We start from the raw sequence: 144179 nt of genomic DNA, 5'->3' as shown, positions 1-144179 counted from the left end.
CTTACATCACAGGAAAATCAGCATTTCGACAGCATCTCTGGAGGAAATTGAAGAGGAGTTTTTTCTTAAGTAAAATCAGCATTTTTTATATCTTTTTCACTAACTTTATCTATCTACAAAAGTAACTATCAGCATAAACTCGAGTTCTGATTGGACAATTTAGGGGTGGATGAGCATCACCTCATCATTCTAATATTCGCTTTCCGTTGTGTCAGCTGAATTTTAAAGGGTCCTTTGTTTAAGAAAGTCTTTGGCCTAGTCACATCCTCAACTAGCAACTCCATGGATTTTTCCCATGTTCAGTAATTCAAACGTTCATTCTTTTGGCAGTCATCAGGACTTCCAGGGCATGTTGGCCTTGAACTGTTTTCGTTCAGGCACAAGCAGCTCGCATTCATTCTCGTCTTTCAGCCGTGCATGCGCTTTATCTCTCGCTGTCACAGTAATCGAGAGACTCCATTTTTCAGTAGGCCTCACAAGCCAGAATGGGAACTATCATAGAAACAAACACAAATAAATGTTAGATATGGAACTATAGCTCTTCTGTTTACCTCCCCCCCATACTAAGGTTTCCCTGTTAGTTATTACCTAGCAAATAAGCAACATTTACGCAATTTATACTCACTTATCCTTCAGTTTCTGCCAGAAACACATGTACAAAAAGCACATTTATGCCGTTTTTGATTATTTAATAGCTGCTCATTAGTTCAGGACACGACAAAATCAAATAATTAGTTACTTATGATTGCAACATAAGCAAAATTAGTTTTCCATGTGTACTTGTGTAGGTGCCATTCTTATTCTAAGTTGGTTAATTTCACACATCACTCCATTAGTTCAACTTATGGTTATGGAAGTGTGATTTCATAAGGGGTATACAAAATGTTGTTTCTCCACCTTGCTCCATCAGACCCAAGGAGGGATTACTCAATGACTCTCATTATCAGGCTAATTATACAGTCTATATCTTATTGGTATACCATCCTCTCTCGCCCCCCGCGGGTCTTTCTAGAGAAAATATCTGAGATAGTCAAGTGTTCAGTCATTGTCTTTCAAACACGATTATAATTTGTGGTATGAAATCACATCCACAGGCACATTTGAGACAATTTTTGACAACTCCACATCTTTTAAACAGATGGTAACAAAGGCCACATATTTTGGGTGGACCTTTAATAGACTTTATTTTTGCCAACCTTAAGTTAGTGAAGGTCCCTTCTATCTTGCCCTGCCATGACCTGATTCAATTTGAAATCACTAATTCCACCACTAACATCACTTTTGTAGCTTCTTCAACCAATTATAATCATACTGATTCATGGTCTAAAATCAAAATTAATGAGGCCAGTTATTACATTCTTGGGCAGTAATTCCTAACACTGAATTGAGGACAAAAAGGTGGCAAACACATTAGGCAGAGAGTAAGTGGTGTAAAACAGATGTGTGTGAAGCAGTTCAGACTTAAGTATAAGAATAAAAGGGCATAATATCAAGGGATTTATCTCCGCTTTTTTGGCTTTAAAAGCCAAGAAAGCGAAGATAAAATTATCTCCCTATTACCTAGCTGTCGCTAACACCAGTTAGCGACAGCTAGTAGGAGATAGCGACCATCTTGGGCCCCGCTTTGCATGTCAGAGATATTTATCACTAATGACATGCAAAGTGGGCGTGCCAAGATGTTAGCGACTGGAAACAGTCGCTAACATCGCTATCTCCTATTACCAACTTTTGGAGATATTCGCGCTAAGCGCGAATAACTCCAAAAGCTAACACCTGCCCTGAGCAGTTCTTAGCCATGTTATCCAAAGGGAGGTGGATAACATGGCTAAGAGCATTAGCTCGGTAATGCACGAATATCGCTGACTTTACAGCGATATTCATGCATTTCGGCCGATTTTTATCGCTTAGGAGATAAACCTTGATAATAGCAAGGCTCCTAAGCGATAAAAATCGCCGCAACACGGCGATAAAATTATTGCCGCTAAGCCAATATAGCGATAATTATCGCTAGTTGTTGGCAATATGCCCCAAAGTCTCTTCTAATAAAGAACTGAGGGGCATATTACCAAGCAATAGCGATAATTATCGCTATTGCTTGGTTAGAGACAAAAATGTATCGCCGACCTGCGGCGATTTTTATCGCAGATAAACCTTGGTATTACCAAGGTTTATCGCAAATGCGATAAAAATCGGCCGCAATGCATGAATATCCCTGAAATCTGTTAGTCTATGATCCAGCTACAGCAGTTACAGCTCCAAAATGCCTATAGGTGTATGGAGGCTAATAAATTACTTATTAATGTCATACATCTCTCTTTTGATTTCTTGTTGCTAAAGTTCTAGAACAGACATATGTTGCTTCCCAAACGTTGTTCTGTACTTATCAATCCTGCTCATCAGCAGGGAGATAACTATTTCTCAAATTCATAGCTCAAGCTATAATCAGTATTGGGCTGGTCCCATTTTTTAGTCTATCTTCCAAATCGGATATTGCTAAGTTCACACAGGTAACTATAGTTACGTTGCTTTCATCCCTTGGACAATTATAACACTTGAAATGATGGGTTGGTCTCTTCTGCACTGAAAGAATACGTTTTTGATATCCTGTTTGCTTAGAAAATTGAGAGGTGGACACAATAAACTCTAATAATGATTGTCTCCATTGTCTGATAGGTAACACAATACATGAACAAAGATAAAGTACTTTCCATTGTCACTATAGATGACATTCATAGGCTAGGCATCCAACAGTATAACAGGAATACACGCTTCAAAAATGAGGGAGGATATTGCCAGGATCTAGAAGATAGGGAACTTGACTAAATGAAAAATAGAGTTAAAAATATGGGGGCATATTATCAAGGGCTTGTATCGCCGCTTTCTCGGCGAATTGTGCCGAGAAAGCGGCGATACAGCTAGAGCCCTATTACCAAGGGCACTTTAAAGTCTGGCCCGAGCCCACTTTGCATGTCGGCGATAAACATCGCTAATGACATGCAAAGTGGACGTTCCCACGTCCAACCACATGTAAAATGTGGTTGGAGGTGGGAACACCCTATTACCAAGGCAGGCGTTGGGAAACAAAAACCTGCGATAATCTAATTTATCGCAGGTCTCCCAACGCCTGCTCCGACCAGGCGTTAGGCATTGTTAACATGGGGGTGTGGATCATAAAGCTGAATCCACCCCCCCCATATTATCAAGGCCCACATTAGCGCATGAAAACAACGTTTGTTTTCATGCGCTAATGTGCCATATCGCCGACTATCGCCGGATTTCTGATTGCCTGCCTGATGCGCATTGATAATTGCGCGCTAATTAGGCGATGAAATCCGGCGATGAAATTCGGCGATAGCCGGCGATAGCTGGCGATACGGTCCCTATGATCCAGTTGCTGTCTTCCACTTGTTTTTCAATGTTTTTCAATGTAGAAGACAATGAATGTGGTGAGGAGACATATTGCACAGAGCTTCTTGTGCAGATACATTCACTGCCACAGAACATCCATGGAGCGAAACGAGAAAGAGCATGACTTGGGTGATACGCAGAGCAAGACGATTCATTGGCACACAAGAGGACATACTAGTCAATTCAGGCATATAGTGAATAATTGAAATCCATATATTGAAGACAGAACATCACAAAACCAGACATTGACCAGCACAGCCAGCTCAAAGCTCTCAACTGACACAGAGCTCCAGAACCTTTGTCAGCAGCAAATATTTATATGAAAAAAAATCCCACACTCCAGCATTCCACAACGTATGGCCTAGATGACACACAGCAGTTCCCAAGTTGATAGAAGAAAATGGAGGTCACGGGAGGAATGTGGATAAATTAGGGATACAGCTGCATTCATCATAAACTCAGGTTCTCAATGGAAATGACAGGTGTAGGTTCAATCCCCCAATTGCTTTGACCAAACCTTACTATCCCATAGAGCATCACCTCCCCGACTACCATCACCTGGATATGGAATTAAACTTCAGCCATCGACTCTCAGATTTCCAACATACACTTTTTAAAGTTGCCTATCAGTCTTCCAGGTCACCGTCGAGATGCAGAATGATCTCTCTATTTCTATGCAGATATTAAAAAGGAATTTATGTGTTTGGGACCTGTGCACTCCAATATTTTATTTCCAGGAATATTAGCTCTATAGTTCCTGTGTGCTTATGGGGTAGTCACTCTCTGACTCAGGGTGTAAAATCTTAAATGTCCAAACACATATGGGGAGATTTACAAACATGTTGTGCTGGGTTACGCTAACAAACGCAAACATTTCTTTTGCTATTAACTTTCCAGGGCAAAACTTGTTTTGCACTGGAAAGCGTCCTCAAAGTAGCGTAAAGCAGCTAGAAGCAATGCTTTGTGTTACGTAGCTCCAAGGGGGCATTACATGGGTGGAACATGGGCATTCCCATTCAACCACCCATTCCCTTTGACGCAAAACTATATTTACAAAGATCTGTAGAAATGGTTGTGCGCCAAAAGTTAATGCCCCTTAAAAGGAAGCGCTAACAGGAGAAATGTTTTAATGTCTCAGTCCTTTTCTGACTTTGCATGTGTGCTGCACTGTGCGGCACGCATACACGGTGGGAAAAGATTTCCACTGTGTCTAGGCATAGTATTTTGTACAAGAAGGGTACCCTTCTTGTACAAACCTATGCTAGACTCATACACACACCCTAGCGATATGGCGCTAAGGTGTATGCATGGTGCGCGGCCACTGAAATGAGTGCCGGCACAAGGGAAAGGGGAGGAGAGAGCCATATCTCCTGCTCCCTCCCTGTCGCGCACTGCAGCGCAGCCTTGTTTTATAAATATCCCCGTTAGTCTTTATGGGATAATGCCTCTCCAACAGCACTGCCTGTTTGTGCCCCAATGGGCCTCCTCTTTTAATCCACAATTGTAAAACTCTTCTCATGATGTCTTCCAAGAAATAAACGATTATTTTATCCAGCTTGTGATGATTATAGTCATGCATTTATTTACAACGTGAGTTCACATATATTTATCCAATGGGGTTCGGACCCTCAATTGAATCATCACGGATGGTGCCCTATCAAACATAACAAGAAAGCAATGCAACCCAGCAGTTAATCACATATGTATATATATATATATATATTACCTACTGGCGGTCGCCAGTAGGTATATATAGTTAGGATTTTTTCTCTATGGGATTTTTGAAAATTCTATGTCTAATAACTTTGGCGTTTGTGGACGGAATTGGCTGAAATTTTCAGGAAAATGGCACATTTTGTTTCTGAGCAGCCCCTGAAAATTTGGGAGGGTTTCGTCAAGGGGGGCCGAGAAAAAAGGGGGGTCCCAAAACGTGTTTTTCCCATGCAATTTTTCATAGGGCGGTTGGCCTCACTTTTAGCTCAAACGGCTGAATGGATTTTCACGAAACTTGGCAAAATTGTAGGGACTGGTAGCCCGATGTGCCTTTGCTAGGTCTCAATATATGTGCTCCAGTGGATTTTGAGAAATTAACGTTCCAAAAAATATATATATCTGTAAGCGCGCTCCGGGCAGCGCCCTGGTTCGCGTACCTGACGTGTAACGGAACTTCGCGAAGCGAAGCTGATTGGCTCTCCGGTGTCTGTCAACATTCTAAACAGTCCGGAGCGACCGCCATCTTGTCTCTCGGTAGGATCGAGAGACAAGAGGAGGCCAAAACAAAGGGGGAAATGACCATAGGGGGCATAGAAGATCCTCCCTGACCCTCTAGGTTTGATGTGGAGGCTTTAAAAGGGCCCCGCGGGGCAAAAAAAAAAAATTGGGGGGGGGGGAGCGCTCGGTACGCGCACCGGGAAGCGGTCTGGGGAGCGTACTATAAGGAAAAAAGAATTATAGACTATGATATATTTTGAAATATTGTATGTTTATTGATTGTTCTTTTTGTTGTGTTTTTTTTGTTTTTTTTTATTTATTTATTTATTTTGGTTGTACTTCATGAATTAGATATAAAAATGAATAATGTCTCAAACAATTTTTAATTATTAAATAAAAATTTATTGGTCAGAATTTTCATAGTTCAATAAAACTTCCAGCATTACATCATCTGGAATCTCTTCAAACATGCATGTTTCTATGTCTTGTAAGCATTCAATAAATTGTTCATCCAAAGACTGATCCATAAAATCTTCATCTAAAAATTCTTCATTTAAAATCTCCTCAGATGTAATGTCGAAGGAAACATTGATATTTTCGTGCTCCCCTTCCATTTTTTTGCTGTAAATTACATAAAAAATAACTATATCAGAAGAGTTAGGGCACTGTTGGGTTTAAGTTCAGACAGGTAGTTTGGATTTTTTAACAGTGAATTTATCTTTGGGTAGTGTATGGTATCAGACTGGAAGTAGAAATATAAAAAAGTGTATGTGATGAAGCCTAAGTAAATTCATAATTATACAAGAGAAGCCTAAATCCATCCATAACTATAACAGAGAAGTCTATCTAAATCTATAACTATTACAGAGTGATAGTATAAAACTATCAGAAAAAGTTTTCCAAATTAACTTTAAGTGCACAATATACTTCAGTTTTCAAAATAACAACTTACCTTTCAAAAAGCAGTGTAAGTTCTCAGTGAAAATTTTCTTGAAATCTACTTCAGGAGGTGGTAGTCAAAATGGCTGTGTTTCTCTCTCTTTCTTTATATATATTCAGGTACATAACCAATCAAATGTCAGGTAAAAAAAGTAGAAAATGAAAGTAACATTCTAATTGGTTGTCAATTCCAACACTTCAGATGTGTTTTGTGAAGTAATTTACCTCAGGGTATTTAGAGAGGTCTACAGGCTAAATGGCTAAATGAAATTCCAATCAAATTTGTGAAAATGGTAGGGATTGGTATGTAGTATGAGCTAATCTATATTTGGTGAAAGTGTCTCCAGTGGTTTTTCTGTGAATTACTTTCCCACCTTTTTTTGAGCGAGCGCTTCCCGGTGCGCGCCCCGGTACGCGAACCGGCAGCGTTACGGGAGTCCTCCATTTTGTGTTTCGGTAGAATTGAGATACAAGATGGAGGGCAAATAATGTTCAGAATGGGTAGAAGGGGGCATGGTAGACGTATCCTGACCCCCTAGGTTTTCTGAGGGTGGCTGAGGAGGACCATATGTGCGAAAAAAAAACATTTTTTTTCAAATTTTCGCGCAGTTAGCGTCCGGTGCGCGTACCGGGTAGCGCTCCGGGGAGCGTACTTTGGTGAAAATTAGTGAAAAAAGTTAGAGTAAAATAATAATTGTGAGTCATCAGATGTAGGGTAGCTCTGAAAAGAGCTTTTGGGTCCTGTGGCTGATGTAGGTACCTACAAGTAGGTACCAATGCACAGTCTTAAATTGAGGATGAAAATTCTGTTCCCCTCATCTGAGAAGTGAACTCCATCTGCTCTGTAGATATCTTGCATGTAGTAACGCAAGTTATTGTTGTAGATGGAGCCCATTCCATGGTCTCTCATGTAAGCTGAAACAGACTTATTTACATGCTTCCTCGATTTCTCAATTTGTGGACAAAATTGGTTGGACCACTTCCATTTCTGTCTTTGGCATATATTTGAATATACCAAGGCAGTTTGAGGAAATAGTGCCATCAATTGCTCAAAGGTGTCCTTTAAAAGCATTTCCAGACCTACCCCAGTCAAAGTGCCCAAGTCATTTCCTCCACAGTGCACAATTAACAGGTCAGGTTTTGGCAAATGCAAAAAGGTTTTCACCAATGGTATCAATTGGTGACATTTTAATCCTCTTTGGCCAATCCACTTGATTTCCACATTTTGTAAATTGAGGTTGTGTAAATTTCTGTTATCAGCAAACCTTTGAGCCCAGTGGATATAACTATGTCCAACAATCCAGACAGAAAACATGGTGAGAGAAGGTTCTGCTGCAGTCAGATGAAGTGTGGCAATGAAATGGCAGTTGAAAAAATAAGAGTGTATAATGAAAAAAACTGTGGAGTTTCTGTGGTAATTAATCAGTAGCAGTGATTGGTGGATTTTGATTGCTGAAAACAGAAAGTTAGGGTGCATGGATGAGTTCTTTGAAAGATGTAATTTGAATGGTCAAGAAAAAATCATTTTATGAAAGATTGCACTGGATTCGCAGGTGTACTGAGAGTTCAGAGTTCAATTGAAACATTGTTTTGTGAACTTGCAAACATGAGAGGTCTTTCAGGAGGTGGTTGCTATGCAAAAAAGGCAGAAAGGGCAGAGGGGGTAGGGTGTTGATTTGAAAAAAGTGAGGGAAGAGTTTTGATTGGGTGACATGAGAGATATGTGTGATGAATTACAGCATTTCTGTGGCATTGTTGCTTGCAGACTCTGGAGTGCATACCTTTTGCTCTGCTAAAGACAAATTGGTGTGTGTCTGAGACTGTTTTGAAACTCATAAAGTATTTGCTAAGGTGAGAAAAGATTCATTTAATTTAAATAGAGAATAGTATGCTTTAAGGAGAAAATTATGAAGAAAGTTGTGTATTTAAAATGTTGCTTTGTGTCAAGTGTTTTAGAAATAGATTTTGTTTCTTTGAGTTACATAGCCATGTTAAAAGTGACGCAAAAATAGTGCAAGGGTCTTACAAAAATGCTTGCATGTGTCTTAGGGCATTTTAAGTCACTTCTCCATGAATGTAGGAATATAATTGCTTTACAATATGTGTTTAAAAATGTTTTTTGAAATCAATTAGGTTTCTTGATATGTACTGGTAGAGTTTCATAGGTTAATTTGGGGCATATTTACAAGGCTTTTGAGTTCATTTGATGCAACTTTTCCCATTTTATTTTAAGACATTTCCTTGTGGTGCAAGGTCCTTGTAAATACGCCCCTATATGTGCTTGGCAAATTTAGATTTTGATTCTTTGAGTCACATAGCCATGTTAAAAGTGACCCAAAAAAGGTGCAAGGGCCTTAAAAAAACGCTTTCATGTGTCTTAGGGCATTTTAAGTCATTTCCCCTTGAATGTAGGTATATAATTGATTTAGATGATGTGTTTAAAAACGATTTTTGAAATCAATTAGGTTTCTTGATGTGTAGTGCTAGAGTTTTATAGGTTGTTTGGGGCATATTTATAAGGCCTTTGAGTCTCTCTGATGTTATTTTTTACAAGGCTTTTGAGATCATTTGATGTAATTTTTCCCATTTTATTTTAAGACATTTCCTTGTGGTGCAAAGTCCTTGTAAATACGCCCCCATGTGTGCTTGGCAAATTTAGATTTTGATTCTTTGAGTCACATAGCCATGTTAAAAGTGACCCAAAAATGGTGCAAGGGCCTTAAAAAAACACGTTCATGTGTCTTAGGGCATTTTAAGTCATTTCCCCTTGAATGTAGGTATATAATTGATTTAGATGATGTGTTTAAAAACGATTTTTGAAATCAATTAGGTTTCTTGATATGTAGTGCTAGAGTTTTATAGGTTGCTTAGGGCATATTTATAAGGCCTTTGAGTCTCTCTGATGTTATTTTTTACAAGGCTTTTGAGTTCATTTGATGTAATTTTTCCCATTTTATTTTAAGACATTTCCTTGTGGTGCAAGGTCCTTTTAAATACGCCCCCATGTGTGCATGGTAAATTTTGATTTTGATTCTTTGAGTCACATAGCCATGTTAAAAGTGACCCAAAAATGGTGCAAGGGCCTTAAAAAACGCTTTCATGTGTCTTAGGGCATTTTAAGTCATTTCCCCTTGAATGTAGGTAAATAATTGATTTAGATGATGTGTTTAAAAACGATTTTCGAAATCAATTAGGTTTCTTGATATGTAGTGCTAGAGTTTTATAGGTTGCTTGGGGCATATTTATAAGGCCTTTGAGTCTCTCTGATGTTATTTTTTACAAGGCTTTTGAGTTCATTTGATGTAATTTTTCTCATTTTATTTCAAGACATTTCCTTGTGGTGCAAGGTCCTTGTAAATACGCCCCCATGTGTGCTTGGCAAATTTAGATTTTGATTCTTTGAGTCACATAGCCATGTTAAAAGTGACCCAAAAATGGTGCAAGGGCCTTAAAAAAACGCTTTCATGTGTCTTAGGGCATTTTAAATCATTTCCCCTTGAATGTAGGTATATAATTGATTTAGATGATGTGTTTAAAAACGATTTTTGAAATCAATTAGGTTTCTTGATATGTAGTGCTAGAGTTTCATAGGTTGCTTGGGGCATATTTATAAGGCCTTTGAGTCTCTCTGATGTTATTTTTCCCATTTTAATTTTAGACCTTTCCCTGTGGTGCAAGGTCCTTGTAAATTCCCCCCCATATCTGTGCTTGGCAAATTTAGATTTTGATTCTTTGAGTCACATAGCCATGTTAAAAATGACCCAAAAATGGTGCAAGGGACTTAAAAAATGCTTCCATGTGTCTTAGAGCAAGTCATTTCCCCTTGAATGTAGGTATATAATTGATTTAGATGATGTGTTTAAAAACGATTTTTGAAATCAATTAGGTTTCTTGATATGTAGTGCTAGAGTTTCATAGGTTGCTTGGGGAATATTTATAAGGCCTTTGAGTCTCTCTGATGTTATTTTTCCCATTTTAATTTAAGACCTTTCCCTGTGGTGTAAGGTTCTTGTAAATACGCCCCCATGTGTGCTTGGCTAATTTAAGTACTGATAGGATGTGCTTCTACATAGGACCTGTGTTGTGTTTTCAAATTATGACCAGAAAATCTTTTTTTTTTTTTACATTTATGAGAAGGTCATATTTTGTGTGCTTCTGTAAATAAATATTGAACTGAGAAATATTAAACTGAGGCTTCTGTAAGTGTCAAAGGAGGTGAGTAATGTACATTGCTCTGTTGGATACAGTCCTCATCCTCTGCGTACTCTTGGATATGCTAGACTAAATCTGCTCAATGAGATAACTAAGCTGAGGAAACACAGGTTATGTTAGGGACAGATTTATGATAGGTGTGTGCCTCTTTTGCGCCACTGTGCGTCACTTTTGTGACGCAGCGGCAGTGCAAAAGATTTGCTATGTGGCAACATATTTACAACTTGATGCATCTAGGCAGATGTGTCATGCTGTAAAGTCCCGTGCCACATGAAACTGATGCAGCAGTGATGCTAAAGATGCACCATGTTGCAAGACAGGCCTCACTTCATCCCCAACAAGATAAGAAGCTGAATCTTCTGTAAATGTCAAAATTGTTGTATACAGTGCTCAACTTCTGTGTACTCTTTGATATGCTAGACTCCATCTGCACTATGAGATACCTAAGCAAAGGAAAGACAGGTGATGTGATTGTGAAATGAGGAAAAGAAATTCCAAATTTTTCAATTACATCACCTGTGTTTCCTAACTTTACGAATGACATTGTGCAGATGAGTTTTAGGCCTGTCCACGGACACAGAAGAGGTCTGACATTTGTTCAAGAGTGAAGTGGACATGACTCACTTCATTGGTAGGCCTGCACATGTATTATCTCCTCTGTACTCTTCAACAAGCGTAAATTTCATCTGCAACCCTGAGTAGGCCTCACCTCAAACAAACCTGTGGATAGGGCACACCTTATCGTCATCCTGAATCAATCATTTAAAATGTTAGGGACAGATTTATGATAGGTGTGTGCCTCTTTTGCGCCGCTGTGCGTCACTTTTGTGACGTAGCGGCGGCGCAAAAGATGCGCTATATTGCGACATATTTACAACTTGATGCATCTAGGCAGATGTGTCATGCTGTAAAGTCCTGTGCCACATGAAACCTGCCTCAGGTTTCATATAGGCGTTTTGTTGCAGGGTGGGCATTCATTTGCATGAAAGCCCTGTAAAAGTAACACAGTGAAATTTAGAAGATTTCACTGAGTCAGCTTTATAGCATTGCTGAATCAAATCCTTACGCCTGTTTGAAACAGGCATAAGGAGTGATGCACCATGCAATGTGTGGCTTGCTCCTGTGCATTGCAGTAGACATGTCGCGCTTACGACGTGATTCCTGCAATGTGCTGCTTTTGCGGCACAGATGCGTGACGCATCTGTGCTGTTTTTACTCAATGGTGCTCCACATTGTAAATGCGGCACACCATGGGTGGCAGAGCAGCGGTGCACATTAACTGGTGCATCCGTGGGGATGCGCCAGTTAACATAAATCTGCCCCTTTACATTTAAGTATGAGCAGGGGACACAGAGTCGGTGAGGCTTATCCAAGGTTAAGAAGAGATGAGTCCTGTTCACTGAAAACTTGGACATAGGCATCACCTCCTCAGCATCGCTGGACATGGCTAAATAATAGCTGCAAAATGTTACTCTTGTTAAACAATTTTACTATTATAGTCTCTGAGATTTGTCTCTTACTCTGCAACATCTCATTGTTGTTCTCTTTTTTTAAAGATAACGACAACATCAACCATGAGTGATAATGAGCAATCCGTTGATCTCGATATTATCATTGAAATTGTGATTGAAACATCAGTGGAAGTAGATCCCTTGGATGTTTTAAATCCTGAGGATGATGAAGAACATGATGAGGATGCCGATTTGTCAGAATTGTATGACATAGGGTGGGAAGCTGACCTGCTTGAGCCTATGGAACTATAAACATTTATTTTTAAAAGTTACTGGTAATGAAAAGTAAACATGTAAACCGTTTTATTTAAAATTAAACACAACTTCAAAAACAGCTTGTGTGTAGTGTCTTTAATAAAATAGTGAAATATGCTCATAAAATTAGTTCAGATTCACATATAAAACAGCACAGGTAAAATGTAGAAGCATTCCATTTCTTTGCTACTATTTGTGACTACTAAATTTGCCAATGCACTAAAAATTATTCTATGTAAAAATGAAAAGTAGTGTGTTAAATTTTTGACGACTGTTATTGATTTACTGTTTGGTAATAGTGGTTAATAACATTTTTTATTATATTTTACCACAGATTCAACTGCAGATCATTTCGAAATTAGAGAATGCCGTCTAAGCGTAGAATCCGAAAGGCTACAAAACGTCAAAGACAGCAGCTTAATAAATTGTTGCAGCAGTCCTCTACAATAAAAACTCGTCAAGTCACCAAGAAAGCTCCGGGTAAGACAACGAAATCATTCATAAGAAACATTTGTAGAAAAAAAAGTAGTACTACAGAAAATGTTTTAGTCCAGAAAAAGAGAACCAATTTAAACGGAAAGGAAAGGCCAATCAAAAATGTTACTGCTAGAGCAGGAGATAACTCTGTGCATGGTAGTAGAAGGAAAAATCAGTTTAGGGACATTCGTAGACGAATGTTCCGCAACAGGATAATTGGCAATTTGTTAAAAAATATTAAGAAAGGTCAACAGAAAGTGGTTTTTTATAAGAGAAAAAAAAAGTTGAGAAAGTTATTTATCAGGCATTTGAAATTAAGCGAAAGTTATTTATTTTGATAATCAATAGAATTAGGAAGCTAAACAAGGCAATTTATGATTTCAAAAGAAATAGTAGATGGAAGAGAACAGTTAATCGTAGTAATTTTTGTGAAGTTTTTTCAGGAGAATGGATGCATAGTTCAAGTTGTGAGGCATTTTTGTAATGAGGAGAGTTATTTCCAGGATAATGATTTGGTGCATGCAGTTGACACCAGTGGTCGAGCTTATGAGGTGAAAGATGGTTGTCCAGTTGAAAAAGAAAAACTTGTGACAACAGAGGCAGAAGAGGTGTTAGGTAATGAGGTTTTAGGAAGACGTCCTAAGGGACCTGTGTACACCTGGAAGTGTAGTAGTATTTGCAGTGTGCGACAGGATTCCATCAATTTGCTTTGTGATTTTGTACGGACATTTAATAAGAAAAGTTTGAAGCAGAAAATGATGTTGTTGCAAGAATTAGATCCTTGCAGAGTGAGAGAAGTGACAGGTTTGCATGGTCATTCACTGGCTTGTCTTTCCAGGAGAGTATGCCAGAGTGTTTTTCATCATTTCAGGATGCTAGCAGTGCATCATAATAAAGTGAGGAAATTAGTTAGAATGTTGTATTATGCTAAGAGTCCAGCAATTATGCTTAAACAATTATGCACTGCTCTTTTGCATGGTTCTGAAATAGATGTGAAGAATATTTGTGAAGAAATTGAGTTTTGTTACTTTGGAAGTAAAGAGGAGAATGTTGAAATTGACCCAGAAGAAGAGGGTAATGTGGAAGATAGTGTACAGGTTTCCAGTACAGATAATTTTCAGAAGGAAATTGCCACGTTTCAGGTGAAATCAAGTGAGAGGCCTAATTTCACTTGTGTGTGTTGTCGACACACTTATTATAAGAATCAGACTAAGTTAGTGGATTTATATGCGAAAAGTGAAAGGGAAAATAATTGTGAATGGAAGGATTTCGCAACATACTTGATGGTAGAAAATTGTTTTGATTTGGGATTGGATCAACGTGTGTGTACTTATTGTTGTAACAAATGAAATCAAAACCGGATGCCTGCTAGAGCGGTTCATAATAATCTGGAATTGGTTGAGATTCCTTCTGAATTGAAGGATTTAAATACTTATGAATCTATTTTGATTCAAAGTATCCATCCCTTTCAGGCTATTGTAAGAATGGAGCCAAAGACAGGGAAATTGCCTCCATCAGATTTACAGAGAGGATTAAAGGGAAGAGTTGTTTATTTGCCTCTAGATTTGAAGAAAAACATTAATACAATTGGAGTAGAAAAAGTGGAAGAGGAACCTCTGGTTATCTTAGTTAATGGGGTTCCGACAAAGAGTAAGAAAATATGGCAAGATTTAGTGGATGTTAGGAAAGTCAAAAAGGCAACATTGTATTTGAAAAAAAGCAATAAGTACTATAAGAATGTATATGTTGCAGAAGAGGAAGTAAGTGAAGAAGAGGATAGTGATTTGTGTGGTGGTCAAATTGAGAAAGTAGAACCCTCTAAAAGTGAAGAAATATATGAACATTATAGTGTTCATCCTTTGCATTCCAAGGAAGTCATGGGGAATGCTATTGAGTTGTTTCAAATGAAACAAGCCAAAGGGAGTCCAATTAGTGTTTGGGAGGAAAGTTTGGAAGCTCGGTGTTTCCCACAGCTATTTCCAACAGGTCAAGGAGGAAGATATGATGAGCGACCTCATCAAATTCCTGTTTCTGAATACCGGACTTTACGATTGTATGCAGAAGATCCTAGGTTTCGACAATGCATTCCGTATTTGTTTCATCTCCTGTTTGAAAGCGATCTGTCTGGACTGTCATATGCAGTGAACGACATCTTGAAAAGTGGTATACATATGCAAAACATCTCGGCAAGTGACTTTATGGATAAAGTCAATGTGCAAGACAGTATTTTGGATTCTCACCTGATTAATCTCATGGCGTGTCAGCGTGGTACTAATGAGTACTGGTACCGTCGTCATGGTGATTTAAAATGTATGCTGAGGAACTTAGGAACTCCCACATGGTTCCTCACTCTCAGCTGTGCCGAGTATGGCTGGGAAGACTTACTTGAATTTCTACGAGAGGCAAATGGAAACATTGAAAATATCGAATTCAAGACACCCGGAGAACTGTGCTCTTTGGATCCAGTGAATGTATGCAGGTACTTCAATCATAGATTTGAAGCTATGATGTCTTTCATCATGAACAAGAAAAATCCACCTCTTGGAGAGGTGTTGGATTTCTTTTGGAGAAAGGAGTACCAAGCAAGAGGTGCTCCTCATATACATATGCTGCTGTGGATCAAGGATGCACCTAAATTTGGAACAGATCCAGAAGACTTAGTGATGAGTTTCATAGAACAGTATTCTACATGTGCTGTTCCAAACGCAAAGGAAGAGAAAAGCCTAAGAGAACAAGTTTTACGTTTCCAAAGCCATCGTTGTGGAAAGTACTGTCGTCGTAAATTCAGAAACAAGGACAAGTTCTACACCAAATGTCGTTTCGCCTTTCCACGACCGGTGATTTCTAAAGGAAGAGTGAACAGTTTGATGTCTTCGCTGCGACATAATGTTGTGAAGAAATCACCTAAAAACACATACAATTTGAAAAGGAACGAAGAGTCCAAGTACATCAACGACTACAACCCAGTGATTTTGTCCATGTGGAATGCTAACATGGATATACAGTTTGTGGCTGATAACTGTATGGCTGTGGCTCGGTATGTGACATCTTACATCACCAAAAAAGAAAAGACAGAATTGAAGGATATGTGGGAGGACATTTCCCATGAAAAGAGCCTCAGTAAGAAGTTGTACAGTTTCAGTCTGAAGATGTTGTCACATCGAGAAATCGGAGCTTACGAATGTTCTGACCGTTTATCTTCAGCAAGTCTCTATGCCAAATCCAGGAGTATCGTTTGGGCGAGTCTTGGTCTTGCTGCAACGCGTAATCGAGTTCTGAAACCTGTGCGGGAAATTGAGTATTTGGCGGAAAAGGAGCCAAACAGTACCGATATTTTGAAGACCAACATGTTGGATACATATTATCCAAATAGAAGCAGTCACCTCGAGAATGTTTGTCTGTATGAGGTTCTACAAATTTACATATTCAAGAGGAACATCAAAGAAGATATTGATAAAGGAGTGTATGCTGTAATTGGAAGTGAGGGATGACTCGTCAAGCAAAGAAAATGCCACTTGGTAAACCATCGAATATTGAGTGGCGAATCTCCTGAAAAAAAAGAGTTTTTCTATTTAGCACTTTTGCAACTTTTCAAGCCTTGGCGTGCAGAAGAGGAACTGCTTGGAGATTTCCTCTGTTACGAAGACTCTTTCAATGCCGCCAAGGAGACCATAGAATGTCCTGTTTTTTCCAAATATCTAGAAATGTTGAATGCAGAAATCGAGCAGGAAGCAACGATTGCAGCCGAGATTGCTAGAGACAGTTCTCAGGACAGTCAGAGTTCTGTTTCATTGAGTCAGGATCCACTAGGAGGACCAGTTATCGAAAATGAAGCTGCCACTGCCATGATTGAAGTGGAAAGAGCCATGGCACATGCTCAGGAGGATGCGGTTAACTTAGAAGACTTGGAAAGACAACTCAACGTTGAGCAGAGGAAAATATATGACGAAGTTACCAACCAAATTGATCATGGATTAAGTCATGAGAAGAAAGAGTGCTCATGTACGTCGTTGAAGCCTGTCCGACTGTACGTGAGTGGAGAAGCGGGAACTGGAAAAAGTTTCCTCATTAAAGCAATTTCATGTTATTTGCAGAAAAGGACTGAGTCATCTCTGTCTTGTGTTGTCACCGCTCCAACTGGACTGGCAGCACATAACATTAAAGGTATTACTTTGCATCGTCTACTGATGCTGCCAGTGGAGCATGATAACAAATTACAATACCACAAGTTATCTGGAGATGCTTGTTGTGAAGTTTCAAGAGTCTTGAAGAAAATGAAACTTCTTATCATTGACGAAGTAAGCATGGTTTCCAATGTCATGCTTGCCTTTGTGCATTTGAGAATGCAAGAAGTTCTCAAAACAGAGTATGATGTGTTATTTGGTGGCAAACACATCATTGTTTTCGGTGATCTTCTGCAGCTGACACCAGTGACAGGACAACCTGTGTTCAAAATACTCACGCATGAAGATACCAGGAAGTGCTTAGGGAGCATTGGCAACGTTAATATATGGTTAAACTTCAATTATGCTGAACTGCTTGAAAATATGCGTCAGGCGAAGGATGAAGATTACAAGAATATTCTACAAGATGTTAGAATCGGAAAAGTGACCGAGCATGGGAAAGAAGCTTTACATGCACGATTACTTTCAAATTTGTATCCAGAACAAGACGTTGTGCCTGAGAATATTTTCCAGAAAATTACTGAGAAGAAATCTGGAATATGTTTGATGCCAACTCTTGCACAATGTGCCATCTTCAACAACAAAATGTTGTATTTAGGAAACCAAGAGATTGTGAAACTGGAAGCTATTGACAGAGTAGAGCATATGGGATCAACAATTATTTTGTCTGAGAATTTGAAATCAAAATTGGATTCATTAGAGAAGACTATATCTAAAACTGCAGGTTTTGAAAAGACTCTGAATGTGTGCTTAAATTGCCGTATAATTTTAAGAAGGAATTTACATGTTGAAAGAGGTCTGGTAAATGGATCAATGGGTAATGTTGTTGATTTTGTGAAATACAGAAATAGAGATGGAATTGAATTTTTAAAAATTAAATTTGATGGCATTGAGGAAGTACAGCTAATTGGTCGTTGCTCTGCTAGGTTTTTGCTTGTAAAAGACTTATATGTTCGCCGTAAGCAGTTTCCTGTTTGCTTGGCATATGCGGTGACAATCCATAAATCGCAAGGTTTAAGTGTAGACAGTGCATTGGTGAATATTGGCAGTTCTGTGTTCAAGGAGGGTATGGCATATGTGGCATTGTCACGAGTTAGAACTTTATCGGGATTGTACTTGATTGAGTGTGATGTCACAAACATTTGTGCGGATCTAGATTGTGTTAAGGAATACAATAGGTTAAGAAGAGAGTATGCGCCACATTTGCCTCAATATCCTTTGTTTGAGAAACGTGTGGTAGGCCGGAAACGAAGAAATGTGACCAATAGTAGGGAGGTTGTAGCAAAAAGATGAAAAGTCGATGAACCAGAAATTATAAGCAGAAAGAAAAAGGATTTTGTTGAAGATGTTGTTGGTTTTCAATTTGAAAACAGTTCTGGTGTCAACTGCTATGCTAATGTAGTGGTTAATGTTTTGTTTTCTCTAGAAAATGTAAAACAAGAGATTGTGGTCAATTCGGATCAAAGATTTTGCAGTTTGTTGAATTCTGTGTTAGAGAAATGTAGCACTGATAGAACAAAAATAGAAAGTGTGTCTGAAATTCGAAATCTGTTAGACAGATGTTCAGGTCAAACACAATTCTCTCAAAATATTCAGCAAGATTGTCAGGAGTTTTAATGTATATGCTTGATGTATTGCATGATGAAGGTGTAGATGTAGATCACCTGTTTGGGCTTTCTTATCAATGGCAGCATGACTGCGAGAACTGTAGGGTATCAAGTACTACTAGTGTAGACTCAGAAAAATTTATATATTTAACTTTGCCAGACAGTAAATCAGTGTCCTTTAATAAGCTAGTAAAAGCAGCTGATCACAACATGGAGTGTAGCCAATGTAAGTCTGAAATGTTGTCAACATTATTTATACGAACATATGGCCAGTATGTCATTTTAATGTTCCAACGATGTAGGCCTGATGGAACAAAATTGACAACTTTAATTAAAAATGTTGTGGCTTCGCAGTTGTCAATATCAGGAAGGACTTTTGTAACTGCAGCAATTATATATCATGACGGTCCTTCAACAACATCAGGACATTACACAGCTTATTTAAAGTCTAGAAACGGCTGGTCATTCTGCAATGATTCTGTTTTAACTTTAAAAAAAAAATTGCCTTTTGACCTTAAAAATTCTTACCTGGTGTTTTTAAAACCAAAATTGTAGGGAAGGAATCTCGGGATTTGCTCTGAGGAATTTCAAGAGGTTCTAATGGCTCCTACACTATTTGGCCTTGAGGATAAGTGTAGTACAGAGTCAAAAGTTAATTTTTAAGTTTTAAATAGTTCTTGGAAAAAAAGAAGGTTTTCTTACAGAAAGTGGTGGGCACGGATTAGTTAAACGACAACAGAGTATTTCCCAAAGCAAACGGTGTTCTTACCATAACACTTAACGTCATGGAAAAATAACTGCACTTTGAATGAGTTCAGAAAAACTGTTTCTTTTTATAAGCTAATTCAAGCAGCCAATCAAAAATGGAGTAGAGGTAATGTAAGTCTGCAATGCTGTCTAGATTATTTGACCAAACTTTTGGTTATAATGTCATTTTAAAATTCCAACTATATAAACATGATGAAAGTAAGTCTTCAACTTTAATTACAAATGTTGTGGCTACACAGTCGTTTATTTTAGGAAGAACATTTTTAACTGCAGCTATTATATGACATGATGGTCCTTTGACAAGATCCGCTTATTACACAGCTTATTGAAAATGTAAAAAAAGCTGCTGTTTCGTAAATGATTCCTATTTGACTACGATACAATGTTGCCTTTTTACTTAAAAATATTCTTACTTTCTGTTTTCAGAAAAGAGAATTTAGGGTAGGTAACTGGCCTATAATGATTCTAGGGGTTGATATAATTTTATCTACTGTTTTAAATTGTTTTGTGATTAAAAGTGATGTAGAGAATTAAATAATTGTAGTAGTCATAGAGGTAGTGTAAGTCTGCTTCATAGTAAGCAGTATCAATGTCATAGGAAATGTGGAACATGAGTGAGCAAGAAGGGTGAGATATTACTAGTATAGGATTGTGAAAGTGATCTTGAACGTTTTCTTTCTGAAAGTTGCGGAAATACAAAATGACGGGATTTGCTTAGAAGAATTCCAAGAGTTATAAATGGCTCTTACACGATTTGGCCTTGTGGAAAAGTGCGGTAGAGAGCAAGAAGTCATTTATTGTATGTAACATATTTGTCAAAATGATGGAGCTTTTCTTTCAGAAAGTGGCGGGCTGAAAATAATAACAGCACAACAGAGTGTAAGCTGTTCATAGGATATCCTTCGACGTCATGGAAAGTAAGTTACTTTTCAGGAGTTCTGATTTCTGATTGGTTATGTTATATGGGTTTTTTAAACACAATCATTTTGATTGTGTTTTTTTTTCCCCGCTGTTATATGATGAATACCTTCAAGTCACTGTTTTTAGTAAAATTTGATCAATTCTGAGAACAGCAAAAATAAACCATTTAACATGTATAATTAATTCTGTACTTTTTGTATTTATGATATACATTTAGAACTGTGTAGTAGGCATGGAGAAGCTGAGGCTTCTGTAAGTGTCAAAGTTGTTGCATACAGTGCTCACATTCTACGTAGTCTTTCATATGATAGACTACACCTGCACAATGAGATACCTAAGCAAAGGAAACACAGGTGATGTGATTGTGGAATGAGCAAAAAAAATTGCACGTTTTTCAAATAAATTACCTGTGTTTCCTAACATTACACATCACATTGTGTAGATGAGGTTTAGGCCTGTTCCAGGAGACAAAGGAGGTCTGACATTTGTTCAAGAGTGCAGTGGACATGACTCACTTCGTTGGTAGGCCTGCGCATGTATTATCTCCTCTGTACTCTTCAACAAGCCTAAATTTCATCTGCAACCCTGAGTAGGACTTACCTGAAACAAATCTGTGGATAGGCCACACCTTATCAGCATCTAGAAACAATCATTTAAAATGTTAAGGGCAGATTTATGATGGCCGTGCGCCTCTTTTGCGCCGCTGTTCTGTCACTTTTGTGACGCAGCAGCAGTGTAAAAGATGCACCATGTTGCAAGATACGCCTCACTTCATCTCCAGCAAGATACCGTCAGTTTAAAATGTATATAATTAGGACTGTGTAGGGGGCATGCAGAAGCTGAGGCTTCAGTAAGTGTCAAAGTTGTTGTAGGCAGTGCTGCACTTCTGCGTACTCTTTCATATGCTGGACTACATCTGCACAATGAGATACCTAAGCAAAGGAAACACAAGTGATGTGATTGTGAAATGAGCAAAAGAAATTGCACGTTTTTCAATTACATCACCTGTGTTTCCTAATATTATGAATCACATTGTGCAGATCAAGTTTAGGCCTGTCAAGGGAAACAGAGGAGGTCTGGCCTTTGTTCAAGAGTAAAGTGGACATGACTCACTTCATTGGTAGGCATGGACATGTATTATCTCCTCTGTACTCTTCAACAACTCTAAATTTCATCTGCAACCCTGAGTAGGCCTCACCTCAAACAAACCTCTGGATAGGACACACCTTATTGGCATCCTGAAACAATCATTTAAAATGTTAGAGACAGTTTTATGATGGCTGTGCACCTCTTTTGCGCTACCGTTGCGTCACTTTTGTGAGACAGCAGCAGTGCAAAAGATGCACCATGTTGCACGATAGGCCTCACTTCATCTGCATCAAGATACTGTTAGTTTAAAATGTATATTTTTAGGACTGTGTAGGGGCATGGAGAAGCAGAGGCTTCTGTAAGTGTCAAAGTTGTTGAAAAACTGTTTGTCCTTCAATCTTTTCCCTTGTCTTTTCTAATTTTTAAATACATGTTTTAATATTTTTCAAATGTTTGTTCTCTCTTTCACAGATTGAAAGTATAAAAATAACAAGTGACTAAATTAACAAAAATTATAAGGTAAATGTTTTGTACTCTTTTCGTTACATTTCTATCACATTTAACTTCTATTAGTTTCACTACTTCATTTCTTTAACCCTCACTTTCCTGCCTTTGCTACTTCCCTCATTCCTTTCTCTATTACTTACTTACTCTACTCCTTCCATTCTTTTTCTCAGTCCCTCTCTTCTCATATTTCCTCACTCTTGTCGACTCACTCCGTCTCTATTACTCTCACTGTCTCTGACTGATCACTCTTTCATTACTTGTTCATTATGCTTTCTCTCTGTAGATCAAGCACACTAAGGGGCATATTATCAAAACAGGCAATAAAATTATCGCTGCTTTTATCGGCAGAAAACTGCTGCAAAAGTGGCTTTAGCGGCAGTTTTCTTCCGCAAAAGCGGCTTTAGCGGCAGTTTTCTGCCGATAAAAGCAGTCATTATCGGCAGAAAACTGCCGCAAAAGCGGCTTTAGTGGCAGATTTCTGCCGATAAAAGCAGCGATAATTTTATCACCTATGTTGATAATATGCCCCTATGTTATTTACATTTCTTTGCTGTTTCAATCATTCCTTATCTGTTACTTCTTCTTTTCTGCTTTATGTTTTTTCTCTCTGTTATTCCACATGTTTTAATCTTATTTTGAACATTCACTCACATACTCTAAGACACTCTTATTTATTATTCTTCTACTCTCTTTTTTTTCTTCCACTTCCTTATCTATTTTGTTTTTCACAATTATACCCTCTTCCATCTTTTCTTCGGTAAATAGATCTATTAAACAGTATCTCTGTGTTACTCCCTATAGCTGTCTTTCTTTTAACATTACTCTCTGTTTCCTTCCCTTATACTTACTCTTCTTTTAAAAAAAAAAAAAAAAAATTTGGGTTCGCTCCCGGTTCGCGTACCGGCGAGCGAACCGGGAAGCGAACCAAAAGAAATAGAGGTTGCCAGAGTGCTAAACATTCTAGCAATTTTTTTATAAAGGGGAGGTAGTTCTGAAAAGAACTTTTTTTTAATTATTTTTGTTGTTTTATATTTTTTTATTATTTTTCTGAACATTTTTTTACTTTTTTTGTATTTTTTGAACGGTTTTATATATTTTTGGGTTTTTTTGGGGGGGGGGAAACGAAAACGATTCATTGTAAAGGGCTCAACAGGAGCAACAAAAAAAAAAAGATACTTTTTTTTCTGGGGCGTTTTCGACAATCATGATTGTCGATAGCTTTGTTGATTAGAGTGATGCTACTTTCTCTGTAGCAAATCAACTGATTGCAACGCACGCACACTTGTTTGACTTCCCCGAACCTCATCTGTATATTTGGGACCGTCTCCCTCGCCTCTGGTCCCGTCACTTCCTCTACAACTGATCTTCTGGCCACAGAAGGAGGATTATCTTGCTGGTCACGTAACTGCGCAGCACTATAGTTGATAGGGTGCCACCTCTCCATATGGCGATGCATTGTATAATTGCCATAACTATATTTTTTATCTGTCCCTCTGGACAGATTATCTTTACATATAAGGCAAGTTATGTACCGGGCATTGACTTTTTTTTGGCCCCGGGGATATTTAAAAAATTGCCAAATAAAGTTTTCTTTGACATGAGACCTCCTGGGCTCCTCAGGCAAAAACTCCCTCTGTTGCTGCTCTTCCTCTTCTTCCTCTTCTTCCTCCTCTTGCTGAATGATAACTTCAGCAGGTGGTCCTCTCTTCCTAGGAGGTGGTGGTGGTGGTGGGGATGCACCAGCTGAAGCTACTAATAAAGCCATTGCTCAGTGATGACAAAAGGTCTGCCTCTCACAAAGATGAAAATCAGAGTGAGGAAACAAGGAGGGGTTTTCATCATTTAGGAAAAACAAAAGTTCTAAACCAATGAAAAGTGTTACTTTTAGGTCACATGACCTAGTCTTACATCATTAGGAAACCAAAAGTGAAATGAACCAATGAAAAGTGTTATTAACAAGTCACATGACCTGTTGTGTTTACGTTACGCGCTCCGCGCCGCGCCCCGGATCGCTTCCGGGAAGCTGCGCTTCGCGCCTCGCTTCGCGTACCGGTTCACTTCCGGGTACGCTAACGCGGCGCATCATATGACGTATCACGCGACAACGCGATACGTCACGCTGACGCGACGCGTCACGATGTTGTTTTCTAACGCGGCAGTTATAATATAATTATTAAAAAAAAATACATAAAAAAATTGTATTAAAAACATATAACATTTATTTTTCGATTGAAAGAAGAATACATTTTACAGCTTTTGATATTTGCTATTAAAAAACCATTGAAATTCACTGAAAAAACCATAGGTTATAGACCATATATAGTTAGGAATTAGCATTTACAAAACCTTGAAAATTCACTGAAAAAACCATAGGTTATAGACCATATATAGTTAGGAATTAGCATTTAAAAAACCTTATTTTACTCACACAAAACCAATGAAATTCCATATATAGTTAGTTGCACTAACTATATATCGCGCACCCGCAATCCACTGCTGATAATGTCACATACTACATCATTCATGACATGGTCAGTGACATCACTGATGACATCACTGATGACATCTCAAATGACATCACTGATAAAATCACTGATGACATCTCATTTGACATCAATGACCACATCACTGATGATATCATTCATGTGACAATACAATGCATCTCCTCACATTTTAATATAACCTCTGTTACACCCAGTGTTAAATACAGAGTATAATTTTTGAAACCATTGACACACCACTACTAGTTACTACATACGCACTCACTGATTCCTACGTCTACACACACATTCACTCATTCACCCATACAATCATTCATACATACAATCACTCTTCTTTACAACACTATCAAATGCACTCATACAGCTATACAGACACTCACACTCTGCCACTCATCCATGGAGTTACTCACACACCTAGTCAGTCCTGTAAAGAATCAATCACACTTCCATTTTCTAATCTATACAGTTAAACATAGAGTACCTTACATTTTCAAACATATACTAACACATACTTACTCTCTTATACAATCATTGATACAAGAACACATTGATCTGCACAGAGTCACACATCTCTCAGCCAGCCACACACACACTCAGTCTCCCATACAAATACTTGGACAATCAATCAATAACCCATATAGTTACTCATATAGCTACTGATCAACACATGCAGCAGTTTACAGAACAACAGACATAATGATGCACAAATTAAGACAGTTTAGTCACTAACCCATGCATTCAGTGAGACACATTTAATCACTCACTCATACAGTCAGTCACGCACCTACTAAATCCTTCATCCAGACACTTCTACATCTACTCATTCTTCAATATGTAAAACATATTTAAACTTTACAGAAACACACAGTCACTGGATGATGTCACCAGTGATGTCATCAGTGATGTCATTTGAGATGTCATCAGTGATGTCATCAGTGATGTCACTGACCATGTCATGAATGATGTAATATGTGACATCATCAGCAGTGGATTGCGGGTGCGCGATATATAGTTAGTGCAACTAACTATATATGGAATTTCATTGGTTTTGTGTGAGTAAAATAAGGTTTTTTAAATGCCAATTCCTAACTATATATGGTCTATAACCTATGGTTTTTTCAGTGAATATATATATATACAATCTATACTGTGTGCTTCATTAATACAATCCATCATTCCTTATTTACTTTTCAGTAACTCACAAAAATAGAAAAACATTCAAAAGTGAAAATAAATGACTCTAATGTGGATGTATATCTTAAAGTTTCTAGTAGTAATTTTACACATGTTGAGAGTGAATAGCCAAAATTAGTAAATATGTATTTGTAGGAGTAAATTTACATGTATAAATGTACTCCCATTTCTACTACGGCTAGCACACTCACTGTGAATGGGCTCTTCTTTTGCCCTGTATAACTGAACCCACTGTAGGTAGGTACATGCATACACATGGGCCAGTATAGACTGAACCTAGATGTAAAACAACAGAGGGCTGTATAGCATTATATGGGACACTATGCATGTGTGTCTCTATGTGTGAAGGTGTGCATCCTACGTGTGACCATATATACCTTCATGTTGTGGGCATCTGTATGCATATATTATGTAAAACCAAACATCTCTGTTCTGCCTTGGTACGTAAATATTTCAAGATGGTCATTTTTACATGTTTATATTTAGTCACATTATTTCAAAGGCAAATACTTCCGTAGTATCTCACTCACTCACTACCTCCAGGAGGCAGAAAAGAGGAAGAAGGACCTAAACCGTGGAGAAGTGTGGCTCAATGGTTAGAGCGGCAGACCCTGATGCAGAGGTCTAGCCCAGGACCAGGGTTCAATTCCCTGCCTCGGCGGGTCTTGGGCTCAAAAATTCCATGGACCTGATAATTCTCGCCTCGGTGCCTATTCCAATCATGGAGTGCAACTCTGGGCAATAGCTTGCTTAATCTCCAAAACGCTAAGGATGCCTGGCCTCCACCTTGGGGGTGCCCAGGAGTGGACACCTCACAGGGAAAGCCAGGATGGGTTCCACAGCGGTATTCGTACAAGCGCCTTGAGACCCTTGCGGGTGAGTAGTGCGCTATACAAGTATCAATTTATTTAATAGCATGGCATTGAACCTAACTGGCCAGAGAAGCAAAGAAGTAGGATGTGTGCTGCAAAACACATTTATGTCTGCTAGCAGAGTGGGAGAGGTGTATTTTACTGATGACATAAACTGTCAGTTCTGAGGTATTGACCTTGAACAAATTAGCAAAGCTAAGGTCATGGAAATGCAAAGCCCCAGTCCCTTCTGCCTCCACCTCCGACTCTCTATTTCCCTTGGGTATTTATAACTGCAGACGTACGGCACGTTCCTGGAAAGCTATTAATATACTTGGCTAGAAGGCTTTAAGGTTTGCTTAATGGTGCTCTATTTTCTCTGTTTCATTCTTTGTAAATGTAAAATGAACTCTAATGTAGGTTACCTATTTCAGAACCTTGCCATTGTGTCCAATTTATTTTCTAATAAGCTAATTTTGCCTAACTGCAGCCTTCCCTGGCCCTTTTTTAATATCTTAACATCATACAATGAGTCATTTTGTGTCACTGCTATGTATAGCAAATTGGACCCCTAGGTCCATGCATATTATTTGCAATGACTAATGGAAGTAATGTACAGTTTAACTTTCTCAACAATTAAATGTTTTCTTTCTTCACCCAGCTGGAGTAAGAACATTAGCAAAGGCAGGTTTTGATACTGAACTACTGAGACTTTGAATACATCACGACTCCTCAGGGCAGGGAAATAAACTCGTGTTATTTCAGGTGGCAGAGTTAGAGATTACAGATTTTGGTTTTGAGCTTTCATTTTTTTGGAGAAAAAAGGTTACCGTTAGAGCAGACCATAGTACAACATACTCAGAATGATAGAAGGACAAAGAGCATAAAAAATGCAAAATTAGAATACCTTGCAAGGTTTATTAAATATTTTGAAATACGTTGTGCAATTTATTCAAAACATTTATTTCAAACATTATAATTGAACAGGCTAACAACAAGGCTACTATTTTCATTCTTCCTACGTGCTAACATTCTGACAGTATGCATGACTCACAAATACATATTGCGAGTTGTGTATAACCTTGTGTAGACAAAAAAAAAACGATCCGATTTACAGTTTCACAGAAAAGTCACAAATGTGCACACAAAATAATTCCACCAACTATTTTCACAGTTTTGCGATCTCTGGAAAGTCACAAAGATCATCTGGAATCTGCATGCAAATCTACAAAACGATACATTTCATTACTTACTCCTACTCCTGTATGGATACTCCATGGGGCTGTCTTCATGGAGGAAAACCTGATAGAATACAGGGGAGATATTTTTGTATATAAAATATATTCAATTTGATATCTGGGCTGTAAAGCTTGACTCACTCATTTGAGAGAAGCAGACATGGAAATAAAGTAGAAAAAAACGTTGCTTTGCTGCACAGATGAATACCTGACTGCCTGCCATTATAATGGGGTGTTGTTTACAGCTCTGACTTACTCTAGAAATGGTATTACAGCTTCCTTCCTCAAGGTCCACATGGACATTGTGGTCCATCTCCTGAGAAGGGCCTGCCTGCAGGAGGAACTCTGTCCAAGAAGCCTGGGTGTTGAGTAGATGAGAGGATAGGGGAGACAATGAAGCTGATAAGCATGCCATGTGTCAGGACATCACAGTTGAGGTATGCACCGTGGGAGGGATTAAGAAAAAGTTGCAAGATGATAGGAAGCATGTGCAAGAAAGGTTTGCCAGCGTAGAGGTCACAGCTGCAGTTCTGGCCAGAGGACCTAAATCACACCTCTGACCCATGGAGTAACACATTCTCTTCGCTGTACACCACCATGTACTGCATGATGTCACGGTGAGCAGAACCAGAGGAGTGTCTAGAGGCAGGGTGGGTGCCAGAGGCAGTGTTTCATCCTTTTTAAAAACCTTTATCATTTCCATAAACTCTGTCCAACATCAACAGTACATAAACAACATTGACCTCATAATCGACACACTTAGGCATGATTGATGGTATTACCTTTTACTTAGCACTGGAAATCTTCTCGCCACCTTCACATTCCTAGGCCTATGGTCCATCAATAGTGCAGTTGTGTGCAGTGTGTTTCTCACTTGTTTAGCTCCTATGTCTCTAATCTGACAAGAGCCTTCTAAATACCCCATGCACTCAAACCTTGCCCATTTTCACACTTTGAACTATTACTCGTCTGTTATTGTATGAACTCTTCAGGGCACCACATTCTTTATATTATCTTGTACCTGGATTCTCCGCCAGGGCATTAATAATTTTTGCCCACATGGCCATGTCTTCTGCTACTCCACATCCGTTATGACCTATTTCATGTGTACTGCTTATGCCAAGGCCCATTCTGTCATATACTTTGCCTAGACACTTTTGAGAGTGTGTATTATCTCAGCTTTTTTGGATTTAGGTGAAATGCCCAGCATGCAATATTTAATTGAGGCTTCAATGGATATGACGTCTGTTTCATGTTGATTTGTGTGGCTCTAAAGATACTGGATACCAGTCTTCTTCTTTGTCCTGTCTCCACCAGCGCCTCCAGTGTAATGAACGCTGCTGGTTGACTTGGAAATTTCAGGACAACTTAGCATATTGGTGGAAGCTACCTTGGCCCTTCAAAAGCTTCTTGTGTCTCCTCAAAAGAAATAAAAGAGGGGGGTCTAGAGTGTATCATCCAAGATGGCCACTGACTGCGATGCTTTGCTGACCCTGACACCTATATGCTAAATTTCTCCATCATCAAGGTACATCTATGCAGGAGATATTACTCCCTTGACACCTGCTGCCAGTGCAGTACTGAAAAATACGTCTAGACTAATTTTCCATCTCAGCAACCTGCTACTATCAAACAGCAAAGTTGATAATGTTGGGTAGTTTGTGTTGAAGCCATCTTGTTCCCTCTGCTGCGGTTGATATACTGTGCCCAAAAGCCATATCCTGAGATAATCAATGTGGATTGTTCTCATCCCTGGGTGCCTGAGGTTTGGGTACTCCTAAATGACAGAGCCTGAGGCAATGATAAGGAGTGATGTATGGCCTCTTCCCCTGTCCTGAATGCTTAGGGATCTGAAGCCAGTCGGCCCTGAGCCCTGCGCCTGTCTGTGGTGTTGCGTAAGTTATAACTTTGGCGTAACTCTACAAGGGTGCTTTCCCACCTAAGGACAACAAGGATGAACTTGGTGCAACACACCATGATGAATGTGAAAGACAAGTTATTGTAGCACTGCAAACCCTACTCAATGTGTAACTGCTGTAGAGGCATTGCTTTTGGGTTACTAACAATCCCATAAAGAGATCAGGAGCATCGTGATAACAGACCAAACCTTTTCTCGTTATTCACAGTATCTCTCTCTCTCTCACACAAACATACGCAGGCACACACACACAACTAAGAAGAATTAACACTTTTCTATTAAAATTATTTATTACTACAGAAACAATCTGTTTATTAATACATCTAAAACAACTACACATAATATTATAAAAACAGCAACTAGACACTTCATAAATACCGAGAACAAGATGAACATTTCCAGCATTGTCTAAATGTCATTTTAAATGTTATCTAGATCCTAACGCCTATATCTATGAGATATACTATGAGAGCATGAAAGGCAGAGCAACTTGCAGTCTATGGTTTCGTAGGGAAAAAGGCTTACTGCATATCTTGTTGATAGCAGAGGCTGTCTTTATCAGCAGAGGTGTGAAAACTGTGTTCCCCATGAAGGGCCAACCCCCAGTCTGGTAGCAGTCTGTCCGCCTTCCTCTGGGACGTGGCTTTATCAGCTTCAGGCGAGGTGTATTATCCGCAAGGTGCCCTGACAGTAGGTGAGACCATCTCTGCCAGAAACTCAGGTGATAATATGGGCGAAGGACTTCTCTTGACAAGTGCTCATGTGATAGTCCTTATATCCTAAATCTTATCAGCGATTTAAATTTCTGACATAAGACAGGAAAGACGACCCAACGGCGGACTAGCTAGTCTGCACCTCGCGCTTTAGTTTTGAGAATAAAAATGTTTGTGCACAAATCCTAGATTAATAAAGCATATGGACTTGCACCAAGTAAAGAAGTCCAATCAGATGTATTTTGATAAATTCTTTATTTTTCAATCGTCCACTTATACAAAGAATCCAACAAACACGTTTCGTTCCATAACCAATTGAAACTTCATCAGGGCTGAAAACCTATCATATAAAACACATTAACAAACAGTAAAAGACACTACAGAACAAAAACAAATATTAAACTGAAATAAATTCAAATTGTTTTATTCGCACTTTAGTTAAACACGTCTAAAACAAATTTAACCTCTTCCTAAATTAATCCCATTGCCAATTTAGTCTCATAAAAACAAGTATATGTACATAAAGAAATACAGAAAAAGGAGACACCAAACAACAACAATCCAAATATAATTTACAGACAATGAAAAGGAAAAGACCAAAATAGGAACACAAAAACAGTACATACATTTTTTAAATAGTTAAAAATATTTTAAAAACATGACACAAGCAGTGGGCTAACACGTAGGAATAGGAGACGATAATCATTCTATACATTTCCTTAGAAAAAGCCTGCAACATACATCAGTCTTCAATTAAGTTCAATCATTGAGGTCTACCGTAATGGAATTCCTGGGGGCCCTTTGTTTTGGAAAACTAATGAAAAATAAAGACCAAAGAGAACTGTTGGAAATGGCCCTTTTTTGCAAGGTCATCCCCAAACTTTTTGCTTCTTCCTCCTATTTTTTCCTGACTTGTTTGTGTTGGTTTTAGGACTCTGGGCACTTTACCACTGCTAATCAGTGCTAAAGTGCATATGCTCTCTGTGTAAATTGTGTTATGGATTGGTGTTTCCATGATTGGATATTTGATTTACTTGTTCGTCTCTAGTAAAGTGCACTGAGTGTGCCAGGGCCTGTAAATCAAATGCTACTAGTGGGCCTGCAGCACTGATTGTGCCACCCACGCAGAGTCTGAGCGCAGTTTGTAACTGCCATGTCAACTTGGCCAGTGCACACACTTGCCAGTCCTTAACCTTCCCTTTTCTTACATATCAGGCACCCTTAAGGAAGGCCCAAGTTACCCCTGTGGGCAGGGTGCAGTGTATGTGAAAGGTAGGACATGCCCTGGTGTGTGCGGCATGTCCTGATAGTGAATTACAGCCCATTTCGTTTTTCACTATTGTAAAGCTACCTGTTCCTCGTAGTACAGAATGGGAAGTAGATTTATAACATCTTATGAACATAACTGGCCCTGGGAACTAGGTAGGAAAATAACATTTTGTATTCCTGAACTCAGAATCTTAAGATGCTTCTTTTAGTAAAGGTGATTTTTACATTCTATGTTTGAAAATACCACTTTTAGGAAGTAGGTATTTTCTTGCTCAGTCATCCCATGTGCCTCTGCTGGAATGCATATTGCCTGTCTGGATTTTGTACGACAAATGGTTAGGAAGCAAGTCGAGTCTAGGTAGGTCAGGAAAGGGCTGAAGAGACCTGGGCTGCGATGGGGGAAGAGGGAGGAGATTTCCTTGCACCTCAAATGGCCTGGTCTATCTCCGACAATGCCGTCTCCACCCCCTGTCGGGAAATCACACCAGAGAAGGCACAACTGGTTCTGGCTGGTCACAAACACCCTCTACCTAAAGGATCAAAGGACTTTTGGATAGAAGTACAGGGACCCAGACCCCTGAACTTTAGAATGTTTTTGGATCAGGAAGACTGCCAAGAAGAAGAGCAGGAGAAGCTGTGAGGAGGGACTACCACTTTGCTGTGTGCTTTGCTGTGTTGGCCTGCAGTGGCTGCTTCTGTCTTGGGCAGTGAAAGGACGGGACTGAACTTTCTGCAATCTACTTTGTGAGTTCCTCCAAGGGCTTGAGGTAGAGCTTGCCCCCTGTTCAAGAAGTCTCAGGAACAACAAAGACTTCAAGCTCTTCTGCCCGCAGCACTGGGGACTGTGGGTTTTGTGCTCCAACAGAGGAAAAGTAGCACTCCGCACCGCGTCACTTCAGGCTGAAGCCTGGGCACTGCAGAGAGCACCATTACAACACAGCACCGAGACCCTGATCTCACTGATGCCTCCTGCTGATGCCGCCACTGAGCCGTTGCTCGAACCGCAACCTGTGGGCACTGCACTCATCACCGACCTGCTTCACAACGTCGCCATGGCTTTCCCGACAACGCCACTCCACTCCGAAATCATCGCCGTTGCTTGCACCATGGTTTGAGGGCATGTTACACGACACACCGCCCTCATCCCACACTGCAGCCTTGGCCTAACGACGACGGCACCATCGACGCTGCTTGCACCGTGACCTGTCAGCACTGTGACGAGCACCGCCTTTATCTTGCACTGCGACCCTGGTCTCACCGACGACGCCATCTGATGCCGCCACCGAGCCACTGCTCGCACCGTGACCTGAGGGGACAACATTCTGCACCGCTGCACTTCGCACCGCTGTACACAACGCCTGCCGACACCAGCGCTCCTGACTCCATCAGAGAGGAGATTGACCTGCAACACGTGTGACTTCGAGGGCCCCCGATGTCTCCTGCACCGACCTCCGGAACCGATGCCTGCGGACGCCATGTTTTCGGAAGCTCAAAAAGAGGTTGCCGGCACCCTGCATTTCTAAAAGGTAATGTTTGCGGGTCTTCCCGACACCATAGCTGGCCCGCGATGCCGCGATCAGCCAGCACAGTTTGGATTTGTTTGCTCACGACACCATGATAGCCCCGAAGGAACTATTTTGAAAGCATATTTTGATAAGTTAAGATTTCGAAGTACTGTAATGTGGATTTTTTATCATTTTTTGTCTTGTCTGAATGTAAAAATATTGGATATTTTTCTAAACTGGTGTGGTATCCTTTCGTATTGTTTACACTGTATTACTGTTGGTTATGTGCAAATGCTTTACACACTGCCTCTAAGATAAGCCTGACTGCTCGTGCCAAGCTACCAAGGGGGTAAGCAGGGGTTATTTTAGTAGTGTAACTCCCTTATCCTGACTAGGAAGAAGGGTCCCTACTTGGACAAAGGTGCAAGCCTGACTAGAGTGGTGGTTTCTGCCTGGCTTTGGCACATGCCCAAGCCTGCCAAAAATCCCATTTCTAACATTGGTTGTCAGCGGTGAGGATATGACTTGCATTTGCACTTGACTTACAGTGATTGGTATGCACTACTACCATATCGCAGACCATTACATACTGGTTCTTTTTATTTTTGGCCTATTTTTTGATCTTACCACTTTGAACTTGCTACTTCATCATGCCTGAATTGCATCATCTGTTGCATCCTTGGGAGTGGTATTTGAGGAGGAGAGTTTAGAAACCTACAATGTGAAGGAATTGAAGGCGATCTGCAAAAACCTCAAAATCCAAATCAGGGACCTCACCAGAAAAGAGGAGCTACAAAAGGTGCTGAGGGCCTCGGTAGCAGCCAGACATGCTAGTGAGCTGTCTGGAGATATTGGCGTGGAGGCAGAGGAACCTATTCCAAGGGTGGATGTGCTTTTGGGAGGGGGAGCTCCCTCTAAACCAGACAGCAACAGTCTGTCCCCAGAGGAGCTAGAGGACAGGTGGGAAGTGAGGAAGTTCGAGTTTGAGAAACTCGGGTTGGAAAGTGAGAGGGAAGACAAAAGAATAGCCTTGGAGGAAAGGAGGATGATGTTAGACCATGAGTTTAAAATGAGAGAGCTGGACTGGGAAGCCAGTGGGGCTAGGACCAGCCCAGATGGTGGCAGCAAAAGTGATAGGTCCATTACTGAGGATGAGGTACACACACACACACAGATTAGGAGCTTCAAGTAGGGGGTTGACATACACCAGGGGTTTCAGGATTGTGAGGTAACTCCAGTGGTGCTCAGCGTCCCTGAGGTGGATTGGGGAACTGGCACAGGGGATCATTTTCCTGGTAGTGGGAGGGACACTCTACTGACTGTAGATGAGAGGTACAGGGAAAGAGGTTTCCCCAGGATAGAAGCCCTAGAACGTGAGCATGGCGACCATCCAGAAGAGTATGGGTTGAGGGACAGCAACAGTCAGAAACTGTCTCATCAGTCTTGTGAGAATGATGTGGGGTACTTTTCTGAGGCACTGGATGATTGGGTGGAGGAAGGTAGTTTGGTTAACACCTGTGTGGGGCTGTGTGACTCAATTGTTGGAGAGCATAATTTAAGACCCTGTTTTCCAGAGATATGCCAACACCCAGTGGATTGTGAGTTCTCTGACCCTAGGGAGCTTGCACTGGAGGCAGACCTTTTGGTGGATTGCAGAAGGTCTGGAGAAGCATCTGGGGTGACCTGGAAGGAAGTGGCTTAGGTGTTTCCCAACCGAGAGTGGTGGGAAAGGTTTGTGGTAGCCAGATAGTTCCCGGTGTCATGGGAAGGGTGTAGGGACTCATGTCCTGTGTCCGCGGAGAAGGAGTAATTGTGAGTTGGATTGTGGCCCAAGGTACCCAAAACCCAGTCCCAGAGCCTGGGTGGTTCTAGGAGGGAACGCTAGGTGGGGAGCCTTGGCTGTACTGGTAGGCCGTCCCTTGAGGGGGATCTCCTAGTGTCAGGAGAGTGTGGAGAGACTGTAAACAGAGCTCCAGCGGTTCAGGTGTCTGGCAGTGCTGCTCCTAAGTGGAGGTACAGAAGTCCAAATTGAGGGGTGAGAGGGGGATGCGTTCCCCAGTGGGAGAACCAGTGGGTCAGGGGCCAGCCAGAAGGGCTGAGCCTCCTAGGAGTGACCATTGTGACACTTCTTTTGTTCTGGGGAATCTTAGCGCACTGTCAGATGGACAGGGGTCACGAGATCTGCGTCAGGCAGACTGTCACACAAAACATGAATCATGTGTCACCCTCAGGGAGGGTATGCGTGCTCCCAAGGAAGTCCTGGTGCGCTGGGACACCTGCCAACATCAGCGCTCCTGACTCCATCAGAAAAGAGATTGACCTGCAATGTGTGTGACTTCGAGGGCCCCCGACTACTCCTGCACCAACCTCCGGGAAACTAATCAAACGTGTTTATTTTATGTTTTAGCAACCAGTACTAAATTATAATCTTATTTTATGCACTGTTGCATTGGAGTACTGACATCCGAGAGCCGTGTGGGAGCGAAGCGTTGGAGCCGCGTTGGTATTTTTGGTGTTTTTGGAGCAGTGTCGGAACATTGTGTAGCTGCCTGCCACCTGCTGTGCGGTTTTGAACTGCGTAACCCCAAAGCCGAAGCCTCGGCCAAAGGCAGGTTGGGCGGCAACTGCAGGCTGCGAGGAGAGAGGAAAGAGGAGTAGGCAAGTGAGCAAGGTGCGAGGTGCGGAGGTATTTATGACCTCGGCTGACCGTGGCCGGAACCAGTGCCCTGAAGTCCCACGAGTGGAGGGAAGCGAGCCAGGAGGTACCCAGGACCCCGGCCGCTACCTGTGGCCTGAATTGCGACCGAGCAGGTGAGGAGCTGCTGTACCGAGCAGGCGATCTGCGCCCCTGACATTTGGAATCCTGCCCCGCCCTGCCCTCCCTGCCCAGAACATTGTGCCACTGTGCCGAAGCAGCACCGATTGGAGTGAGCGAGAGGGCAAGAAACAGCAAGAAATGGGAATCCCTTGTAATTTGAGAAATTTGGGCCTGAAGTCTGTACTGGAGGAGTGCATGCCTGCACCAGTGCCAGTGCCAGTGTAGTACCTGTGCCAGTCCCCATGACCAGATTTGCTCCAGGCCATCCCCAGGTCATCTGTGTGACCTCTGTAGCCCTCCCGCCTACTGCAAGGGGCAGCAGTTGGGGGGTGGAATTAGCGGGTGTTTGAGTGCAGGTCAGGGCAGTTGAGGTCAGCGGAGACTGTGGAGGCTTTGGATTGCTGGTGCATTGGAGCAAGCTTTACGTCCTGTCTTTTATTTGTTTGCACTGTGTGACCTATGCTTCAAGTACAAGAGGCAAGCAATCAACATCCCCGATCGCCCCGTACGCAGCAGGTCAGGAGCAGCGTGAATAAGGAAACACCCTTGGATCCTGAAACTGCAGTTTTCTGTAGAGTTCATTAGACCTATGGCCTGGGCTTGTGGCATGGAACTTATATTTCCCAGTACTATCCAGTAGTGATCTGTAAAGTCCAGTAAAGGACAGTTGTGGTCAGCAGAGAGCATTGAAATCTCCACCCCCATTTCCCTCAAGCAGCCCAGTAAGCTGTAACAAATTCTAATTAAGTATCTTGTAATGCCATGTATGTGTTTGCGCTCAAGTCTATCAGCGATAACAGCAGTAGGCTCAGAAAGTTGTTATTCGAGCCAGAGGAGTCCCCTTAAACCTCAAAAACCCATCCGGTGCAGGAGAAATAGGGATCACCTTTCTCCTCTGAAAACGTACCCATCGGTGAGCCAATGTTTACAAAAGGTGTAAGGTGCTCCAAGCGTGGGAAGGGGTTAAATGAAGAAAGGGAGGTCCAGGTAGATGAGGAGATGGACACTCATGTAACATCAGAGAACGAGGAGGGCATTCAGACCACTAATTTAGAAGTCAAGGCAGCCCTTTCCCTACTGTAATTATTCAACAGAACAGTAATGGTGAACATTCTCAGTTGTTGTCATCTGTACAGCCATCTGTACAGCCACCAGGTGAAATTGTTGTTTTACAAATAGGAGGGGTGAGTAGCAAAATGGACCTGTCGGTGAGCAAAGTAGATGGCCCCCCCCAAATAAGAATGTGAAAAGAAAGGGACCTACCCCATTATCTCCATTGGCAGGATTGGTATCTCTCTTTAACAATTCTCAAAGAAGTATGAACAGATTTGAGTTTGGTCCCTCCCCGCCTAAATTGGGTGAATTGTCACTAAAAGTGCCACAGTGAACTTAGCTTTAGATCAGAGCAGGCAAAAATGAAGGATTACACTCTACCGGATATTGTTAAGCAAATGGAATGAAGAACTTACGGCACAGCTGAAAAAAACAGGCGCCATGGAGATGGATCCAGAACTGTCTCCGGTTTTAATAGCCGGTCAACCACATATGCCTGCTCTGTATAGTAGTACACACACTAGTTCATCCCATGCTCATTTATTAGAACTTTCTGCTGAAAGGACATTAGGAGTATTACTGGATAAGGGGGCAGAGAACATTATGAATTCATTTGAGAATGCGCGGACAGGGGGAACATTGGAGATTTTTTACGCACTTGAGAGAATTCTTTCCTCAATTTTATATTTGCTAGAAAAAAGCACAGTAAATACTGATCATATATTGGGAGTCCTCTCGTCCATACTAATAGGGGTCCAAGAGCTCAATCAGATCAAGAAAGCCATAAAGAATTTGGTAAAGGTTCCTGTGGTACCCAGTCGTTTATGTCAAATATGTAACAGGATGCCAAAAAGAAATGAATGAGGGCTCTAAAACTGTACCGCTCAGAGGTAGTCCAATTGTAAGTTTACCCTCAGTTAAACACCCTTAGAGTGCACAGCATACCAGCCAAGGGGGGAAATTGAATTTAAATGTAAAAGTATCCCCAGTAATACCCTCTTTATGAGTCTACCCTATTTTAAAAAAAAGTAACCCAAACAACCCTAGCCTACAGTTAATTGAAGAATTAGCAAATACTTCAGATATTGTACCCTTTGCGGAGGCCCCAGTATTGAGTGAAAGTAATATCAGAATTGGTTGAAGGGGTAAGAAGAAGAACAGGATTTGAGGATTCCCTAAACGGAAACAGAAAAAATTGCGGTTCCCTCCAGTAAGCAAGGAATTAAATAGTATACAATCTCCTCCAAGTAGAAAGGACACAGGGACTTTGGGGCAACTCAAATTGAACACGGGTCAAAAATCTGGGTAAGATAATGATAACCAGTCGATCTGTTCGAACCTGGTGCTGACTCGCCCACAGTGCCAAGAGGGCCAGGAAGAAAGTGGGATTAATCATGAGATAAGTAGAGACCCCACATCAAGAAATGTAACGGGAAACTTACATGAACCTGCAATAGATTAATATTCAGCTATCGGAGGTGCCCCTCTCCATCCCCGTGGATGGAATACTTTCCCAGCACGGTTTGATTCCGGCCAGGGGACAGTTGAGGTGGGGGACCTGTTCATAGTTTTTAACAGTAATAGGGGCATGTTAGAGAGAGACCGGGTTTTAGGGCAGCCCGGTAATAGGCCGATAAGGAATACAGGGCCAGGAGTCGGGCAGGTGAGCAGGACCTTGTTTTTCGTCTCTCTGTTTCAAACAGAACCAATGTTATTGAATAGAAGTGCCCTCCTACAGTTGTTAACTGAAATAAAGGACTTGGGTCCAATAACAAGTAAAGATATCGAGACAGTCTTCTTAGACTGGAGGAGCACACCCCCAAGTACTAGAGTTACATTCTCGTCAAGGGTAGTTTCAACATTGGGTATAGCTAATGCAGACTGCTTTAGAAAAAGAGGTATAGATGTGATCCTTAGTGTGCCCCTTTGCCGAGCCCCATCAGAAAGCTTAGGAACGATTCATCAGATGCAAGGGTATGGGATCCCTAATAATAGGGATGGAAAAAACCCATAAACCCAAAAGACATGGAAATAACAGTAGGGAGAAGCCTAGGAAATAGAGCAATTAACATTTTAGGTCCTGAAGCCCGAAGGCCTAGTAGTCTCAATGTGGAGGATGAGGTAGCAAAGTGGAGCTGGGTGCAGGTACTCTGAATGGGTCAAAAATATTTACCACAAAGCCCAAAGTGTGGGGGTAGCCAAATAGGAAACATCCTATCCTGGAATGTGGCGGGGGTAGGAAAAACGAGCTGTAAGCTTAAATCACTATTAGAATTTGACCCCAAAATATTATGCCTCCAGAAAACATGGATGGGGAGGAGTTTCAGTTTGAGAATTTTTAAGTGCATTTTTGTACAGCAAAAAAATCTGTAAAGGGGCATGCAAGTGGAGGTTTAGCCAATTTACTTAGCTGTGACATAAGATGCTGTATCGGAGTAAAGTTGAGGATTGGTGAAGATAACTTGGGGAAAGCAGTTTCTCTTTTACTGGTAAACGTGTATATTCCTCCAGAGAGAGCATCAAGCTTATTGGTCGACTCAATCTGTACTTTTGGGCAAAGGTTAAATAACCATGAAGAATGCTCACGTATGATGATGGTGGGTGACTTTAAGGCTAAACTATCCAATAGTGCAGTTATGTCTTTTTCTAACCTGGAACTGGAGGAGGTATGGGCCATTCCAGATTCTGTACTGTCTGTCCATCTAAGGTCAGATAAACGAGGCCTGTTACTATTGCAAAATTTTAGAAGTTTAGACCTTGTATCGTTAAATGGTAGATTCCCGGAGGATTCACCCGCTGCTTATACCTTTCGGGTGTATATGGTCACTCTTTAATTGATTATATGGTAGTATCTTTTCAACTATTTAATGTATGTACACAATTTAAGGTATTTGCCACAAATATGAGTGACCATAGTATTTCAGCTGCAAAAATGGACATAGTAATTGAGAAGCCTAAACTTTGGGATCAGAGGGATGAAAAGGTCTCATATAATCGCAATAATGGGTGTACGTGCTGGTCAAATAATTTGCTTCCAAATTTTAAGAGGGTCTTTGAATATACTGCCTTTATTTCCAGCCAAGAAACCCCTGTTCAGAGGTTCGAGAGAGTCTTGGCTGCAATTAGACCTTTTGGAAGAAAGAAGCAAGTCATTAGTTTTCCTCCATTAGTAATAATACCATGAGAAATAAAAAAACTGAATCGGGAAATTAATGGTTTAATTAGCCGCATGCGTGCGGCCGCGATTTTTGCGCAGTGCGGCTTTTTTAAAAAAGCCGCGTTACATGACAAGCTGAGCTCGTCATGAGCATGCGAGCGGCGCAACTCATGACGAGCTCAGCTCGTCATGAGCACGGAAGGGGTTAGAGACCAATTTAGGAAGCCCACAATACAAAGGCAGAGAGAAATAAGTAGACTGAAACAGGTACGGAAAAGGAAAATAACATCGGATCGTAGGAGGGCTGAAGATGAAAAATGCGTTAGACTTCGAGAAGTTTAAGCTTAGAGGGGGGAACACAAGGCCTCTCGAGGAAAATAGTAACCAACAATGGGTTGAAGCAGGGGTGCCTTTTGGCCCCTTTACTTTTTTCCACTTATATTATTGATTTGTCAAGAAGAGTAGGGCTCAGTAAAGGGGATCCCTCTAAATTAGGAAACTTAGAGCTGAGCTGTCTGCTATATGCAGATGATGCTCTAATAATGGATTTACCCCAAACGGACTGCAAAGAGGACTTGCTGAGCTAATTAGATACACAGAAGAGTAAAGTCATGATTTTTAGTTATCAAGGATGTAAGGTCAGAAAAAATTTGAACTGGTTCTTGGGAAAAGAGAAATTAGAAGTAGTAACATTTTATCCATATTTAGGAAAACTATTTACAAATAGGTGCTCAGCTAATAGTCACATGGACCATTGCAAAGGCAAAGTAATCTCACAAGCCTTTGCAATTAACCGTCTGTACCCCCACTGTGGGAAAAGACATTTCTCACACATTATATTGATCTATAAAATAAAGATACCACCAACCCTGAGCTACACCAGTGAAACAGTAGATGCACAAGAGTGGGACAAATTCGAGAAAGTGGAAGGGCAAATCTGGCTCCAAATATGTAATTTGAATTGCGCAGCACCTATTGCAGTGCTTTGTCTCGAATTTGGTCTTCTTTCTACTTTTGTGCTATTAATGGCCACGTGCTTAAGATGGTATAATGCATTGTTAAATAGCTCTGAGAACCTGCTATGGGTAGCACTGTACAGAGAAATATTTGTAAATATGAAAGAAAAAGTGCTATTTTTAGGAATAATTTAAAAACATTTACAATGTTTGGTTTAGATGAGGACGGGGTGGCGGTTCTCTGCAAAGGGCTCTGAAAACTATAAGTAGGAAAACAACCTACGGGGTTTCTCGTGAAAGAGATATTAAAATGTGCTCAGAGAATAGAAACACTGATTGTATTGTGGGGAGTAGTATTGTCAAAAAAAACCAACCTTATGTTTTATGGAATCTTAAACATGGAGTGCGCAGGGTGATTCTGCTACTGAGATTGAATTTACTCCCCCGTAAGAATTGTAACAGGAGCCTATGAGGGTATTGCTATACACGAAAGGTATTGTCATTTATGTAATTCCTGTATACAAGACCTGAATCATGTTTTATTTGTTTGTCCTTCTCGATCTTTTTAAATATGTATGCACTGAGCACTTGCACTTTCTTGACCCTTCGGTCTTTAAGGCCGATTTACTATGTTTGAAATAAAGCATGTGCACTTTTACAAACCTTTGCTGCTGCTAGTTACCCATTCTCTAGGATCTTAAGCACCCTCCTAGATCCTTGTTTTGCTGCTAAACTGTTGTGTACTTCACGCTAAAAAAGGCGAGTTTACAGTATTGAACTACTTTGCACGGGAAACATCCTTTACGACGCAACTATTACCCCGCACTACCATTACAACGCGGGGATTACAACGAAAGTCGTTACGACCTTCGCTGGAGGCGCTGTTGGATAGGGAATAGTTTAATTTTCTATCCAACACCTTCCCTACTATCCACGGGGACTGGAGTTGGAATAGAAAATTAAACTATTCCACTATCCAGCGCCCCTTGTAATCCCCGCGTTGTAATGGCATTGTACTGATATACAACCCTTTGCACTGTCATTATGTTGGAGGTTATACAGTACAGTTTAGTGAATAGACAAATTGTCTTTTATTACATGGTTATTTCGTTCTTTATCTAGTTCTGTATAGGAAATTTTAAATTTCTGCACTTTACAATAAGTTTTAATTCTGAATGTGTTATGATAGTATTAGATTATAATCCCGTATAAATCTGTAAGAATTCATGTATGGCAAACTGACTACTCATGGTTCACCCCATATTGGCACTGGAAAACCTCTAGAATGGCTGCTACTGATTTGCTCATCTGTGTTTTTAGAAGAAATGACAAAATTAATTTAGATTGTCAATTTTTATGGAATGTAATGTGTTGTTAAGATGTATTTTTACGTGGAACACTTCGGAATTCCAAATCATAATGAATACAAATTTAATTGAATTTACGCGTGCGAACGCCGTGTTTTTGGAAGCTCAACAAGAGGTCGCCGATGCCCTGCCTTTCTAAAAGGTACCGTTTGTTGGTCTTTCCGACACCGTAGCCAGCCCGCGACACCGCTGTCAGCCAGAACAGTTTGGATTTGTTTCCTCACGACACCGTGATAGCCCTGGACGAAGCTATCGACATCAATTAACTATTTTTAAAGCATATTTTGATAAGTGAAGATTTTGAAGTACTGTATTGTGGATTTTTTATCGTTTTTGGTCTTGTCTTGTCTTAAGTATATGAAAATATTGGATATTTTTCTAAACTAGTGTGGTGACCTTTTGTAGTGCTTACACTGTATTACCATTGGTTATGTGCATAGGCTTTGCACACTGCATCTAAGATAAGCCTGACTGCTCATGCCAAGCTATCAAGGGGTTGAGCAGGGGTTATTTTAGGAGTGTAACTCCCTTATCCTGACTACAGTGGTGGTTTCTGCCTGGCTTTGGCACATGCCCTGGCCTGCCAAAAATACAATTTCATTACATACATATAATTGGGACATAGGAATAAACAGGCAACTAAACAAAATAAAAATATTAATCAATTATTAATATATAGAAGAACAAATTATACACCCTTTTAAACTAAGATAACACCAGTTCACATAGTCTGACACTTAAGGTAGATTTGGTATTATATCTCACCATAATCTCTTGTTACAGTCTTGAATTTTCCAAATATAAACAACATTACAGCTCCAGCTTAGATTCGCCGACAGCTATGAATTTCCAAGGGGTATCACTCATGTACCTAATATAAAGGATATCATTTGTGACTGGTATTCCTGGGTTTACCAAAAAGCACCTCATATCCGCATGATGTATTTGCCAAATACTATGCCAGATCCGACCAAAACCACATTTTTATATATTTAAGTTCTCGAACAGGACGCACATCTTCTTTATGTATTTACCAGATCCTATGCCTGCTCCCACACAAACCACATTTTTATATATTTATAGTTCTAAAACAAGACATGCATCAAATCTACATGTATTGTTGTATGTAATGCTTTGTTGGCCAGCACTTATTTTGTGCATCTTTCCTCTCAACACGCCAATTCCTCATTAGTGTGGTTCCCTATCTGTCTAATGCATTCTACTCTCAGCATTAGTTAAAACCCTCAAATCGTATCCTCTTGCCCAAAACTGCCTTTTGATGTCTGCACTGTTAGTTTCAAATTTGTCATTCTCACTGCAGTTTCACCTGACTCGCACCATTTCTCCTATTGGGATGTTTTTAAACACTGATTGAGCATGTGAACTTGATGCATGCAGAACAAAATATTCAGAGAGGGTTCTTCAGTACCCGACCGCAGGCAAATTATGTCATCAATGAACCTCCACTAAAAGACTATACATTGAGTCCAGGGGAGGCACATTAGCCCCAGGCATGCTCCCTCTCATCCCAGGCCATAAAGAGGTAGACATGAGAGGGAGCAAACCGGGAACCCATTGCTGTTCCGCGTGTCTGGCGGAACCTTTGAGCATCATGGAGGAAAAAGTTCTTCGTTAGTATCAATTCCATTATGTCTAGAATCATGTTATTATGTTCACATTTTTCTGCACCCTCCATGTCCAAGTGAGATCTTGCTGCCATAAGGCCAAACTCATTCTGAATGCAAGTATATAAGCTGACCACATCAAAAGTTACAAAATACAGGTCCTCTGACCAAACAAAATCTTTTAACTTTGTGAGTATATCCTTGCTGTCCTTCATTTATGATGGTAAATGTCGTACATTCTTTTGTAGCTTAACGTCAACAAATTGTGACAGTTTTTCTGTCTGCAACCCAACCCACAAAATAATAGGCCACCCTGGTGAAAAGGGGCCCTTTTTATGGACCTTCGGCAGTGTATATAGATAGGGGTGCCTTTGATGTTCAACCATTAGATAACGGTATTGATCATCACCAAGCAAATAGATGACCCTCCATTTGCTAAGTTTGAAGTTAATGAGTGTGGTCAGCTCCCCTATGGGGTTGGTCCTAACTAATTCATAACAAAGGGTATTGCTGAGTTGGCGGTTGATGTCATCCATGTAGTCCTTCTTATTCATGATAACTACATTCCCCATTAAAAAGTCGGCCCCCTCAGTATAGGTGTGCAAAGTAGCCCACAAATAATCCACGTATAGGACATGGACATCTGGTATATGTTAAGGCCACTTAGAACCAATCACGAAAGGTGTCCCTGAAGTTGGGGCATGCAAATAAGTCACAAGAACTACTTGCAAAACCTGAGTTTTATCATGACATAATGGGTTTTTGCATGATGCAAAAACACAATATGGCCGATACAACGCACTGTATTTTGGAAGTTTGGATCAACATGTTTATTAGATGACATTTATGTCACGATGACACTGAGGTTATGTGGTTTCGGGCCACTAAACAATAGAGATTCTGCTCATTTTTAGAACATATTCGCAACCTTGGACTGGGTGATTTCACTTGAAAAAATTCAATAGAGAAGATTTGGTTGCATTCCTATACATCTACATTCGATATTTCAAGATGGCCGACACTTTTTCCCTTTTGACTTGGGTAAGCCTAGGTTTAGTTTCCTGGAGATGGCTGTGACGTCATGAAAGCACCTGGGTCGTTTGATTTGGATTGAGCACACCTCGAAAACAATACAAGGTGGGGTACTTAAGTAGGAGGCATTTTAGGGTGTATTCTTTAACCAGACTGCCAAACACTGGCGAGGGAAACGCTTAGCATGGTGAGTACTGACTGAATGCGAATGCGGTAGAATGGATGATTTTGACAGGGTTTCACAGTGGGGATATTTACACGTTAGTGCTATTGAGAATGTGTGGTGTCTTCCCGGCATATTTATGAGGAGTATTTCGGGTTGGCGTTTGGGCCTGCCTGACACATATGAGTGTTTAGAAGTTTTTAAAGAAAATACTTTTACGATCCGGTACTTTTAGACCCTTTACGTGCTCAGCATATTAACCTTCTTGGGTACAGGGCAATTTTAAAATAATTACTTTGAACAGTTTAAGAGGTAACAATAAATATTTTGAATAGTTTAAATGACATGGATATGCATTAGCATAATGGGTAATAAAGACCAAATGGCGTGGGGAAAGTAATATGGAAATGATGGAAATGAGTTGCAGGCCTGAATCGATTTCCAGGAGATAAGAGGAAACACGGGATTAAAGTGGAATTCTTATATATAAAATACATGCTTTATTATGAGCATTAGTTTGAATATTCAGTAAGGTTATTGGACTTTTAATAGCTGGGCATCAGTACCAATAGATCTTAAGTGCATGCCAATAAAGCATTGCATACAATGATACATGTAGATTTGATGCATGTCTTGTTTCAGAACTATAAATATATAAAAATGTGGTTTTGGTGGTATCTGAAATAGTATCTGGGAAATACATGATGGGGATATGAAGTGCTTTTTGGTGATCCCGGAAATACCAATCACAAATGATATCCTTTATATTCGGTGCATGATTGGGGCCCTATGACGTCCCTTGGAAATTCATAGCTGCCAGCGAATTTTAGCTGGAGCTGTAATGTTGCTCATAGTCAAAAAATTCATGACTGTAACAAGAGATTGATGTTAAATATAATACCAAATCTGCCTTAATTGTCGGGCTATGTGAACTAGTGGTATCTTAGTTTTATATTGGTGTATAATTTGTTCCTTTCCGTATCAATAATTGATGCATTTTTTATTTTGTTTAGTTGGCTGTTTATTCCTATTACACAATTATATGTATGTTCTCTATGGTATTTATTTATCATTAGTTTTTCAAAACAAAGGGCCACCAGGATATCCATTACGGTAGACCTCAATGATTGAACTTAAGTGAAGACTGATGTATGTTGCAGGCTTTTTTTAAGGAAATGTATAGAATGATTATCGTCTCCTATTAATACTAACGTTTCCTATGTGTTTTAGCCCACTGGGTGTGTTGTCTTTTTTTAATACTTTAACTATTTAAAAATGTATGTACTGTATCTTTTTGTGTTCATATTTGGATCTTTTTCTTTTCATTGTTGTCTGTAAATTATATTTTGATTGTTGTTGTTTGGTGTCTCCTTTTTCTGTATTGCTTTATGTACATATACATGTTTTTATGTGACTGGATTGGCAATGGGATTGATTTAGGACATGTTCGATTTAAGTGCGAGAAAAAAATACCAGTGCAAAGCGGACAGTACGCCTGGCTTATCAGCGGTGCTTACTGTAAACCCTGCAAGTTGTGAGCACTGCCACCTGGGGTTGGTCCCACACCGGGGTCTACTGTCCCCTGAAGAAAACATTATGGCTGATTGCAGTGATTACACACTAGCCTGCATACAGTGTGGGAAGTCTTGCATCGCATTCTAGTGCTGCACCTGCACATTAGATGGCACACCATTATTTCCCCAATTAACCTATATATTGCTCTCAGGAGCCCAAATCTCCGGCCCCCAACCACTTCCCTAAGGTCCTATCTTAATGTACGTTGAGCTGAAGTGTCTTGCTGTGTGGCACTGTGAACTTTGCAGTGTAGTGCAAACAATTTTTAAAGGCCTTATTACCTGCCAGCACTTAAAATGGGGAAAATAGAGAATCAACAATCCAAGTTATCATTTGAGCTGAAAAAAATAACAAGAAGTACTCTAGATGAAAAACTCACTGTCCCTCCAGACTGTGGGGAGGACACTGATGCAGGCTCCCCAGATATTTCCACACTTCTCCTAAATACGCAAAGTAGCCTACAGTCTATCAATAAAACCAATGACTTGCTGACTCACTTACATCACATGTAATTTTGCTACAACATAGTATGGAAAGAGTAGCAGAATGCACGGATGGTGAGGAGAGCTGCAAGATGACTCAATTGCTCTTGCCAGCACTCTACTGCATCTTGAAGAACTTATTGAGATAACCCGCGCTAAGAACAAAGACCTGGAGGCGTGGTCACATCACAATAATCTGCACATTCTTCGGATCCTTGAGTTGACAAATATTGACAAGATGGAGTTATTCATGGAAAAGTTCTCTCACCTCAATTTGGCACTCTATGTTGTAAGTTGAGCTAGCGAATCAATCCTTTGGTGCCCAGCCCTTTCTTGGTGCACATCATAGCAAGGAGAACTCAATAACAGCAACCATAGTGGTAGTACCAAAGAAGGACAGTAGTGAAGCAGTAGATATGTGCTAGTCAAACAAAGCCATTGAGATGGAGAGACGCCCTGGTCCACACATAGAGGACATGATCATGCAATTGAATGGACCAAAAGTGTTTCCCGGCTCAATCTGAATAAAAGATACCATAAACTTAAATTTGAAGAGAACTGTAGATACATTACTATGTTTTCGACTCATTTTGGTTTGTTCAGATATAAGAGACAGCTTTGGATTCTCCTTGGCTGCTGAGATATTTCAGGATGTTGTTTGCTGAGTTTTCCAACGTGTTACACATGCTTTCAATTACAGTGATGACATACTGATTTTTGGGAGAACACAAGAAGAAACGCAAAAAAAGGCCTCAACCAAATGTGCCAGAAACACGTTGATGCCGGTCTCACTCTGAATGCTAGTAAGTGCGAGTTTCACAATATCAAACTCAAGTTTTTTGGGCACATATTCTCTGATCGGAGAAAGACTCAAGACCAAGAGAAGCTGCAAGCACTCTCCACACTACAGATGCTTGAGTTCACATACCCATAGCTGCCTGTCTTTTCACAGACGGGAAGCAGTGGCAACAGGTCATAAAAAGGTGTTTGAGAGGTTGTCTCACTCACAACGTATTGTGACATGCTTCATCATCGGCGACCTCTCACACTGGGGAAGGAACAATGCCACCCTAGTGGGCTCGACCGGCATCCACGGACACTGGAGTTCTTATAAATCTTTTTACAGGGCAAATACAATGGTTTAAATCATGTTATAAGAATTAAAAATTCCTGGGGGTATACCCAAGGAATTTCCTTTATTACTGAGTTCTCCAGGTGTTAATTGAAATCAAACAAAATGGTCCCTGGATGAGATGCACTGATTCATCTGACCATATAGAATCCACTTGCCCATCCCCCCTCGAGATGTTACAATGCTACGATCTTTTCTAGGCATGGTCAGCTATTGCTCAAGAAACATTCACAACATTGTTACAGTGAGTGCCTCATTAAGAGGCTTGACAAAGCAAAATGTACCATTTCAATGGTCTTAAGAATGCAACAGGAGTTTTTGAGGCATTAAACATGCGACTGAGAATGCAACTGAAATGGCCTACTTTGACCTCAAGTTACATTCTGAAATAATGGTTGATGTAAGCTCAGTAGGACAAGGGGCAATCCTTTCTTAACACAGTGGCCATCCAAATTCTCAGAGACACATTGTGACCTATGCCAGTCGAAGCTTGTCTGAGACAGAACGTGCCTACTCTCAGCCTACTCTTAGCTGGATAAGGAGACACTGGCCGTGATATGGGCATGCAAACATTTTCATGTACTCCTCTACAGAAAAATATTCACTATCATTACAGATCACAAGGCATTACTGAACCTGAGGACTAAGATGCCCCCTCGCATCAAGAGGTGGATTTGAAGACTATAAGAGTACGACTAGGAGATTGTGCACAAATCAGGGAAAAATCAAAACCCAGCAAATCACTTTTCACGAGTGATGCTACATCTTCACAGTTCGGTATCTGAAATGGCTGAGGCATATCTGAACTTCATCATGAGATCTGGCAAACCAGCGGCTTTTTCAGTGGAACAAATCAATGCTGCCACCAATACTGATAAAAACATGAACATCGTTAAAGAGCTTATTGCCATGCAATGATGGAGGAGAAGTACTTGGCCTTTTGCTGATGATGCTGAATTTCAAAAGTTCAAAAATGTGCAAGATGAGTTAGCCATCACTCAAGAAGGGGTAATACTGAGAGGTTCAAGAATCGTCATACCTGGAAGCCTAAGACAGAGCGACATCGAGCTGGTCCATAAAGGACACAGTGGTATCGTGGCCATCAAAAGAGCCCAATGGGATTGTGTATGGTTCCCTCAACTAGATGAGTGAGTTGAGAAGCAGCTAAAAAATGTCCCACATTTGCAATTGCTTGTCTCCTAAGGTAACGCAACAACCATGGGTGAGGGATGCAGTTGACTTCTTTAGTCCTTTAGCAAATGGACGCCATACCATGCTAGTCATTAATGAATATTTGTGTTTTTCTTTGGTAGAAGACCTATCTTTGATAACCCATCACAAGATCATAGAACAACCTGATGCCATCTCTGCAACGTGGATCATTCCTGAAATCTAATCTGACAATGGCCCACCCTTTAACAGCAAACAGTTCAAAGAGTTTCATGTCTGACTCAACGTCACACACCAAAAGAGTACACTTCTCTGGACCCAAGCCGAGAGTGTAGTTGAATGATCATGGGCACCCTCAAGACAGTCTTCCAATGAGCGTCCATGGATGGAATTATTATTATACGAGCCCTGTGCCAGGCCTTCCGGGCCTATTGAGAAACTCCTCATTCCTGGCAAGAGTGCAGCCACCTTTCTATTTGGGTATAGCCATTAGATCAAAACTACTTCAATGGAACTTCGGATCGATCAGTGAATAATGGCCAAGTTTGAAATGCCGACGCAACTCGGAAAAGGAAAATGAAAACAAATGCCGATCTGCGTCATCATGCCCAGGAGCCAGTCTTCAACAAAGGAGATTAGGTGTTCGTTAAACAGACACAAAAATGGAAAACCAACACTTCTTTTTGCCGCTGATCTTCTACAGGTAGGGGCGTGCAAAGAGCATTTGCCAACAGCACATCGTCCTGGACACTCCATCACTTGGGATACATCACATTTCAGACACTTACTGCAACACTTATCGAGTCCTGAAACCATGCATAAAGCAGCTTTGCCAGCAGGTCCGACTCAAGCACCTGAGCCTATGTCACCGCTGTCTGATCAGGGTGGACCTTGGATCACCCAGTCCGGCCTACACATGCAAGCACCCTGTCAACTGATTGAAGAAATTAGAATTTTATGATGCTTATCCCTTTTTATTTAACAAAGGGGGAAATGTTGCATATTGATGTTATATACACTAGGACCCTCGTGGTTCTAGGGCAGAATCTGAACAGAAACTGCATTATATGGGGGGAGGTGTTAGAGTGTGGTTAATATTGAGTATGGGCTAATTCGTTGTGTGTGAGTGTATGCTAGGAAATAAAGACATATTTACTGCAGCTCCCATGTGATGTATTTCATTTGCATGCTCCAGAGCTAGGGAAGACGCTACAATAGACTCCATCCTTATATGCAAAATATAGCCTCATCTGTGCAATCCGGGTTTATACCCAGGCAATCCACCCTGGCAATCTCCACACCTTCTTAGCATTAACACAACAAATGAGATGCTAATTTCCCCTTGCGGCCTTCTCACTTAACGTGCAGAAAGCATTTGAATCTCTCTTTTCTGCATACTTATTTGAGACACTTACCGATATTGGACTCAGAAAGGGACTACAGGGATGGATCCAATTGCTATATTCCCTACCTACAGCTAAACTGCGAGTTAACAGGTTTATTTTTTCTCAGCTTATTAAAGTATGCGGTACAAGTCAGGGGTGCCCCTTATCTCCATTTATATTTGCTATTGCAACAGAACCTTCTAATCAGTATCTTGAAGGAGAAGCACCCGCATCGGGGACCATAGGTAGCAGGCAATACCTATCTCAATCAATCCATCAGTGTGTAAGCGCAACTACTCACCTGCTAGGGTGTCAAGGTGCTGGTGGAGATTGGGGGGGGGGGCCAGGTGGACCTGCTGGGAGCTAAGGTTCAGTGGAAGAGACAGGTCATGAGGGCTTTTCTGAATTGGGTCTGCGACAGGGACAGCCTGAGGTGGAGAGACAGGGTGTTCAAGGTCTTGGAAGTGAGGTAGTAGAAAGATCTTTCTCCGTCCTGGCTTTATGGACCATCATCCCTTGGATGGATCATCCAAGGGATGATGGCCAGGGCCCGTTCAGTGGAACGAATGTGTCTAGTGGGTACGTGGAATGAGAAGCTGTGGTTCAGGTATGCTGCTCCGTCGTCGTGGAGGGCTTTGTAGGCATTTTTTGAGGAGCTTGAATGTGATTCTTTTCTGAGCCAGTGGAGTTCTCTCAGGTGTTCGGGATGTGGCTGCAGCAGGTATATTTTGAGGACCAGTCTGACTGCGTTGTTCTGAATGTTCTATAGTTTCCTGAGGAGTTTCTGGAGTGCATTGCTGTAGTCAAGGCTGCTCTGATTAGTTCATGTGTGACCGTCTTTCTGGCTTCAGTGGGGATCCATCTGAAGATATTTCAAAGCAGGGGAAGAGTGTAGAAGCATGAAGAGGAGATGGCATAGATACGGCGGTTCATCCTGAGCGAGGAGTCCAGTATGATGCAGAGGTCTTGTGCATGACCCGTGGGTGTGTAGGTGTTCGTAACATGCCTGGCTACCAGGAGTCTTCCCAAGTGGAGGTGTTGGGCCCCAAGATGAGGACTTTGGTCTTGTCTGAGTTGAGCTTGTAGCAGCTGTCTCTCATCCAGGTAGCGACGGCCTTCACCCGGTTGTGGAAGTTGTTTCAGATGATTGTGGGCTCCTTGGTGAAAGAGGGGATCAGCTGGGTGTCTTCGGCGTAGGAGACAATGGTGCGTCCGTGGTTGGGGTCTATGGCTGAGAGCAGGCCATGTAGATGTTGAAGAGGTTGGGTCTCAGGGAGGAGCCCTGGGGGACTCCGGATCTGATCTCTGTGTGTTCTGAGAGTGGTGGTAGTCAGACTCACTGTGTTCCCCCAGTGAGGAAGGAGCGGATCCAGTCCAGGGCTTTGTCACAGATGCTGGTGTCTTGGAGTCTCGAGCTTAGGGTGCATTGGGAGATGGTGTCAAAAGCAGGTGAGAGGTCCAGGAGGATGAGGGCTGCTGTTTCTCCCCGGTTGAGGCGGGAGCGGATGTCATCGGTGGTGGTGAGTAGGGATGTCTCGGTGCTGTGGTTGCTTCAGAAGCCAGATCAAGAGGACTCCAGGATTTGGTTGGCTTCGATGAACTCGGAGAGGTGGGCGTTGATGGCCTTCTCGATGATCTGGGCTGGGAAGGGGAGCAGGGAGATGGTTCTGAAATTCTTGAGGTCTGTTGGATTGGCGAATGGCTTCTTCAGCAGGGAGATGATTTCTGCATGTTTCCAGTCATCGGGGAAAGTGGTGGTCTCAATGGAGCAGTTGATGGAGGTGGCAACATTGTGGAAGTTGTGGTGCGGGCAGGGGTCCGATGTTGCTCCGGTGTGAATGCGTTTCATGGTTTTGAGAGTGTCTCCCATGGTGAGCGGGGTCCAGTTGAGCAGGATCTGTTGGGGGCGGCATTGTTGCATGTGGTGGTGGTGGGAGTGGTGGGTGGGTCTTGGTAGTCGATGCTGCCATAGTACTGCTTGATCTTGTGGTGGAAGTAGGTGCTGAATCTCTTGCAGACATCTTGGGGGGGTGGGACTTCTGATGTCTCGCTGATGAGTTTGGTGAACTCCTTGACGATGGTGAAGAGTTTGTTGCTGTTGTGTGCGTTGGTGTTGATTGTGTTTTAGAAGGACGTTTTCATTGCAGTTTCGAGGAGGAGATGGTGTTCTGTGATGGCGGCTTTGAAGGCTCCATGGTCTTCCGTGATTTTGTTGTTCCTCCATCTCTTCTCAAGCAGTCTACAGGTGTGTCTGGACTTGTGGAGGGTGTCAGTGAACCGACAAGATTTAAGATGACAACCTGTTTCTGATATCTGATGTGATACCTGATCTTTCTTTGCCAGACAATTAGGAAATAGGCTTCTTTCTCACGTTAACTGGCAGGTTGAACTGCAGTATTAAAATTATTTTACTTCTTAGCCTACCTTAGGTTACTTTACATTTTCTTCAATATACGATTACCTAAAAAAAAGCCTTTTTCAACGTAATTGACTCAATGTTTGTTACGTTTATAAAGGTTAATAAGCAGCCTAAGATAAGTTGAACTACCCTGGCAAAACCTTAATCAAAAGGCAGAGTGGCTGCTCCAAATTTGGAGTGCTACTACTTAGCGACCCAAGCAAAATACTTGTTCCACTGGATTCACCCAACCTTTCACCTTCTATCTCATACTATTGAACATGATATTGTAGATGCCATGCGCCTGATCACTCTTCCCACTAGAAAGATGAGTTGACCAACCATACATACCGATACCGACACTTTTGAGATGAAAGCAATACAGCAAATAACAGTGTTTGGCATTACTATATTTCAAAATGTATTTATAGCTAGAAAATACTTGACATTAGTAGCATTTAGATAGAAAGGCGGTGTAAGAAATTGGAGCATTTGTTGAGAGGGATGAGAACTCACCTTAAATAATAATATCAGTCCTTGTCAAGGTGAACCACAAACATTGTTAAATAAACCTGGGCTTAACTCCCTGCTAGCTTGTCCAAAAGCAGCCAGGCTTAACTTAGAGTCATTGTGCAGAGTATTTATGCAGCACTCAAATAGTAATAAATTGAAAACACAAAGCACAGAAAAATCCCAAACAAATTTATAAAAATAGAGTAAATTGAAATAATAAAATTATACCCAAATGACAAAACTTCAATCAATAGAATCTGAGTTATGAATTTTCAAAAGTTAAAGATTTCCAAAAGGTGCAAACTGCCAACTGCAGGTATTTTGTCGTGGCGGACCAGGCAAAGCCTTAAGTTCAGGTCGACCCCGATGGAAGACAGGCTGGATACAGAACCATGCTTGTCCTGCTGGAAGTTTTGCCATCTGACTCAAATGCTAGAGTGGCGATGTGCTGCTCTGTGGGGCTCTGCATCACTCATGTTGGATTAGGTGAGACTTTTATCCATCGGTAGTACAGCTCTGTGAGGCCCTGCATCACTCCACGTACGTTCTGGTGAAGCCTTTCAAGAGGAGCTGCATAGTTCAGCTCTACAGGACTCTGCACTGCTCTGCATTGGATCTAGCGAGGCATCCAGTCAGGAGCTGAATTGTTCTGCATTGATCAGTGTTAGATATGGTGACACCTATGATGAAGCGCTGCACAGCTATGCGGGACTCTCTGTAGGATCCAGTGAAACCTTCAGTTAGGCAGGAAGAAGTGCACTCAGTCTCCAGCCATAGACCCAGCACCTCAAGGATGAAATCTGCATGTCAGAACTCACTCTTACAGAGGCCAGTAAAGGAGACCAGGTCAGGTCCAGTTGGATCTGGTCAGCTGGAAAGCAGGAACGACCTCTGGAATGTGTAGTATACTTGTAGTTCATAGAGGAGGTGAGCCAACTGACTCTTAGATGCACTTCTTTCTGTGTTCCTGGGTTTAAGGTAAGCAGATCCAGGCTTCCTTCCTCCTGGTTGTAGAATAGTTCTACTTCTGAGGCTTCACAGGTCCAAAAGTGTTCTGATTTCAGGTTCTGATGATGACTCTTTTAAGCCCAGTGCCAGCCTGTGGTGGGGTACATCGCTTTGTCTAACTCTAAAACTGGTTCTGGTCAGTTCTTCCCTTTCCTATGGGTTTGGCTCCAACCTGGCAAGAGAAACAAAAGCTTAACACACCTGCAATGTAAAAACATTCTTAATCTGTTAGAAGTGCACAAAAACACCAAATTACCCCAAACTACCAGTGAAGGAAGTGACCCACTACGGTCACCCGTGACAATCTTGACCTACTCTTGCCTTCCAGTAATGAAGAGTCGATGACGCAGTAGAGTTTACAAGCAAACTAGTTTATTCACAGAGTACACCGCAGTGGAGTCCAGTCTGTCCAGCCTCCAATGATGGCTGACGAAGGACTGACTCTAACAAGCATAAAGTTACATTATGTAGGTTGCGCTGCCCACAAAGACCCGCCTATTATGAAAAAGTGCTGATAACTGTCATAATACAAAGGGGGCACAGAACATAAGTTTCGATTCTGCAGACTAGTACAAGCTATCTACTGTACAAGGTCGTCTGGCCTTTCCTGACTTCTAGTAGGCCTCTATGTAACAGAAAAGGCATGTGATAATGAGAAAGTTTCAGCAGGGGTAACGTTGCAGTCCCCAAGGACTGATACAGGCAAGCAGGTAAGGACCAGCAGAAATGGCCAGCAGGTTGATCAAGGGACCCGCGTTGCGGGAACCCTAGAATGCTTTTAAAGTGCCTCCTGACGCTTAGCTGTGACACTGGTGGTAGGCGCCACAGGGGGGCGCTGGGAATTAAAGTCCCCGACACCCGCGTCTAATCCAAGGAATTTGCGGGAGCTGTGTGGCAGCAGGGGCGACGCTGCAGTGCCCAAGGACTGATACAGGCAAGCAGTTAAGGACCAGCAGAAACGGCCAGCAGGTTAAGCAAGGGATCACAAAGCAACAAATAAAAGGACAATTAAATATATCACCTGTTCTAGAAACCAACCCCAACCACCAAACAAAGACCAGCTCCAATTTCCACTCTCCATCCCCTTAACTTTTTCCAAAATGTCTAAAAATATGCCTTGTAATATAATAGAGGAAAGGATATATCCAAAGGTGATACCATTAATATAATTATTAACTTCCAAATCGGTAACTCCCTCACAGAATTCCTTGGTCAATGTTCTGTTTACCCATCTTATATTTGGTCAACTATTTCTAGAAGGTACCCCAAGAGGTAGCACCATTCCCAAAGCCATGTCCTCTGTACCATTGTACATATTAGAAAACTTACCATTTGATAACAAATAAAAACCTGGATGTGCATAGAGTGGACCTTGAAATACATTTCAGGCATGCATCCAGGGTACTCTGTTCCTCTCGGCTTTCTGTAGTATAAGCAAGATCCAGGATATCCCAGGCTGAATTCACCTTTTACCTCTACGAATTTGGGTGGACGAACATATGTGTAATTCGCCAATGACAAGGGGTAGGTGGTCCATAAACTTGTAACAGAATCAGTGGGATAACAAGCTGTGTTATCCCCAAAGAATTTCTGATGTGTGCCTAAGAAGACATTACTATACATGGATCTTTTGCTACGTTCTGAGGAAACAGCCTGATATAAGACACATGATGAGGTAACTTCAGAGCACTCCAATATTCAGAACAGTCCTCCTCCCACCAACAAGAGCAACAATATACCTACAGCCCAAAATATTTTCTTCCTGAACAACCATTCAAAAGTAATCTGCACCGGGTGTAGGGCGACAAGAAACTGTTCATCTTCTGCAAGAGGGCAACCAAACAGATACATGTTTACCACACTTTTACAAATCAAATCACCAGAGAAAGAGACATCATATGATGGAGTTAATAATGGAAAGGACACAAAAACACAAAGAAAAAATGTTTAAAAAAAAGGAATCAGGGTCCGTTCCAAGCCTCCCTGGCAGGCTTTTATTGTCCAACCCTCTGTGGTGTTATTGAGCATGTCGCAATGGAGCCACACTGTTGTAGCCCATCTGCAAATGTTCAATGTTCTTAGGATAGGGCACTCTCCCTCCTTGGTAAATACCCTCAGCTTATCCTGTCCTTCGTCACAAGCAGTGCATCAAATCTTCCACTCCCTAGTCTAATGGGAAAATGCAAAAACAAGGGGCATTGGCACTAATCTTATCTAATAAAGTCCACCCTTAACTACACTCACTTCTCTTTTGGTGCCCTACACTCAAACTGTACCTTTCTATTCCAGTCACTGTCTCATCTCGGAGAAGAATCTGAAATTCAAGGGGTGCCGAAGACTGAGACTCAGGTTCCTGTGGATCAGATGAAGTGGAAACCTGAGCATCCCTAATTTCTGAGGGAACTGCCGCATTCAAAACGGCATCATTTTCTTCCTCTGTCTGCATCCAAACTAGTTAGGCCTTGGAGAACGGAAGAAATCTTGGGACTTTCTCAGTCTCCTGGTCTCCAATGACATCACGCACCCAGGCGTCGTAGGGAAGGGGTAACGGCACCCATCTGCAGTGGGAAGTGTGGATGTAATGCTTCTGGCCTTCCACTCTTACCGCTGTCCTCGTTGTGATAGGGCCCAGATAGGGTCCCTTCCATCTAAGCTCAAAATTGTCTCATCTCTGGAAGCTCTTCACAAGAATATAGTCGCCAGGCTGAATGGTGTGGCCGGACTCATCAGGTGCTGAAGGTTAAACCTTGTGTATCTGTTGGGGAATAGAACGCAATCTTTTAGTGAGTTCATACAAATAATCAACCAATAAAGGATAATCTATGTCAGAAAACGTCTTCGGTCTAGGGACACCCCACACATTGGCTGGACGACCAAAGATCACCTCATAGGGTGATAATCCTGTTCTAGAATGGGCTGTCATTGCACTGCAAACTATGCATGTGAGGCGCTTTTACGATAAAGGAAGGTCTCAGGACTTTGCTTACCGGGAGTTAGTGAAGGTGAGCCGAAATAAGATGCTTCGTCCTGCTGTGATGTACGACACTGCCGTACATCACAGAAGGATGAAGCATCTTAATTCGGCTCACCTTCACTAACTCCCGGTAAGCAAAGTCCTGAGACCTTCCTTTATCGTAAAAGCGCCTCACACGCATAGTTTGCAGTGCACTCATTAAAGGATTACTTTTTCCCAGAAAGTCGACCCGACTGTTACACAACGTGAAGCATTGACTGCATGAACAAGTCCCCTGAAGAAGGGTGTACGCCCGAAATGCATTGGGCGAAATAAAAATATATGTTTTAAAAAAATACATGTTTTGAAACATTATAAGGAAATAATATGCAGACCAACGCATAATAGAAAATAAACTACCTATGGATAAAACCTGAAGAAAATTATTATTGAATGAATCCAATGAATATACCCTATCGAGTGAGTTGAAGGGACGTCACTCTCGAGGGCAGTGACTCTTGACTAGATTATCTCCACCCCGATGCCCAGGGGGTTAACTTCAGCAGCACCACCTACTTTGTGAACACACAACATCGAGTACTATCCGAGTGCGATTCCCACACTCCAATTTTGATTTTCAAACAACCAAAAACACATATTTCAAATATGTAATCCATCTAGAATACCTCAAAAGGGAAAGAAGGAGGTGCAAAATTACCAGAAGGTGTAGGGGTACACTTCCCAGGATTGTGCTTCAGACAAATCATATAGTGCTTCACTAGATGAGCAGCAACTTTTGAAATATTGTTATTTTGCCACACACGTTCTAACAGTTTACAAATGCCTTTGACACAAATATGAGCCGGACCATGTGCCATGGTAACTAAAGGAAGTACATATGCATCTGGTAGCATCCATCTCTGCTTCTCGGATTTGTCAATCCAGCATCCCTTGTCATCTAGACGCCCTGTACTCTCCTGCCACACTGCCAACTCCTCTACTGTTGCCTCACTATGTATCTCTCTAACACTCTCCAGCGAATTCTCAAACATACCAATGTCTGGTACCCATCTAGTAGGACCTGCCACAAACATTTTTGTCGTTTTCGACCTGGCTGTCTTTTTTGCTATCTGACCTGCAAAGGCATTTACCCTCCTCTCATCATCCGTAATTGCTTTAAGAGCACTACATTTGACTATTGCCTGTTGTTTGGGAGGAGTCAAAGCTGTCAGAAGTCTCTCTATCAATGGACCATGTTGAATTTTGGTCCCATGGGAAGTCAAGAATCCTCTCTCTGCCCAGATGCATTCAAAATTATGGGCCACCCAAAGGCATACTGGCTGTCAGTATAAATATTGACAGCCAGTCCTTCACTTAATTTGCATGCTCACGAAAGAGCTATCAGCTCCGCAGCTTGCGCTGATTGAAAGGGAACACGTAATGTCTCAACTACAGTGCGCAGTGTGGTAATAGCATACGCACTGTAGTGGTGCCATCTGACAATTTCAAATAAGAGCCATCGACATATAGTCCCTCGTGAGGCCAGATCAGGGAACATCAGTCAGGTCTACCCGTCCCTTCATCTCCTCTTCTGTACGAAACAGGCAAAAATTGAACATCCTTGTCCTCTTCTTCCGAAGGGGCGGGTATTAACATGGCTGGATTCAGTGTAGCACATCTTTTGATAGTAATATGAGGTGCAAACAATGTTAATTCAGACCCAGTCAGACGAGCACTGGTGAGGTGCTGCATCTTTGTTTTATTCAAAAATACATCCACAGCATGCGGTACCATTACTGTGGGATCATGATTGAGAATGAGCCCTGCCGACTGTTGGATAGAGACTGCCGCAGCCACAGCGGCTCTTAAATAACTCTGGAGGGCTCTGGAGACAGGGTCAAGTGTAGCAGAATATTAAGCACACAGCCTCTGCTTACCTCCAAAGGCTTGTGTTAACACAGGGTGTGCACATCCAGCCGCTTCGTGTACGTACAACACGAAGGGCTTCTTATAGTCAGGTTTGCCAAGCACAGGTGCAGAGCAAAGCACAACTTTTAATTGTTCCAAAACATTCTTACAGGCAAAGGTTCATGCACATCTTTAGTTATCAAGCAAATAGATGCTGTATTAATAAAGAATAAATAGGTATCCAGTGCCGACAATACGAGATGATGCCTATGAAAGCATGCAGGTCCGTCTGAGCCACAGGGACAGGCATATTAACAATGGCATCAAGTCGCTCAGGTGTTTGCCTCTGACCCTTCTTCGACAGCAGGTGACCTAATTAGGTGACCTTGTTGACAATACTGGAATTTGGAAAGGGCTACTTTATGTCCTGTGTTTGCCAAATGCTTTAACAATTTTACCGTGGCTTCCCGACAACCCTCTTCAGTATTGGAGGCTATCAAAATGTCATCCACATACTGCAATAATACATTACCTGCGGGAAGAGAGAGCGAGTCCAATTGACTTTGCAAAGCTTGGCTATAAATACTAGGACTTTCAGTATACCCCTGAGGAACTCTACAGAATTGAAAACGTCTGCCGGCTAAAGTAAAGCCAAATAAATACCGTCTGTCAGGATGGACAGGAATGCTAAAAAAAGCATTTTTCATATCGATAACAGAAAGAATTTAGCTGTGGAAGGAACAATTGTTAAAAGAATGGTAATATCAGTGACTAGCAGAAACTGAGGGACAACTATTTTGCTTATTTCCCACAGATCAATCACAAAACAAAAGCCATCAGGATGTGCATCAGGGGAATCCACAGGAGCCTTTTTAAGAATAGGGAGAATGGGGCTATTGCACACGTTTGCTAATGTCTCCTCTACCACCCCCTATTTAATCAGGTCCTGTATAATCTGAATCTAAGCCTGTTCCCCAGGCTGTGATATTTTTTATGGGGGAATACGAGGAAGTACAATGTTATCTTTGACCCTTATTGAAACCGGTGGTATCCATAACAACCCCACATCCGTATCCCCTGTAGCCCACAATGAAGATGTTTCACCAAACACTGTTTTGTACTAACCACATTAGGGGCGAACGTTAAATAAACACCATCCAGTAAACAATACATGGTAGCATGTATCTTCTTCAACAAATCCAATCCTAATAGATTTTCCCCACAATTTGCAGTCAACAAAAATAGGGATTCCGCAGTAAAAGGACCAACAGTAAAAACAAGGGTCGGGGAAATGGGGCACACAAACGGTACGCCTGAAAAAATCTACCAAGATATTCTTACGGCCAGACAGGGCTGCCCCGGGGACCAGCGAATGATAAACACAGCTATTCATTGCACCTGTATCCACCAAAAATGTCTGTGACGAACCCTGCAAATCTGCTGTGACATAAGGACCATGCCGATCTACAGGAATTTAAACTGGTCTCTCACCCTGTCCCTTGTTGTCCTAGCTATAGGACATCCATGTAACTTCATCCATATCATAATCGTCATGATAGTACTTCCTTACCCGAGGCTCATCAAAATAATTCTGATCTGAACGACTCCCTAAAGATGTACCAACTTGATCCTCATCCAGACCAACCTGTCCACAGCCCCTTCCACCTGGACCCCGCTGCCTGGGTACTGCCAGTCCATGTCCCTTATTTTTACAATAGGCACACTGATTTGGCCCTAAGGGCGCACCACCTCTACCAGCACCCCTTGACCTCTGCACCGGACCATTGCCTCGACTCCTTCCAGACCCCCTCGCTACCTGCTGTAGCAACACCTTTGTCTTCAAATCCTTACCCTTTTTCTCCACTTTATCCTTTTCCTCATGCTCTCAATGTTCATAATATTGAGCCATTCTCAAAATCACTGAAGGGAGGAAGTAGTCCCTGTACTATCAGAAGCTTGCAATTGAGCCACAATTTCAGGAAGCAACTCTGTAACAAACCTATTAACAAACAACTGACAAATCCTGCCCACTGAAATCTAGAAACCCCCCTTCAAAAGGAGTGAAAAAATCTGACACACTCTCCTCTTTCTTCTGACGACATGCAGTTAGCTTGTCCCAATCCACCCGTCTAGGTGGGATAGGAGAATGCATATAGGTAATGATGCTGCTTGGTAAGGCCACAATTTCAGCTTCGGGGTTTTGACCAGCCTTTCTCTCCACATCCCATGCCCTAATCTCATTTCAAGTACCACCGAGCGCCGCCGCAGGATCCTGTGTATGCACTTGCCGACAAATGTCTACCAGGACCAAAAGCCCAAAAATCACCTCAATGTCTGCTAAAGTCATAACTGACAAGGAGGCAGCCTCTGTTAATTCTTTATAGTATGCAGTAGGATTTTTCCTAGGGTTCGGTAACTGACTTTCAAGAGCAAGCACCTCACTTCTCTTCCATTGGGTACAGACCCATGGTTCCCGAAAATGAGCCTCTACCCACTACTGAACCACATCTCCATTCTGGTTACGCTGCTCCGGGATGTCAGGGTAAAAAACAGGGTGTACCTCTCTCATTGGAAATTGGGACACTGTAGTTGGAGTATGATGATGCAATCTTTCTCAATAATCGAGGAGCGTCCCAACATTATCAAAAACTTCTGCACGGACCGTACCAACTGAATATACACAATCTTGAATATCATAAATAAGTTGAGGAGCTGTGCCTCCAATACACTGTTCCCACAAACAAATCAATGTAGCCGACATATGCTGAAGGGTATGCTTTTGTTAAAATGAGTCAAAATATTTCATCACACTCCATATATCCTCCACAAATCAGATTCCGAACCCATGGTGCTGCCTGATTTGCAACAATCTTCTTCTCCTCTTCACCCACATCGGACCGATTCAATGCCCACCCCATTCGCTCCTGTGCCGCCACCTAATCCCTTCCATCCAACCCTCGCACCGGTGTCCCAACATTACCCAACAACATGGATGAAATGCCTGTGAAAGACAAAAGAGGTACAGATGCAGGTGACAGTGTCATCAATGACTGTGTGGTGGGTGTAAGAGAAGGAGGAGAAACGAGGGGAAGCAGCAGACACTCTGGGGGTGCCTGCAGTCACCACACTAGCATGCTGCGAAACTGAGAGGGAGTCAGATAGGGCTGGAGCCAAAGCTGTTGAATCTGCAGAAAGACCAGAGGGGGCGGTGGTGCAGTGGAGGACTGAGACGATGGAACAACAGGATATATTCTCTTTGGGGCATAGAGAGGTGGGGGACAAGTGTCCAACAGATCCTTCACAAAAGGAACCTCATCCTCTCAAACAACATAGGACTTATTACATTGTAATCAAAACTTCCTATCTGTACACCCAATACCCTTTTCAGTTTGCTCCTTATCATAAGCTACAGATTTCTGAACCTCTGTTTGCATTGCCTACTTCCTGGACTCCTTCTCAGCACATATACACCTCTGCTTAGCTTCCTTCTACCATACTTGCAAAGTATCAAACATCAACCCCCTACTTGTTCTAGCAAATAATTCGTCCTGTAAATAATTAAGTTTTTGTTCATCAAAGGTACCATCCAGTGGCCACTGAAGCTCAGTATTGTCCCTCGTATACTTGTGCCACAATGTACGAAACATAATAGGGCCAATACCGTACTTCACATACATTTCAAAACTCGGAGTGCCTTCTGGAGGTGCAGGCTGCCTTACCTCCAGCCGATGCTCAGCAGAACAACAGCGACACACCAAGCACAACACTTTACTCCAATAAAGCATTCTAGCATCAGATGCATTCACTCTCCACTTAAATCAACACACATACAACAAAAAGTCACAATCAAAAGAGCTCTCTAAGTCAGTCCTCAGACTGCACAAAGACAAGTTAGTCCACAGACTGCACCAAGGCAAGATAGGCTCTAGCCCCAGGCCTTTTCACAATTAAGCCAAATTCAACAAGCGCCCTCGCTGAACCTTCAAAAATGCTCTGTATAACAAGTATCCACATACCTACCAAATTAATCAAGACAGCTCCGCACTTACCAAAAATCAAGATGAACTCATCCGGTGCACACAAGTCAAACAAGATTATTCTCCACTGCCGACTCTTCAGACCAAATGGTCAGATCCAAGGGTTTCACCTCTTCAGGACCCTAGCCGAGATGACCACTGGATGAGGAGTCGCAAGATCAGAGAGGTGGGACAGCCGCAAGACCAAGCTCCACCATATGGGGATACCCGATTGTCCATCCGACCAGACGCATCCCCGACCTCCTCGACCCGATTGCGGGCAGGATGGGTCTCCTGGTGGAGTACCTGTTCGGGCGCCAACTGAAAGAAGTGACCCACTAGGGTCACCCAGGTCACTCTCGCCCTCTTCTTGCTTTCCAGTAATGAAGAGTTGATGACACAGTAGAGAATACAAGCAAACTATTCTATTCACAAAGTACACTGCAGTGGAGTCCAGTTTGACTAGCCTTCTTTGATGGCTGGCGAGGGACTGACTCTAACAAGCATAAAGTTACATTATGTAGGTTGCGGGGCCCACAAAGACCCGCCTATTATGGAAAAGTACTGGTAGCTGTCCTAATACAATGGAGGCACAGAACATAAGTTTTGATTCCGCAGCCTGGAACAAGCTATCTACTATCGAAGGTCGTCTGGCCTATCCTCCCTTCTAGACAGGTGGGAGAAGGCCTCTATGTAAAAGAAAAGGCATGCGATAATGAGCAAGTTTCAGCATTGGAGAAATAAAACTTACGAAGGACTATTTCTCATAAATGAGCAAGTAAAAGTTTTGATTCCACCAGAAAACGGTGTCTTTGAGAGCTAAAATGGTGGCACAGATGTCTACCCAACTAATGCAACATCTGTATCTACCGATTGCGTCCACACACTATAGTCAAATATAATGTATTAGCCATATAAATGCCAAAATAATATTGGTTAAACACAAATAAGAAGACAATGTTACGTTTCAATTCTATCACCAGGAATATCTGGCAGAGGAGATAACATCTCAAGGTTTTGGCTAAGTGGCAGATAAAGACTTACGGCACTTAATTGGCAGATAAAAACAGATGAGATTTATAAGGAATAAGAACGTTTATGAGCAGAATGTTTATGGTCAGGGGTGGCAATGCTGAGTATATGAGGTGGCGAAAAAAACTATTGGTCCTGCTAGCTAAATGAACTTCATGGGATCTCATCATTGAGACTATTCCTATGTGTCTTAGTCCATTGCTTACTTCCATTGCTGGTCTTTCGAAGAGGATACTATCTAAGTTTTTACTGTTTTCTAATTGTTCCAAAACAACCCACTTCCAATCATTAGTTGTGTGAGGGTGTTTAATTAAATGTGTAGCAAGTTTTGTGGTTTCTTTCTGACATCTTATGTTACTGCCATGGTCGCAGATTCTGGTTATTACTTTCCTACAGCTTATGCCAACAGATACCACATAGGCATGTAGCCATGTAAAATACTCTCTCTGAATTGCAATTTTTCAGGCCATTTAATTCCCATTTGGGAGGCAGATCCAGATCTAGGCACTGTTGTTCCTTTTGTTAAGTTACAGATACTGCATGACACGTACGTGTATACCCCATAAGGTATCCTGACAGACTTGTGGCTGTGTCGTAGGGTATGTGTGAACTAGACAGTCTCGGAGGCTTGGTACCCTTTTATTTGAAAAAAGTGTTTTTTCAAACTTCAATGCACCTGCAATTAGTACACCCCAGTGTTTGTTGACAATGTTTCTAATTGTGTCAATGGTTATGTTGTAGGTGGTTACGCAGATCAGTGGTGGGTCTTCCTTGTTGCTGACAGGTGGTTCTAAAAGCGAGTCGCTGTTGTTGTTGTGAGCTCTTCTAATAGCTTTAGCAATGATAGGCGGTGTGCAGTGTCTGTGTCTCAATGCCAGAGAAAGATCCTCTGCCTGTGATTTATAATCAGTGATGTTGCCAAAGTTTTGTAGCAATCTCAAGAACTGGCCCAATAGGAGATTCTCCCGTAGAGGTATTGGGTGGAAACTATCAAAAAGCAGTTGGTTGTTTTTGGATGTGGGCTTATAGTGTGTAGTGGCCTGCAGCCCTCCTTCATCTGCAAAGATATTGAGATCAAGGAAAAACATATTCACAGGGGAGATGTAATGTGTAAAGTTTAGGTACTGGTTTTGGGGGTTCAACCAGATAAGAAAATCATCCGCTGTTTTTCGCTCCCCTTTCCAGATGATTAAGACGTTATCTACATAATGCTTCCAGGTTGTAATATGGATTATGAAGGGGTTGGGAAACATCCATTATAATGCAGTCATTACAATGCACTACCTTTACAACGCTGCTGTTACAAAGCAGCAGCCTTTACATCACATGCCATTACAACGCAAGCCATTACAATGCATTATAAGGTAAGCAATGGGGATTTTTTAAGTTTTCGTGTGGGTATGGGTTTTGAGGTACATGGGAATAGTAATTTTTACCCCTACACTATCCAACACTTATCCTGCTGTTGCACTCACTGAAGTGGGAATAGTAAATTTTACCCCTGCCCTATCCAATGCTTACCCACCTGTTGCCTTAAAAGTATTATGCATTGTAATGGAATGCGTTGTAAAGGTATGCGTTGTAATGGAATGCATTGCAAATGTAGTTTCAAAAAATGCATTGTGATGGCATGCGTTGTAAAATCATGCGTTGTAATGGATTATGCGATGTAAAAACCACGTTGTAAAAGCATGCACTGTAAATGTTTGCGTTGTAACGTGTACTATTCAAAGGGGTTATCAGGTGTCAGGAATTTGCTGGTTTCCAAATTGTGACAGCCACACTCTGTGGCAAGGTACTATCCATGCTGGTCCCATGTGTCTGGAGGTATAGGGTGTACTCAAATTTAAAGAATCTTTAGTCAATGCTACCTTAGCGCAAGACAGGATAAAATGTAGTGAGGTAATATAATCCTAACAGATTTAAATACAAGATCTCCTCCAGTACCTCCTATATCTCTTCATGTAACAGACTAGTACAAAAGGCTTTCAATGACCAGGCTGATAAGTTGGTGTTTCTCTGGATTGAAAGAGAGGTCTCTCAACAGTATGAGGAGATCTTTTGTATCCTTGAGGTAGGTGGGTATGTTGTGAACGAGTGGGCGCAGAAATGCATCACAAAACTTTGAGAATGGCTCTAATGTAGAGTCAATGCCCAACAAAATGGGTTGCTCCGGGGCGGTGTAACATTTGTATGCACCTTTGGGAGGATATAGTAGTATGGGATTGTGTGGCTGGTGGTAACCAAAAAATGTACCTCCCTTTTGGATTCCCAAACATTCCCACTCACTTCCTTTACCCTCATTTTTATCCTGTTGATCAGACTCGCAGTGGGGTCAGAAAGGAGTTCTTGAAAGTCCAGTGTTTACCCCAGTAGTCGTAAACACTCTTCCTTGTAATATATGGAATTTTGGAGGGCAATCCTCTCCCTTTATCGGCGGATTTGATAATTATCATTTGCTTATGTTTGAGCTCATTGTCTTGACATGTTTTGAAAAGTGTTTCAGTCTTTCATGTCGAGATTGTCAATGTTGTTTAGCAATGCCTTTTCAAATGTCAGAATCTCTACCAGAATGGTTGAGGTAGAGGGTACAAACGTGGACTTGGTACGCAGTCCAATATCTCCTCTGATTTCATCTGGTGTGTTGGTGTTCATGAAGAAAGTGCATAGTTTAGTCTTTCACAAAAGCTCTGACACTTCGCTCAACAGTTTGAACTTGTCGAAACTGGATGTCGGCACAAAGCCTAGACCTTTCTCTAGGACACTCTGTTGTGTGGATGAAATCTCACAGTTCGCTAGGTTGAAAACTAAGCTTAATTGTCCATCCCCACGGTTTGGCCCTTTTTCATGCTGCAAATAGTCACCCTCTGAGGGTCCTGCTCTTCCTCCCATTGGACAACCTTTCCTGCATACACAGGTCGCACAACAGCCATGTTTTAGACCATACTTATGTATTTCTTATTCTCAGGTGGAACCACTTCCAACAAAAGTTATTACACTAGTGTACCATGCATGTGTAAGACATGGCATGAATGACTAAAATAGCCAACCACCTTTTCCTAAAAGGGTATTACCTGACAAAACCCACCGGATTGGAGTATGTGGCAGAAACTAGTTGATCACACTTAAGATGCAACAAGTGATTTTAACCTTGTCAGAAGGACCCTTGAATAAATACTGAATTGGTCACCGCATAGGCAATTTTTGAGATTACCTCATATAGATCCCACACTGTTTTTCCTTCAAAAATGCTCCCTTGTAAGGAAAGAGATTGCAGCATGCTGCAACCCACAGAGGGTCAGGAGGAACTCAATGATGAAGTTTGTCACTGGATACCATTCGGTGAGTGCGAGAAAAAGGTCTTTCCCCTATATACAGTGGGCCCACCCTAGATGACTCGAGGCAGATTCTCTAGATTGAACCATCGGTGTACACCAACATCCTATTAATATATTATTTACTACATCAAATCCAAAGAAATTGTTTGAATTAAATCTATACTAAAATGCCTTTACAGTCACACATATCCCGACAAAAAGCAAATAATACCCACATAATACCCTGACTAGCACAATCTTAAGATAAAAAAATGAAAAATATTAGTAAGTATGGTAGATCTACAAACACTACAAACATTGTAGGAAACCTAACTGAAGTAAATCTTACTAGCAAAGGACCTCTACTTTCTCTCACTCTGTAAAGTTTCACTATCAAGCTTTTACAAAAATAGAACTTCCTGTGGAAAAATCACTCAAATTTCAATAACATTTTCAAGCACTACAGATTGATAATATGCAAATGATTAAAAGAGATAACATGCAAGTTTTATTTTTCTGCAAAGGGATGCGTGGTGATGGCATCTGTGGTAAAGGCATCTGCATGGTAGAGGGTTTGTGGTAAAAGCATGCGTGATAAAGATATAGTCATACAACCCTATTTTAGTTGGTGGCACAATGAGTGCAACAGCCCACTTTTACTGTGTAATTTACAGGCCCTAGGTTCATATGGCACCATTTACAAGGGACTTATAAGTAAATTAAAAGTGCCAGTTAGTTGTATGCAAATTTTACTATGCTTGAAAGGGAAAACACAAGCACTTTCCTCCTTGTTAGCATGAGTAAAGTGTGCAGGATCTGAGAGCCAGTTAAAATGGTTCAGCAAAAGAATTAACACATCTGGGATAATAATCCAGAAAAGATTGTCATTTTCAACAGGGTGACCACCTCTTGGGATGTATACTGATGTATAAAGAAAATGTTACAAACTCAGGGGCATATTACCAAGGGGGGCGATAGACAATTATCGCCGATTTAGCGGCCGTTTTCGGCCGCTAAGCGGCGATAATTCTATCGCCCCATTAGCAAGCTGTCGCTAACTGGTGTTAGCGACAGCTTATAGGCGATAGCGAGCGGTTTGGGGCCCGTTTTGCATGTCAGCGATGTTTATCGCTAATGACATGCAAAGTGGGCGTACCCAACCCGTTAGCGACTGAAAGCAGTCAATAACGTCGCTATCGCCGATTAACAAGGCAGGCGTAGCATTGAAAATATTCGCGCTAAGCGCGAATATCTCCAAAAACTAACGCATGCTCTGACCAGTTCTTAGCCATGTTATCCAATGGGAGGTGGATAACATGGCTAGGAACATTTTGTCGCTAATGCGTGAATATCGCTGTATTCTCAGCGATATTCACGCTATCGACAGAAAAATTATCGCTTTGAAGATAAACCTTGCTAATAGCAAGTTATCTCAGCGATAATTTCCGGCGATGCTTAGCGATAAAAAATCTGTTGCTAAGCCTAGTTAGCGATAAATATCGCTAATCGTTGCTAATATGCCCCTCAGTTCCCACACTTCCCAGATGCCCATGCCACTTTTATTGCCCTGACACTAACCTTTGACTCCACATCTTTTAAGGGCTTAGTTACTAGGCTATACAATGTAGTACTGGAATCAGATAGGAGTCTTGCATCCTTCTCTAGGGAATAAAGGGAGCTAAGCCTGAACAGGGATCACAATGAATTCACATAGAGGCACTGTTCTCAACAAATTCAGTGTCACTAAACAGCAAGCACAGATTACTCCATTTTAAATTCTTACACAGAATATAGTACAGGCCTGATTCACAAACTGCATTTTGTAATACAATTTGTAGTACTACAAAACATAATACAAAATTCAATTTGCAAACTACGTGATACAACAGGATGTATGACGTTACAACGCATACTTTTACCACGCCTACCATTACCACGCATTTTTTACAACGCAGGATCCATTACAACGCATACCATTATCACGCATGTATTTACAACGCATATACCTTTACAACGCATACAATTACAACGTAAGTATTGGTAAGTATATAATATTTTTTAATATTTAATTTAATTAAAATTAATATAATGTAATTTAATTTAATTTAATTTAATTAATTTAATTAATTTAATTTAATTTAATTTAATTTAATTTAATTAATGTAATTTAATTTAATCAATTTAATTTAATGTAATTTAAATTTAATTATATTTAATTTTTACCCTGTACCCTTTTACCCAAAAACCCCAAACTGACCCTGAACCCAAAAAATACCCCTTTACCCAAAAACCCCAAACTGACCCTGAACCCTAAAAATACCCCTTTATCCAAAAACTCAAAACTGACCCTAAACCCTAAAAATACCCCTTTACCCAAAAACCCAAAACTGACCCTGAACCCTAAAAATACCCCTTTACCCAAAAACCCAAAACTGACCCTGAACCCTAAAAATACCCCTTTACCCAAAAACTGAAAACTGACCCTGCACCCTAAAAATACCCCTTTACCCAAAAACTGAAAACTGACCCTAAACCCTAAAAATACCCCTTTACCCAAAAACTGAAAACTGACCCTGAACCCTAAAAATACCCCTTTACCCAAAAACTGAAAACTGACCCTAAACCCTAAAAATACCCCTTTACCCAAAAACTGAAAACTGACCCTAAACCCTAAAAATACCCCTTTACCCAAAAACTGAAAACTGACCCTGAACCCTAAAAGTACCCCTTTACCCAAAAACCCAAAACTGACCCTGAACCCTAAAAATACCCCTTTACCAAAAAACCCAAATAATATTTTTAATAAAATAATATACTTACCAATACTTACGTTGTAATGGTATGCGTTGTAAAAGTACCTGCGTTGTAAATACATGCGTGGTAATGGTATGCGTTGTAATGGATCCTGCGTTGTAAAAAATGCGTGGTAATGGTAGGTCGTGGTAAAAGTTGCGTTGTAAAGGTTGTATACCGATACAACATGTACTACAAAGTGCAGTTTTAGGCTCAGTCCATAAGCATTGCAAAAACTTAAAAACAAGGCATTATGCCTTTTCCATCTTTGTGCCCAGGATCTGCAACACCATCCCAGTTTCCATACGGACTACCCAATACTACTCCAATTTGGGAAACAGTTGAAGATGCAAATCTTTAAAGAAGCATACATCACAATGCATAATCAGTCTACAAACCAGATGCCTTTTGCCTAGGTGTGTGCTATAACCACATACATACATTTTCCTCACCCACCACAGGTGTCATGCTTCATCATCAGGAACCTCCTTGCACCATTACACTTAGTTACGGTGCGGGTTACAACCTTCTTACTAAGAGAGAGGAGCACAGCGGATATTAATGAGTAGGGGTAGTGAGATAAGTTGTGTATACAAAGAAAGAGTGTGATGGTTAAAGCTGGCTCCAGGGTACGCAAACATGTTATTTGTGCGTCCCTGGGTCAGGATTAAAAAGAAAGACTCAAGCTCAAGGGACTTCCACAAAAATCACCCCAAAAACGCTGAACACGATTATGGGAAGAATGCCCACTAAAAGTGAGCGCATGCCTTTCTGGATAGCACAGCTTGAGGCAGTGCTTCCCCACATAGGCTTGCAAGAAAAACACAGAATACTGTCAATTTGTGTACCGATGAGAATAGGTTCCCCGGTAGAGAATTGTACTATTTGGGTTACAGTTTTTGCTGCTGTTTATTCCAGTACAGATGGTACCCCCTCAATAGCAGTCATACCAGAAGTATTGAAACAAATACAGAATGAGTATGGGGCGAAACCTACCCTTGACCTAGGGATCAAATTGATAGTCAATTTTAGCCAGGTATCAACAATTATGTTGGCTAACATAAAAGGGGAGGCAGCAATGGTGGCTATGTGCTAACACCTGAGGGAATGCACTCCTGCACAACAGGAGCGAGAACCACCAAAGATTATCGAAGATACCAATGCTTCGCTGGCTAGAGATAACTTGGAAGCTAGACCTGTGCAACCACAATTACCGGGTAATTCTGAAAAGGATAACTCGAATCATACACCTGATTCTTCTACAAAAAAATGGGACAACATACAATCAAAGAATAATAAGCAGAATGCATCAGGATCACGGGGTGGGTCTCCTCAACAGGAGCCCTCTGATAGAAAATATTATCTTAGAAACTGTAATAATTTTAAAAACTTGACAGGTATCAGGATACTGATACATGTTCCTCTTGTTCCTTTCAGGGTTCATCAAAACCTCAGAGAGAGAAAGACAGTCAGAATACAGATCAGAAGAGTGAGTCAAGCCAAGAGACACACATCACACTTCAGACTACATTATCAAACAAGAAGATAAACCCAAAACTAAACCTGATTTTAAAAAGAACATAGCTAGTCTTAAAATAGGAAATGCCCGGGCTACTGAGGACTGTACTACTCAATGGGGAATGGGCTCTGACGATGCTAGACAGCGCAACAGAAGTAACAATAGCTCACTAGAACCTGATGGAATTTCTGGTGACAGCAGCATTGAATGAACATAGCACAGAGGAAGCACTGGATACGAGGGTAAGTGTCCCACATCAGGTATATGAAATTACGTTCCAAATGGAGGGGGACATTTCTAGAAGAGTTAAAGGTCTCTTTTGGGAGAACCTGACATATGAATACGATATTCTTTTGGCTGCAAAAAATTGGCTGCCTGAGTTCGTTATTGAGTGCCCAAAAGCCAAAGAGGTGGGCGTTAGCGCTAGCTCCATCACTTTACCGCAATTATGTAGGGTGGGATACTGAGTCACCTCTCCATTAGATACCAGTTAAAGCTACTCCTACACCACAGAGGCAGTTCCCAATAAAACATGAAGCAAAGAAGCAAGTCTGGGAGATCTTAGAAAAACTTGAATACCAAGGTGTGATTGGAAATTGAACCTCTTTCGTGTTTCTCGTAATGAACCTCAACAATTCATACAGTCCAGTTTTAGACTAAAGGCATTTAGACACATGCACAAAGACATTTGCAGTACAAAATGCACACAGTGCGGCATTAATGAATAACATTGTGTGGAAGAAATACAAAACTACACTTGATATCTCATATGAATTCTTCTGCCAAAATATAGCCCCTGAAAGCAGATATTTGACAACATTTTCAGCGCTCAGCTCTCAGTGCCAATTCTGTAGACTGTCCCAAGGGTAAAGAATAGCCCCGGGTTGTTCTCAGCAAGAGTAACAGGGTTACTTCAAAATTGTCACGAGGAGGGATTGTCCTATGTAGATGATATTTAAATGACAGACAATGACTTATTGGATCACTTGCATAGGGTGACCAACAGAATTTTGGGGTTCTCTACTGTGGGCTACAAAGTTAACTTTAAAAAATCTAAAATTGCCCACCTCAATGTCCTTTTTTTGGGATATGAGTTAACAAGTGAAGGAAAAAGCCTGGCAGCTAATTTCTTAGAAAAATGTGTGCTACTTCAACCTCCAAAGACCCTGCAGGTTTACAATCCATTTTAGGATTCCTAAACTGGGGCAGAACATACATTTTGGATTAGGCAGAAAAGGTGAAACCTTTCTACGACCTAATCAGACCTGATTTTGCATTTAAACATTGGACACCGGAACACACAGAAATTCTCCATTCTATACAAGCTGACATGTATGAATACATTATTTACACTGACGGATCTTCCCAGCCTGTAGGAACTAAACAGCAATGCAGTGCAGCATATGCGATTGTGAAGGGACGTATGAGGGATGGCAAGTTCCGTCCTAGCAATAGGCAGACACAGTCTCTAGGAGATTGCACTGCACAGCTGGCAGAACTGAAAGACATGGATCGGGAATTCCCCACATTCATTGTGTGCAATTTGTTTTACTATGTCCAGTCATACAATGAATATCTTCACTATTAGGGATAGAATCGTTTAGTGATTCCAAAAATTGCACTATAAAGCTCAAGTTGCTGCGGGAACAAGTGGCAGAGCTGAAAAAATATGGTTATAAATAAAAAAGTATGCATTCATTTGTAATTTGACTTGTCTGTCATTGTTTCCTTTAAATGAGTCATGGATCATTCAAAGCAGCCCTAGAACACAATTAAAAGTGATTTCTATTGGGGCGTGGCTTGCGACCTGCACAAGATGGCAGCTTAGTAGCGGAGCTCCGTCACCGACTCCCGGTTTCGGACTTCTCCGTGAGGCAGTACCTGACGATATCGGCGAAAAGGACCAGAATTCAATACCTCATGATGAGGTGAGCTCCCTGGTTACCTTTTTTGACGTTTTTCGCGCTTACTGGGCTTGAAATTCAGCGCAACTCGGCCTGTCAGCCTACGACCGCCATTTTGTCTATTTTACAACGTCGCATCTCTCGGCTTCAACAACAATGCTTCCTCTTGTAATAAAATGCGCTGGCCTCTTCCCAGTCGATGGCATGTGACAGAGAATATTGCTTGACATTAATATCAGGCGACAGAGGTCGTTTTTCTGTGAAACTGCTGGTACCACACTGATTTCTCCCATAAGTCATGTGAGAAATGTTAAATCTCTGCAGACGCGAAATCTTGTTTTCAGTCTGCATATGGTGTAATTTGGAGTATTTGCATTTGCCCTTGAAATTCCCTGCCTAATTCAGTATCTGCACTCTACAGCTCATTTTGGACTGCTGTTTCATCAGATTATTTATGAACAGTGACGTCAAACAAGAATGAATTATAAATCCATCTCCTCAATCAAAATGTTCTTATTAACGCGCAAGTTGGCGGCATGGTGACGGTGCTCTGTCACCAACAACAGATATCAGCGTTTCAGCGCTCCTTCGTAGACCCGCAATTTTACATCTTCCTCAATGTTATCCTTCTTGTGAGAGTTTGACTCCTGTCTACAATATATTCTGTTATATTTATATGGGGTAATTACACAACCTTAAACTCTCTGCATCCACTAAACCTACTGTGGGTTCTAACTCTGACTCAAATTTCCATGATATGGAAGATTTACCTTCACAGAAATCTGGCCCCATTGCACTAGAGTATCTTGCCCCTTTAATGTATCCTTCAATCTCCAAACATGTCGGTGCTCCTACATCACCCCCGTTAAAAAAGCATTATCAACCTCTTCAAACTGATCACCTAGTTTATTTGGAGCATAAAGTTGGGAAATATCAATAAACCATTCGGTTTCTGAAATTAAAATGGGTTCTGATTTTTCTCTCCCATCACAAAACTTTGCTATCAATGCCCAATACTTTCTAGTATCCCCGGATAAAGCCACTTCTCGTAAACTAACCCATTTTTCGTCTTCATCCGTCCTCCGATCTGAGGCTATTTTCCTTTTCAGAACCTCTTTTAGCCTATATATCTCTCTCTGCCTTTGTAATCTGGGCTCTCTAAATTGGTCTCTAATTAAACGATTAATCTCCTTATTCAATTTTTTAATTTCCCATGATGTTATTACTATTGGGGGGACTCTCACACCTTGCTTATTTCTTCCCAATCTTCTAATTGCTGCCAAAACCCTCTCATACCTCAGAACCGGGATCTCCGGACTTGGGCTAAAAGCAATATTTTTGAAAACCCTCTTAAAGTTTAGAAGCACCTCATATGACCAACAAGTACGGCCGTTAGTTCGAGAATAAGTAACATTTTCATTCCTCTGATTCCAGAGTTCGGGCTTCACAATCTCTATAACCATATTTACCTCTAGAATATTATGGTCACTCAACTTTGTAGGGAGTACCTTGAACTGTGTGCACACACTAAACAATTGAAAGGAAACTGCCATATAATCAATTAAATAGCTGCCATATTTCCCATTAAAAGTATAAGCTGCGGGAGAGTCCTCCGGGAATCTACCATTTAAAAGTACAAGGTCAAGATTCCTAAGATTTTGCAGAAGGGATAAGCCGCGTTTTTCAGATTTTAATTGGGCCGGGAATACAGACTCTGGTATAGCCCAAACCTCCGCCAGGTCCGAATTAGAGAAGGACAGGACTCAGATTATTTTCATTACACAGAGGAGTCAGACAGAGATGCCCATTGTCCCCTTTATTATTTGTTTTAGCTTTGGAACAGTTTAAGCTTTCAGTTTATGCGGACGATATTCTTTTATGTTGCTCTGATCCTCAATCCTCTCTTCCTTTCTTTCTTTAACAAGTTTCTTCCTTTTCTAAAGTTTCCGGTTATCGTCTCAACGTGGACAAGTGTGAAATTTTACCTTTGAATACGTTATGCCAAAAACACCTTTTAAACATTCTGGTTTCGCTTGGCAACCCTCCAGAATCAAGTATTTAGGAATCTGGTTCGCTCCTCTCTTATCTGATACTCTTAAACTAAACTTTGATTATATAACCCAAAAATTAAATGCTGCCATTACTAGATGGAATCCTCTTTTTCTATCTTGGTGGGGCCGTTTGGACTCAATAAAAATGATGTTATCACCTCTCATATTGTACACTATCTCCATGATTCCTATTCATGTTCCCGATTATTATTTTAAAAGGATTGATTTTATTCTTCTTAAATTCTTATGGAAAGGTAAACATTCTCGTATAGCTCTTTCCTTGTTGAAGAAGGACAAGCCTAATGGTGTCCTTCGATTCCCTGATTTCAAAACTTATCATTGTGCTTTTTCACTAAAACAAGCGGCTCGTTGGGTCTTCAGTGAACTTTCATTTCACCCTCCTCTTTGGCTAACAATAGAATCTACACTCATTACTCCTTTCGATTTCCGAGTAATATTATCTTTTACATCTAAAATGGCTTTATTCCGATCCCTGGTCATTTCTCATTCCCGTAATCTCCTGATTCCTTTCATGTCCTCCTCCTATCCTTCTATCCTTTCCACCCATAACCAACCTATTCGGCATAATAAACTCTTTTGTATTTGCAATCATTCTATTTATTGGAAGTCTTGGTATTCTAAAGGTCTAAAATGGATTTCTCAACTTATATCTGATAACCAACCTCTTACTTTTTCTGATCTTCAATCTCAATTTTCTTTGCCTTTATCTTCTCGTTCACAATATAATTTACTCTATCCCACCCTCGTTCAATATCTTCAATCTTTACCCACTACCAATGACTTAACTGATATATCTAAAAACGTATCCTCTGCATTAGATCATTCTCCTTCGGCCTCCTTTCTGTATAAATCCTTTCAATCTTCCTTGGGTAGGCTTAAAACTAAGGTTGAGACGGCTTGGGAAAAAGACTTTTCGCAAGATTGGTCTGTTCCTCTTTGGGACAAAATATGGTCAAAAATTCATAAGACCTCTAGAGCTGCTAATACCATGCAAACCCTTTTTTTCATTTATCACTGAACCTTATTTTCTCAAATGACGCTATCCACTTTTTCACCAGATACACCCTCTACTACTTGGTCTTGTCCTTGTCCTAATGCTGATTTAAAACATATGTTATTTGAATGTCCTCCCATTCTTCAATTTTGGAAAAGTGTTTGGTCCTAAATTCGGAAATGTTTAAATGTTCAAGTCCCTTTTTCTTCTGTTCACATCTTCCTGGGTACTCTATCCCCCTTTTGGCCCCAATCTTCACAACACTGCAAGCTTCTGGCTGGCTTTTGCTTTCATCTCATAACTTCTAATTGGAAACAAGCTGTTAATGTCACTTTTCCCTCTTGGTGGAACGCGGTTTGTTTCCATCATCAGCTAGACACTAATTACGTTTCTCCTATTTCACTGGCAATCAAAAGAGGCCTTCTTTGGCTTCCCTTGACCACTTACTTATCCTTAGTCGCTTCCTCAAGCACTATTTTCAAAACTAGATCAGATGATGAACAGAAACTACCTTAATTCCCCTTTGTCTTCTATTTTCTAGTTGCTTAAATATTACATTATGATTGATATCTTTTGTAATTTTGTTCCTTTTCCTAAGTACTGTTATGCATACAATGTTATTTCCATTTATATCGCTTGCATATATTCTTCACTTATTCCCATATGTTCTGTATATCGCTTACTCTTTTATCTTTTTATTGTGTGACACGTATTAGTTTACCATTTTACTGTTTTTTCATTTCCCGCTTTGTTTCTTAATAAACTCAAACAAAAAAAAATGATTTCTATTTATATTTGCTGCACAGATAAGTGCTGAAAGTAAGGCTTTAGGTGACTGTTTATTTTTGTACTGTCTGGGCATCAAAATAATGACCTGGCAACCCTAATCCTAAAACTGGAAGTTTGTTGCAGGAGCAGCACATTATTTATTTCCTCCACCCTCGATCCCTGATTAACGCCATAATAGCAATAGTTTAAATTGTATCTGAAACCCTATGCCATCATCAATAACATGCTGAGTTACTTCAAGTGTCTGGGAATGCACCATGTGTTCAGATAACTCACTCCTCATTCTCGACCTTCACTTTCACGCTCATCCTGCACTCACAGCGATCACAATGCACTCACACTAATCACCATTCATTCCACCATGCACCCGCTCACCCTGCACTCACAGTGATCACTCTGCACTCACAATGCGCTTGCGCCGTTCACCCTGTACCTCACCCTGCAGTCACACAAGCACACTACTCAACCTGCACTCATGTGAAACTTCACTCACCTGCCCCCCTTAGTACTCAATCTGCAATATCACTCAAACAAACCCATCATTAACCATGCAGTCATTCGTCCCACTCTGCACTTACATCAGCACCCAAATTTATATAGTCACCTCACTCACCCTGCAGTCCCTACTCTCACACTGTTGCATTGCTCATCGTGCACTCAAATGGACTCTCCTTCCACCCACACAGCACAGATAGTAAATATGCCTGCTACAAAGAACGTGTACCACCCAGGTCGCAGAACTGAGGGGCATATTACCAACAAATAGCGATATTTATCCCTAAGTAGGGTTAGCGGCAATATTTTTATCGCTGTGCATCACTGGTTTTTATCGCTGAGATAACTTGTATTAGCAAGGTTTATCTCAAAAGCGATAAAAATCAGGCAAAATGCGTGAATATCGCTGAGAATACAGCGATATTCACGCATTAGCGACCAAATCTTCCTAGCCATGTTATCCACCTCCCATTGAATAACATGGCTAAGAACTGGTCTGAGCAGGCGTTGGTTTTTGGCGATAGCGGGAATATTTTCATCGCTACGCCTGGCTTGCTAATAGGCGATAGCGATGTTAGCGACTGCTTACAGTCGCTAACTGGTTGGGTACGCCCACTTTGCATGTCATTAGCGATAAATATCGCTGACATGCAAAGCGGGTGCCAAACCGCTCGCTATCGCCTAAAATCTGTCGCTTACATCAGTTAGCAACAGCTTGCTAATAGAGCGATAGAATTATCGCTGCTTAGTGGCCGAAAACGGCCGCTAAACCGGCGATAATAGCCTATCACCACCCTTGGTAATATGCCCCTGAGTGTGTGTAAACTATGACTAGCGCTATAAAAAAATTAAGGGGCATATTATCAAGCCAGCGATAAATGCGTTTTTTTTTATCGCACTATTCTCAATACGTCTGTACCCGGAGTTAGAGATGTATTCTTGACTTCATCTATCGCCCTCGCGCTGGGGGCGATAGATAACGCTAATGGGATGCAGGGTGGGCGTTCCCACGTCCAACCACATGTAGAATGTGGTTGGAGGTGGTAACACCCTATTATCAAGGCGGGAGTTGGGAGGAGACCTGCGATAAACTTGTTGTTTATCGCAAGTCTCCCAACGCCTGCTTTGATCAGGTGTTAGGCATTGATAACATGGGGGTGTGGATCATAAAGCTGAATCCACCCCCCCATATTATCAAGGCACACATTAGCGCATGACAACAACGCTTTTTTTCATGTGCTAATGTTCCCTATCGCCGACTATCGCCAGATTTAATATCGCCTATGTGTTGCGCGTTGATAATAACGCGCTATCACGGCGATAAAATCCGGCAATAGGGAAATGTGCGATGTGCATTTTTTAACGCACATCTTGATAATATGCCCCGAAATGTTTGTCAGAAAGGTGCTATCGAGAGATTAGGTGCATTGTTGGCAAGTGGTAGTGAGGAAATTCATGGAGAAGAAGGAAATGGGGGAGTGGGCATCAAAAAAGACTTTTCCACCATGTGCAACCAGTGCTTGAGCCAGTACTGGCTGGGAGTGTTAGCCCTCCCAAAGTTCGGGTCTACTTGCGCCTCTGAGCAACCCACAAAATTGGCAGGACACTAACCTAGCTAACCTGATGGTACTGTTAAAAAAAGTATTTAACCAATCCAGTCCTGCAGTCACATGCTGTCACAGAACTACACACCACTGGGACTGACCAGACCGGCGGATCTGCTGACTTAGCGCGATGGTGCTGGGGGCAGCGTGCTAGTCCTATTAATAATTGAAAGTACATTTTGAAGTAGTAAGAAAAGTGCCTCACCAAGGCACTACTTATTTTGCAAGGCGACTTTTGAGGAGCAGCAATTGGTATGGGCCGCTTAACCGCAACGACTCCCTTGGCAAACGCCAGCCCGAGCATGATTCTATGGTTCAGTAGCAGCTGCACAGGGACAAACTTTGGCCTCTCAAGAAAACTGTTCAAACGGTTGGTATGTTTCTCAATGTGAAACCAAACACCCAACCAGGACGTACGGCTCGACTCTATCAATTTTATGCCGACTAGAACTCTCATAGAAAGCAAATATTCGAATCCACTAGAGGCCTAATAGACGCAGTGTGAAACAGGTGAAGGAGGCGCATGGCTAGCAGTCACATATTCAACCCGTCTGTCTCACACTTGACTCCACGGCGATAGGCGGCTCCACCATTCCATCAAGTCATACTTGCCCAGCGCTCATGAACATGATCTTGTATCATTCCCCGTAATTCCCCCTCAGTCACTCAGAACTTACCACCAGGTTGCCTTTGACAGCGTGGACCATTGATGCTTCAGCACAGCTTGGTTAGGGTGTCGATGTACCTACTCCAGCCTTCAGCCATTATGGCTTTGCCACTTCTTGCCACACTAAAGTGAACCACACCCACTGCCTAGCCCCACCCGCATCTAGTGAAAGTTACGATTCTGATTCAGCTTTGTTTTTCTTGGAGGGAGCAGTCAGAAGAAAACTGAAATAAGTGCACAAGAGTTAAAGTCAGTCAGTTAAAATAAGTACAGGAGTTAAAGTTAGTCAGTGAAAATCAATCAGTCAGTATTAGTGCATGATTACTAGTGCTCCTGAGGACCCAAAATTATGTGTGACTGTGCATTTCAGTGCAGTGATGCGGACCACCACACTGAACTGTGTTAGTCTAATGCCTGATGCCTGGTACTTGGCAGGGCTGAGAATTCAGAGACGATTTAAGGCACAGCAAAGTGGGCTCTGGCCCAGGGCCCCAGCCTTTGAGGGGAGCCTCCTGATAGTCTTGCCTTTAATAACTACTAAACTGATTGTTTTGAATACCATTATCCCTCAATTTGTTTTTAAGGTGGGTGATGTGTGAGCGTCTACTATAGCCATTCTGCAGATAAATGTTTATTTTTCATGCAACATCCATAAAAAGGTTTCTTTTAGCTCGCAATAGGACCAAACATATGAGAAATGGGAGTGTATCACCGATATTATTTGCAGAAATATTAGTGAACAGCTGATGTGTTACAATTTTAATATCACACATCACTATGCCTGAACATAAGATGTAACATATTTAGAATTTGCCTGTATACTGTCAGTGACCTGGCGTAAGAGGGCATTAAAGAGCTAAAATGCAATCATTAATGCAAGTTTGTCCTGAACAGGGGCCCCCAAAATAGGTTAGGCCCAGGGCCCCCAAAATCCTTAAGATGTCCCTGTTAGACTTGCTGCATTTCTTTGGTTAATAGGGTTCAACCACGGGGCCAGGGCTGGCTCTAGGGCAGTGTGACCGGTGCCACTGTATCGGCTGTTGACTTTGGGAGGTTTGGCGGGTGAATGCCGTGTTTGCAGGAATTGTATTGTTTTAAATGCACCTACAGTGACGTTCCTTGCCTTCAGCAATTTTTATGCAATAATAAATATGTCAAGATGACTCTCAGAGGTTTCTCTAGAGCAAATGTTAAGGTAGCTCTGAGGTTAATATACCTGCGGCAAAGAATATGCACCATGCAAATCTCAAAGTGCAGGCTGTCCCACGGCAGTACCTATAAAAAGGCACTGATATGGGAATGCTAAAGCAAATTTCTGCAGGGCATGGACTGCCAAGTCCATGCCCTGCAGGAACTGGGGATCCTGTACACAGGGGGGGATAACATGTGCCCCCTGCATGTATCCCCAGGTATGCGATCTTTTATAAGCTCCCAACATTTCCCCACCATATGAACAGAGCTCTAGTTGGGAATCTTTAGTGCAATCTTATATTGGTACAACCATTGGAGTCCAGTGCTGTTCTAAAGCTGAAGTGTACTTGCCTGTGTAACCAAGTCATGTCATGGTATGTGTATGTAAATTGCAAACCTGCCTTAAGACCCATCATGTGGCATTGTATGTGTGGAATGCACTGCATTTTTATTTTTAAGCAAAAGTTTGAAGTGATGTTTGCACTGATATTTGTTGCTGCACCCATATGCGTTGTCCGGTTCTTGCCGTACATAGCAATGGATTCAGCGCACAGAGACCTTATGCTGCCGCACACAGAGGAAAAAAATTTGAGGGAACATTGGTAGTGACTGTCTTTTCCTTGCTCCTTAACGGTCATAACCTCCAAGAACGCGCTGCAGTCCAACATTTGAACTTGGTCCTCAAACCACATGTATCATCATACCGTGAACAGAGAGAACTGTCCTTAGTGAACATTACAACAGTTTCAAATCCTGAAGGAATAGTTTGAGACATGGTTTCCTATGATGTCTATGGTCCAACTGAACTTTTAAAAATTCTACATTTATTTGAAATGTTTCTAAGTTATATCATCACCTCCAGTACTTACTCTGATGATTGGGACTTTGAAACATTCTGCTGCATTTTCAAATGATGATACATCTAATTTTGACACCATGTTTTTTTCCAACAATATGGTCATCATTTTTTGCACAAAGCAAATATCCCACTTAAAGTTTTCTCTTACCATAAATGAGAACATTGCCCAACACAGCTGAAAGGTAGTTCAGCCACATTTGCACAGTGGTTTGCTGATTTTTTTGGGTTTAACACATCAGACTCAACATCTTATTAATGTAAGTTTGCACCTAACACTGCAAAGAAAAATAGGCTCATTAACACAAAAAAGATATACTCTGCTTTCTTTATAACCCATCCGTCTCGACATGATTTTGACTCTTGGAAAGACATTATAGACACAAAATCTGTCCAGGGGACTAAAGATTGGCAAGTTCAGGGAACTGAGGCCCTATTTAGAGCATGCCTCATACCAAATCAGATAATCTTTCTGAACGACACAGTGCAACAGACTTCCAGTCTTGGGCTAGCCAAGATCAAGGATTTCAACACACCTTGTATTCCCTCACTTTCACACTTTGAGGGATGGCAAAACTATACACAACATAGTGAGGACATGTTAGATGACATTCTACATGATGGTTAGTACATTTCATCTGACCTCAATCGGAAGGGATGGTTGGTTTAGCCTATCAACACAAATAGGTGTCGGTCAAGATTCAGGGGTGCCACTGAAGGGTTTAGTATCTACAGGTCTGACCAACTATATGTAGAATCAGATCACACGGGGTGATATCTTACAGTGTTAGGACGTTATGCCTAGAGTGGCTAAAAACTTCAAAACTGTCCCAGGTGAAACAACACTAGTCATTACTCTCAGATGACATGGATTTTTTGTTAGGTTCCCAGAAACCACATCAAAAGCACTTCTTGTACACTATTAACATTGAGGTATGGAAAATCTCCCAGCAGGAGGCTGCTGGGAGATTGCTTGAGATTGACAGGCTTAACCTAGAAAAGGCGTTGGCAGTGGTCGACAATGGTATGACCACATTATCATCCAGAATGTGTTCTCTGGGCAACATTTTGTCTTCTGCAATAGATATAATGGAACAGGATTTCTCTATATTGCAACATGGACAATCGCGATTGAAATCCATTCTATTAATAAGCTGAACGCTACACTTCTGGTCTCATGCCCTGGTGGCATATCACCAGTACAACTCTGTTTTCTGCATACAATCTAACAGTTAGACAGAGAACAATGGCACAAAGAGATACAAAATATCCCATTGAAATATTTGACCAATTACCTTTTACCGTGGCTGAGTCACTTTCCACAGAATGGTTAATCCATGGCCATAGTTCACTGCCGGTCATGACATTCCAATTTCAATACTTTCTACTGTATCACCAGGTATGCAGTTATGAAGCATTGGGAGAGGGATACATACTTGAGTGCTAGGAATTACCGTACAGATTTGGATGTAGGAATGAGGACACAGCCATTTTTTCAGCGGTTCAGACTGTGAAATTTCTTGAAGTAGGTCTCTAATTTGTCAGGATATTTTGCTTACCAGAGCCTGTAATGCATTGGTTGCAAAACTATCGCATCACTTGAAAGGATCCACTGATGCTGTGGTTCATCCGGTGTTCAAACTGCACTCGAATGGGTGCTATTTCATGTTGAATGATCAAGGATGTTTTGGGATAGTACCAGGCATTGCAAATCTGGTCACAGTAAGTTCCAGGGTTACCTGTTGTATGCAAGTATTGTTCCCACTGACCCACACAGTTAGGAAGGCAACGCTATGGCCTTCATTGATTGTTTCCTTTATACGGTTTGATTCTCTGAGTAGACTGAAAACCATGCTTTTACAGAAAGAAGTGGCCTTAACCTCAGCCCGAGATACTTTTGATCTCCAGGCTGCAAGGTCTTCAGCTGAGACACTGGCACTAGTCTGAAGGAACTTCCCACTCCATTTCAGGGAAATGGTACATCATATCTTTAACATGTCTGATATGAGGGGGAATAGTGCACCTATTGAAGAACATAGGTTCTGGACTATCGAGCACCTTTCAGACAATCTTCTGAGTTATTCCAGCAATTATACACTACCTATTGGGAAGTGTTTCTGGAGGGCATCCGCTGGTCCTACTACTTGTAGTGGGTATCCAGGTTCTAATTATCCTGCTACGAAATGAACAGCCCAGTTCCTCTAGCGATTAAAAAAGTGTCCCTTGTGCGATGTTGCCATGAATGCATGGTACTCCAACTGTGCACACCTCGGCTTCTGGAGCTAAGAGACCCTTGGTTCCTATTTTTCCGATCAGTGTGGGTAGACTGCATCTTGCCTGTGCTCAGCTGCCTATTCTGTGGATATGAATGAGTGTTGTATATATATCTGACACTTCCATTGGTTGCGCCACCGGACAAAGACGTACTACTGGACCCCTTAAAGCCCCACGTATTACAGTGCCCTCAGCGTATTCCCATGTTGATAACGGCATTCTTAGAGCCTCCACAGGATGCTTCAGCTCCTGTCAGAATAGACACCTGCTCTACAACCAGCACACAGTTTTCAAGTGTTTTCTTAGCAACTGCTGGGTGAACTGAAGATGATCACCTTTGCTCCATTGACCTGATACTAGAGGTGTTACAGGAACAGTCACCTTCGAATACAAGCGATAGTGATGTTGCATCTCTCCCAAAGGATACACAAACACTTGGCTCTCCGTGTGATGGGAACAATTCAGCCCTTTTTCAAAAACAAGCCAAATTGGAATGCGAAAGCAAATTTTTGTTTTATTTTTATTTTCTGCTCTCACTGAGCAACATGACTTTCACCGTACTCGGTTAGTCTAATCATATATTGACGTTTTAGTGGATTTACAGAGCTTTTTGAATTTTAATAAGCATCGTTTTTACATAAACCATGCTTTTAGATGGTTTTAGACACTGGTTTTATGACAATGTTTTTATGTTTTTTTAAACAGGCATATTTTATCATTATTTGACCTTATGGACCTTCAGATGACATGTGGGTGTTATGAACCACAATATAATCCAACCTAGGCCCAGGTAGCTGCACAACCCTTTACCTACATTTGTCCTACCTTGCACTGCATAACGGTTCTAGCACTGACCTTTTACCCAGATATGTGCTGAATAAATGTCGATCAGTTCCTTTGAAACTAGCCTAATTTATTATGGATGAGTCCCTGCATATGACAAACATAACAGCATGAATATTCTCTACTGTTCTCAGGACACCTCCGCGCCGCATGGCCACCAGCTGTGTGTGTGCCCTTTGCCCCTCGCTGCTGCTCGCAGCCTTGTTGTGCTATTGCCGCCCTAGCTGCCTGCCTCGCTGTTCCCCGCCGCAGCACCTCCGCCGTATTTTTGTAGTATATTGTGGTTCTGTTGTTTTCTCATTGCCTCTTGTATTATCTGTGCTGTTGTCCCCCTGTGCCTGTGTGCATTTTTATTGCCTTTTGTATTAGCCTTACTGTTGTCCCCCTGTGCCTTGCCCGCCCCGCTCCCCGCTTCCTGCCGCCGTTCACGCGGCCACGCCCCCTTTTGTTTTGTGTCCTCCCCGCTCCCGCCTCCCAGCTGCACCTCCCTCCCACTTAGCCATAAATGGCGACCGCGCGTACGCGCAGCGGGAGCGTCGATTGTGCGCCGAAGGCGCGCCAAAGGCAAGCCCGTCTGCGCCCGTCCGCACCTGGACAGCGCTCATCGCCTGGACCCCTGGTCCCCGTCGATGCAAGACGACCCGACAGACCTACGACGCCGCGGCCCTCATCGCACTCAATGCCGGCCGGAACCCCACCTGCTGCCGGGCCGCCCCGAAACGCATTCACGGACCCTTCACCTGCACAACCTGCAAGTTCACCTGCCTCCGAACCTGCACCGCGCCTGCCAAGCCAAACTCCAGCAGCGACCTCAAGTGCATCCTGCTCAACACCCGCTCCGTCCACAGACACGCCGTGGAACTCTGGAACCTCCTCGACACAACTTCACCAGACATCGCCTTCCTCACGGAAACATGGATGAACGCCTCCTCAGCCCCCGACATCGCCATCGCCATCCCGGATGGATACAAGATCATCAGGAGGGACCGCGTCAACCAGACCGGAGGAGGCATCGCCATCGTCCACAAGAACACCATCCGCATCACGACTGACGCCGACGACACCTTCGCCGCCGCCGAGCTCCTCCACTTCCAGATTCACACCGACCCAAAGACGACCCTCAGAGGCACCCTCATCTACAGACCCCCGGGACCACGCACACAATTCAGCGAAGACATCACGGACTTCATCAGCCCACACGCCCTCCCCTCCGCCGACTACATCCTCCTAGGGGACCTCAACTTCCACCTGGAGAACAACAAGGATCGCAACACCGTCGCCCTGCTGGACAACCTCGCCAACCTCGGACTCAAGCAACTGGTCAACACCCCCACCCACTACGCCGGCCACACGCTTGGTCCCGTCTTCTCATCCAGCAGGCACATCACCTTCAGCCACTCCACCGAACTCCACTGGACCGACCACAGCTGCGTCCACTTCAGCTTCAGAAAAACCACAACCCACCACCACCCACAACAGGTTCCTCACAGGAGCTGGAGCAAGATCACCGCCGACCAGCTCACCACCTCCCTCAGCCAGAACCCACCTGCCAGCACAACGGACCCCAACGAAGCAGCCCGCAACTTCACGCAGTGGCTGACCGCCTGCGCCGGTGACCTCGTACCACTAAAGAACCCTCCCAGCAGACCCAGAAGCAAGAAGGTCCCCTGGTTCACAGACGAACTCAAGGACTCCAAGAAGACCTGCCGCACCCTCGAGAAAGCCTAGCGCCTCGACCAGACCACGAACAACATGACCGCCCTTAAACACGCCACCCGCAAGCACCACCAGCTCATCCGCACCACCAAGAAGAAATCACTGAAGGAGCGACTGGACAACAACGCCCGCGACAGCAAGGAACTCTTCAGCATCGTCAAGGAGTTCTCCAACCCCAGCACCGGCAACAACGACATCACTCCTTCACAAGATCTCTGCGACTCCCTCGCCTCGTTCTTCCACCGCAAGATTGCCGACATCCACAACAGTTTCGGCGCACCATCCACGCACCCAACCGTCGAACCAACGCACCCCACCGCCACCCTTCGCACCTGAACCACGGTGACCACCGAAGACACAGCCTGCACGATGAACACCATCCACTCCGGATCTCCAAGTGACCCCTGCCCCCACCACGTCTTCAACAAGGCCGACTCCACCATCGCACCCCAACTCCGGGACGTCACCATCACCTCCTTCAACACCGCCACCTTCCCGGAGAGCTGGAAGCATGCCGAGCTCAGCGCCCTACTGAAGAAACCAACAGCGGACCCCACCGACCTCAAGAACTTCCGCCCCATCTCGCTCCTCCCATTTCCTGCCAAAGTCATCGAGAAGATCGTCAACAGACAGCTTGCCGCCTTCCTCGAGACGAACGGATCCCTCGACCCCTCGCAGTCCAGTTTCAGAGCCAACCACAGCACCGAGACCGCCCTCATCGCAGCCACCGACGACATCCGAGCCCTGCTCGAGAACGGGGAAACAGCGGCACTCATCCTCCTGGACCTCTCTGCAGCGTTCGACACTGTCTGCCACCGCACCCTAGTCCAACGCCCAAGCAACACCGGCATCCAAGATAAAGCACTGGAGTGGATCATCTCGTTCCTCGCCGGACGAACACAGAGAGTCCGCCTCCCCCGGTTCGATCCGAGGCCACCGAAGTCATCTGCGGCGTCCCGCAAGGATCTTCACTCAGCCCCACCCTCTTCAACATCTACATGAGACCTCTTGCTGCCATCGCACGCCAACACAACCTCAACATCATCTCCTACGCAGACGACACCCAGCTGATCCTCTCCCTCACCAGAGATCCCGACACCGCCAGAACCAGCCTACACGAAGGGATGAAAGACGTCGCCGAGTGGATGAAGAACAGCCGCCTGAAACTGAACTCAGACAAGACGGAAGTCCTCATCCTGGGATCATCACCCTCCGCCTGGGACGACTCCTGGTGGCCCCCAGCCCTGAGCACCGCTCCCAAGCCAACAGACCACGCACGCAACCTGGGCTTCATCCTTGACTCCTCCCTCTCGATGACCAGACAAGTCAACGCCGTCTCCTCATCATGCTTTCACACCCTTCGCATGCTTTGCAAGATCTTCCGATGGATCCCGACCGAAACCAGGAAGACGGTCACCCAGGCCCTCGTCACCAGCCGACTGGACTACGGAAATACCCTCTATGCCGGAACCACAGCCAAGCTACAGAAAAGACTCCAACGCATCCAGAACGCCTCCGCCCGACTCATCCTGGACAGCCCCCGACGCAGCCACATCTCCGGCCACCTGAAGGACCTGCACTGGCTCCCCGTCAACAAGAGGATCACGTTCAGGCTCCTCACCCACGTACACAAGTCTCTCCACCACCTGGGCCCCAAGTACCTCAACGACCGCCTGACCTTCTACACGCCCACCCGCCAGCTACGGTCTGCCAGCCTCGCCCTCGCCGCCGTACCACGCATCCGAAGAGCCACCGCCGGAGGCAGATCCTTCTCCTACCTGGCGGCCAAGACATGGAACTCCCTCCCCATCCACCTTCGGCTGACCCAGGACCACCTCGCCTTCAGGAGACAACTCAAGACCTGGCTGTTCGAGCAGTAGCGGACCCCTTCCCCCAAGCGCCTTGAGACCCTTCAGGGTGAGTAGTGCGCTATACAAATATTATGATTGATTGATTCATTCATTGATTGATTAAGTAAAAGTCATGGTCATCCTCATCCTAGGGCGAAAGAACTGCTTAGCATAATTGCAGGAATTGTTCCAGGCTCATTAGCATAATCGTTCTCACAACACATCGATTATGTAAGGAGCCCTGAGGCTATCTTTATGGTATACAATACCCATACCACCACTAGATAGGCAGAGGTCCTTCGTTCTCTCCCATCAGGTAAAGGGGTTGGCTTTTTCCTAGGGGATCGTTGGCTTTACATCCACATACATGCTAGGTACACTTAGGTACATTTGGTTAGGGTTTGTATCATTGGAGTATGCTTGATTACTGCCATGTAGCGCTATGCCTACATATATTTACTGTTTTAGCGCCATGGCAGAATTCTACATTTTATTTACTCTCTCGGTGCTTGTAATCTTGTATATCTGTTTCTGTCTAATGATTGTTACAACAAACATGTTTTATACTAGAATGACCCTGGCTCAATAAATACTGTTTGAAAACGTTCCCATTGTTTATTCTGTGTATCTCTCTGAGACCTAGTGAGCACGATTAATTGAGCGAAAAGTACTGTACTGTTTCCATTAACCCTGAAGGATCAAGGGTTGTTATCTGCGATAGTTGCCAGAAACTATTCACTCCTTGGTAAGGTAAGTGGGCTTATGGTGTGACTATGAGCTATCTGGCCTAAAGGCTGACATATCCTTTGGGGGTGTCTGGAATCAGTCTGGACACCAATCCCTTAGTTTATGTTTTCTAAACACACAAATCGTATGTATTTTTAGAAACTCCACAACAGTACTTAGATATTTATAGAGGAAATGAAGAGGTTTCTGTTATTTTTTGTAAATAAATTGATGTTATTTTAATGTGAAATATAAATTAAAATTATTTACAATTATAATATTATCCTACAATAATAAAAAAAAGTTACAACACATTAGCACCTCAAAATCAAATTTGTATTCCTTATCAAAATGACTTCAATATATTTATTTCATTTACAATATTATGCTTAAGCAATAATTTAAAGATATATTATTGACTCTCATTAACATCTATCTATCTATCTATCTATCTATCTATCTATCTATCTATCTATCTATCTATCTATCTATCTATCTATCTATCTATCTATCTATCTATCTATCTATCTATCTATCTATCTATCTATCTATCTATCTATCTATCTATCTATCTATCTATCTGTCTCTCTACTCGCGGTCTCCAGTGGGTGGTTTCCATGGGATAAGTGTTTTTACTTGCCTATATCTTTGGTGCAGTTTGACGAATCCTGACAAAATTTCCCATATAAAGTGTGTTGGTGATGTTTGCTGTGCATGGAAAGTTTCGGGTTGATCCATCTAGTGGGGGATGAGAAAAAGGGGGGGTAAAAAAAGTGTGTTTCTCATGTTAATTCTCATAGGGCTTTTGAACAAGACTATAGCCTGAACCGCTGGACAGAATTCCACCAAATGTGGCTGAAATATTGATTTGGTTAAGTAGATCAAGCTTTAAGTGATTTGGTGTAAATCTGTTCAGCAGTTGTTGAGAAATTAAAGGAAATATAACATTGTTTATCTATATATGTATATTTAATAATGACAAGCTCATGCAGAGATCTGCAGAGCTCTAACTGGCTGCCAACACTTCAACCAAGATGTGTTGGCAGCCATCTTGGGACTTTGCTTTAGCCAAGTACACAAAAAACATTAGGAATACCCTGAACCCCAAGTCTTGAGGTCCCAGAGGAACCCCGGCAGGGCAAAAAAGCATTTTTTAAAATAAAAAGTGTTGCTGTGAATTAGTGTAAAAAGTAATAATGGAAGGGGTATTGCAACCCCCTCCTGGGCTTGTAGAAGCCCTGGGGGTCCACCACCTTATAAAAACAATTTGCGGGGCCGCACAGACCCCTGGACCCTGGGTACCACCACCTCCCTGGTGCCTAAATAAAAAATTATAATGAGACGAGGGTGCGTTGCACCCGTCCTGGGCCATATATGCCCCGGGGACCACCACCTCCCCAGGGCCATTCCATACATAGAGAAGGAGGGGGCCATGCAGCTCCCCTCCTGGAGCCATATAAGGTCCAGGGCTGCATCCTGCTATGTCCTAGGATGCCCATCCCCAGGACATAGGTGTTTGCTTTTGCTTGGCAGGAGAAGGAAAAGCGAACACTTTGGTTCTAGTGGATGGGAGCTGTTAAACAGGCCACACTAGCTGAAAGTGGAGGTTTGATCTCTTTCCCTGCACGCAGACATGTGGGCTGGGAAAGAGATTAAACTATTGCTCTTGTACACAGGGAACAGGGCACCCAGAGAGCCATGACCAGCCCCGGGGAATAGTGTCTCTAGGGCCAAAATTGGCCTAGGGATGGGGCCACGTGGCCACCCTGGACCTGTTTGGGCCCAAGGAAGAGGGTCCCCGGGGTAAAAATTGTCCAACGTTTCCATTTAATTAAGACTGGGCCTTGGAGAATGGAGCCCCCCCCCCCCCCCCCCCGGGCCGCAATTGGCCCAGGAGGGATGCCGCATTGCCTTCCCTCCCCCATTAAATTTCATCCGGGTCCTAGGGGATGAGGTACCGGGGCTTCCCACATTGAATTATATATGTGTTTTACCAGATGAGGTAGCACCTATTAATTATCCAATCAAAAGTACTCCGGTTGGGTACAATTTTGTGGAAAACTGTGGCCTCTTCTTGAGTAAATTGGCAGGTGCATTTCCATTCTGGTTTCGATGCTCTTTTCACAAAAGTGAAGATGGAATACAATTATAGATTAAAAATATGCGCTACTTTATTGAGCATTTAAAGGTGATAGGAAAATGTGAATATAAAAGAGAGAGCGTTGCATCGACTGGGAACTGAACCCGGACCTCTTGCATTGCAGGCAGACAATTGTACCATTGAACCGTCAATGCTCTGCTTTTTGTACAGAAACCCAGCACTTCTATATAGGAAACACTAGGGTGTGTTATACGGACATTGAAAGATACAATGAAAGATTATTGATATGCAGTAGGTACTTTACTTCTGCCCACTTAATCTGACACTAACAGATCTTAAAGTAAAGTACACATGGGGTGACTATACCACAGTGTGATGACTGGCGACGCTGGGCTCAGATGTAGCAGATACTGAAGTATCACTGATATTCTAAGGATGCACAGAGAATGTGGACATTCTTCTAAGCCTGCTGAGAAGAGAGGGTGAAAGCTCACTCAGAACAGATGGTAGCCCCGCCAGTTTGTCAGATTGCACACCTAAATCAGCGGCACAAATGCGTAACATAAGTCGTGCACTACTACACAATAGTGTCATGTGACAATTGCAGTTTTTGTCTTTTTTTGATTCAGACACACTCAGCCCGGCTCAATCTTAAAGACAAGTAAACCCTGCACATTACAATTCAATTACTAGGGAGACGGGAGCAGGTGGAGTGAGACAGAAATGAGGCTGTAATGAGATTTCTAAAGGCTTTGAACGAAATGACACAAAATGTCCAAAAATTAGCTGTTCCGTCTATTTTAAAAGATCCATAAGTAAAGCACTGTACACAAACTTGTGGCGATACTGTAGCACGTCTGACTCCAGATCAGAAGGTTGCATGTTCAAATGATGTCGGGGGCAAGTTTGCAATTAAGAGTATAATAAATGGTAGTGTCTGTTTTTTAATAGCTCGTTTGTAATGTTTATTGTTCACATTCTGAAGAGTGTTGCTGAAATTGAGCTCATGACTTGCTTCAGAGCATGGCTATGTGTTGTAGAAGAATGGGGTTCCATAGGGAACAAACATATGAGGGTAGGTTGCTTTTTGAAGAATACTACATACACACCATATTTCTGAATGGCGCCTTTATAACTGGTCCAGATTAAGGCGAGTTAGAAGTAACAAATCACATCTCTTAAGTCACAAACCCTCTGTTCTTTGAAAACCTCAGTTACCACAGCTGCTTTTCCCTATCGTGTGTCACAGATGCCAATTAGTGTCACATTGAAGTCACCTTGCTAGCCCTTGCACTTTGATGATTGCCACCCTTGTTGTATGCTTTGCTATTTAGTCTTTTTAGTGTTTACATTACTTTGGTGGCATGAGGGAACTGGCGCTCCCTCCAGCTGGCAATAACTCATGCAAAACTTGCCCTCTGTTTGACGCCCAACAAAGTAAAAGTGCAATATCATAGCTCGTGTTTTAAAGGCACCGAACAGAAGTGAATCAATGTGATTATCATTTTGATAATTAAGCTAATTACTTTAAAGCCTCAAGAGAATTGTTATATTCAAGGATTAGTGTATTTATTCAGGATAACTTTGGCAGTGAAGAGTAGACCTTTTTGTAAGATTAGCTTCTTATTGTCACCACTCCTCAGGCTGGAGATCTGGCTTTCCAGCTTTGCTTATCAGCTTTTCTTCCTACTTCCAAACCGTGAAGCAGCCTTTGGCTCTGTGCATGAGAGCATCCCTTACACTGCTGTGTGCCTAATACTCAGAGGTGCTCATGGTGGCCATTTGGTACCTCCACAGCTGGCCAGGTGATTAAAAGCTGACATTAAGAAGGAAACCCCCGGCACCAACATTAGACACCACAAATTGCCAGCTGCCAGCACCTGGCTCTACCACATGGCCCATGCTTCCCTCTATATCCAAACACTCATGCCCAACACCATCTCTAGCTTCACAATTCATTTGAAAGGTAGACTCATACAACAGTGGGGGATATTCTCAAGAACGTGTGAATATTACCGCAAAAGTAGCTTAACACAACTCTTCTTATCGCAGTGTATCGCGGGAAAATAACGCTGTGTCAACGTAGCATTCTCAAGACAGGGGGACCATGCAATAGGCTCACGATAATGTGTCAAATGTCCACGTTAAAACCAACACGACCCCAATAAAATGTGAAACACTGAAAATAGTAGCGATGAGGCCAATCGCGATACAAACATCAGCGATAACCTGAGACAGGCCTGCGATTCCCATGCGTCATGCGGGAAAACGCTCCATATAAGTGGAGTAAACAAATGGTGAGATGACAACGTACGAGCACAATCCCACAGCCATGAGGTAGAACAAATGACCATTGTCCCGCATCAGATAGGCATCTCCTCACAAACAGACACAATGTACATTAACATGCATTCTGTATGTAAATAGCGCCAATGCGGAAACATATATGGAACACACTGTGAAACCACATCTCTCCCCCATTCACATTGCAGAGGGACAATCAACACCTGCACACAGACGTGCCATTTCCATGATCAACTAATTATGAAAGCATGGACGAATGTAGGGGCAGTGACTACCCCATACGTACATGTTGTCCATGTCGTGGGACTTGAGTCACAGGGTGCATCCCTGCATCATGGTGGTAAATATCTGACCCCAAAAGAAGCCCTGTTGTCGCTTGTAGGTCACAAATGACAGGCATTGTGTAATGATACACATGTGAAATGCCAAAGAGGGGGATTCCGTACTAACTGTAACACACAGAACTGGCAGTTCGAATCGTGACACACGAAACAGCCTCTCTGCACAGAGGTGACACACCCACCATCCATTAACAAAATGAAAAATAGCTAGCACGACATGTCGCACTCACACTTGTCTGAGTGATGTGCCTGTACAGATGAGTGACATGCACGCAGGGAATGTGTCTTGGAAAGCATTTATTTGCATATGCTGTGCCTGTGGTCATTCATCGTACTATCCCATGTTTGCTAAGGAGTGACACAATGTGATGTTAACATGACAAAAAATTGTCAATGATGGTGTTCCTAAGGGCTATTCCTGCTGCGGCTGCAGAGGGGTGTGGTCCACCGGCCTCATCATCATCGTCATCGTCTGGTGCATCTGGCACTTGTATCCATGGGGCATTGCTGCATACACATATGTTGTGCAACACACAAAATGCAACGATCATCTTGCACACCATGTCTGGACTGTACAGGAGCCTTCCACCTGTGATGTCGAGGCACCTGAAACGTGACTTCATCACGCCAAATGTGCATTCCACAATGCCCCTTATGTGTTTGGGGGCCAAATTGTATCGCCTCTGGGCCTGTGTGTTCGGGGCTCAGAGGGGTGTCATCATCCAAGGGAAGAGTGCATATCCTGTATCACCTGTGACAGTGGAGGGAAACATGAGTCAAGACTACATACTGCATGATGTGTTGGGAGGCAAACTGGGTCATTGATGTGTGCCATGTGTGACTTATTTATTCCTGTAGTATTGCTTGTTGCTAATGAACTGCGGCTCTTATCTCCCCCGAGCATATTCACTAGTGTGTGCAGCGTGGTTGCATCACTTGCATCCTTACAGCACACCATTGTTATGCCTGTCTGCCCATGTCCACAAGCCTGACTACAACACAGTGATGTGCGCTGAAGGTGGCCAGCTGCGTGTGTGTAGGCCTATGGTAAGGATAGTGCGGACATAGATGTAGAGTACATGCCTGGCTGACCTCGCCATGCGGTTGAGGGTAGACCTTTGGCGCATGCTGCGCCAATAGTGACACACACAACAGTTGGTATGTGTGATCCCTGACCCCGAACGGGTATGCACTCCCTTATGAACCCCTTCGGCCGAGCCTGCACTCCGGGTGCATGCTACATAGCAACATTGTCCATTGCGGGACGGGTGGCTCAGACACTACAACAAAGACACACGCATTAGTTACTTCCTTGGCAAGGTCTAAACTTAACCACGCCCAGAGCCATGTTTTGAAGAACCACACCCCTAAGCTGTACTGCCACACCACAGTCCACACTGCTTACGCTTACAGGGAGGTACGACACTGCTATATGTGCCAGGTCTACCCCACTGGTTGAGGTGACATGGTTGCGCCTGCTGTACACAGCACAATGTAATGTGGTATGACCCAGGACCTCATACATACATAATGACTACACGGACACACTGAAATAGTTTGTGGAAGTGACTACGGGCATATGCGCCTGGCCCCCTTTACTGCCAGGGTCATATGTCCAGTGCCGTCCGTGCTGCATGGGTGTTGGGTCGTGTAAGCCACCCCTCAGGGGTTGGTTGGTGTAGGCAACAACTACAACAGTGATCAGACAATCTGAAGTTCAAAGTTCAAACAGCAAGGGTTCCAGACCTGAGCTGCATTGAGTTAGTGGCCCCGAATTCACTGCGGCCGGCACAGGCACACCGCCACGGGTCGGTGACTTGCGATGCACTGAGGTAGGGCCACGTGAGCCTAGCGGGTCCTCGTTGATGTTTAAGGAGAATGTCGCAGAGTGTGATGGGGACAGTGGAAGGTGTCCTTCCAGGGCATGATGCAGAGGGCAGAAGCAAGCAGAAACTGGCAAATGGAGGAGTTGAATGCTACAGACTCCTTTTTACCACTATGCTAGTATCAGCTACATGATGATGAAGACAACCCCAAGGTCATAGACTCAGACGCCATCAAAGTGCAACCAGAGTGTCCATGGCTTCCGTGGCACAGAGTTAGTGGCACCGGAGGTGAAAGGGCATGCACTCTGCGATGAGTCCTGTACAGTAATATAAACTCTGCCATGAATAAATCAAGGCTCAGTTCCAAATGTGTGACCTACTCGACCGCAGTGTAGGCCGTAGGCAGCAGTCAGTAGTGGCCCACAGACACGTGTTGTTGGCTTGAGATGCACAGTTAGTGGCACCAGTGCAGTTGTTGGAAGTGTTCCATCACCTCCGTAATGGAGATCCTTTTCTCCTCTGGACTGAACTGCGTCTTCCTCTTACGCCTCTCCTTACGTACTGTGACATGAACTCTGCCATGAAGAAATCAAGACTCAGTTCCAAATGTGTGACCTAGTTGACCGCAGTGTAGGCCAGAGGCAGCAGTCAGCGTGGGTCAACCGCTATCCAGTCAGTTTCTCCTGGATCTCTAACACACAATGTTGGAATGGCATGTGGAGAAGATTTGCGGCTGACAGAGGTACTGGCACCAGAGCTGAGCGGGTGTGCAGCCTGCGACGATTCTGTGTCCCGACTGGTATGGACTACATTGGATTGGTGTGAGGCCTGCTGGACCACAGTGTAGGCCAAAGGCCAAATGCTAAAGTCAGCAAGGGCCCACAGACATGTGTGGTTGGAATGCTATGCTCAGAGTTGGTGGCACCACGTCGAAGGGAGTAAGGTGATATAAACTCTGCCATGAAATATGTTCTCGGCCATTGTGTAATCAAGACTCAGTTCCAAATAAGTGACCTTCTTGTCCCCTGTGTCTTCCGGTGCAGTACGTCAACGAGAAAGGAGTACTGCGGGCCTTGCTCGCGGAGGCCGTGATGGTCTGAAGAGGCTGCGAAGGTCACGGGCCTCAGGCTTGGAGCTTGCACCGTCACGTGGTGGGCCCTCCGTGACACACGCAGGTGTCGGCAGGTGAGCAGTGAGGCCTGGATGCGCAGGGGTGGGCAAGACTGGCTCGGAGACCAGAGGGCTGGGCTGTGGCAGGCGCGCAGGATCGCATGCACCGCCACTAATGGCATCAGAGTTGTGGAGGGGTGAGAGGCACCACCCTGGCAGAGACGTGGGCATTCTGGAAGAGAGCCACGCCCAGGGCTACGTGCTTTTGATTCACACCCCTATGCTAGCCTGGCATACGCCGGCCATCCCACTCCGCACACAATTTCAGGGGGGACGTAACATGCCACATTTCTGCGACCTTCCCCACTGGCTGGGGTGACATGGTTGTGTCCACTGTCCACTGCACTACCCCCACCAGCAGTGTATGTTGTCATGGATGTGTGTGTGGTCTGCATACTGCAGTCTGTCCAGCACAGGATAGTTGGCGACGACATTGGTGAAGAGAACCCGGTGGTCTACTATGGTCTGCGCAGTGATGGAATGCGTGTGCTGTCTGTTGCAGTAATTGTTTGCAGATTCGGCAGGGGGCACAAGTCGTACATGTGTGCAGTCAATTGCCCCCAACATGTGGGGAAAGCCAGCTATGGCGTAGAAGACTTGCTTGGTCTCCAGCTGTTCCTGTGCAGTGTGGGGGAAGTATAGGTATTGGGGTACCAAGCTGATGATGGCATCCAAGACAGGTGTGCGGAACTTTGATGAGGCTGGCTGTGAGACTCCTCCGACTCTGGCAGGTGTTGGTTGGAAGGTACCAGAGGCCAACAGATGCAGCACAGCCCGCAGCTTTGTCTGCAGAGGGATGTTGGTTGTCCGCTGTGTTGGTACCGTCAGCCTGTGGGCAATCATGTTCAGTATGCGGAGGATGGTCGTTCTTTTGAGCCTGTAGTGAGCAATGACATTCTCTGGTGTTAAGTCTGTGAGGCTGGTGCATCTTCTGGAGGTTCCCTGTCTTTGTCTGCGCTACCTCTGTGGTGGTCCAAGGGTAGGGGATCCGGGGGGTGGCAGGCCTGAGTATGGTGGCGGCTGGTGTTGTGGCCCTGTTGAGGCTCCGAGCTGAAAGATCAGTAGCTCCATGGCATCTGTTGATCTTCATATGTGGCTCTGGGCTGGGCTCCCTTTTATGTTGCAGGTTGTCATCTGACTTTGCACCAGGTAGGAGCAGGTGTTAAATCCCTGCTGCTAACGTGCCTTATCACCTGTTTTGTGATCTTATCGCCGATCTGGCTGGTCGCTGAGAATGTTGCGAAGTGGTGTTGTCGCAGCTTTTTGCACGGGTACGTGCTGAGCCTCAGCATCTCCTAACGTGGGAACAGAACTACACATTTGGATTGGTATGCATGGTCAGAATGGCCTATTCATTAGTAAGTCGTATAGTAGCCTTGAAAAGAAGGGAAAATAATAACGAAGTACAGTGTTCTGCTGAGGTAAGCAATACTGAATAATGAGGCCTAGTTCAGGCACAGCCTGAGCAGACTAATAGGGATTACGAAATACAAAATGGATTCACACTCGCTAACTGCCGCCAACACATTACGGGGATAACTCAGTAGGTTGCATAACGTGAATACAAATAGCGTCCATTTAGCCACACACCGCTAACCTAATATAGCATACAACAAGTGCATTGCAGGAATGAGATTTTCAAACCTAACAAAATAGAGATAAAGGGAGGAAGCAGAGTTGGAAAGGCTACAGGAACATTATAGTTAGGAAATAGCATTAAAAAACCTTACAAATTCACTGAAAAAACAAAGGTTACAGGGACATTATAGTTAGGCTCAGATTTCACTTGTAGAAATACATAGAAATGCAGCAGTAATAGTTACCTGAGCTAACTATAACTTATGCCCCCACAATGCACTGCTTATGTTCTCACATATTACATCACTCATGACATGATCAGTGACCTCACTCACAACATCACTGATGACACCTCCAATGACATCACTGACAACATCACTGATGACATCATCCAGTGATTGTTTTCTAAAGTTTTTTGAGTGCTAAACATATATACTAAGGTACCTCAAGATAAATTAGATCAGTTTGTATACTACTAATGAGTGATTCTATTTTAAAACATAGATTATGTGAATGTCTGTGGAACTATGTATATCCATGTGTAAGTGGATGTGTGTGTGTGGCTTTATGGCTGAAAACTAGGTGTGTAATTGCCTGCATGGGTGAGTGAGTGGGTGTGTAAGTGGTATACGGATGAGTGAGTGGGTATGTGAGAGACTTTATGAATGTGTGAGTGGGTGTGTGAGTATTTGTGTGGGTGAGCGAGTGGCTGTGTCTGGCTGTATGAGGAAGTAAGTGGCTGTATGGGTGAGTGAGTAGGTGTGTAAGTGGCTGCAAATAGTGAATGACAGGGTGTATGAGTGGCTGTATGGGTGAGTGAGCAGGTGTGTGAGTGACTCTAAATGGTTAACGAGAGGGTGCATAAGTGGTGTGTGGGTGAATGGGCAGGTGCATGAGTATCTATAAGGTTGAGAGGGCACATGAGTGGCTGTGTGGGTGTGTAAGTGTGTAAGTAGGTGTATGGGTGAGTAAGTGGGTATGTGACTTGATGTATAGGTGAGTGAGTGGGTCAGGTAACTATAACTGCTGAATTTCAATGGCTTTGTACGAGTGAAATCTTAGCATAACTATAATGTCCTTAAAAACCAAAGGTTACAGGAACGTTATAGTTAGACTCCAATTTCACTTATACAAATCCATTAGAATTCAGCAGTTAAAGTTTTCTCAGTTAACTTTAACTTACGGCCCGCAATGCACTGCTTTAGATCTGACATATAACATCACTCATGACATGGTCAAATGACACCACTGATGATATCACTGATGACATCACTGATAACATCATAAGTGAGTGTAAGGGTTTTCTAAGGGTGTATGAGTGTTAAACATGTATACTAACCTACTACAAAGGTTAGATTAGTATACTAGGCGTACTATTAATGAATGACACTGTTTCTAACATATGTGATCTGAATAGCTATCTGAATGTCTGTAACAGTGTCTGAGTGGGGCTCTGTGTGTGTGAGTAGCTGTATTGGTGTGTGAGTGAGTGTATGAGTGGCTGTATGGGTGAGTGAGTGGGTTTCTGACTAGCTCTGTGGGTGTGTGAGTGTGTGTATGGATGTGGGAGGGGTGTCTGAGTGGTTGTATGGGTGTGTGAGTGGGTGTGTGAGCGGCTGTGTGAGTGACTATATGGGGGGTGAGTGGGTGTGAGAGTGACTGTATGGGTGTATAAGTAGGCATGTGGGTAGCTGTGTGGGTGAGTGAGTGGCTATGTGAGTGGCTGTATGGGTGTGTGATTAGCTGTGTGAGTGGGTGAGTCAATGGCTGAGTGGCTGTGTAAGAGGCTGTATGGATGGTTGAGTGGGTGTGTGAGTGAATGTATGGGTGGGTGAGTGGATGTCTGAAAGCTTGTATGATTGAGTGACAGGGTGTATAAGTGAATGTATGAGCTTTTGGGGAGTTATTTGAGTGGGTGTTTGGTTAAGTGAGTGGCTATATTGAACAACGAGTGTCTGTGTGAATGGCCGCATGTGTGAGTGGTTAGGGTAGTGCTTAAATGGATGTGTGAATAGGTATGTAAGTGGTTATGTGGGTGTGTGAGTGATTGTATGGGTGGGTGAGTGGGTATGTGTGAGTGGCGGTTTGGGTGAACTCGCCTGTCTGTGAGTAGCTGTATGGGCAAGTGTATGGCTGCACGGGTGGCTGTATAAGTGAGAGAGTGGTTGTATGAGTGCCTGTAGTTGGGTGACTGAATGGTTATATAGGTAGCTGTATGAGAGAGTAAGTGGATGTGTGAATGGCTCTATGGAGAAATGAGTGGTTGTGTGAGTACTTGAATGTGTCTGTGATTAGGTGTGTGAGTGTTTGAGTGGGTGTATGAGAGGTTGTATAAGGGTGTGAGTGCTCCTGTGGATGATATCCACAGTAATGTCCTCGTGATGTCATTTGAGATGTCATTATTTATGTCACTGACCATGTCATGAGTGATGTAATATGTGAGGTCATAAGCAGTGCACTGTGGGGGTGTAAGTTATAGTTAGCTCAGGTAACTATAATTGCTGAATTACTCTGTTTTTGTATAAGTGAAATCTGAGCCTAACTATAACATCTCTGTAACCTTTTGTCTTTTCCAATACATTTCTAAGGTTTTTTAATTCTATTTCCGAACTATAATGTCCCTGTAACCTTTGATTTTTTAGTGAATTTCTACTTTTTCTACTGAGTGACTCAGTGCATCTTTGAGTCCACGCGAACTTCACGCCCTTTCCATCTGCTTTCGGTGGATATGTTATCTGAGGCCCTTACCACCTGTCCATGTCCTCTTTTGGGCAATTTAGAAGAAAATCTTAGCCTCTTTCACGATTGGCTGGTTGCCAGACTTGAGATCTTAATACCCCCAAAAAAACTTAAATCAGGCGAACGCAGAGCGTCGGCCCCATGGTTCACCCCCCAATTAAGAGAGCAGCGGCAGGGTTGTAAAAGGGCTGAGAGAGTCTGGAGACGGGCCTATGACCCGACCGAGAAATTGAAGTTTCGAGCAATAACTAAAGCCTATCACCAGTCAATCTGGAGTGAAAAAAAGGCTTACTTCGAGCGCCGCATTGATGAGGCTGAAAATGGATGCAAAGAAATTTTTAAAGTTGTTCTGGATTTCACCTCTCCAGCCACGTGTACACCAGTTCATACTCATACAGAAGTATGGATAAAACAGCTTGCTGAATTTTTTGTGAACAAAATCACCACCATTCAAGCCTCTCTTTTCCACTCTGGCTCTCGGTCGGATGTGGATCCTTCATCCCCCCCCCCTTTTAGGGAAGATCCAGGCCCTTCTCTTTTACAATTTCCTCATCTTTGCCTTGACACTTCCTTAGAGCTCTTGTCAGGTTTGAAATCAGGCTCTCCACTTGATCCGTGCCCGGCTAAACACCTGGGGAAGGTGGCACCTGCCTTAAATGCCTTGCTGAACCCTCTTCTAAACTCTTCATTGTCAACGGGAGTGGTCCCGCAGGCATGGAAACATGCTTTGATCCTGCCATTGATCAAAAAGCCCACCTTGGACCCCCTCATCCATGCCAACTATAGGCCTATTTCCCTTCTCCCTGCTCTGGCGAAAGTGGCCGAGAGATTTGCACATCGGACGATTTCCAATTTCATCGAAGGAAATAACCTGTTGCATGATACGCAATACGGGTTCCGTGCAAATTTTAGCACGGAGTCAGCTCTTGTCGAGGTCACTGATGCCATCAGGGAAGGACTTGATGCTGGGGGAACGGCCATGTTGGTCATGTTGGATTTGTCGGCGGCGTTCGACACCGTTCCTCATGAGCGCCTCCTTATAAGACTCTGGGAGTGCGGAATTCGGGGAACGGTGTGGAAATGGCTTAAATCCTTTCTGGCCGACCGCCGGCAAACGATCTGGGCGCCACCTTTCTCCGCGGATATGGCTCCGCTAGAGGTAGGGGTTCCTCAAGGTTCCATTCTTAGCCCCATGCTATTTAACATCTTTATGGCACCCCTGGCGGCAGTCGCGGAATCCTTTGGCGCCCAGATCGTATCCTACGCCGATGACACCCAGCTCCTATTCACCTGTGATAGGGGCCGGGCATTCGACGGCGTAAAGATCAGGGACTGCCTTAGCGCGGTCTTTGAGTGGTTCAGGTGTAATGGATTAAAGTGCAACTCCGATAAGTCGGAGCTGCTCTTTTTTGGATGCACCAATGAACCAGATTGGAAGGCTTGGTGGCCACAAGACTTGTTCCCTCCTGACAAGGTGTCTCTCAAGGCAAAAAATTTGGGAGTGATTGTGGACAGTGAACTATCCTTTGGGCCACATATCTCGTGCCTCTCAGGCAAATGCTTTGGCATTTTGCGAATGCTGAGGAAGTTTCTTCCTATAGTATCTCTCCAGCATAGGAAGATTATTGTCCAGGCCTTGATCGGATCGCGACTGGACTACACAAACGCTCTGTTTTTGGGTTTACCAAAATATCTCCTGAACCGTTTGCAAGTAGTCCAGAATTCAGCAGCCCGTGCTATTTACGGACTTCCGAGAAGAGCAGTAGCTACGGCTTTACGGAATTCCTTACATTGGCTACCGATCGCCAAAAGAATTCTCTTCAAGGGTCTGACTTTTGCTTTTAAAGCTCTACATGGATCTGGCCCTAGGTACATAAGGAAACGCCTCTCCCGATATGTGCCTAGCAGATCTTTGAGATCATCCTGTCTATCTAAAATGACAGTCCCGGTGATCAGGCGTGCAAGGATTGGTGGTCGATCCTTTCGCTATTTAGTCCCGAAGGAGTGGAATGAACTACCACTCTCTCTCAGACAGGCTCCCAATCTTCTTACTTTTAGAAGAGAGCTAAAAACGTGGCTTTTTACTAAGTAAACGTGATCTTTCCCCTGTGTCTGCTTTTAAGTTGTTGTGTTGTTGTTTTCTAGCTGTTCTTTCTTCACCAAAGCGCCGGGATGCTCCTCGGAGTAGCCGTGCGCTATAGAAGAAATAAAATAACATAACATAACATAACATAACAGTGGGTGTGAGCATGTCTTAGTAGGTCTGTCAGTGGGTGTGTGAGTGAGTCTGGGAGTAGCTGCAGAAGTGTCTCAGGTTTGCGAGTGTCTCCATGAGTTTATGAGTTAGTCTGTGAGTGGATGCATAAGTCTCAATGGTTCTGTGAGTAGGTGCATGAGTGTCTGAATGGGTCTGTGAATGAACATGAGTGTCTGAGTGCTTCTGTGTGTGGGTACATGAGTGTCTGAGTGGGTCTATGAGTGTGTGTGAGAGTGGTTGAGTAGGTCTTTGTGTGGGTGTTTGAGTGAGTCTGTGAGTGGGTATAGCAGTTTCTGAGTGGATCTGTCAGTTGGTGTGTGAGTGCATTAAAAGGAGTCTAAGTGTCTGTGCCAGTGTTTCAGTTGCTGTGTGAATGACCTGAATAAATTTGTGGCCTAGCTCCTACCTAGGCAGCTAAGACTCCAACATGCATCAACTTAAACGTAAAAGTTTGTACGATAGTTTCAAATTTAATACAACTTTATCGATGTATCAATTGTACATTTGTTCTTTAAACATGAAAAAAAGAATTTTCGATATGAACATATAACACAAATTTCAAAATGCAAACAAATTTTCCTTGTCAATACACAAATATATCAATTTTATCATTTAAAGATTCCAGCCCAATGCATTTCAAGACATTGTCTCTTCGTCAGGGGTCTGTCTGTTAGAACATAAAAAAGAAGAATCACAATGTAACACATTCATTTGATGCAAAAGCGAAATAATAGTGTTAGTACTACACTCTCAACATTTTGCGAGTGTCTCCATGAGTTTATGAGTCAGTCTGTGAGTGGATGCATAAGTCTCAATGGTTCTGTGAGTGGGTGCATTAGTGTCTGAATGGGTCTGTGAATTAACATGAGTGTCTGAGTGCTTCTGTGTGTGGGTACATGAGTTTCTGAGTGGGTCTATGAGTGTGTGTGAGAGTGGTTGAGTAGGTCTTTGTGTGGGTGTTTGCGTGAGTCTGTGAGTGGGTATAACAGTTTCTGAGTGGATCTGTCAGTGGGTGTGTGAGTGCATGAGAAGGTGTCTAAGTGTCTGTGCCAGTGTTTCAGTTGCTGTGTAAATGACCTGGCCATAAAGGAACTGCACCGCTGAGACTTAGTCCAACAAGACTCCACAGTTTTTCACAAAATATCTACCCAAGTGGAATTCTTTCTACTGGTTTATTACTAAGTGCTACCTCCTTGGGTAAATGTCCAGTGTGTATTCTATGCTACAGCTGTGTAAAGGAGTATGAGATGTCACCAGTAACCTTGTGTGTATTTTAACACTGTAATTGTTCCTGTTGTGTCCTTATTCAGAAATATGTCTTAACATAAATCCTCCTATAGAGAAGAAAACGAGACTACGAAGAGGTAAATCTCCACCAAGCAAGGGTCTTTCTTCTTAACCATATGAAGCCAGTGCTTCTATGTTTGGTGGAGATGTCCTCATATCCGTCTGCATCAACAATGGCTCACCAAAATCTGTGGAAAACGCGTTGGGGGGCGCATGTTAAGCTGAGCATCATTCTGGCAAAAGGCAGGAAAACCTTCACATACTACTATGGGCGAGGCCATACGGAAAAACTTCCAAGTGATTTTTACATTTGAATGCTTGTAGCAATTTAAAGGGAGAACCATGGATTCTGCTCCCACCGGGAAAGCACAAGAAAGAACTCACTTCTCACGGTCACTACAGATTGTGCTCCAATAGCTCAACCATGCATTCACCTCCACAAAGCATTTCAGATTGTCTTTCAGTATGGAATTGCAGAGAAAAACACTTGCTTTGCCTTCCCCAACCCTGGAGTTGGATTCATTTGTCGTATACAGAAGAGGGGCTTCAACTTGGGGAACCTGCTATGTTTATAGTTGTAAATGCTACCTGTTGAGGTTTAATTTCTGTGAAGTGAGCATTAGGGCCAGAACAACCCCAGGGATACCATTCCCCTGGACCCGGCCACGACTTAATGGAGGAGGGGGTTGCGTGACCCCCTTCCTGGGCCGATTTCAGCACTGAAGAAGGGGCCAAGCCACAAACCAATGGGGGAGAGGTCCCTGCAGGCCACCTCCCTGTGCCGATTTCAGACCCGGAGTCCCCATCTCTGGGGCATGTTCACATCTCACTGGGTTCCCTAGTCCCACCCAGGGCACAACATCTTCATGTTCTGGACTGCTGGGGAGCCTCATAGCCCCTGCAGTCCCTGCATGCAAGAGCAATAGTTTCATCGCTTTCCATGCCTGCAAGTCTGTGGACAGAGAAAGAGTTGAATACTTCGCTTCCAGCAAGTGGGAGCAGTTTGACAGCTCCCAGTTGCTGAGAGTGAAGTGTTTGCTTTTGTTTGGCTGGAGCTGTCACAGCTCCCGCCAAACAAAAGCAAACCGCGATGTCCCGGGGTGGGCACTCCTGTACAAAGCAGGAACCAGCCACAGGTGGCCATATATGGCTCCAGGAGGGGGCCTGTGCAGTCCCCCTCATTTCTTGTGCATGGGGAGCTCCGGGGAGGTGGTGGTCCTTGGGGTGTGTATGGCCCAGGAGGGAAGCCTTGTGGCCCCCACTCTTTCATTATTTAAAAGTACTAGGCCCGAGGAAGTAGGTGGTCTCAGGGGCTGGGCGGGGGTCCATGAACCTCCCCCTATCTAGTTTTTAATTTAAAGATCCGGGGAGGTGGTGGTCCCCAGGACCCCAAGGGGGTGCCACCCCAATATCTATTTTTAAATGTAAAGCCCCGGTAGGAGATGATCCCCGGGGCATGTGCAGCCCCTTCGCAATAATAGAAACATGAGCCCCGGGGAGGTGGTGGTGTCTGGGGCATAAATAAGCCCAAGGAGGGAGTCTCCCGTGCCCCGTCCAAAATAATTACCCTACACATTCCCCCGGAATCTGGCCCACCTGGGAGCAATATTACAAGCAAGCACGGGAGACTGTGCTTTTTGATTTGTTTTTATCAAAGCGATATTTACAAATGTCATTGTGAATTTAAACATAAAAGCTAATTTTCCCTGCTGGTGTCCCTCTGTGACCCCAGAACTAAGGCTAGGGGGTTAGGGTATTCATACCCTGCCCTTTTTTCTTTTTTTGCTGAGTCCTAGGATGGCTGCCATCTCTTCCTGGTTGAAGTGTCGGCAGCCAATCAGAGCTCTGCAGATCTTGCATGAGCTTGTTATTAATCACAAAGGCTTCAATTTGGATTTCCTTTAATTACTCACAAACTACTGAACAGATTTACACCAAATAACAAAAAGCATAATTTGCAACCAAAAGCTACCTTTCTGCCAAATTTGGGGTAATTCCGTCCAGTGGTTCAGGCTGCAGGCGTGTCTAAAGACTATGGGAATTAACATGGGACGCACACTTGTCTTCAGCTCCCGCTTGACGGATCACCCCAAAACTTTCCATGCTCAACTAGAATCATTGGGGCACTTTTTGGGAAAATTTTGTGAAGATTTGTCAAATGGCGCCAAAGATATAGGCAAGTCAAAAAAGCCTTCGCCAATGGAAGTGTTGCCCTAACTATAAATAATATATATATTTATATATATGTTAGGGTACGGGCGATTTTAGGATTTAGGGTAAGTTCTTTTTATTGTTGATATACAATTTTTTAGGGTTTAGGTTGCTTATGGGTTTCTGAGTGGTCAGAAATGTTCTAGTGTTTAGGGTGGGCATGGTTTTTGGATGGCAAGGGAATTGTAAGGGTTTAGGGTGGGTATGTTTTTTTCGGGGTAAGGTATTTTTTAGGGTTTACATGGTTTTGTAAATCTTGGAAAGTGTCAAAATCCTTAGGTGTTAGCATAACTCCATATATATGAGGCCAATCAAAGCCTAAATAGGATTTTGGAGTTTGTGCGGTGAGAGCGTCACAAAAATGATGCTCCACTGATGCAATGGACTCATAAATATGCCTCAGAGTCTAGGCGCTCCGCGTAGAGCTTATAGTGGTACCCCTCGCTGAACGACCTGGATTACAAGGCAGGGACTATGGTAGTACATGCGGCTCTGACTGTGATTTCAGATGCACAGCTTGTTATCATTTTCGATAGTGTTGCGTCCGGAGGGGGTGCCCCCGTTCCTCACTCGCCTTGCTCATTAGCCGCTGCTGAGCGCAATAATTCACACCACACGCATTCATCCTTTGGTGTGGACTGACCCTGTGTAATCGCGCCCACCCACTTTATTGGTGCCCTCCGCCCTTCCGTTGTGAGTGCGTGGGTGTTACACATCGGGGGTGGGCCGGATCAGTTCAGCTAGACCGTTTACTCATTACATCCCATCCCAATTCAGTCCTTAAGTTTTCCTCGGCTGCTCCGCCGGTTACTCACGTGGCATGCAAAGTCTCTCAGGCGGGTGCCCAGCCGCGGGTTTTCTATCAGGTCATATCTCGGGTTGCCACCTTAGGTGCTGGATGAGGGTCCAGGGGCCTCATTTATTAAAAGTGACGCATCGCTGCGTCACTTTTCACTGCGCTCTCCCTGCGACATGATTGATGCTTCAAGGAGTTACAGATACGTCAGTATTTCTGATGTATCTCCCTTGCTGTTAAAGGAGTCGATAAGCTTCACAAAGTCCCCGCGTCTGTGAGCAGATGCAGCCGACATATCCCCAAAAATTCAAAAATTATTCACCCCCTCCACATTGAAAGTTCTTTTAGAAAATGCGGTATTTAGAATTTTTTCTTTCACCCTGAAGTCTGAAAAGTTAAGCAGGATTGTACGGGGGTATTTCAAATTATTAGGTTTATGTGTAGGGACTCTGTGCGCCCTTGTAATAGTCAGGTCACCTTGCAGCTCAGGGATAGATTTTTTTAATAAAGTATCTGACCACCTGACTACATCTTTATCTTCAAGGCCCTCTGGTATGCCTACATGTCGTAGATTAGATCTCCTATTATAGTTCTCAAGGTCCTGGAGCTTTTCCTCTAAGTGGGATTTCTCTCTATTAGCCTCCACAAGATTTTTCTGAATTGTATTCAAAGAGTCCTCTAATGAGGATATCCGTACTTCGGCCTCAGAGACCCTCAGAGGAATATTACCAAGGCACTCCTCCATCTTCGTCAGCCTGTTGTGCAAGAGTGAAATTTCCTGAGCCTGAGAGGATATAAAGTCTCTTAATTCCTGGAGGATGGTAACTAGAATGTCCTCCATCGTATTTGTTTTTGTAACACTCGAAAGAGCGGGCAAGCCGTCATCTTGGGAGATCAAGGAGGCTTCTAGACTTAGGACTTGGCTTGGAACTGTCGTAGTCTGCTTGTTGCTTGGGCCTGGGCTTGGGCCTATAGCCACTGGCAGCTGAGGGTGGGAGGGAGAGGCAGTATTGGAAGTATTGGAAGAGATCGCAATTGAACCTGTTGGTGTGTGTAATGCAACGTCTTCTGGCCTTGTTGCCCCTGCGGGACCTGGCGTCGGTGTCTTTTGCGATGAGGGGCTACTTGCTTTCCCTCCAGTATTGGAGACGTCATGTTCTAAAGTGGCATTTATAACCCCCTGCTTTAACTCCCTGCGTGCAGGATTGCTCGAAAATTGTTCCTGCTGTGGAAGGGGTTTTGAAAAGAGAGGGTATTGTTTAGGGGTAGATCGATTCTCAGGGTAAGTATTAGGGGACATATTAGCAGCCTTGTCCGTTTTGTCCATTTTATCCATATGTTTACCCCCCTGGTCTGGTCTTGTTCCCTTGTCTTTCCCATCTTCCTCTCCTTTGTCGCCAACAGCAAGCAAGCTCAATTCTGCTGATAGTTCAGACAGGGTTAGACTCTCTACATCTTCAAAAAATTCTAAATACCGCATTTTCTAAAAGAACTTTCAATGTGGAGGGGGTGAATAATTTTCGAACTTTTGGGGATATGTCGGCTGCATCTGCTCACAGACGCAGGGACTTTGTGAAGCTTATCGACTCCTTTAAGAGCAAGGGAGCCCAAGCCATGATAGTGCAGCAATCGAAACTCAAAGTCTTGGCTAAAGGAAATTTTTTAATATTTTCGGTCCTACACGAAGCCCAGACATTCCTCGACGGCCTCAAGACATAACAAATTAAGCTGATGAATCTCGCTGAATTCACTACTATTGCATGGCGGACACTTGTTGGAAACAAGAAGCACACAAGGATGCAATGAGATGGCATCCAAAAAGAAGATACACCAGAGAAGGACGGAAGTGGAACACTGGGGTATCCGTCCACTCAAGGGGGGAGGGAAGGGGGGTGAAGGGGGGTGTTGCAAGGGGAAAAAAAAGAGAGTTCAAATGCAATATGTTTTTTCACACTTTCATGACTACGGTACGAGTAATGTTATTCTTCCATTTTTTTTTCTTTTTTCTTTATCCTGCACAAATAATATCTCGCACTCGTCACTTTTGCCCATATGGATCATGATAAGATGACAAGATTTTTTAAGTATATTTGCCTATTTTGCACTAGAGGGGACTTAATCCTTCAAGCCTGTGCTGCTATCTGTACTAGCTTGCTTCTTAATTGCATATTTGCACAGACAATGGTATTCTACTTTTATCCGATGATATTTTATATTTATGCGGTCTATCTCTAAAATTTTTATATAAGATAAAATTGCATAATGCGTTGTCTATCTGCATGCTTTGCACAATGAATGGTAAGACTACTCAAATAACATCACCTTACATTTTTGCTGCTCGCTTGCATATTTGCACATTGAAATTCAGATTCTTTATGAATTTTTCTATAAATATCTGCTGCTATTATATTATTATTCTATATTGTTATATATATATATATATATATATATATATATATATATATATATATATATATATATATATATATATATATATATTACTTATTGGTTATATATGTCGCTGCTGTTGATTGTATATTTGCAAATTTGCACACTTGCACATTAGCTGAGGGTCACGTCCAACATCTCGAACATGTTCGCTTGCATATTTGCACATTTAAATTCAGATTCGTTATGAATATTTCTATGAATATCTGCTGCTATTATATTATTATTCTATATTGTTATATATATATATATTACTTATTGGTTATATATGTTGCTGCTGTTGATTGTACATTTGCAAATTTGCACACTTACACATTAGCTGAGGGTCACGTCCAACATCTCGAACATCAAATAATATGGTGAAATTTATTTCTTTAAATGCTAATGGTTTGAATAACGTTCGTAAAAGGAATGCTATTGAGTGCTGGTTGAAAAACCTTATACCAGACGTCATCTATTTGCAAGAAACCCATCATAAAGATCAGGCAGAGTCAGCTAAACTCTTCAAAAGCTGGGCGGGCTATAATGGCTCAGAGAGGAGTTTCCATATTAATAGGGAGACATGTAGGTTTTAATCTTGAAGGGACGTGTATAGACCCCAGAGGTAGATGGGCAGTTGTACATGGTAAATTAAACAATGTCAGTGTTATTCTTGCCACAATCTATGCACCAATTTTGGACGACCCTCAAGTTATTCTACAGGTAAAGCAGGCATTAACTGGTCTCTCCGGGCCAATAATTTGGGGGGGAGATTTTAATCTATCACAAAACCCTCGATTGGACTCCACTAAGAAAGACCGCCGACAGAATAAACCCCAAGTTGCCTTAGCAGTCCAAAGTTGTAAAATAGATCTTGATGTTATTGACCATTGGCGAAAGTTAAATCCTATTAAGCGCGAGTATTCATGCCACTCAGAAAAATATAATTCTGCATCAAGGCTAGATTTTTTTTTATCATCCCATGATTTAGTATTATATAATTATGCCCATCTACCTAACGCTTTCTCAGATCACGTAGCTCTTTGTATGGAGGTCAATTTGGGGAATTATGAAGCAAGACCTACAAGTAGATGGTTTTTTAATAAACTTAATCTCCTTGACCAACAATGGTGCACAGATATTAACGAAAAGATAGAGCAATTTTTTACACAGAATAGAGGTTCAGCCCCAATAAATATAATCTGGGATGCTTTTAAAGCTACTCTACGTGGAATAATTACATCTAAAGAAATTCCCAAGCTGAGGGCAAAAAGGGAGGAGAAAACCAAACTCCAAACTGAACTTTCACAGGCAATCCAAGAGCATTATAGGGTCAGATCTAAGATCTCTGGTCCCAAACTTCACGTGGTGAAGTGCAAAATGAAGGATTTTCATTATGATTTAGGCGAGACAAATAGCAACCTACATGCACAAAAGATATATGAGGAGAATGAATATACAGGAAAGTTGCTGGCCTGGCAATCTAAAGAAAAGCAGGTCCGCAATAGAATAGATCAGTTATTAGACCCCACCACTAAAATACAAGTTAAGACCACCACTTCCATCGGTGAGCTGTTTTTAAAACACTATGAGGGAATATATCAGGCGACTGAGGGGGCTACACTTGACTCTATCATGGAATTTCTACAGCCACTTGAAATACCTAAAATAGATGCTGAGGGTAAGAATTATCTTACACAAGATTTCACACTCTTGGAATTAGATGAAGTGATAGAGTCCTTCCCCAATGGCAAGGCCAATGGTGAGGATGGCCTTCCCATTGAATTTTTAAAAATATTTGGGGGAACATTACGTAAAGAACTTCTGAAATTAGTTAATAACTTACTTCAAGGAAGTCCCCCACCGGATTCCTTTCATACAGCAGTGGTGGTCAGTATTTTAAAAAAAGGAAAGGACAAGGAAAATATAAATTCATACCGCCCGATTAGCCTTCTGAATACAGATTACAAAATTTTTACAAAACTTTTAGCAAACCAATTAAATAAAAGAGTAGGATCTCTGGTAGCCCACGATCAGTGCGGTTTCATTGCAGGCAGGCATCTCCATTCCAACACTACATTTTTATTGGAGGCACTAGATTATTTTAAAACTAATAAGGTGAAGGCTCAAATTTGGTTTTTAGATGCGGAGAAAGCCTTCGATCTAGTGTCTTAGGATTGCCTGTTTGCAATTTTACGTAGTTTTAATTTCCCGAATGTTTTTATCTCTCTTTTACGACAACTGTATATGAATTCTAGGGCAGAAATTATCATTAATAATACAAATATTGGGTCTTGTAAAGTCAGTAGAGGCACGCAACAAGGATGCCCCTTGTCGCAAATTTTATTTGCATTATTTATTGAACCTCTCGCGATCGCCATCAGGAATATTAAAGTTGACACAGCCCCAATATTAGGAATGACAAATATAAAATTATATGCTGATGATATTGCCCTTTTCATAGACTCTAAACCCTCAAGTCAACGGAAGATTTTAAAAATCTTCTCTGATTTCCAAAAACTAGGGGGTTATAAAATTAATGTAAACAAAATGGAAATTATTCTAGTTAACTGCACTATAGACACTTTAGCTCCAGAATTCAGGCGGATATATAACATGGATCCAAAAAGATATCTTGGAATAGTTGTATCGGATAGCCTAGATGACATTTTTGCACTTAATTTTTTACCTTTATTAAAAAAGGTGGGCTCACTTTTAGATCGTTGGAATTTACTACCCCTGTCTCTTATAGGGCGGGTATCGCTAATTCGGATGTCGGTATTACCCCTTTTTAATTTCCTTTTCAGTGCAATTCCCTGCGCAATTCAGGCCTCTTATTTTAAAAAAGTAGAAGCTTTGATCTCTTCTTTCCTATGGGCAAAAAAATCTCCCAGACTTGCACTGAGCACTTTATATTTATCATCCACACAAGGAGGGTTGTCCCTTCCAAATATTAGAGAATATTATTTTGCGTCTTTTGCACATTATAGTCACAGGTTTTCTGTTTTAGATTCTTATGCGACAGATGATTTTTTTAATGAAAAGGATGTTGTTGGAATTAAAAATCTATGATGCAGTCAGAATCACGAAAGATCCAAAAAAAGTACGTTATAAATGACTGCAGTGGATTTTTAAGGTGAAAACTCAGTTTTTTAAATTTTATGACTTACCTAATTTTAGTAATAAGACAAATTTAATACATTTTAGCTTGGGAGATGCTGGCTATATGGACAAAAATATATTAACTATCTGGAAGGAGAATGGGTTTGAGAAAATTGAAGACTTCCTGTTGGGTAATAGATGGAAATCTTGGGATGAAATCAATAGTTAGTTAATCCACTTGCACTTTACGCTGAACTGGTCTTTTATTAGGATAAATCCAAAACTTAGAGAACTCAATATAGGAAATGTATTTAATAAAGAAAATATTTCCACTATCCTTAATAACAAAATACAAAAGAAAATGAGTATCTGGATTAAAATATTAAAAGAAGGTAAAGACCAGGACTTCTACAGCAAGATTACTGAAAGATGTAAAAAGAGGGAAGATATTACAATTAATCAACAGGTATGGGATAAAATAAATAAATTTAATAAAACCATTTTTCGAGGAGCAAATTTTAAACGTATGCAATTTTTTAATAAATAGTTAATATATAGAACTCTGTCCTTTTTACATAATATTTTCCCCCAAGTAGCCGACAAATGCTTCCGATGTGAAGGAAAAGGCACTTGGAAACACATTGTTTGGGAATGTCCAAAAATCCAGGTATTATGGAAGGAAATAGAAAAATATCTTTCAATTGTCCTTAAAACTAATATTGTATTTGACGACCTAATCCCCCTCCTAGGCTGCTCTTCTATTCATACCCAACATGACGAGTCCCTTTTTATAGCTTCTTTAATAGCTAAATCTCTTATATTACAGTCCTGGAAAACAGATCTTGTCCAATCCTTCCAGGCATGGAAGGCAAAATTACTTCGAATCCAGGATAGGGAAAGAAAATATGCTTTAAGATTAGGGGCTCTCAAAAAATATGATAAATATTGGAGTGGGTTTGATTCCTAATTTTGTCTTGTTACTACTTAACCAGATCTATATTTTTTTGAAAATATTTATTAGTCTATTAAGATTGTTTTGACCGCGCACGATGCACTTTACAACTTAGTTATGAAATATTAACTGAGAAGACGCACTGGGTATTTAAAGGCTACGTATTGTTTTAATTCTAACAAAATCTTTTGAATATTAGTAAAAGCTGATGGATTGTTTGCTCTTACACAATTCTGCACTTTATAATTTAAATGTTATAATGACAAATTGTATGGTTGTTCTTAATATTCTTTGCTTTCGTACTGTATTAATTGGATTTCAAATATGTCCTGTTTCTTATATTGTATTGTTATATTTGAACTCTCAATAAAAAAATAATAATAAAAAAAAGTATTTCTGACGTATCTGTAGGCGCAAAAGTGACGCATTGCTGGAGTGTGTCACAAAAGTGACGCAACTCCAGCAATGCTTCCTTTCACATGGGGAAAGCCCCATGTGAAAGGGCTTGCGTCAGTCTTACGCCTGCTGTGAGGCAGGCGCAAGATTTTGACGCAACAGCGTCCTAAAAGTGACGCAGTGAAATCTCATAGATTTCACTGTGTCACTATTACGAGGCTTTTTGCGGGTGAACGCCCCCTCTGCATACATTATACCTGACGCAGGTATAATGTAGCGCAGGGGTTTACAAAGTGACGCATCTGCTTAGATGCGTCACTTTGTAAATAGTGCGCATCCGGAGGCATGTTTTACGCCGCCGATGCGTCACAAAAAGTGACGCATCGGAAGCGCAAAACTCACGCAAGACCTCATAAATGAGGCCCCCGGTCCCTTGGATATCGAAGGTACCTCTGAGCCCTCCCTGACCACCTCCCCACTGGGCTTGGCCGGCTGTGGTGATGTCAGTTGACTTGCCCCAGGCTCACTCTGCTAGGATTCCACGATGGGATATTTAGAGTAGCTGTCGATCAGGGTCAAGGTCATCCGACCGTCTGGGAAACTCCCAAAATCGATGTTCAATTTTTCCCATGGACTCTTCCCGTGTTCTTCTGTCTGAATGGGTGTTGGTCTCTCTGACGCGCTTGTCACTTGACAGGCTGGGCATCTTCTGACGGCTTCTTCGGCACAGGCTTCTAATCCAGGAAACCAGACCTTCTCCCTCATGCAGGCTTTCATCTTTTCCACTCCTTGGTGTCCCCCATGGGCTAACTGGTTCGCTTGGTGTTAGAGGGATGCCTGCATGATAATTCAAGACCCTCTCAGTAGGATCCCTTCCTGAGTGACGCTCAGTTTGTTTCTGATCCTCCACATTTGCATGAGGCTTTCCTACTCGGGCCCGACCAGGAGTCGGCGGACTGCAGGAATTGGTGCCAGTGTCCTCCTTGGACAGCTGCACGGACTTTGGAGATGACGGGGCCCCCTTCTGCTGCTGCGGCCACATCTTCCAAAGTCAGCGCTTTGGGGCACGTGATGGTGCAGATCATGTTCAAATGTGCCTGTATTGCTTCTGCATCTAATTCTTCTACCCTGCCAGCCTGCAGGGTGGGTGGCTCGAGAGGAAGTCGGCAGGGTTTTTGGCTCCAGGTCGATAAGCCACTTCCATCTCTTACTGTTGGAGCCCAATGGCCCACCGTTCAATCCGTGGGGGCGGATGGGGTGCTGAGCCCTTGAACAGCGGTACTAGCAGTTGATGGTCCGTGATGACCCTGAATAGTTGGCCACAAATGTATAAGTGAAAATGGCAGCATGCCCAGTGAATGGCTAGGGCCTCTCTCCCGATTTGCGCATCGGCTAGGGCTGCCCATCTTCCTGGCTCCTATTCTTGAGTGAGGATGGCACAAGGCCCACATGGCTGGCATCCACTAATATCTCGGTTTGCTTGGCAGGGTCAAAGTACACTAGTGTAGTACGGTCAAGGAGGACATTCTTGATGGATTGGAACGCTGTTTCCTCTGCTGTTCCCCATTGCCACATGGCATCGGCGCGTGTGAGGTTTCGGAGTGGCTCAGCGATGGTATCCAGATCAGGGATGAATCGGCCACAGAACGTAGCCATCCCAAGGAAGCTTCATACTTCTGCTACAGTCAGTGGAGGTGGGGCGTCTTTGATCATCTGGGACTTCAATGGATCAACCTGGATCCCTCCTTTGTTGAAGGTGTACCTGAAGAATTCTATTTGCTTCTGGAAGAACAGGCACTTTTCTATGTGAAGAGTGACGCCATAGTCCTGGAGCCTCTTCAGCGGGGCTCTTAGGTGTTTGCAGTGTTCATCGGCGGTCTGTGAGTGGATGAGAATGTCATCACTTACGTTCAGTATGCCTGGCAGCCCACTCAGGATCTCCTTTACTGCATCCTGGAAAATTTCAGCTGCCGATGATATTCCGAAGTTGAGGCGTTTGTATCTTCGGAGTCCCAGGTGGGTACTGACTGAAGTAATTAGTGGCTCTCTTTCGGCAATGCCAGGTGGTAGTACCCCACACTCAAATTCAGCTTAGAAACCACCAGGACCCGTTGAGGTCGGCCACTATGTCATCCATCGTCGGTGTGATGTGGAGTTCGCGTCAGATGGCTTTATTCGGGAGGTGCATATCTATGCACAGCCTGATTTTACCTGGCTGACAGGGCTTTTCAGCGATCACCATGGGAGATACCCATGGTGTGGGCCCAGATACTTTCTCGATAACCCATTGGCCTTCCAGCTTTTGCAGTTCCTGTTCTACAAGGAGACTGAGGTGAAAAGGGATTCTCCTGTGCCGCAGGGCCGTTAGTGTGACAGAAGGGTTGATGTGCAGCCTGATGGGAGCCTTTTTTATCCGTACCAGTCGAATAGGCTTCTGAACTGGCTCAGTAGTTCCTTCATTTAGTCAGCCTATACACTTCTCGTGCATGTTACCAACCCCAGGTCTTCTGCAGCATGGCTGCTTAGCAGGGTATCCACCTCCTGGTTTATGAAGTGGATGTCCGTGGTGATCTCATTGTCTTCAGAATGTATGGGCACGGTCATCTTGCCTTGGAGTGGCAGGGATGAGTTGCTCTGCTATGGAAGATTTTTGTCTTCGAGGGCTTGAGTTTGGGTTTGAGTTTCAACCGATTTTACTGCTGAATCCCCATGACTTTAACTGACGCGCCGGTGGCGATTACTGCGCTTACTTCTGATCCAGCAATGTGCACCGTTCACATGGGCTGAGGCCTCCTTTGCCTTTTGAGCACTTGCTTGAAAGAGACTAGGTATGTCTCCCCTTCGTCATCTTCTGAGGAGGTGTCGTTGGCTTGGTATGCGCTCCGCTCATTCTTTCTCCCACCCTGGGAGGATGATAGGGAAGCACTTGACAGCTGTCGCACCAGCTTGTGAACCGGTTTTGTTCATCTCCCATCCTTTCGCTGTGCCTTCCTCCTGCAAATGGACGCAAAATGATTTGGGATGCCGCAGTTGGTGCACGTCTTTCCTTGGGCTGGGCATGATTGCATATCCGGCACTGTCCATCTTATCAGCCCAAGCGGCTGATAGGTCGTGCGACCTCGCCATGACCAGTATGTCATTCATCTGTATATTCGGCTGTCGCAGTATGAGTCCCCGCAGTACTTTGCTAGGTCATAGTCATTTGGGGGCTCCGACGTTAGGGAGGTGCTTGAAAAGTAAGTAGACTTCTTCTCCAGCATAGGGGAGCAGGAGCAACCGTTTGACAGCCCCATCAGTCTCTCTGGTGGCAATGACATTTTTTTCAAGGCAGCCCGCCATGTCTTTCACTTGGGGGATGCTGTGGTGGGGTCAGTTGCCTCACTGAACGGGGGCAGGATGCCAGTGGGAGGGTGTTGTGCCATCACCCGGACTCAGGCCTTTTTCTCCTCTGCATTATGCCCCATGCTGCCTAGTGGTGGTGTCTGTGCCTGGACAAGTTTTGGGTATGCTGGTCTTGGACTGCGTTAGTGTCTATGCCTAAGCTGGTCCTGGGTGAGCAGGTCCTGGAGATGTGCGCCCTCCTTGGCTGTGGTGCCAAATTGCCTAGTTGTGCAGGCACGCTGTGGCTGGACGCACATGTCTGCTCAGTGAGCGTGGCTAAATTCTTCCGCCCACGCAGGCTTCTCCTCAAGCAGCCGTGTAGGTGGTATAGCGCATCTCATGCGCTGTGGGGGGGGCCAGGCCTGCTATTCGCACCGTGCCGACTCACCGCTCCTTGTCAGGGGTGTGGCGATGCACCGATAGCAGCTGCCTCGCTGTCCTGGGTGCGGACCAAGGGGAGAGTGCTCTTTGGCTGGTGGCGCGTGCTGGAGTATGCGTCCCTTGTCACCCTTGAGGCCCGTTGCGCTCTACCTTGACGGTACAGTAATTTCCTTTAGTTGTTGGAGGAAACCGTAGCGTGAATTTGTCTCTGTTCCTCGTCACCAGTGTTGCGTCCCAGGCTGCCCCCAGGCCTCGCTCGCCTTGCTCCTAAACCGCTGCTGAGCGCAATAATGCACACCACACGCATTCACACTTTGGTGTGTGTGGTGTTTTAGGCCCTAGGCCCACATGCTGGGTAAACGAACCACACAGACACTGCAGTGCTATACTGGAACAGGCCCAGGGCATGTGCGCCCGGCCCCTTTTATTGACAGGGTCACCTGACTGGTGACGCCTGTGGTGGGTGGGTGTAGAGTGTATATCAGATCCTGGTGGAACACTAGAATGTATCCAGCTTGATACTATATCCCTCCCAAACTTGAATGAAAACAAAACAAACAAGAGTCCAACCTGTAAGAAAACAAATAAACAATATACAGCACCAAATGAGTCTCTTCAAACCATCATCCAGGCAGCGCTGGAGCTTGGACCGCATGGTCAGGATGCTTTCATCTGCCTTGGTGATGTTCTTTAGACCAGCCTGGGGTCGTGGTGTAGAAGGTCTATGTATAAAAGTTCACTGTCGATGCATCTGGAGCTGTGGTGAAAATCCACTTTGGATTCGGAGATGATCTCTGTGAGTGAGGCTTCCCTGTGGGGTGAAGTGCTTGGTGACCTTCCTTAGTCCGGACTGCTGAGCGACGTCCGACTTGCCTCTCTTGCCTGGACTCCTCTGCCACTGGAGCCTCTTGGATGGCCTGCCTTGCTGGCTGTCATGGGACCGTGTGGACCATGCGGGGCTTCGCGTGAGCCGCGCAAAGGCGTCGCTGAGGAACTGCCAAAGGATTCACAGCCAAGTCGCTCATGTAGCCTCTGAGGGTGGTGTCGTTGTCTGGGCGTCGTCACCATCTGGACTCGGGTTCTGCGCCACCCTCCAGCGATCTTGTGGGTGACCAGTCTTCAACCGTGACCTTCGTGTTTCCTGCGCCTGGCGTGGAGCTGCGACCGAATCATCTCTCCTACTCGGACTCCTTTCGCACTGGAACTCCGTTGAGGCCCTTGTTCCCTGGACTGCCACGCAACTGCGTGGGCTGTGCAGGTCGTTGCGTAGGCCATGCCTAGGGGTCGCTGCAGAACTCCCAACAGGGCCACGGCTAAGTCTAGTGTAGTCCCCAAGGGCGGATCTTCCAATGGCCGGGTGTGCTCGACTTCGGCAGGCTGTAGGTTGACTGAGGTGCACAGAAGGTTCCTGGGTGGTTAGCCTCCTTGAACTCCGGGTGTGTGTGGATTCACTCGGGTGGTGCGGTGCTCCTTGGTAATGATGCACCTGGATGGTGATAACAAAATGTTGGTTTGCTTCAGTGGCAAACAGGCGGCGATCTTCTGTCGGGGTGAACTTGGGGAGTGAGGAGGAATTGATGGACTTTGTGGCACCGCTCCTTTGTCTTCAGTCAGGTTTACTGTGAGGTGTGGTGCTATCGATACCAAGCAGCCGGTGACAGGTGAGAGGACGGTCGAACTGCGAAGCGTGGGGCCAGGACGCAGATCGCTCTTGCTAGCGGCTTACAGTAGGTCCTCCTGAAGAGCTTTCTCCAGTGACGTCTCTGCACCCGGTGGCTGGCTTGTGTGGATGAACACCTTCCTCAGTGCTGGTGCGAGTCCTTGGTCCTGTCGCTCTTCTCCGTTCCATCTTGCATGCCTGTGGTGGTTGTCTGCCCTCATTTGCTGAGTGGCGTCGTGCCACGCTCTTCTTCTTCCAACCAGGTTTTCCCTTGGATGTGGTGTCCTGCCACCTGTCTCAAGTTTGTGCCACATTAACATCTCCCTGGTCGCGTCGTTATTGTGACGGCCTCTCCTTCCTTTTGCTGGTCTGTTGCAGGCCTGTCCTGTCTGTAGGACTTGCATGTGCTTCTTGGGTACTTACAGTGGCACCATTGCTTCCTCAGGGATTTCATGGTGTCCCTCTTCTCTTCGCTTGAGGGTGTCTTGCTTGCGCCTCGAGGCTGCACCATTGTGGCAGCTGCTTCTTCCTTTCTTCCGGTGCGCTTGTCCGGACTGGTCACTTTGCTTGACGGGCTCCTTTGTCTGCTGTGTGCTGTGACGTCTAGTCACGTGTTGCCCTGTTGTTGGAGCACCTGTCACTGTGGCGGCCTGCCACATGGATTGTGCAACTCCTCTCTTGCCTGTCTTGGATCCCTGCCGACTCCGTCTTGAGGCAGTGTGAGGGAGGACACTGTGTTGCCTTCGGTCCACTGCGGGGCTTCGCTGGTGCGATGGAGATGCGGATGCTCTCCTTCCTGCGTTCACCAGTGCTTCTTCATGGAGATGTCTCTATCTCCCGGGCACCTGCCCATGCTGTCCTGTTCACTGATGCGGCCTTCTGCGCACTTCTGATTTAGTGCACTCCGCCTTCTACTTGGATGTTCTCTTCGGGCACCTAGCTTGCTGTTGTGTTCATACACCGGTGGGAGCGAGTTGACCAATTTCCTCTCTTGTGGTGGCATCAGACAGCCACTGGGATTGTGCACACTGCACCCCTCTTTCTTGTACTTTGCCTGGGGCTTGCTGCCTCAATAGGTTTGGCTGCCCTTGGTCACTTGATGCTTCTCAGTGCTGGGGCCTCTTTGGGCTTCTTGGCACTCTTAGTTCTACGGGCTGCACTTTCATTGGCGCTGTGTTCTCGCTCTCTTTCTCTGTCCAGGTGCTGAGATTTGGGGCAGAAAGACGTTCACAGCAGCACTGGAGGGCCGTGTGTTGGAGTTCCCTTGAGGCAAGCGCAGAGTACAAGTTACCAGGCAGAGCAGCAGCAGTCACACCGTGCAGGTTGAGGGCAGCTTCCTTGATGCAGTGGTTCTGGAGATACAGGTTTTGTGTTTCCTGTGCCCTTCTGGCTGTACCTCACCTTCTTGGTCTCCCTGTTGACATGGATGCAGAGTTGGGGCAGGGAGTCAGTGCCGCAGGGCTTTTCCTTCTGTCTGCAGATGCTGCAAAGGGTGAGGACGCAGCCTTCAGATACTCATGGACCGCCAGGGTGGCATGTTGTGTGTGGGCTTGCCCAAGTTGTTCCCTTTTGGTCTTTCTTAGACTCAGTGTAGCTGCATGGCTCATGTAGCTGACATCTTTGTCAGCAGGTCAGTGTGCAGCTGGCAGTGCTGCATTTACTCCTTTCTCATATGTCTTGATAGCATATGTTCTCTAGGTGGCGCCGCATCCGCCTTTCTGCAGACTTTATAACGTTCTCTATTGTGCACCTTTCACTTACTGGGTGGGAATGCTACCCCCGGTATCCAGGGATGAAAACCCAGAGAGAGTGGGGCTCTGCTCGATCTCCTTCCTATGGATGGCAGGTTGCTTGCAGAACCTTTGTACTTTCCAGGTCTGCTTCCTTTATGTGGTCTTTGGTGGGTGCAGTGTCACGAGTTACCACTAAATGCCGCTGCAGGCAGTTTCTTGGAGGCCCGGCAGCATTCCTTGTGCTGCAGGCCTGCTCGGTTCTCTCGGGCCACTACAGCTTTCCCTCATGCTGTAGGGTCTTGCGGCTGGGGCAGACATGTGGTGCAGGAAGGTGGTGGAGAGCCAGGAAGGCACTGTGCAGTAGGATTTCAAGTGTTCTGAGCACTTTACGTTTTATTTTTCTGTCCCATGTTGGTGAAATGGTGCGGTGGATCAGCAACTAGGTGGCGCTGCAGTCTCCTCATTCAGCAATGGGCAGCATGAACGGAGCTACAGAGGAAGGCGGCCTGCCACATGTGCAAGTATGGACCCATGGTGCAGCAGAGAACCGAAGGGCACCACGACTCCTCATTAGGGCAATGTGGGTATCAGCAGGTAGTCACTGCCGGGCTTCTTTTAGTGGCAAAATGGGTACCACATCGGGAAGGCAGTCCTTCCTCATTAATGCCGACGGTGGTGGGCAGGCAGCTTGCGGGTGGGGCTGCCACAGATACGGTGCTGAAGGTCTGCTTAGTTGGGGAGAGTGTTTTCCTCTTCTTTTCCTGGCGGCACAGGCTGAGGCAGGTTGCTTGGTTTTGAAGGCGCTAGAGCCCCGTGTTCTCTCTGATGGCTGAACAGGCTTGCATTGGAATGCGGGTTGCTTCCCCAGGGCTGCTTTCCGCGCGCTGCGGACACCTCGTAGTAGGCCACAGGAGTATCCCCTCAGGTCGTGGACCTTGCACCACAGTAGTGATTCCGCAACGGGGCTCTGTGTCGCATGGTGAGTTAAGAGAGCATGCTAGCAGGAGGGGCTGGGTTTGCCGCTGCTATGGAGTCGCAGCTCTAATGCTTTCCTCCCTTCACCACCCTGGAAGGGTTGCTGGTGCTTACTGTGAACGCAGCCTCATGCAGGTTTGGTCTCATCCACTTTGTTAGCTTCACCCGCGCCATATACTGGTGCTCTCTTGCTGGCTGGATATGCGAGGGGGGTCACTCTCTGGTGTCGCAGCAATCCCTCATTTCTTCTCTTCCCGGCAACATGTCTTTGCAGGGTCATGCCTTACATGCATGCGGGTGTAGTCTTCATCTCTCACCGGGGCACGACAGACAAGCAGCTGGTGTGCATGCGGGGTTGGACCCGCTCGTCGACATTGTGGTGGTTTGGGCCCTAGGCCCACATGCTGGGTAAAAGAACCACACAGACACTGCAGTGCTATACTGGAACAGGCCCAGGGCACGTGCGCCCGGCCTCTTTTATTGACAGGGTCACCTGACTGGTGATGCCTGTGGTGGGTGGGTGTAGAGCAGAGGTCTTCAAACTTTTGTCGGCCGAGCCCCCCCATCAAAACCTTTTTACAAGTCGATTCCCCCACCGACACCACCACCTGATAAAAAAGTTCTGGAAGCTGGTACTCTGCATCATTGATGGCCATTCCCTCCTACAGAGCCCAGGTTGTATAGGGCAAATAATATTAAATAAAGTAAGAGTGTTTAGTAAACTGAAGTTTTTGTAGTGCATGTGCTTATTCTAAAGTTCAAATGAAAAGAAAACAGTTAGCATAAAAAATGTGATTGGTGCTTTATTTTTCACATAAAACACAACATTTAGGATAGATTAGCAAAAACACTCCCACAACACAGGTGTGGGTGTGCATGTTTTTCTTCACAGAGACAATGTGTGGATGGAATCTTGCTTCTGCCATCATTAGGTTGTGCTCCACTTCCAGTCTTGAGCAGTGCCTGGAATCAGGAGTGCTCACAAAATGTTGTAATATTTTTTTTCAGTTTTATATAGCGCGAACATGACCCAAAGGTATTGGAGAGCTTTACAGGAGCATCTTTTACATTACACAAGCACACATTCATTTTTTGTAAGCACAGGGAGATTTGGTGATTTGCCCAGAATCACAGGATGTTGAACAGACATCAAGAATTGATCCTGGTTTCCAGCTCTACAGTCATCAGCTCTGGCTGTTGTGCCACATCCTTGCCCCTAAACAAGATATCAGAAAAAGAAGTTCCACAAAACATGCTTTTTGACACAATTAAAAAATCCATGATTATGTGAAGTATGGCCAGGGGTTGCCATGTCAGTAGGAGGCTGTAGAGTGTATGTCACATCCTGGTGGAACACTAGAATGTATCCAGCTGGATACTATATCGTGGACTGACCCCGTGCGGTCAAGCCCACCCACTTTAATTGTGCGTTCCACCCTTCAGGCATGAGTGCGTTGGTGTTACACGTCCGGCGTGGGCCGCTGCTAGACCTCTGACTCATTACATTTAGCACATACAATTCTGCCCATTCTTGGATGGAAGTGAGATTTAAACGATTTTATATATCGCCTATGACCCCCTACTTGAATAAATAGAGTGAATCTATTTGGGACAAGCAAAGGTTTGAAAAGAACGTACCGCTTTCATAAAACGCTTTATTTAGCATGTGGCAGAAGGAGACGTCGTGCAAAATGCAACTTTAATCTGGTTTTCAAATTCAATTAATGACTAAGCACTGCTGTCATGCGCCTTCGATTTAACATTTCTGTGTGCAACTTGAAGCCTAACTGAAGGGTTGTACAGTCCCGCGCTGCATGATGGTTATTCAATATTATCCTGCGTCACCCGTAGGCTTCGAGTCACGTGTATATACCAGTGGAAATACCAGAATGGTGAGTCATTAATCCCTCGCCTACTCAAAACAATGTCATATGTCAAGCTGGTTGGTCTCCTTTAATCGCAGTCATCAATATTATTATTCCTTAATAGCTAGCGTGATCGAGCTATAATTCAAGGAACATAATGAATGTTCTCTGACTGTACCAAATTCAATTGTTTTTTCGTGTGCTAGAAATCGTGATCTGTTCCTGGTTAGAGTGATCAGTGTGTTTTTCTCTTCTTCTCCTCTTACAGAATCTAAATAGTAGTCACCTACGATAATGAGGCGTTATCCCTAACTTTCCCTAAGGGATGATGATGATGCAACATGTGGAAATCAGTGTTTCCAAATCAATGTTCGCAGGACATGGTCTTTCCTTACGTCAAATTCCTCTAGGATTGAGCGATTTGTCCCTGGAAATCAACATGGTCTCGTGATACAGATATATTTGGGTGGAATATATTCCCAAAACGATATTATGAATACGCTTGGAATGGGTAGCTATGTGTCTTAGAAAGTCAGGTGGAGCCATACCAACTACATGTTTTGTATCTCACAGGCCATGTACTAACTCTCCGCACTATATGCTAAATTAAAACCCACTGCATGTAGATGCACTTTCCCAAACATTCTAGTCAAATTGGTGGCCAGTGGAAATACCTTTAGCTTTTGGCACTCATGTTCCATATCATATGTATGGAACCAAATGCTTTTGAAGGGGACCACTACCTGTTAATGTATGTGGTGATAAGTACACTTAACCATTTACAAGTGAGTTTAGCTCATTTTCCAAACCCTTTACAAATACACACGATAGATCCAAATGAAAAAGAACATATGCTACCAAGGATAAGGAAGAAAAACTATTTGGGGCCACATAAAACAGGTATTGGCAAAGCCAATAAGTGTGGTTTTGGAAAGTTGTGAGATGGTCAATTTTGTTTTACCTCTTTTATTGCAAATGTATGCCACAAATAGAAAAAGAAAAAATAGGAATCCTAAATTTGGTATCCACATGCTAGCATTAAAAGGTTTACACGTTAGAAAACTTTCATTGATGTAGCTGTTTTCCTAATCTTTTTTCAAATAACAAGCTTTTCGTATGTGTCATGAGTTATATTATTATTATTGTTATTTGTGAAGGAGACAAGAACAAATCACAACACAACCAAAAACTCCAAACACAGGCAGCTGCAACGTTACTTAAGCACTTTGTAGCTTTAAAAAGAGGAAGAGACTAAATCACCCTCTAACTGGGCACCCAAGGTGCAGACAAAATAAATAACTGATGTGTCAAGTTATGGCACAGAATGCATAAAATGAAACACACACTTGAAACCAGCTTTGTTCCTGTACAGAAAGGAACTATTTTTAGGAAGAAAAGAAAAATCTGCAAAGAGTTTGTGCAGTCACTTGAAATAGAGGAAGCCAGGGGGTAAAGTTGGCTTCCCCATTGCCCCATTCTATATGCTGTGGTGAGCAGAAGCAAAAAATGTGATTTACAATTTAGCAGATCTATGCATGAAGCCGCCTGAACAAAAGCTCCTTTAAGGTGCCATTTACGATCTCGTTAGGAAGGCCTCCAGATGGGTTCCGGAACAAGCAAATCGGATTCAGAGCCTATGTTTCCGACCGAATCTTCCTCCGTTCCAAACTCCCAAGTACGATGCAAAGATCTCATCCGTTAACAGAAGAGAATAGAACCCAGCGCCTCAATTGTTAATACTTATTTCTCGTGCTTTCAAATGGATTGTAAAGTTGATTGAGCATCAGGGGGCCATATTATACAAGAACCACAGGGCACAATCTCCTCAGTCATTATACCATATGTTAAACAGCGGAAAAGCTAATTAGAAAACCAAACACAAGCATGTAAACATGCATATACTTAAGCCTTTATGCACGTGCTACAAAGTATTTACCCCAAAAGTACAGTGGACGAAACTATTCATGTCCACTTCATTGCCTTCACAATGCAGTCGACATGAACAGTTCATCCATTACACTGAACTGCAAAAATATTCTGGTGCTTTTACCAGAAGTATTTTGTTTTTTAAAAATAAATTCAGAATGTGTGAGAGGAGGTTCCTGTGCATCCTGAAATTATGGGAATGTTTGATGCTAGGAAATTTGTGGATTCCTGTGGATGCTAAAAGTTTCCTTCCCAGAAATGTGTGATTATAGCTAATGTTTGAGGTTTGTAGGGAATTCTGGGTTAGAAAATATAGTGGGATCCATGCAAGTCACAGCACCCTGGACTCATAAATGTCTGGATTTGGTAGGTTTCCCTTGGTGGTGACAGTGTCTGGGCTAAGATTTTGCACATACTCACATTACCAAAATGCAGCAGTGTTCATGCATAAACTTGTATGTCACCACTTTGGCTTTTGGGGCCTTTCCGAAAATGGGCGCTATGCCTATCCACACTGGTGGGATACTGATTTTATTGGAAGAAGTGAGGGAATGCTGGTTGGTAGAAATTTTGTGGGACTGTTAGGAAAACGTGATTTTAGCCAAAGTTTGAGGTTTGCAGGGAATTGTGGGTGTGAAAACATAGTGGAATCCATGCAAGTTTCACCACCCTGGACTCCCCTGGCTGTCTAGCTTTCAGAAATGTACCTTTAGAATTCCAAGCATGTGGAAAAATAGGATGCAGCATTTGGCTGGTTATTTTGTGTGCTTAACCCCTTAAGTGCTGCTGTCGGCCATTGGACGTCGCGAGCACTACCTTCGTTGTGCTGCGCAAGTCCAACGGCTGACGCGGCCCCGCCCGTTTTTGAGGAAGTGCCGCACTGTTGCGAAATCGCGTCCGCGGCCAACGGGTTAAGCATCAACATAATCAAACAAATCATAAATGCTCAGCACCAGGGGGGGGTGTGAGTGGGGGGGTGAAGCATCAAAAGCTAAAGGATTAAAGATAGACATGCATTTTCAACTATTAACCAATGACATGGTTTATGAATGAACACATTAGTTAAAGTACTTATAATGTATTATATGCCATAGAATTTAACCATCTTATTGACAAATTTAAAAGAGCGTTGAAACATCTCTATTTTAATTCATTGAGATTTCGGACAACTGTAACTGGAATATTAGACAACATTATGGTTTATTTGTTCATTTTCAATACAGATTAAGATATGTTTATGGTTTTAGCTGGAAATAATTTATGAAAAGAAACTATGATCTAAATTTAGTATGATTTTGCATTATAGTTGCATCACTTTTGTGGCGCTGCCCCAAAGCAAAATCCTTTTTGGCATTTACTAAGCCATGCAAAGCCACTTTGCATGGCTTTGTATGGTTTAGTAAATACAAAGTAACATGATGCAGGACACTGCCTTCCGTTACTTTGCATAGTAATTGCAGGTGTAGAGCATGGGCGTCCCAAGGATTCACCAATTTATTTTGATGCAAACCCAGATTTACAAAGACTTGTAAACCTGGGTTTGCCCTGAAATGGTGAGCCCACCGGACAGAGGCATAACAATTAGAAATATATTTATTTCTCCTTGTTTCTTCCTCTGTCCAAGTGTGCTGCATTTTGCAGCCCACACATAAAGAGCCATGTATTACTTCCTGCACAAAACAATCCTGCCAGTAACACCACAACTTGCACCACGATGCATGGATGCCTGCGTTTGCGCTAGGCAGCACACAGTGCAAAAACATACAATAATTGACTGGGTTGGGCACACCATATGCCAAGCTAGTTCTGTTCTTCCCATAGCTGAGTCAACAGAGATTTCTGTTGAATCCTGTGATGTGCAATGACTCCTGCTTTTAGTTAAAAGAACATCCCTTTAATAATATTGAGTTTCGCAATTGGATAATCAGCACAAGACTGGGGTCCTCACTGCATTAGGGCATAATCAAGGACACAAACTGAGCAATGGTTAAAACTAGTACCATGTTGTGCATTAGTTATTTGGTGATCAATTTGCTACAAATTCCAATTTATGTTCTTAAGAAGGTGATAACATGATAATAATGCAGATTATTCGCCATTCTGGGCATGTATTTGGTGAAAGTCATGTAGGCAAATGCCCAAAGGGAAAGTAATTAACATTTGACTTTGAATCCTGATCGCAGCCAAATCAGGATTTTAAAGATAAAAAATCACATGTACCAATGTCCTAACTGTCAAGGGCTCCTGCTGGGGATGATTCTGTTACGGACTGTGGAGGCTGGAATCAAAATTAAGTCACTGCGAAATAGTGCCTCCCAGACCACAAATTGTATTTATTTCCTTGATGGAGAGCTAAAACAGTCTCCCTATCGGTGTTCAACAAATCAATGATCCTTACTTGGAATTGCTTTTGTGAAAAAAATGGCTTTCCCTTATCTTATTTTTAATATGAAACCCAATTGGTTTAGTGAAAACATAACTCTTAGGCCAGGAGCTACTTAGATTAGATGTTTATCTTTTTTTGTTTCTTTCATCTCATCAATTTTTAACTTTGCTATATAACAGTAACATACATATTTACACATAAACTTCAAGAGAACAGATTATGAATACGAAAAATTAAAGAAACAATAGTTGAAACATAAAGTGACAATACTGATAAATTGTGAAAGCAAAAATAAATCAAATGTTGGTTAAACATAAAATGACAGTACATTTGATAGTTTCTTTTTCTTGTGCATTGAGTTGTGATTTACTATATTGCACACATCAAACACAGTAACTGCAAATCGTATGTGTTATTTCAATATTAAAAAAATTAGTGTCCAGCTACAACTTGATATCGAGAGCTGTTGCCCGTAAGTTCTTATTGACTTCTATGATAATGTGTGCTCCAATGGAGGTCAAAGCATGAATTTGTGGACTCCTGTTCAGGCGACCTTATTTGCGATTTAGTTAATGGAGCATTTTGTGCTCCAATTGTTAGTTCATGGTGGCTCTTGGCCTCAGGTTGAAATGTGCCGACACGTTTCGGCCTTCTTGGTTGGACCTAGATGCAGATTGTGTTGAAGGTCTTCTTCAGGGCAGTGTGTGTTCTTGTGGGACACTGTTGGTATATTAAGGGACAGTGTAAAATAGGTTGATGCCACTAATACTTATTTCAAAGTGGGTACTTTATCAATTAACTCTGTTCTACATACCGTAATTTTTCGATTAGGAAACCAACCGGTTTCTTAATTTAGATTCATAGAAGTTGCATAGAAGTTGTTCTTCCAAGGAGGGTGGCTTTAGTTCCTGTGCCTCGGGGTGACAGGGGACGGAAGGGAACATAGGTATTTCGTTCTTGGTTCCAACATAGTCTATGTGCTCTGCATGCCTTGATTCTGTGATTCATGTCATGAAAGATGGTGCAGTTTAGGTGCAGGGTGGTTGCCTTGGTATTTGCTGGAAGAAGGCAATCATGCTGTTCAGGCTGTTTAAAAAAATGGCTTTGCTTTAGGTCGTGAAGTGTGTGCTGAAAATCTCTCAGTGGAAGTGATCTACTTCTGATTTAGAACTGGTTGGATGGTAAAAGACCTTTCATTCCAATTGTGTCTAGACATGCTGAGTGAAAGGCTGGCTCTTATCTGAGCTTGATAGGCTAGCTCTTTACTGATCATAGTGCTGAGCATGCTTTCATGGTCTTTGTGGTATTTTTAAACTGTTAATGTGATGTCAATTGTAACAGCGCGATGTTCAGAATGCTTTGGTGGCCCCATGCTTGCTGTCCCGTATTTGTGCAACCCCTCAGTTCATGCCTTACTTGTAATCTGTTTGTAGCTATCTGGAGGAGGAATCTGTCTTTCTTCTTTGTGTTACAGCAGCTGTCTCCTGATCGGGTCGTCCAGATCCTTCCAGTTTGTGGCGTCCGCCTCGCGTCTCGGTCCAGTACGTGCTGCCAAGAGTCTTTTTTGATTTATCTTCGCTTCCGTATATCTGCGGGCTGGGAGAGTCATGGTGACGTGAGGGGCGTGGCTACCGGCTTGACGTGCGGTGCCTGGCCGTTGCCTCACTATCTGTTTGAGTGATGGGTCATGGTTGCCTTGGTAATTTGGTATTTCTGTTTTACAGGATTGGGGCTGTGAAAATCATTTCTGTGCGATCTGGAATGTGTCGTCACATACACATGTGATAGCCGCCTATGGGCAATATGTCCCATGTATGTTAGGGCTATTGTGTGTGTCTTGTACTGAATGCTGAATGCTCAATCATGCCTGGAAGTCAGCAATTATCCATTCTATAATTGGGTGTGTCAAGGTGTCTTCTTTCTTTTTGGGAATCTCTGTATAATTTGTGGGGATATTCTAATCGATTGTGGATGACACACTCCTTTCACCAATTTGTGGCAATGTGTAGGAATGTTCCTGGCTAGGGGAAGTTGGTTTGAGCATGGGCTGGATTGTGTGGGGCGTCTTCATGTTGTGAACAGGATGAAATCGTCTACCCACAAAGTGAATAGCCTGTGTTTACTCAAGTGCAGTGCATGATTTCACTCATTTCATTGAGGCCATTATCAGTTATCCCCAGGCGCAGAATCATTTTGGCTTCAAACTTGGAAAGTAGGGTATCCGAGCATCTTGCTGTCCATTTTATGTTGTATGGCCCATGTTCTTTTTTCTTGCAATGTTAGGCCATCGGATCATTCTGAACTTTGCACTTTATTCTAGATCTGTGTCGAGTGATCCTCTTTTTTACTGCTTGAGTGGTTTTCCTGACATATGCCAGTTTGCATGAGCACACTACACAATACATTACATTTGTCGTATTGCAATTTGTGAATTCTCCATGCCAGATGGTTTTGCCTTGATATTCAAATTTTTCACCTTCTATGGTACTCACGCATGAAGTGCAGTTTCCACATAAACGGTAACCTTTAATGGGGAGTAATGATAACATAGTTTGTATCATTGCTTTTGGTCTTTGCAACTTGATGTTAGCATGTACCAGTTTGTCTTTGATGTTTTTGTTCCTTTTTAGTACAAACACTGGTATTTCTTTCAACACTTTCAGGCCTCTCATGATATTCCAATTTCTCTTTACTATTTCCTGACTTAGTTGGTGATTCCTGAGAAAGTGGTTACACAGACCAGGGGCTTGTCTTTCTTTTTGCCTTTTGAGGTCAGTAACGTTTCTCTGGGTGTGTACCAAGCCCGTTTGAGCAATCTCTTGAGCAGGTTTCCTGGGTAATTTCATTTGAGAAGTTTTTATAGCTTGGTCTTTGCATTATTAAAGTAGTTCAATCAGTAGAACCAGGGATATTCAATTTTAAAGATATAAGCCAAGATGGTGCCTAGAAGCACAAAGTGCCAACTGTGGTTTTCTGGTAGTTCTAGACTGGGACAAAGTCATAAGTTCTGTCTGATCATGATGGAGCATAGGTAGGATATAGGGACCAAGTTTGGCCCCCTGAACAAAGACTTGTGGCATCCTTGCACCATGAAATGGGACGCAAGAGTGACATAACTCTTAAGCTAGATTTATCAATCCACTCAAGGTCACCTGGCGAGGCTTGATAAATCTAGAGTAACACTATGCATATGCATATACTATGCAATGTGCAGCACACTAAGAAAGAGGAAAAGTCCTCTCAGGGTTGTTTTTGTGCAGAAAGGTGTCCCTTCCTGCACAAAAACAATCCTGCTTACAATGCAGGCACTCTTGCACCATGGAGCACGGGTGCACACATTGGCGTTAGGCAGCACATTGTGTGCCCGCACATGGAAAACACAGGAATTCGATGTATAATATTAGATCCAGTGCATTCCTGCCCTTTCCCTATCACACAGCACAACAAGGTGACCTGCTGTGCATGTGTGATTTTTAAAAATAAATATGCCCCTTAACATCTTCATTGTTGAGTGTAGCGAGATACTGTGTGGAAGATGGGATGTGCAGCGATGGTATCGAGGAGCTGCACAGCGGCGATGCAAAGTCCTGTGTCATCATTGAGGAGTTTGTCAACGAGGGGCTTGTGATGTGAAGTCATGTGCCAAAGATGCATCATACACCGGTGGTTTTAAGGATCTGCAGGGCTGCGCTGCGGAGTCTTGCACGGAGGATACAGTTGGAGTGGGACTTGTGATGCGAAGGCAATACACAAGGACCAATTGCCAGCTACAGTTAGTCATGTGACCAAGAATACAGAGTGCATGCACCAAATGGTTGGGATAAGAAAATGCCAACTTTCTAAAAGTGGCATTTTCTGAATTGTAACAAAAAGTGGGTGGTCTGCACACCGATATTCAAAGTTTTATCATCGTTTTTCCACCTTTTCCTTTTTGCGTGCAGCCTAGGTAGTGCTTGCCCTGACGCACTCATTTAAATACATCATTGTGGGGAGCATAAACATTATGCTCCACTCCCAGACGCACAGCATAACCGGATATTTTATCCACTGGTTTTTTACTCCTTCCTATTTATCAACTTTTAGTCCATATTTTTACAGAATATTCGTCCTTCTTCATAATTTCCACATCATATCCCATTTGCCTCTTTGGAAGCTTCACATATTTTCACGTGTCCATCCAGACGTTCGTCAAAAAATACGCTCCAAGTGCAACCAAGAGTTCCGAGCAGCATGATTTTTATTAAAAGCCCAATGCATTTCGGGCTGCGTCACCAGCCCTTCGTCAGGGGTCGCTACAAAATAACCAATAGAAGAGAACCTATCAGTCATGGGTATTACATCAAATCAATATCATCATTCTTTTGGTGCGTGTTAACATACAGTTGAGATAGCAATACAAACAAATGACTTGAAGTCCAATGCAACAATTACGTGAGCTACCTTCCTCTCTTCCCACCAGTTCTTTACATTATTATACAAATCCCTTCTATCAACCAAAACACGCTAACTTCTCTTTAAACATCCCTCTGTTCGAGCACATTCGTATCTCTAGCCTCTCACCACCCTCCCAAATAACATCAAAGTTTAACCAAGTTGTTGCACGCTAGCAAACGTTATTAAAGATACTCGTATTCTCGACCTTCTAAATAACCCGGAGGATCTACTTTGTTACTACAAACTAACGGAAAACTGTCTTAAGCTCCTACTTATCCTCTAAAGTTCAGTTTTTGTCATACCTGCTCATTGTGTTTTCCGTGTGCCGCGCGGCTGCCGCCATCAACGGCCAAAGTAATCTCGTGTATCGAAACCCTTGTTATCCACCCTCGTTTAAAACCAGCGTGCTCCGCCCCCTAGTGCATCCTACTCACTCTTCTCAATTACTTGCCTATACACTACAACTCCCAGCATTCAATTGAACATCCCATGACATTCAACAATTCGCAACTTTCTGTTGTTTTATCATAAAAACTTTTCAACATGCAATATTATCCACGTTAGAACGCTGTCCGGAACTCAAAATGTGGAGTATTTTACTTATTTGCTGATTCATTGTACCATTATTTAATTTGTCCAGGGTGCAAGAGCCAACGGGGGGCATTTATACATTCAGTAACAAAAAGTGGGTGGTCTGCACACCGATATTCAAAGTTTTATCATCGTTTTTCCACCTTTTCCTTTTTGCGTGCAGCCTAGGTAGTGCTTGCCCTGACGCACTCATTTAAATACATCATTGTGGGGAGCATAAACATTATGCTCCACTCCCAGACGCACAGCATAACCGGATATTTTATCCACTGGTTTTTTACTCCTTCCTATTTATCAACTTTTAGTCCATATTTTTACACAATATTCGTCCTTCTTCATAATTTCCACATCATATCCCATTTGCCTCTTTGGAAGCTTCACATATTTTCACGTGTCCATCCAGACGTTCGTCAAAAAATACGCTCCAAGTGCAACCAAGAGTTCCGAGCAGCATGATTTTTATTAAAAGCCCAATGCATTTCGGGCGGCGTCACCAGCCCTTCGTCAGGGGTCGCTACAAAATAACCAATAGAAGAGAACCTATCAGTCATGGGTATTACATCAAATCAATATCATCATTCTTTTGGTGCGTGTTAACATACAGTTGAGATAGCAATACAAACAAATGACTTGAAGTCCAATGCAACAATTACGTGAGTTACCTTCCTCTCTTCCCACCAGTTCTTTACATTATTATACAAATCCCTTCTATCAACCAAAACACGCTAACTTCTCTTTAAACATCCCTCTGTTCGAGCACATTCGTATCTCTAGCCTCTCACCACCCTCCCAAATAACATCAACGTTTAACCAAGTTGTTGCACGCTAGCAAACGTTATTAAAGATACTCGTATTCTCGACCTTCTAAATAACCCGGAGGATCTACTTTGTTACTACAAACTAACGGAAAATTGTCTTAAGCTCCTACTTATCCTCTAAAGTTCAGTTTTTGTCATACCTGCTCATTGTGTTTTCCGTGTGCCGCGCGGCTGCCGCCATCAACGGCCAAAGTAATCTCGTGTATCGAAACCCTTGTTATCCACCCTCGTTTAAAACCAGCGTGCTCCGCCCCCTAGTGCATCCTACTCACTCTTCTCAATTACTTGCCTATACACTACAACTCCCAGCATTCAATTGAACATCCCATGACATTCAACAATTCGCAACTTTCTGTTGTTTTATCATAAAAACTTTTCAACATGCGATATTATCCACGTTAGAACGCTGTCCGGAACTCAAAATGTGGAGTATTTTACTTATTTGCTGATTCATTGTACCATTATTTAATTTGTCCAGGGTGCAAGAGCCAACGGGGGGCATTTATACATTCAGTAACAAAAAGTGGGTGGTCTGCACACCGATATTCAAAGTTTTATCATCGTTTTTCCACCTTTTCCTTTTTGCGTGCAGCCTAGGTAGTGCTTGCCCTGACGCACTCATTTAAATACATCATTGTGGGGAGCATAAACATTATGCTCCACTCCTCGAAAATGTCTGGTTAAACGTTGATGTTATTTGGGAGGGTGGTGAGAGGCTAGAGATACGAATGTGCTCGAACAGAGGGATGTTTAAAGAGAAGTTAGCGTGTTTTGGTTGATAGAAGGGATTTGTATAATAATGTAAAGAACTGGTGGGAAGAGAGGAAGGTAACTCACTCACGTAATTGTTGCATTGGACTTCAAGTCATTTGTTTGTATTGCTATCTCAACTGTATGTTAACACGCACCAAAAGAATGATGATATTGATTTGATGTAATACCCATGACTGATAGGTTCTCTTCTATTGGTTATTTTGTAGCGACCCCTGACGAAGGGCTGGTGACGCAGCCCGAAATGCATTGGGCTTTTAATAAAAATCATGCTGCTCGGAACTCTTGGTTGCACTTGGAGCGTATTTTTTGACGAACGTCTGGATGGACACGTGAAAATATGTGAAGCTTCCAAAGAGGCAAATGGGATATGATGTGGAAATTATGAAGAAGGACGAATATTGTGTAAAAATATGGACTAAAAGTTGATAAATAGGAAGGAGTAAAAAACCAGTGGATAAAATATCCGGTTATGCTGTGCGTCTGGGAGTGGAGCATAATGTTTATGCTCCCCACAATGATGTATTTTCTGAATTGTGACTTAAACCCTGACTTTACCATTAAAGAGGATTTAAAATTACAAATCTTCAGACACCAAACTTGATATTCCCACCTGCTTCCCTTTGGAAGTTATCTCTTGTTAAATGTAGTAAGGTAACCTAATGTTAACCTATGGTAGAGGCAGGCCTTGCAACAGTTAAAAACGAATTTAAGAGTTTTTCACTACAATGTAAAACTTAAAAGAGTATGTGCAACTTTTTGCTTACACTGCACCCTGCCCTATGGGCTGTGTATAGCCAACCATAGGTGTGACTGATTAAAATGACAGTATTAAAACTACACACACAGGCTGCAATGGCAGGGCTGAGATATGTTTAAAAGGCTACTTGAGTGGGTGGCACAATGAGTGCTGCAGGCCAACTAGTAGCATTTAATTTACAGGCCCTGGGTACATGTAGCACCGCTTTACCAAAACACCCGTTGAGGCACCATTTTCAGTCCGCACCTTTTTTGCACAATTAGGCTGTGACGGTGAAGGGCTTGTGCATTCTTTTAAGGGCAAAGATGGCAGAAGAGCTGCTCCACCAGTGAAGGAACAGCAAGGTAGAGATGGAGGTCAGGAAGATCAACAGAAAAGCCCAGAAGGAAAACACTTGTGTGAACATCACCGGGAACTTCTGTGTTGGTTAAGCAAAATTGAAAAATAAAACGCATACCAACCCCTAAAACCACTTGTCTCTGGTCTCGTCCTGCAACAGTGGTGTCAGAAGTGGGATATCCCTGATAACCCCACAGGGCGAGACAATGTTTCAACCTACATCCCTCTCAGATATAATCCAGCAATTGGCCGAAGGCCAGAGGCACATCCAACTGGTGGTGGAGGGCCAAACAACAGAAATTCAGAAAGACCGAGAGTACTTGCAGGAAGCTCTACAAGCCCAATCTGGCATAATAGCAAACAATCAAATTGTGCAGGATGCTGTGATTCGCCATCTGACACCATCGCTAGTAGCTGGGTCCACCCCAACTTACCCCGCTCCATCCTACAGAAGTACCAGATGGGGGAGGATCCGGACCATTTTTTCACAAATTTTGAGAGGGTGGCCAGTACCGCCCAATGGCCGGTAGAAAGGTGGGGTCAGTACGTGGCCCCTCTGTTGACAGGGGAGTCACAGACAGCATATCAGGCTGCAAATCCCACAGGCACAACACCCTACAGCGAGATCAAAAGAATAATCCTTGAGCGGTTTGGATATGATCAGGAACACTACTGTTTCAAATTCAGGAAGGAGAAGTGGGTGCCCCAAGACAACCCCCGGGCTCTCTATTATAGAGTACAGGATCTTGGTACAAGGCGGTTACAACCCAACACGTCCACAATTGAGGAAGTCCTTGAAAAGGATACTCTTGGAGCAATACTTAGATGGTCTACTAGGTCCCACTAGGGCATGGGTGAAGCAACATCCAAATCTCACATTGACAAATGCCATTGAACTTGCATGTGCCTATCAGAGAGCTCCGGAGATTAGGGTTTCACAACCCAGAACACCTACACCGATGGCCTTGCAATGGAGGGTCCCGACTCCAAGTCCTGCCACTCCATCACCTAGACCTCATATTGAGAAACAACCCCTAGTTCTCACTTTCCACTGAGAAATTGGACCGGGCCCTCAGTGTTACAACTGTGCGAAGTGGGGACATATCGCCCGCCACTGCCCCTCCAAACCCAACACCGCGGAACCGATGAAAATAGGATACACACGAGGGAGGATTCTATGGGCAGGGGATGGCCCCAACTCCTATTATAAGGTACTCCTAGTCAATGGGAAACACACGAAGATCCTGGTGGACTCGGGATGCTGGTATTCTGTCATCAGTAGCGCAAGGGTGAAGACACAACAATGGCAACCTTCGGAAACTGTGGAGATAACATGTGTCCATGGGGATTGGAAAACCTACCCCGTTGCTATAGTAGACCTCAAATGGATGGGAGAAAAGAGGGAGCACGAGTGGGAGGGATTCCCTGACTAGTGGAGGACATGATTGTGGGGATGGATTGCGAAAGCTTTCCCGAACTGCTGAAAGCGGCTACGGAGATGGGGAATGAAGAGGAATGGCTAAATGACGCTCCTTTCGCTGGGGTTGACATGACGTGGTAGGTATAAAGATAGAAAAACCTGCAGAGAGAAACGCGTAAACAGGAAGGCTACCTGTCTGAATGGACTGTCTAATTGCCCCACATCTGTCCCTTCCACTACAGGTGGTGACCAGTGCGTCCAATGCAGCTTCAGGGCCACCCAAAGAGAGGACACCAACTTAGACAACGCAAGAGCTCAGGCAGTAACCGAGGAAGACGGCCAATTAGGACTCTATTTTGTTATACAGAGGGGCTTATTATACAGGAAAGTCAGAAAAGCCACAGAGACTGTCTCCCAGTTGTTGGTTCCCCTCCCATTCAGAGAACAGGTCTTACACCTAGCTCACGGGCAAGCGGACGGATGGCATTACGGGAGGGAGAAAATGGAGGAATACCTCCTACGACGGTTTTATTGGCCAGGGGTGTTCTCAGATATAAGACAGTTCTGTGCTGCAAGCACCCAGTGTCAAAGATTAAACCCACCTCAGGTGGCAAAGGCCCCCTTGCGTTCCTTACCCATCATAGACATACCCTTTTCCAGGGTAGGGATGGACTTGGTAGGACCACTGATTGCGTCAACTCGGGGTTACCAATACATACTGGTGTTGGTGGACTATGCTACCCGCTACCCAGAAGCCATTCCACTCACTAGCATGACAACCGCTGCGGTGGCACAGGTCATGGATGTTTTTTTATCAGGGTGGGATTTCCCCGGGAAATCCTGACTGAACAGTGCACCCCCTTTATGTCTAAATTGCTGAGCCAGGTCTGCAAAATACTAGGAGTACAACTGATTTGCACATCTGTATATCACTCCCAAACAGACGGACCTGTAGAACGGTACAATCGGACGATTAAGACCATCATGAAAAAGACTATCTCCGACTCAGGGAAAGACTTGGACAAACACCTGCCGCTGGCATTGCAATTCACACACATGTTCAATCCTCAACAGGGTACATCCCTTTCATACTGATAGGACTCTTCTGGATACGGCTGCCAAAAAGTGGGAAGAGGAGGAGGCCGAAGGGTTAGATCTTCTGAATTATGAAGCAACTCTAAGGGACGTACAGGCACATGCTTCAACCCCTAGTAGCGATTCCTTATTTGCGAGAAATAAGGAATCACAAATAAAGAATCGCAACAAGCAATGCAAGAAAAAATCTGCGATTAATTAGCGAATTGCAGATAATCGCAAACGCAGTTAGCGATATTGTATTTAGCTATATCGCAAACAGCGAGGCCACTATTTGCGATATCGCAAATAGCAAAATCACTAATAGCGAAATCGCAAATAGCGAGGTCGCACAGTTGATGCCTATTGATGACATCACAACCAGGAAGTCAGCACCCCATGCACCATTCAGTGCACAGTCATAGGGAGAGGAGGGAGCTGACTGCAGGAGCTGAACATTATTGAAAGCAAAACTTGGATTATCACCTGCCCCTTGCCCAAAATGGAGGAAACACCAGCAGGAGACAGCCAAACAAGCAGGAAAAGGAAAATGAAGTTCTCAGAAAAGGAAATAGAGACACTGATAGAGGATGTTGCAACCAGCCATGATAAGCTGTTTGAGAAAATGTCATTGAAAGTTCCTGAGCAGGAAAAAAGAAAAATATGGATCCGGATTCTATGCAAATGTAATGCTTTTGGGGTTACGCACCGCAACATTGACGATTTAAAAAAGAGATGATATGATCTGTACATCCGTGCTAAAGAACGTATCGCCAAGAGGTTGAGGGAAGCCAGGAAGACTGGAGGGGGAACATCGACTCAGACCGGGAACACACCCATTGTTGGTGTGACGCAGCTGGATACCTCCGGAGAGGCCAACACATCTGAAGGTAAGATGCATGCATATCGGTATACATATGTTAGGTATGACATCTGCATAGCGCAGCACAAGTGTCCATAAAGCAAATCCAGTCCACATCTTACAATCACATCAAAGTGCATTATGGGAGAGGCAGACAGGTCACGCAGGTACTTTGGCAAACACACAAATATAAATGAAAAAGTCAGATATAGTGTAACAGCAACCTATTTAATTGCAGAAAAATAACGTTACATATAACATCACATAACAGACAGAAACGAATGCAGATTAGCACTACTTAACATCACAGATACAGTACGTGAAGAGGCAGATGACAGTCACTGCATGGAGACACTGGAAGAAACCGCTGCAGATGAGACCGACACACCTGTGGTACCACAACATTTATCACATGCCCCTACAGCACACAGGGCAACAGTCCCACCGCTTGTGGCATTGGAAATGTGGCACACGCAACGCCAGTGTCCAGCCAGGCTCAAGTAATACCCACGCCGACTCCACAAGCACAGCCCCGGAGCAGCACAGCCCAATCCCGGAGGCAAGGAACCAGGTCACAAAATGCACGGCAGGAGGAGCAACCAACTGATATCTGGGGTAGTCTGGAGGGCCAGATGCTCCGGGTGCAGCGCCTGCAGGCGAAAAACATGTGCTTAGTTCAGGCTCAAATCAGAAAAATGAATGAATGAATGGATGAATGAATGAAAGAACATTTATATAGCGCGTGGTTACCCAAGTGCATCCCAGCACTAAGCAACATTGCATCCCTGACTGATTGCGCGTGGAAACTGACCAGGGTGATGAGAGAGGGACATGTGTCACAGAGAAGGCACAATCACCAGCTGATGCAGCACATGCACGTGTGTGCCAAATCGAATAATAGGCTGGCCACCACGACTGCACTGCTAGCACGTAGGTCTGTGACAATGCAGACTGAGTTGTCCCATTGGAGTGGGGATGTGGCAAAGGCACTAGGCCTGGTGACCACTGCAGTGGAAGTAATGCCGGCTGTCTCAGTTGGGTCTAATCTAGCCACACTGGAAGGGGAAAGTGAGGAGGCCTCAAGCCTCAGCTGGCTATCTATACCCATCTCTGCTGCAAGTAGGCACAACACACACAGCAGTACACCCTCCGCTACCAACATGAGGGATGAGGCTGCACCATATGAAAGGCGTCTATGTCTGCGTGGGAGGAAGAAATAGAATGGCATGGCCACAGACATTGAGTCATGGTGAGAAAACCATTGACGGTGACAAGTGTTGTGCTATTCCTGTGCCACTAGGCACATGGTATGTGTGCATCAACACGAAAGTACCTATTGTTTGATTAAAACAAAGTTGGATAGCAAGAGCCGTGTGTTGTCTCATCATTACTCACCTCAGAAAAAGTTTTGTGTCCCTCCTGCACCCTTCAGCTGCACCTGCCCCATGTACTGTACGTCGGGGTGGCCCTTGCTGGTCGTCATCCTCTGACTCGCTGTCAGACACCTCTATAGGAATGAAACAACAAAAAGAAGTACGCAGTTCCCAAAGAGTGCGGTGAGCAAGTAACCAAGCTGATGTAAGACAGTGCAGGGGGTGGGGGGATCCCCCTTTCGGAACTAAAACCCTCACACACCCAGCAAGCTAGGTGTCATGCTTCATCATATGGGTTCTGCTCCTCGTCAGACTGGCGCTGCAATGTCTGACGGGCTCCCAGTGATGGGGCTCTTTATCGGAGATCTTCTGTTCCTGCCAGTTGGTGCATGTGGGTGTGAGGGCCTAGGGAAATGCCTTCCATTTGGACATGTTATGCAATATGGCACATGCAGCCACTATCCTGCAGCATTGTTCTAGTTTGTATTTTAATGCTCCACCTGTTTTGTGTGGGCATCAGAAGCAGCTCTTCAAAAGCCCAAACATGCGCTCAATTTTGTTCCTGGTGGAGATATGTGCAGCATTGTACCTTTGCTCATTGTGGGTTGTAGGATTTAGGTACGGCATCATGATGTAATTCCTTAAGGCGTATGCGCTGTCACGTACAAGAAAGTATGCAAAGGGTCAGTAGCGGTAGTGCACTGGCATACGTGCAATGTTGGTTACAATTAATGACACATGTTTACCACGCAGATGTGCCTCACCAAATTCACCCCTGGACAGACGAGTGTGTGTGCCACTCTGGTGGAATATGTAGGAATCATGGGCACTTCCTGGTATTAAACAACTATATCAGTTATTATGTTTTGGCATTGCATACTTACTGTATGTTTAGGGAATGGTAACATTTCTTATTCCTATATATGTATTCATTACCTGCATGGGGACATATTGCTACATGGGTGCAATCAATGCAACCTAAGACTTTTGGGAAGCGGGCTATCCCATAAAATTCCTGTTTGGTCTTGGTCAGTTCATGTGCGGTTGTGGAGAAGTTGATGTGGGAGTCGATCCGGGTCATCATGGCATCAAGGAATGCTTTAAAGATACGTGAAAGTGCGCTTTGAGACACACCTCCAGCTACTGCTATGACCCCCTGAAAACTGCCTGATGCCAGTAGGTGCAGGCAACATAGGACCTGCACATGTGTGGGTATTGCATTGGTCCTACGTGTCTGACGCTGCAAAATGAGATCCAATTCAGTTACTAAATCAATGATCATTGCAGCATTGATCCTATACTTGTTGTATAT

This window comes from Lissotriton helveticus, chromosome 6 (assembly GCF_964261635.1).
Source record: "Lissotriton helveticus chromosome 6, aLisHel1.1, whole genome shotgun sequence".
Lineage (NCBI taxonomy): Eukaryota > Metazoa > Chordata > Amphibia > Caudata > Salamandridae > Lissotriton > Lissotriton helveticus.
The sequence above is the reverse complement of the archived record's forward strand: the minus strand, read 5'-3'. Positions refer to the sequence as shown.